Here is a 122342-nt window from a genome sequence, read left to right on the forward strand (position 1 = left end):
CGGTTCTTTTTTCTCTTCGCTGTCAGCAAATGCTTGTTCCTTGTGGGAGCTGCTGGGTTTCTCTCTGTGATACTGTAAGATCTTGACCTTGTGATGTTCAGTACCTTGACTTAACCTTATGCTGGGCGTTGGTGCTTTACAAAAAAATTGTTTTAAGCTGAATGGATACAAAATTTGTAACTGGTTTGAAATTTGTGGCAGAGCAAAGACTGTTTTGGTTCATTGTGATCCATAAGGGGCACGTAGTAGAGCCAGCCCCATCAGTCCCCTTAAACCCAATCAAGCTGCAAAGAATTGCCAACATTCATAGATATCTCTTCACTTTGATTTTCTTTTCATCAAGATTCATTAGTTATTCACTGGGAAATCAGTAGAAATGTAAAAATAACAAAGAAAGACAAAGTGAAAGAAAGTACAAAAAGAAAATTCTGTATCTCACGCCTTCAACCCTGACCGATACCACATCCTTCCACCAGGTTCTGTGGTAATCCATTCAGGAGTTTTTGTGTAATCTTTCTTGGAAAAAGAAAACAATCCAACCAACCAATCAACAAACAAAAAGACAGAGGGGAACATAGGCGTCGTGGCTTTACTACCGACCACAGCAGTAACACGTCGGCCATTTAAAAGCAGATTATTCTATATTTTAAGGATGAGAAAAAAAAAGAAAATCGTAAAGGTGTCCGCCTGGTGTTGGTCCAACACAATCCCCATGCCTCTCTCTGATAAACTCCTTTTTGGCAGTTTCATATCTCTGAACCTGCCCACTACCTCTAACTGAGAGGTGATTTTTAAATTAGCACGCGGTAGCTAGTCAGATTGTTTTGACATTACGGTGCAGTATCATAAAGACAACCTCCATTTTGTGTTTTGCGTCTTTTCTCACTGCTAATCAATGAGGTCGTAAAGATAATATATTTTATTGTAATCAAAGATAGTGGAAGAATCTTAGCCTGACTTTTAAGTGCTAGAAGCATTGGTGCAGGCTGTAAATGCATTATTGTTCTATGACCATCTTATGAGGTTTATTTGCCCCACATGTTGGTGAACAGTTGTCCATTTACACATCCAGCTGACATACAACAACATCCACAATCGTTAAGACTCATGTTCCAGGCGACCTGAGGACTTCGACCTTCATTCATTCTGATTCTAGTTCTCTTCGGCTCTGTAGAAACTCCTGAGGGAAGTATCTGGCTTTTGAGCTGCTAAATGCTCCACTATGTTCACCAGCTAATGACAGAGTTGTTCTGCCAGGAGTTCAGTGGGCTCGTAGTGCACAGAAGGTCTTTCAGAGCTTTTGTTGAAAATGGCTCCCTGCCGCTCCCATTATTTTCTCATATGAAAATACGTAACTAGTTTATATGATAAACGTTTGTACTGAAGTAACCACACCATTTTCTTTCCAGTTTTCTAAAGAGATATTATCGTGCCTATGTAGCAGTGACTGAATATCACTGAACTGAGCCACCCTTTCTTTATTGAGTTTAAGAAAACAGAATAATATACTCATTTTATTTAAATAAAGCCTTAATTCACAGACCCACTGTTTTGTAAAATAACTCACTGTGTGTTGCCGTGCAGGGAGATGGACTATATTGTATTTTGTACAGTGTGTTGTACAGTGTTGTAGTTTCTATTTCGAATGCTCATGTGGGTCCAGAGCAGTTGCAGAGTCACAGTCAAGTGCACTGTCTCGTCTTTTTATCATGGGAAGCTATCGTTTGGACAAAGTGAGACAGTCCAACTTGGCGTCATCTTCAGGACAGCAGTCTAATGTACATCAAGCAAGAGACGGTTGTGTTTCATCAATGCAAAACACTGCAGCCTCGCACTGACAAAGGAAACAGAATGATAAGTTTCACTGTTCTTTTCATTTCAGAGGAGAGTGTTGTCGGGATTCTTGTGTTAGCTCCACGGATGAATTGATCTTGATCCAACAAGTTTCTCCGGTGTGACTAAAGATTATGTTTTAAAGATCTGAGGGAAATTGCTCAGCTATTACAGTGAGGTTCTGGCAAACAGGCAGGTATCAGAAAAAGAAGAAAATAGAAACCTGCACACTTATAAATCCAATGTTCAAAATCAAGGAAATCATCTTCCAGTAACAGACCTAGACCAGATCACAGTTCGTCATTATCGAGAACACAATAAGACAAAATTACCTTTGATGAAATGTCCTTGATATGCTAAACTTGGATATGTCTGGTAGATGGATCTACCAAGAATTATAACATAACAAATAGATTGAAATAAAATTATCGTTTGACCTTAGCTTAGTTAAAGTCACGTGGGGAAAAAAAAGTTTCCAGCCTGGTTCTTATATACACTCCTGATCAAAATCTTAAGACCAGTTAAAAAATTGCATGAATTTGCATTTTGCACTGTTGGATCTTAGGAAGGTTCTAAGTAGAGTTTCAAAATGCAAAAAGACGAAATGGGAACAAGAGCACGTCTCCTTCAACGCCACAAAATTGCCCGTTTAGACTTTGCAAGGGAGCACCAAACATGGGACATTCAAAGGTGGAAGAAAGTTTTATTCTCTGACGAGAATTTTTTTTACCTTGATGGTCCTGATGGCTTCCAACGTTACTGGCATGACAAGGAGATGCCACCTGAGATGTTTTCTACGAAGCACAGTGGAGGGGGTGCCATCATGATCTGGGGTGCTTTTTCCTTCAATGGAACAATGGAGCTCCAGGTTGTGCAGGGGCGTCAAACAGCAGCTGGCTATGTGGAGATGTTGCAGCGGGCATCCCTCATGACTGAGGGCCCTCGTCTGTGTGGTAACGACTGGGTTTTTCAGCAGGACAACGCTCCAATTCACAATGCCCGTCTGACCAAGACTTTTTTCCAGGAGAATAACATCACTCTTTTGGACCATCCTGCGTGTTCCCCTGATCTTAATCCAATTGAGAACATTTGGGGATGGATGGCAAGGGAAGTTTACAAAAATGGACTTCAGTTCCAGACAGTGGATGCCATTCGTGAAGCCATCTTCACCACTTGGCGCAACATTCGCACTAGCCTTTTGGAAACACTTGCATCAAGCATGCCAAAACAATTTTTTGAAGTGATCAACAATAATGGTGGAGCTACTCATTACTGAGTCAGTTTTTGACACTTTAATTTCTGTTTTAGGAGTTTTTTTTTTTTTTTTTTTAGCTGTGGTCTTAAACTTTTGATCAGCTGATGAACAGTCTACTTCAGTTAAATTGTTGTTTTCAATAAATTGCCTGCTCACAACTTTTGGTCTCTTGTTCCCATTTCTTCTTTTTGCATTTTGAAGCTCTGCTTAGAACCTTCCTAAGATCCAACAGTGCAAAATGCAAATTCATGCAATTTTTTAACTGGTCTTAAGATTTTGATCAGGAGTGTATAAAGGTCATATGAGTCAGGAAAAATACATATGTAGACTGAAATTGTGCTGCATACAACCCCGATAATTCATGTTTTTTTTTGCTAGCATCATCAGTGACAGCAAGCCGGAAATCACCTGACAGAGAATATATATTTTAATATTAACTTATTTTTAAATGGCTTCTAAGAGCAGTGGTAAAACAATCTGAAAGTTAAAGCTAAATTATACTTTGCGTTATGATGATAGATGATCGTGATCAACAACAACACTGCTGAAGGGTTTATATTGAAAAACAGTGCAACCCTACTTTTGAGATTTTGTCACCCTCTGTTGAACATAATTAAAATTCATCGACAGTGGCCGGTGGTTCATAAAAAAAAAAATGGTACGTGTTTCAGCTTGTTGTAATAATTAAAATTCTCACTGGTCCAGTTTTCCCTGAAATGGGTCCAGGCACATAGATGAGGCGACCGCAGGTTTGGACGCAGCCTCTTTGGATGAAAAGAGGGAATTCATTAATCTAACTCATAAAAGCAATTATGAAATATGTATGTGGAACACATTGCATGGGTGTGATGAAGGTCTGTCCTTTGTCCTGACTGCTGGTTTTAGCATTGACATTTTAATTGGTGATTTTCAGCTCTCATTCTGCACTCAAAATACAGAGAGAAAGTTTCTAGGACATTTCAGAAATTTTTTTCGCTTCTAAGCTGGTCTCACACACACACACAATCACACGCTCACACACGGACACACACGCACGCACACACACAGCGGAGTCATTGAAATTGAGCAGTCTGACTGAGCCTTGTGTGGGCTCAGTGACAGCGTTGATTAAACATTAAGGAAGAGATATAATGCCATTTTACCATTGTGAGTTATCCAACCCCTTTGTACTATCATTTCATCTTTGCCCTTGAACTCCAGCACATTGCCGACTGACAGGATAGAAAGAATAATGATAATGTATTATGCATAAATGAGAACTTGAATTCATCTTTATCCAACTTCGGGAAGTTGGTGCGTTTGAGGGCCCAGGAGTGTTATTTGTCATGCGGCTGACAGGAAACACTGCGGTTGGTATTTGTAAAAATGGGCTCCGCGTCTGGGCCAAATAGAGCTGTTCTTCGCAGCATCATCGTGGACCGTGATCCATCTCCTCCTCCTCCTCCTCCTCCTCCTCCTCCTCCTCCTCCTCCTCCTCCTCCTCCTCCTCCTCCTCCTCCGTAAGAGGGTGTGTGACGCAGGAGATAAACAATTTGTGCACTTGTATTTCATTTATTCCTCCTTTCTCGAGGTGAGTCGGGCTGAATCTGGAATAAAGCAGCACTGTTATAAAAGGAAAAGTGTGAAAGGAGAGAGGGTAAATCCTGGATGTGTTTCACTTACTGTGTGGAAGCCAAACAGGTGGGGGAAAAAACACACTTGGACATTTTGTATTTATTATGATATTTCAACACTGTGCCTGCCTGTCTCATAATCTAGGATTTACAGTCCCAGCTCCCGCAAAACAGAAAAGTGGCAACGCAGCCCGTGATACCACATGAAGTGTCTCTACTGTGCTATTGAAAAGAGCAGTAGACATTATTGCCAGAAGCAGTGGTGTCTCACAGTTTGCTGTTTTGTCTTCAGGCTCTCTGCTCCATCCCACTGTCCCCATGTTTGGTAAATAGAAGTCACACATGTCCTTTTCCATCCGTATCAATAATGTCCAAAGCACCAGACACTCACTCATTCACATGGACAATCAGAAAAATTGCACCCTAACACACTGATATATTCATAGCTTCATGTTCACCCAGGTTACACACTTATCACTCTCATTTTGGTCAAGATATTGCTGTTGGGATATGTGCAATTTTCTCAGCAGGCTTTCGAATTTCCTGGACGTCTTATCATCAGTGCCCTTTGATATTATGAAGTTTTGAGAATGATATGAAATCTGGTTTTGTTTACGTCCTGCAGAGATGGACTGTGTAATCCACCGGTTTTTCAGGCAGTTTTTTTTGCTTCAGATGTGTCAACACAATCCGTTTCTCTGGAAACTTTTACACACACAACTTTTTTTCTGTCCCAGGGAGAAACCTTTATAGCTTGCAGACACCAACAAAACTGAGTCAGGGATGTTAAATTGTCATTTAAGTCACTGCTTGCCCGATTGCAATAGATTACTCTGGGCAACTCCAGGTTAGTCTGCAAAACTCTCCACCTCTGCATTAGCAGTGTGTATCATCAACATTTTTTATTACAAATATGTTTTTATTCCGGGTAATTACATTTGGACGATTATACTTCATCTTGTACTATATAATAAGCCTCCTGTGTAGAGGACGTAGAATTTCTGAAGGAAAAAGAAGCATTAAACTTAGTTGGTGTGTCTCTATGACCATTAAAAGCTATTTTTCATTTGACGTTTTACCAATCAACATTTATATAAAGATGGACGACATGACGAGAATCCCATGTTTCTCAATTGTTTCCTGTTGTCTGACTCCTCTATGTTAGTGGATGGGACATGAATAAAAAACTCACATACATTTTTCTTAAAGATGGTTTCTCTCATTTTTGATTTGTTTAGGGTGTAATCTTTGCACTTAATTTAGGTTTAATAGGTTATTTGATGCAATAAAAACAAGCTCAAACTTCAAAATTAACAACCAAGACTGATTCATAACCGATTGAGTGCATGTGTTCGTCGGCTCTCGCTGCAAATGACATGATCACAGTAGGCAACGTTCCTTTCCAGGATATTTTGGCTGCATTTCTGGAAAGTGGGAGGAGGTGGATACACGACATAATTTCTCTGTACAGTCTATAGTTGAAATTCTCCGATGACACCATCGCTGTCATCACATCTCTATTTCAGATATTGCTAAAACCTGATTGGTGGACAGAAATACATGACATCGCCTGCTTCCACCTGAATCTTAAACAGAAAGCACAGATATCTGAAATAACTGATTACATTAATATTCAAAACAGTGGATGCACTTTGTTGACTACAGGTGTAACCATGCGCCTCTGATTAATGGTGTATCTTATCTATAGATGACAGTTAAAGAGATATGACAGGAGCTATGGCACAACATATTCTCGAGTGTTTCTTCCTGAAACAATAACGTCGGTTACAGATAGTTTCGGTTGCTGCTGGATAAAGACATGTAAGCGTGACGCTGGAGCGCGTTTCATGCTTTCCGGAGGATTGAAAATTCAAGAAGTGGTTTTTTTCGGGGGTGACCTTGCCGTCAGGTGAGCATGAGGCAATAGTCAGGCAGCTGATTCTGAATGGAGCCTTTTTTTAAAGCTCCGAACTCTCAAATCACCACACCTCACCCGGCAGACCGCAGTGTGGAACCTCTGCGGCTCTTGGTGGCTTATGTGTATGTATTTCAGCCACTTTGTTCTGAGCTTTTATGACTCACACCATTAGCAAGCCACCTCTCTTTCTGCCGCCTTCCTCTCTCCCGCTCCCCTCTCCCTCTGTTTCCTGCACACGCCAGCAGGATTTAGATACCCTATGTATTATGGATGGGGAAAAATAAACAGAATGCGCCAGCCATCTATATGACACACTGGTGAGATCACAGGACAGGAGCGATTAGAGTGGTCAAAGAAAGCTTCAGCAGGAGACAGCTGGTAGGAATAGAAAAACGTATAAACTGAGCAGGTCTAATAAATCTGCCTCATTTTTCGTGACGCTTCCCTCCCCATGTCGTCCTGTAACCAATTACATCGAGCCATCACTCCCACTCTTACTGCAAGTCTATTAAAGTGGCCCTTAATCGAATAGAAGACTCATATATGTGTTGTTCTGATAATTATTCCTCTCACAAGTGGTGATAGCACCTTCATCAAGCTCAGCCTAAAGACCTCCCTCATGTAAATTATAAAAGCTCCACATGCAACATTGTCATGCGCCGCAGCGTTCTGCCTCAGAGAATAATCACTGCCAAGGTTGAGAAGGGGCAGCTTCTATTAAATAGCCCCTGACTTTATAGTTCGAGTGGTCAAAAATACACCGAACATTTAACCTTACGCTCGTGTGGGCTAGAATCTGAAACACTGGGGGTTAAGTGCAAGAATAATACATGATCATATGTTGGTTTGAAGGTTAGAGAGTCATACTATAAACACTGTGGCTCTTCTGTTACAGGAATGGCGGCTTGTTTTGTCAGGTTCGGACAAAATTAACGGTATGAAAATGTTTTGTGGCCTGTTCTCAGGAGGAGCCATGTGACTCGTAATTATGTTGTTATTTTATTAAAGAGATTAAAAAAATCAGCTTCTTATTCCACAGTGACGTTTTCTGCCAATGGTGAAAGAGCTCTTTGAACATCTAACGACGTCTAAAGACCAATACAGTAGATAAACTTTGACTGAACATTTCTATACAAGAATCACATAATGAATTAGGTCTTTAGTTATAAAGGATGATTATTGTGTAGTTGTCGCGGAATGTGTCAGAAAAAGGTTGACAGTGCTTTTATTTTTTAGAAAACATCTGATCTCATAGTGACTAAAGCATCGCTAAACGTTTTAATGGTTGCATTAAATCAGCAGCAGCTCTTGATTTCAGTGAAAGGGATTTATTGATAGAAATGGAATATAAAATAGTCCTAGTGGTGTTTTCATTAGTGTGTACCATCTACATTGTTGTTTTCTTTACCCTAGAATGGGCCTTTTATATTTAACTACTTTAAACAAGAGCAGGTCATCTCAACGGAGGCTGCCATGTTTTTTTTTAAAGTAGTCCAAACTTCACCACTAGATATCACTATAAACTACACACTGAATCTTTAATAAATGTGCCTCTGAACATATCCCAGCCAGCGATTATGTTTCCTTCAAAACACTTTTCTATCTGTTTATAAAAATAATAATCAATAATGCATCCGTCCATCCATCATCTATAACACTTATCCTCTTAAGGGTCTATTCAATCATTTTAAACTCTAAAACTCCAGTAAGTAAGAAAATAAATCTATATTGCAAATAGAAACAGCCCTGTTTCGTCCCCATGTCAGAGCCCTGTGTACTTAGTTCCACTGTTGTCCTCACTTGATGTGACAAATCCTTCACCACTGCACATTATCATCATTTCTGTGTGCACACTGTTGGGCGCCCCGTCAAGCGTCACAGTCAAGTTTCTTCTGTTGAATGAAAACAATCCTCAACTCTTTCCACCAACTAGCTGCAGGACCAGCCGCCCGACGAACTGCCCCGACTGTTCAGGCCTCTACTTCTCCACTCATCTGCCTTCATACTGTGAATATGCAGCGCTCAATGAATATTCCAGCCTTTAACCTACAGCAATATCAGTGGGACATGAATGTCATCTGTTTCAGAGAGATTATTGAAAGAAAAACAATTTTGCCTGGAGCCCTCCAAACACGCCCAAAGCAAAAACACCAAATCCTTTGCTACTGTTTTCTAGGCTTTTTTCTCTTTTCTCTGGGAGGAGAATTTTAATTTTAACTTTTAACTTTAATTTTGTGTCTTGCAGCAGAGCTTTATGCATAAGCTGCTGCTCAGAAAACGTGTCTCCTCCTGCTCTCCTGCCGCTGCTGCACAGCAGAGCCAGGATAAACAGGTGTCCGTTTTGAGATTAGTGGAGGTGAACACAGTTGGAAGTGAACTACACCCTCCGCTACCTGTCTGCGGAGTTCACGCAAAGTACAAAATATGTGTTTTTACCGAGTGCTTCAAAGTGAACACTGTACGGCGTGAACTACAAGGAGACAAGGAAATAGAAGAGTTTTTGTTTTGGCTCTGTTGTCTCCTTCTGATTCCAGATTTGTCCAAAGGCATTAACTCTGCTTTGATGGAGCTGTCAAAAGTCTCCTGAAAGGATAGTTAGAGACGTGGCGTGATCAAAGTCTGTCTCTCTAATATCTGGCGGTGAGTAGTGTGAGCACTCAGAGCTCTGTTTTGTATTATGAAGGTTTCAAAGAAGTGAGTAATTATATCTGCCAAGTGTTATTAAAAAAAAATGCTTTGCACCACGTTTCAGCAATTGGGTTTCACCGAAACCCAATCTAGGCTCGCTTGAATGACAGCATGGCAAAAACTGTGGAAGAGGGAAAAATGAGAATGACTGAACTGGAATAGAAGTGTCGCGGAGAGAAGATGGATTCCTATACTCTCAGTGGAAAGCTGTCATAACAGTCCTCAGCAGCTGTTCTGGGAGCAGCTAGGAGTCGCTGGAAATATGTCACACACACACACACCTCCATTCCTCTGCACAGGCCCAGGCAGGAGTCCCACCTAGCTGTGTCACATTTCCATCTCATTGTGGTGAAAGCCGCCCCAGCAGAGAGGGAGAGCGGCACAGTGGATACCGGGGCACGGAGGGGGAAGATCCTTTAATTTAATCACAGAGGAAAGCTTAAAGCCTCCGTCCTCCTGGGGAGTAAGAGCGCAGCGGGGGGGCACTGCAGCCACACGTTGCCCTCTTCCATCGTTCACTTCCATCACAGCGACGCCATCAGGTCCGCTGTGACACGGAGCGATTGTGTAATGAGTGCAACCGTATACCAGTATCCCAGGCTTAGTCACCATTGTGCAGCTTAACTGGTGCGTTTACTCCTCAGTAAAAGCATTGGAGTTAACAACAGCGAGCAGTCGGGGGATCCAGGAAGTTAAAGTCGTGTCATCCCTGATAATACTCAGCCCCTGGCCCTACAGGAGGCCGTTTAAAGTTTGGAAATTATGAATGCCCAGCAGACTCTTCTATCGTGTTTCTACCCTCAGCCTGAAAAACTCTGCAACACCAATTCGTTTTACTCCAGTAGCTTGCAATGAAAATGTTGGCACTTTGATAAAACACCAAATTAAATGTGATCCTTCATTTATTATTATTTTTTCCCCCCCTTATCTCAGTGTTTTGGACTGAGTTGTTGAGAGAGAGGATTTAAATTACACACACTGGATTCAAACATTTCTCTTAGAAAGTTGTCAAATGTGCTTGAGACCACTACTCTGCAGACAAAGAGTGTAAAACTTATATCTGTAGTGTATAGGGAGGATGCAATGAAATATATTTAGAGCTGCAAAGCATACAAACACAGAAATACAAAAGTGTAGAAACTGAATTCTGCCTCTAAAAGACCTCACGCCATTATCTTTCCTCACTTTCCTGGTCAACTGTTAACACTCGATTTTCAATGATTTAGAATTGTTGAGTTCACTGGCCTCTGAAGCTGCATTATTTGATTTTTGGCCACAGGGCAGAATAACAAACTGCAAACACCAGTGATGTCATGGCAGACATGTTCGCAAACATCCAGCAGAGCAGCAGCGGCCCCACTTTGAGTCGTGTTTGTGTCCACACTCAATATTCACTCTCACTCCAGCTCTGTTTTGGTCTCTATCGACTCCTCAGTGAAATGTTAAAAGCTCCTCCACTTTGTCCACTATAGTCTTGAGGTTTTTGAATACACCCCACAATATATCAGGTTGTTTGTTAAGATATGATCTACTTTTTTCACAGTTAATAATTGTATATGTTCTTCACTTACTGAAGATTCATCAACGGTGTTTTTAATGACCTGAATCCACAGGATCAGTGGTAGTTGCATGATTTTAGCCTTATTTCTAATATACAGTGGCTGGGAAAAGATTAACCCCTTATAAAAATATTAAAAGATTCATATTTAGGACCCGAGCACTGACAGCCACTGACAGACAGTGAGGCCCTATTGAAATTGTAAGGATTATTATTATTATTCAAGCATTGAATTGGCTTTTTGAGGGCTTTAACATGCTAAATTTTTACCAAAATTTGCAGAAAATTTGAAAGTGGTGAAAATGTACGTATTCTGGAGGAATTTTCATTACATTTTTTATTTTTATTTACTTCCTGCGCAGAACTGAACTGCGCAGAAGCAAAGTGCGCTCCTCCTTAGCAGAAGCGAACTGCGCAGGATTCATAATTAATCATTTCATTTAATTCATTTTTTCTTTTGGATCTGCACCATATTATACACACTCATTAATATAAGTCCAAAAACTCTGCCTCCTTTTTAACTTATCCACTGAAAAACTTTAATGGGTTCTTTTCAGACCTAGACTCCATCCCTATAGCTAAACCAAGAAATTGGTTGAGTGTTTATTGCATAATCCTGGGAAGATAAACTAAATAAACCAAAAAACTGACAAACGGAGGAGAAACCGATAAGTGTAGGTACTAAATTAAAAGATTCCCTGTGAATCTCAAAATGAATTAAGGTGATAATTAACTGTGGGTTAATCACTGTACATCACACACGGTCCTTTCATCTACTGTTATTATAAAAAATATCTATAATAGCAGCTGTAATTTGGAACGCTTTAAATTGCATTATGATTCATGGTTTTGTGGATCATGACCAGGGCCTTAATTTTTTGATATTCCAAGATATAACTGCTCTTTTATTACAACTCAATCTCATAATGAGAGTCCAAGCATGCATATGGCATCCAAAGACTACTCTCCATAAAATTACAATCATTAAAGGGAGAAAAAAAAGATGATTCAGCGCCGTGAATTACAGAGCAGCAGAGATAAATGTGGGTTTGTCGTTCAAACATTACATTTTCTTGCATCATTTGTCAAGTTGTTTGCACTTTGATTTATTCAGTCAATTACAGTGACTTGTCAGTTTTATAGATTATAGGTAATGAATTGAAGAGTGATTACTAAAGTCATTATGCTGGGAATTTGTCAAACAAAGGAAATGTTTCAACCTCGGACAAAGACTATGAGGCCGTAAACTGTGTGTTGAGTGCAGGGAGGATAAAAGGATAGAAGGGGGGATGAGGGCAGAGAGGGGGAGAGATAGAGACCAAGTTGGGTCGCCCAGTGGTTCTCAAACTTGCGCTTAACTGACATAACCTGGACCACTGCACTTATTTCAGGAAGTGTTTATTTCGGGCCCAAAATGGTTATTCATTCTGATAGTGTGTAAATCATAGATGAAATTATGGTTAAAATAAATATGCCCCTTTTTACTGGGGCCCCCCTGGACCCCAGCAAGGAAAATATAACATATATCTTGTGTTTTTTAAATGAACGTCAGCTGTATATCTGCAAGATGAAGACACTGACTCTTATATCTCCATTCAGGGAATTAAAGCCGTTGAAGGACGCGGCTCATGAAGCTGTCCACCCAAAGAGGGAACCTGCAGTTTCAGCCCAAATGAGGTGGTCTAATCTCTCCGAGACAAAACTAATGGTGTGTGGTTAAAAGCTAAACACTGGGGGGTTGTCCTCAAATGGTCAATACCGGTAGTTAACTGGAAAGTTTCGTGACACACAAGTTTCCAGTGAAGTTCTGAATGACTCTGGTAATTGATGCTGGAAAAAAAAAATATATAATTCCTATGTATCAGCAACAGGTTGAAGCAGATCAGAGAGGTTTGTCCTGTGCTTATAATTTGTAGGAGACAGTGTTTCCTTATGTTATTCTTTTGAAAGTTTTTGCGCAGACATGCCAACTGATTAACAAACAAAATAATGTGAAACGCATACATATTCAAATATTAAAGTTGTTTCCAAAAACAGTGCAAACAGTTATGTTTCCAGGATATTGATGTGGTGTAGCATTGAGGTTTCCATTAATTGGAACTAAGGAGGCTAAGCTAATCCATGTAAACAGCCCCAGAACAAAAACTGCTGGAATAAACCCTACCTGATAATCCCTCAAATAGCATTGGGATATTCTATTACGCTTTACATCCATACAGGAAAAGAAATATATTATCCAAAATATTAGTGTGAACCTTTTGTGTAATGTAATGCTTTTGAATTAAAGTGTTTATGATTCAGAGTGTTACTGTGTGTATGGTTGCATATGCGTCTGTAGCACATAGTCAATCCTTCAGGGCGCTCTTCATCCTTCATCCATTTCTTTGTCTGCGTCTTCCGGCTTGAATTGACCCAGGCTTTATAATGAGCTGTGTGCTGAGCTCTCTGTTCTGATCTGGTCTTCTAGGTACAGTATGCATTTTATACTGTGGGAACCGCTGCGAGAACTGAGGAGAAAAAGAATTAATACATCTTTCTCACTTTTTCTTTTTTTTTATCCGCGCGGTTTTATCGTGAGATCCACTGTGGAGCCTGTAAATGTGACAGCCTGGTATTCCAACTGAATAGTAATAAAAAAAAAGAGGCAACAGTGGCTTTTATGAGGAGGGTCTCATCGCACTGGTGTCGGAAGAACCATCAGTCGACTCCAGTGCATGATTATGAAAGGCAGTGGGACTATGCCAGATGGGATAATGATGCAGGAGCAAAATGTAGCAGCGGCAGCCGGAGAGGATGACTGCTGACATCTTTACTTTAGAATCTAGACTCATCCCAGTGACAGTCCAATAAGAGTAATAATAGGGTGGAGTAGGGTAGCAGGTCGAGGTTTACCATCATGTCTTGATGACTCCTGCTTCATGTTCAGTTCTCCTCTTAAAAAGATGCCTGAGATCCTGGAAGTCTCTACTTGGTACCGGGTACCGTCCCCTCTGCTCACGACGTACAGGAGGCAAAAAGCTGCACACGTTGTCAAGCTAGCAATTTGTCTGGAGAACGGCTCCACTTTAGAATCTGTGATTATTTTTTCATCAGCAGGTAGTCTCGCGGCAGGTGGCCACTCAGGTGTTTCATTTAAATGTTGTCATCAATAGACGCACTTTCAGATTCCTGCTGCTGAAAATGATCCACTTAATTCGTGATAAACTCAGTTCCTTTCATGAGAAGAAAAACATCCGGCAAGTTTGAGCAAGTGGCATCAACAGCATTTGGCTAAAATCAAATCAAATTTGCATCGGGGCAACGAATCAGCAGCCCCTACCTGGTGCCCATTTTAGGCTTTGTGCGTTTATATTGTTTACTTACAATATTAGAACTGATACCGATCTTAAATAATAAAAGAATGATGAATAACAGCAACTAGCATTTGAATGTCATACATGCTTTCACATTTATATTTGTTTCTAAGTTACTAGCGTTGATCGCTTTAATACTACTACTATTACTGCTGGTTACTTGGATGTTGGCAGCTGCAGTGCATGAGGTTAAGTGGGTCATCCACTAGCTAGCAGGTGGAGGTGTTTGATCCCAGCCGGCTCATCCAGTCTTGTGTAAGACGCTGTGCAGGCAGAGAGAGCATTGATGTGAGAGAGAGAGGACGACTGAGATCAAGGAACACGGAAACTCAACTCCTGCCAACAGGACAAGAAATCACACAGACCCGCAGATTGAAAACGAGTCATCAGTTCACTAGATCATCTCAACCAAACCTCTCTATTTAAAGTTGAAAATGAAAGGTGGTTGATGATGTTGATAACAATCCTCCATTGTGCAAAACATCTGTGTGAGTATTGTGACAATTATGAAACTGGGAAAGAAATGTGAAACTCATGGCAGCATTGACACCTGTTGATCTCTCATACTTTACTAATGTCACTAATTCCTCATATCATTATAAACACTGTAATGTTAATCAGTCTATTCTGTGAATCCTACCCACTACACCAATTTATTGTCTTCTTACTGATCTTCCATCGTCCTCCTCAGGTCCGGCGAGGACACGTGAGTTTTCATCAGTGTCTCTGTTTGACTTCCTCCTCCACCGGCGTCTGATCAGCAGGAGGTATAGGTGCTGCCTCTCGGGTCTGTTCTGCTCAGGCACCAGGGTAACGTGTGGTGAGTGTTCAGGTGCAGAGTCACAGAGGGCATGGCGATCCTTACACGTCTTGATGGGATTCCTCTGATGACTGTTGAGCTGCTGGTGGAAAGAAAAAGAACTTTTCTCTGGGGTTTTCTTCTCTGCGGGTATCTCTAATGAGGACCCTGGGTTATACAGTCGTCATCTGAATCATTTTCTGAGTTGTCATTCATGTTGCATTGTTTGTGAGGGTCTGCCGCTCTTTCTTGTTTTTGTCTGTGATTTGACCCTCGTCGTGTTTTGATTTTGTGAACAGTCTTATCTCAGTAGGATCTTATTGCCTCGTTGTAGTTCACTGATGTTTCAGACCAGAATTGTCTCCTGGTTGTAGCGTGAGTGGTTTTGTCTTCTTGTAATATGTTACTCTTCTCTTTGCACTGGACTTTTTCTCTACTTCAAAAAAATCCTTTCTTCGCACTACATGTCTTAATCTGATATTGAGTCCTTTCACAATCATACCCGCGATGGGACGCTACCCTCCCATGGAGAGTCCTCGCTGGAATGTCTCGCTGAGTGGATGGAAAAGCACACAGCATGCGGTGACCGTCAAGTAACGTGAAACCTTGTCGTCTTACAGACAACAAACAATCTGCAGCAAGAAGTTACCGCGTCCTCAGAGAGCTGGGAAACGTCTGAGCTCTGTGTCTCCTTCCAGATGATACACCAACCAATGGCTGAACTGGCCCGGGCTCGAATCCACAGAGGACACGTCTGATCCGGTCATGGTCTGTGTAAACCTGCCAGGTCGTATTTGTTCCAGCTCTACTTCTGTAAACCTGAGCTCTGTGTTTGTGTAGCTCCGTTTCTCCTGTTAAACCAATCAGCATCAAACCGGCATCGGATCAGTTCTGCATCAATACTGGACACGCTCATACTACATCAGCTGTTATAGATCGCTGTAGAAAAACTGAGGATACTTGATGACACTGGCTCCTTTTTTACTATCTGAGTTTATAATTGTATTACCTGTGGTCGAATTATTGTTCATGGTATTTCATTTTGACTTAATTGTATTCTTTTTTTAATTTTGCATTCACAATCACTGAATTTGTTCCCTTTACTGTTTTCAGTTTGGCCATCTCTTGACCTCTGACCTTTGTTATAAGCACTAGAGTCAAACTTGGACCAGAATATCTGTTAAATGTGTCCATAGTAATAATGACAGGAGCAGAGGAGGGAATCAGGTGATCTGGTTTAAATATAATAAAAAGCATGACTATTTATTTATCTGTGTTTCTGTCTGTCTAAGCAGCATTACTCAAAAAGGACTGATCTGCTTCCCCTAAAACTTCACGAGTGGGAGGGACATGACTGAAAAAAGAAGCCATCTAATCTTGGAGCAAATCTGCATCAATAGTAAGAACCATGAATAATTTTTCTCGTTCTTTATCATGGTGAGACAGTGAGACAGAGCAATGGCTGTGGTGGAAATGCCCTGAGCACTCTTTTCGCTCAGTGCAGCATATTTCAGGAGACGCTCCTATACATAGGTCACATCACAGTGTAGAGACAAACGACCTGTATTGTTGCTGAGGACTTGTTGAACCTCGGGGGGGGTTGATTGCTTGTATTTATTGAGACTTAAGACTTCCTCTTAGTGACGTCTCTGAATCTTAACGTTTCCAATGCCGCTATTCATATGTCGTGCGTTTCTTTGCATTATTGCCATTTGCCAGCCTTCTTTCAGGAATCAGATTCTACAACCTCATTCACACGCAGAGATCCTAACACCCAGAGGCTGCGAATCCCATTGGGAGCGAATGTTCCATAAGATTGAACAAGACAATCCAGGGTTTGCACACGACCGCTAAATGTGTGTGGTGAACGAGATGATACAATAGCTTGAGCGTGGACATTTCGTGGCGTATTTGTTCTGTTTTCACTTTCATCTGCCCTCTCTTGCATATCTTCACGAGTGTGTTTGTAAAGTGAAGGGAAGTTTCAATTTGCAATATCCTGCCCAGACAGTAGTATTCTTCATACAAGCACCTCTGTGCATGTAACACATAGTGGCTTCGACAGATTGAAACCAAAAATCATTTCTCACATCACGCCGGACAGTGTAGATGTTTTGATTAACAGCCGTAATCGAACTTGAGCCCCTCTTTCGGAGCCATTTCCCTTCGGTTTCCCCCCGAAAAAAAGAGAACCATGGCTGGATCTGGAGCTGTCTCAGACTTCAAAAGGGGTGAGAGGGGAGAGAAGCGAGAGAGTGCAAGTGGAGGCACATAGACAGCGGGGATGGGGTGGGGTAGCGGGTGGGAACATACTTGAAAGGAGGAGAGAGGGAGACAAAAAGGAGAAACTTGTGTGTGTGTCTGTGTGTGGGCATGTGTGGTGGGAGGCAAAGGGCTGTTGGGGCTAAGCAATTGCCGGCCAATGGACTCAAAAAAGTACGGGAGCAGAGGACACATCACCTTTGGCCAAGTTCTCGAGTGCTCGTTTAAAAAATCTCGGGAAAAAGTTGCTGAGGGTTTTAAACAGTATCGACTTTCCTTTCAGTCTGCGAGGGGAAGCCTGGAGGAAGCCCCGCGAAAGTCCGAGTTAAATCCATAATGGGGGAGACATTTTTCCTTTTCCTCTGACTTCTCTCTAGTCACCATAAAATATAACATGACAGTAAACTGATGCAAGCAATTACTTGTTCATCGTGTGGGAGCAGGGAAGATGGAGGGGATATGCTTTGTTTAGTTTTTGTAAATCAGTTGTTCACCTGCTATGAATCTCACCAAACATCATTCTGATACACACAAGGACAAACAGGATTCAGGTGATTTTTAAACTGATCTATTGCTGCTGTTGTTTGCCTCTAGCTTTAATAAGAATACCAGTTGTTTGTTTGTATCTGTGCATGCATATATTACACCCACAGTACGGCCTGGCGTTCCAGTGAACATATAGATATCCTAAAGCTAGAAACCAGACATTGTGTCCATATATGATATGACGGCATCTCACTGATGCTGTTCCAGTGAAAACAGAGGTCACTTTGTTGAATCATGTTTGCCTCAACTTTAACATAAAGAAAAATACGATTTATATAGAAATAAAATGAGCCGCACTGTACTATATTCATTGTTCTCTGGCAGAAAAATCTTCACTTTTCACTAAAGCAACTGGCAGCAGATGAGCTACAGTTACTTTGTGTCTCCTCACTGACTCCTTCTTAAATTCACTCTTTCACTACTGTAATGCAATTATGCATAAGTGTGGTGCCACTGTCTGTGGAAGGGTTCATTATACATGAGAGTGGCTTCACAAGATTTGAACTGCTTCCCTCTTCCTTTGTGGCTCTTCCCGAGAATAAGTTCCTTTTCTGTGGAGGAGATGTGCACACGACTATCTTCAGCATGGACATCTCCCATAGCTGCAGTTTAGCTTACATATGGATTCAGGTTCACACGCGATGGAATGTTCTTTTGTGCAAGTGGAACTTCCCTTCTGCATTCGTCTGCCGGCGTTTCCCTTTCAGCGACAAATCTGGTATTTTCAAAGTGGGTCAAGGAATTTGCTTTTGACAACAGATGGTATTCTCTCTCAGTGGCAATAAACAAACATGTTTATTAGACATGAACAGAGCAGCTGCTTAATAGTGCTAATATATCTGTTGGTCATAATTGCTGGGGCCAGAGGGGGGGGGACAGGGCATATTAGAGCAAAAAGGAATCAAAAGCATTCAGATTCATGCTCGTAAACGTCGTCTCTCGGAAGTTGGTTTAATAGAGAAACATATTCGTTCATTGGATTCTCGTATTAAATCACCTCAAGGTTTGTTGCTTTCGCTGCGAGACAGGAAACCAGCCTGCGAAGGTTGTCAGTCCGTCAAGGAGTCGACAGCGACAGACCGTCACACACATTCCTGGGTATGTCATTTTCAGGCATAAATTTCCCCTGCCTGGCTTGCTGGGGTGGAATTGAGAGAACAGGCAAACTCACAGCTGTATAGAAAGAAATGCCCAGCCATGTAAAGCAGAGAGGACATCGGTCTCCATCAAGGCACAGCACCAAACCTTGATAATGGATTGTTCTCTCTGTAGTTGTGTGATGCTAACATCTGTCGTCTTACTATAATTGTTGAAATCCGGTTGTGCCGTGACATCAAGTCAGACGAGGGAAGAAATGTGCACTTTCCTTTTCAAACAAACCACGTTTACTTGGAGAAGGAAAATGAAGGCTAAATTATTTCTGAAATTGTTCTTTGAAACACTCAGGGCCACAGTTTTCCTGTTCAATGAGCAACCCCCTGTCTCCTGGAAATTGTGTGCACATATTAACAATTTGCTTTGCCAATTACATTTTTGAGAGAAAAGAAACACATTTGCGTGTATTTTCTGCCCTGGGTACTTGGGAGTCGTAAGGAGAGTTCAGGGTGGATGGCATGCTGTACAAAACCAAGGACTTCGACAGGGTCGACTGGAGTCTGCATGACATGAGTTGTGTGTGTGTGTAAGTGCGTGTGCATGTGCATGTGTTTTGTTTAGGCTTTGGCATAAATAATGGTTTCGGTTAAAGGTTCAGTGTGTAGAATTTAGTGACATCTAGTGGTGAAGTTCCATATTGCAGCAGAATAACCCTCACCCCACCCTCCCTTTCAACACATGAAGTTGAACTTGTTGTAGCCTTCAGTTGTCATAAAACTCAAAAGGTGTTTAGTTTCTCCAGTTTGGACGACTTTAAAAAACATGGCGGCCTCCGTAGAGAGGACCCGCTCCCGATGTAAATATAAAGATTACAGATAAGTGAATCATAATTATTATTATATTTTCAATTTCTGCCAATAGTTCCTTTTACCTAAATCGTACACACTGAACCTTTAAGTTAGTTCAGGATTTCAATATGTTTTTGTAAGCATTTTACTCATAACATGTCAAGACATGGCAGGTATATTCATTTACATTGTTTATGTAGTGTCGTTTAATTCAAGCAGCAGAGTTTTGTTGAAGATGATGTTGAAGGAAGGAATCAGTGGACCCAGTACCTGCAGTATAACAGAGTTTATTACAAGAAGTTACAGGTCAGGACGAGCTCTAGAAACTCGGAGATAACACAAGCCGAATAGTGAAAATCTGCCTTGCCAATGCTTGACAAGGCTTCTTATAGGGGAGATGATCACCTCAAAACTAGAGATAAAATGACATCACACATTGGATCGCTGACTAAATATGGCCATGTGTCGTACCTAAAGTTGAAGGACCTGTTAAAGAACATTCCTTCATTACCCATCCATTAGCAGGTCAAAGATCATTCCAAGAAGGGAGAAAACTAACAGAACCATCTGAGAATTAGGCGCCATACATGCAAAGATGTCATTCTGGTTTATAGCCATGTTGAAAAGATCTATTAGCTGAATATACGACAGTAGAAAAAAGTCATTCAGTTGGATTCACATTTCTTACAACACTTGATTCATTGAATAACGATGTAAATTCCAGGAGACAGGATTGTAATGACAGATTATTTAATTCCAGGTATGTTGCACTTACAGTAAATGGTTTTAGATGAAGGTTAATAGCCTCGACACTGAAGCTAAACTGTAACTGTCTCTATTTATATCGAGTTTTTCTAGTCTTGATGACCACTTAACCATTCAACCATTCACACACACACATACACACACACACACACACACACAGTGCTTCTATGTGCGGCACACTTTTTTTTATTATCACACATGCCGACACAGCTGGGAACAGTATCTTGCCCAAGGACACTTCGGAACGCAGGATGGAAACAGGAATAAAACCGCTGACCTTCTGGTTAGAGGACGACCTGCTCCATCTCCTGAGCCACAGCCGCCGATCACAGAACACACCGGTTATTATGAACAGCATCGTAAAAAAAACAAACCAAACTATATCAAGTATCTTTAATACGTTAGCATATATGGATGAAGGAACAGAAATTATAATTCTATAACTGCTGCGCGACCGAGAGAATTCCTCGATCTGATTCATCCCAACTGTGTGTGTGACGGCTGAGCTGCAGCGGAGGGAGGTCAGGTAGACTGCACTGATGTCTTGACAGGTTCATCCCCGTGTTCATCGTTGTACAGGCAGAGGCTCGAGAACAAAGATATCAAAGAGGTAATATACATGCAGCGACTCACCTATATGAGGAGAGGTGCATTTGCAGTGACAGGGCCAGTTTATTACAGCGGCAAACTGTCCTAAACTGCTCCTCCCACTGCGATTTTAAAATGCCTCTCTTTCATCCAGACAATGAAGGAGGTGCAAAAATAAGTGTTTTGCCATCTGCAATAAAAGAAAGTTTCTCTCTTTAATGGCAGGGGCACAGCCGAGTGGGGAGAGTGCACCTTGCTGTTCATCTCCTGCATGCGAGTGTGAGCTGTCTGGGTGATGGCCATTATGGTTCCTGCTACTGCCTGTGCGTCCGCTCCGCCGGGATCACTGAAGTGTTGGAACTAACAAGCTCGGGATGCAGACAGCGGATGCACAAATGGGATTTTGTCCTGAAAGCTTCGGAGTTTTGCTCCCTGTCTTCAGAAGGAAGCAGGAGGGAGAACGGTGGAGTTATCCCGGGGACTGTCTGAGTTGTGTGCCACCAGAATGAGCTGATTACATCTGATAATCTTGCTAATGATCTACACCGGGGAGGCGCGCACATAAAATTGAATGAGCTACACCGATTTAACCAGTTCTCAGGCTTGTCCTCTCATCTCGCTTTCTCTCTTATTCTCTTTCACTGTGGCTCAGATTGATGCAGAATCAGAGATGTCCTCCACCCAGGAAGATATGCAATATTCCTTGTCATAGTTAAAGCACACGTAGGATACGGGGCATGGCCACACACACACACGTATCACACACTCAGATATTCCTCCACATGTAATCACAAACGCCCTCACACATACAAGCGCACAAAAGACAGAGACACAGACATCTTCACAGAGCTCCCCCGGCCCAAGGTTAGTGCAGATTAAAAGATGTGTCGTTGATGGAGGAGGTTTCTTCTCCCTCCCCGGCCTGCCACACTGTGTTGGGGAACAACCCACTTCATTTTAGCAGCATAATGGGTAAACAGAGTGTGATCAGTCCAATTACCCCCTCATTGCAGAGGCGTTCTGGCGGGAATGGGCTGCGGAGAGAGTGAGCTGTCTGGTGTGAGGCGGAGTTGCACCGGTAGCACCTGCTGCCCGGAGCCCCTCAGTCGTATGAATCTCAATTTGTTTGTACAGCCGTGCCAGAAAACCCGGTGACCAAGAAGTGAGGTCAGCGAGGAGGCTGATGGCACTACGGGCTATTCTTCCCGATTGCTGTTTTCACTGCTCTGTCTGAGGACTTGTGAACGATCAGAAGGTGCAATGAACTCGTGTCAATGTCAGTCCTTCCGGTGGATGGTGTTGTGCTCGGTTCTTGCCGCGCAGCTCAAGGGCGGTAAATTATCCTATTCCCCAACTACACTGTGTTTTACAGCTCAGCAGATGCATGATTTTTGCAGCGGAGGATTCATCCACAGAAACGAGCTGCGATCCTAAATATGAATTCTGAAAAGTGCGCGTGAGGTGGATTCGGTTGTTTTCACATATTGTGTTCACCGTCAAATTGAAGAGTAAGACAGGGAAGTTTCCAGCTCAGCCTCTTCACGTTTACAGTTTTTCTCAACCGTCAGCACTACTTGTCATGTTCATGCAAGTGTGCAAGAGTGCATGAGTATCCTCAGGTGCTCGATTGGTTTAACCTTGACAGGCTGGAGTAATTGCTGTCTCCTTATCCCACAATATGTCTGACGTTTTTCCGCACAGCATCTGGTTACACTCTTATGATGCAAACATGTGCTTGTTGTCCTTGAAGGAGATGGAGATCCTTGACTTTATGGCTCTCCCTTGCGATGTAAACCCGGCTAACGTGCCTTTTTTTCAGCTCCTCATCACCAGGCATCGTAATACATGTTCAGAATAAAGTCTTTTCAACAAGATTCCAACTGACAGGCAGCTCTGTCAGCGGGAAATAGGGATTGGCATTCAGGATCCATTCGGCTTCACTAATTGATACTAATACCTTTCAAATAGCATATTGATCTGGAGGAAGCTCCATTATTCACATCTGCACTGTAAAAATGCAAGAATAACAAGAAACTTGAAGGTGCTAAGATTAAAATGGAGTTGTTGTTGTTGTGTGTTTGTGTGTGTCATGAGGATGACAGCAAACACATCATAGTATGACTTCAAAGCTGTTCTTGTTTCCTGGGCTGTTATGTAGCAGAAGGCCTGGGGCGCACCGTGTTACTGGCCTAATTAAAAAAAGCCTTATATCAGATTTACAGGTGGAAAATCCTGACACCTCTGCAGATTTGCACTTTAAAAAAGCACGTTAACGTGTCAGAAGTCCATCTCAGTTCCCCCCAAAATGTCCTCGACCACATGCACACGCGCGTGCACGCAGTTGACAGGTGAATCCGGTGTTGACTGATGCAAACAAATTATGTTTTCTGTATTTTGCATCGTTTCAGAGGCAGAAAAATGGAGTCACAGCGTGAACATGTCTGCAAAGCACAAATCACTTTTGCTGTCAACCGCGCCGAGTCAATCAAAGAGCTGCTCAGGAACAACTTCTATGTGTTTACAAAAGCAGACGAGGCGTTATTGAATCAATAAAAATATATATACAGTCGGAAATAAGAGCGTGAAATGATTTCAGGATGATTTCGATATTTTAAAGCTGCCTCCCCATCCCCAACAATGAGCTCTCACCGCTCCCGCAGCCACTCTCCGTCGGCGCGCTCGCCTGACGCGCAGCGCCTCCCCAACTGGTTCCTCACTTTGACAAAGTCCTGGACGCGAGCAGGTCTGCCGAGCGGCTGCGTGCGCGTAAAGATGAAGCCTTGACTGGTTTGTTCTTGAGAAGTTGATCAGCTCTGTCACACGCGTCCCTCTCTCTGATAGACTCAGTTTTGGAAGAACACAATGGAGCCGTGGTCATTTTGGAGCTTTTCCCTTTTGGCTTTCGCGCTGCTCTGCCCCCTTCACCTCAACTTTGTGGCTCAAGCGGAAATAAGTTCACCCCGAGCTAACGACAGATTTGATCGGCTGGAGGTCGTGCCGCTGGAAGCACGTGGAACCCGACAACCAGCCGAAGTCTTACACAAATTCGACAATTACGCAGAAGTTTTCGGAACGGAACCAGACGGTGATTCGAAACCGGACCGTGGCAAGAAAGCTAGGAATGAAACACAGAAGGGACTGAAACAGGAGGCACCGATCGGCGTGAATCGTCTCAAAATACCCGGTAAAAAGTCCGTCAGCGTCTCCGAGGACAACTTGAGGCGAAGCACAGCGAATATGTTTCAAAGAAAGATGAAGGTGAAGAGGAGCGTGGGTCCAGGAATCAGCGAGAATGTGGATATGAATATAAGTGGAGGAGCGCAGTCGAGGGAGAGGTTTGTGGAGACGGTCCAAGGTGTCTCCAGCTCCAGAGGCGAGCACCGGCGCACCGGGGAGGACACCCGGGGCTCCAACCCCAGACAAAGTGAGCCCTACGTGGACACGTCCACTTTCGCCCTGTCGGGAGACTCTGCGCACAACCAGGCGATGGTGCACTGGTCTGGACACAACAGCAGCGTGAGTTTCAATCCAACAGCAACACACTTCCTCTCATCATAAAGGGTTTAAGAAAACACGACAATACTCCACACACTGGTTCTAATGCTAATTAACGTTTTCTCCATTATATGTAAATCATAAACCACATTTACATGAATCTGTCACATTTTTACGCACAGCTGTTTCAGTGCGCACGAGGGGAATTCGTCTGCCAGAAATGAATAATTTCAATGTGCCTGGAGTCTTGAATTCAACGAATGCATTTGCTAATTTCCTTGTGTTCATGATTATGTATTTTGTTGCTGTATAAGTGGAGATTATGATTACGCGCACTGCGCTCCTGTCCGTGTGCTCGCCTGCTGGATGAGCCTGTGCACCTGCAGGATTTCAAACCTCGAGCAGAAGCATTGATTTCAACAAACTGTGTTGCCACCTGAACTTTTAAATGAACAGTTAACCCCCAGGTAAATGAGGATGACACGGCGCTATGGGAATGCGCAGGCATTTTGGCAGCAATCACAACACATTCATTATTTATGATACAATCAAGTAATGTCTGTCATCAAGGTGCAATAGCGACAATTAAAAGGGGGATTGTGTCCAACCTGGCCCTGAACGTGACGCTGATGAGACACAGTTCGACCTTTTGGCAAATGAGCCATGCCTCGGTCGTTGACATTTGGCTCACATAGTTCATAGACGTCTAATAACCTGGCTGCAGACAGCACTGCAACATGTTTATTGTTGAGAAGCTGCCAGGCTTTGCACTTTGAAAAACGGGCTGGTGTGAATGTGCACAAATGAAATGGACAGCAAGACTTTGCAGCAGCCACCCAGACTCCCCCCACCCCCCCACCCTCTCTCTCCCATCACAGCTGCACACACCCATTTGGGTTTCCACAATGGAGATTGTATCTCTTACTTTAGGTATACACCGTGCCAAACCGTCTGCAAGCACCGGCATCAATCAGGCACACAGATCTTAAAAACTACACAAACTGCCTTGTACAAATGAAGGGAGTTACGGTTTTTCCCCCTCAGGTAATTCAGATCACCTTAATTTGTTTGGCAAGAGAGTGTGCGGCACTGGCAGCCACATTAATCTGGGACCACATCTGCAGATTTGTCGTGTCCCAGAAACAGTGAGAATATTCATGTGGTCCAGAATAAGCCACATATATCTCACTTGGTGGTTTTTTATCATTCGACATTTTTTTTTTTCTCTCTCTTATCTGGTGCATTTTTTCTGTTTGCAACATATCCTGATGTTGGAGGCAAACACAGATGTGTCGACGTGGACAGAGACGCTCCAGTTATTCACCTGATCAAATCTGATTTGTGGGACTTATTGTGAAATATGTCGTTGGCTCGAGACGTCTTCGCCAACGATGGCCTTTTGCACCGCAGAACCCTCTTCACTGGGTCGTCACTGATGGGCTTGTCACTGCAGCCAGTCAACAGCTTTGATTTATACAGCCTGACTCTCTGTCTGTGGTCCCAAAACTGCGACCGAAGCTGCAGTTTAAATTGATGGCGTTTTACGACTATATGTTAGAGCTCAGGCTATATTAGATCCAAATGACCGATAATAAATCCAATCTAAAAGGGACATTTGAAGGAAAATTACTTCATGTCTGTGGTGGAGGGAGGTTCTATCAGATATTCACTTCGAGACTTTGCCTATGATCTGGCCGAGGTGTAAAATCCCACAGGGAGCGAAATGAGAAAGATGCAGTGGGTGATGGAGAAAGCGCCAGCGGGGGATCTCGAGAGTTCAGATATGATAAAGGATTTTCATTGCGTAAAAAAAACTCAAATCTGTCCACAAAACAGCAGCCGACTATTATTTGATTTCTGTGATTGTCTGAGACATCAAAGCCCGGAGTCATATTCCTCTGCTCTCCGACTTTAAGAGAGATAACATTGATTGGACTCAACCATGGGTATAAAAATACATACTGCACGAAGAACCCTTTTAAAATTCATGGCTCTTAACTACATGTAGTATTGATTGACTGGGCATGTTCCTGCTTCTGTCCGTCCTGAATGTGAATGGGGATGGAGATTTAAAGAGTGGTGATTTATAATGGCGTGCACCATCAATATAGACACAAATAGAAGGTGAACTAATAGAAAATGCTCATAAAGGCTCTTGGTTGTGGTGTGTCCTCTCTGGAAATCTGATTCTTTTGGGGGTTTAAGCTGTGATAGGACTATGTTGATGATCATTTTAAACAGCCATTGCAGCAGATCCTATACTCAAAGGATGCAGAGCCCACCCCCCCACCCACCCCAGAAGGCAAAAGTCTTAGTGTGCGAGCCAGCTGGTGATCAGGGACGTATTGGCAGCCAAATGATTTTTTAAGGCCCCTGATTGACCATTTTTGCAGGGTCCCCTCAGACAGCTGACCAAAGTAGGACACCGTGTTGAAGATAATGACAGTTAATGAGCGTCTTTATTGACAACACATCCCCCGATGCTGGATGGTGCTGTGGTGGTGACGTGGGGATTAGGGTGTGGTCCCCCCACGTTGGCCTCTGGAGGAGCAGGACATTGGTCACACCAGATTTTCCTTCTCGGCCGGGGAGTACATCTCTTTGGCTCTTTGAATTTTTGGTTTCTTCTCGTGGTGACAAGAAACCCATCTGTCAGTTCCGTTATATGGTCTTTTTTTTTTTGCTGCCACTTGGGCCACATTGTCCTCGTGCTTAATCGGGACCAGGCAGTTATTGTTGCACGTAATCCCATCGGTATAAATATACAATAAAAAAGAGGAAATCACACTGCCCCGGGGGACACGCGTTTAAAACCAGTTCATTAGATAGACAGCCATTCCATTTAGCATGCCAGAGTTGGTTGCATAGAAACTCCTTGATCCATAAAATCAAATGGAATGGGTTCCCAATCCACAGAGGCATTCTACCAGAGTTTGTGGGGGTGTTACAGGATGATGAAAAGTGCATTAAAAAGCCGCCACTGTTGAGGTGTTCAGATGCAACAAAGGGAAAAGTTTTTCTTTTCCTCCCGATATCTTCCCTGCACGTCTCGTCCGTGTTCTCCCCAGCCAACGCAACGTTTTTTTTTATGCATGTATGATTTTAGGTCAGACCCTTTAATAGAGAAGTCACATGAGGGAAAGGGTCTAATGTCTGACCTTGTAAAACCTTCTTATTCATGCACTTTAATCATCCTCCGGCCCCCTGGTGGCTGCCTGAGGGGATTGGGATCCATACCCCGTTTGAAGAAAATCAAAGGTGCTTGAAGTTTTCAACATTTCAGATTGTTTTCCCTCTTGTGTTACGCTTTGCATTTATTGTAGCACCTCGACATTTGGAAATGTTTAATTTCAGATCGCCCATAAGCGCTTCTCTTGATTTGTACATTACTATTAATGCACCATTATTATTATTCAGCTGCTTGTGAGTGAAGTTTCAGGCTTTTTCCATATGGATTTTTGAAAGTCGCAACCAGTAGAAATAAAACAACTCCAAAGATAAATCCTTTCACACCAGCCATTTTGGTCTTCTACCTCCCTGTCCCCCGGGGTGTCAGCACCATACGTCTGTTCATTAATCCCGCCTGTCTCAAGCCTTTAGGGATGCACTGTCCGCTGATGTGATTGTAAGATGCTGAGAGAAACGCCAGCAATCCTGTGTGCTATGAGTGAAAGTGTGCACGCTGGTTACTACAAGAAAAACAATCGCTCAGAAGCCTGAATGGGGGAAATTCTTTTTAAACATTTTATGGAAGAAAGAACCCAGGGAAGCATTTCCTGTTGTGTTCGTTTTTGTTTTTTTTTCGCTTCCCTTTTATTTCATGGTGCACAGGATTCAATTTTCACCGTCTCTCTTGTAATAATTCAGTGAATCCCAGTTTTAACTCTTCAGATGACATGCATGTGTGCCCTTTTTTTTTTCATGAATCATTTGTGCTCAGGGACCATAATGCATCACATCAACATGGGCTCCCAGCACTTCTTTGGCACTTGTAATTCCTCAGACTGTAGTTTTGCTCCACAAAGTGCATTTTAAGCAGCAAATAAAGTCCCCGCCATCGAATGTATGTTCAGGCACTGTCATTGCTTGATTCCTCTCTACCTCCCCCACACACTCTCTCTCTCTCTCTCTCTCTCTCTCTCTCTCTCTCTCTCTCTCTCTCTCCCTCTCTCTCTCTCTAACGTTTGCGTTTTCAAATTTAATCAAAGTGACAAAGGGGGAGCGGGATCATATTTGACAAGTTTGCATGTGATTAATTAGTTTAATAACTGTCGCAGTGTGGTAGACGCGTACCGGGGCTGTGATTGGGTAATGAAAACAAATTTATGCATTTTCTGATTGGGGAAAATCATACAATTGGAATTCAAATGGGGAGATGTTGTGTTTTCTTCTTTACTTTCATTATCGCCAATAACAAGCAAACTAAGTGACCCTGGCTTGGTGACATTATACCTCCAAGCAGCACGTTGCCTGAAGCGCCACCGCCGCCGCCGCAGTTGCTATCATGTTTAAAGACGACTGGGGCTTCTCCGGTGGCAGTCAGCTTAAGTAATGGCTGGACTTGGCAGTTTATAGTGACAGGAATGCATTAGTTCTTGGGGATTTTTTTTTTTTCCCCATCCAGTGAGATTCAAAAGACCTAAAACAACACACACAAACACACACGGACACACACTCTGCGTAATCGATGGAGATGATGGAAAACGTCCAAAGCACAAAATGACACGTATAGAAAACAGAATACCCAATGGGTGTCGTGGAGTTAATCCTTTAAAATGATTGGTTGCTTTTGCGTTCAACCAAATAGAAGCAGAAAAAAAAAAATGAGCTATAGTTAAAAGTTATGACAAAATATTCATCACACTTTTCTTTTTTTTTGCAGAGGTAAGACCTGACGGAGGCTGCACATCATTTACATGAGTTAATGATCGTATTGAAGTGGAAGTGAACTGTCATCAATAAGATTGTCAGGAAGCTGTATATTAATCATAACAACTTAAGCGTTGAATTTGAAATAACAGCTAATTGTGTTCAAGCCACCGTTTCCCGCAGTGTCTCCACCAGGAGCCGGGAGATTTTAATTCCTGATTTCATGCTGTGCTTTGCTACTCCGACGGCTAAATTGTGCTGTTCACAATGTTTAAATAACCATCTTTGATTATAATCCCCTCCCTGTCTGTCTTTCTCCACTGCGTATGCCTGCTCTTTTATTTCGGGGGCTCAGTATTCCACACAGGTAGCAGAAATTTTCATCTCATCAGACGCTGTGCTTTAGTTGCGCCGCTGTTGTCTTGCCTCAACCACAACGTGTCTCTTTCTGATATGGAGATTTAAACGTAGCCGGGAGACACGACTGCAGCCGGGCTCTGACATTAATATGCTCCAAAAAGTGGTCCCCCGCACTTTTTCGTCAAGCATGAACATTTTCTGTGTTGTCGTGGCCAAACAAGCGAGTAAACAAAGACGACGGTGAACAAACGATCAAAAGGCTGAAGGTGTCACATTATACACCCGTTAAAAAGGCTTGTACCATGAATTTTTCAATGAATATGTAATCAGATAAACCCGGCAGCCGAGATGATGTTTTCTCTCAACAAAGCGAGGGAATGTTAATTAACGTATCTGACACACACAAAAAATGGACGCTGAACACAAGAGCAACAAAATGTTCACTGACGACACTTGTCATTTGCTTTCATACAATATTCATCCAGCAGGAAATGGGCTTGTTGGGCGGAGGGCGTATACAGTATGGCAGCTTCAACCCTCCGGCAGGGGCCACGGGTCTGGTTCTGATCCGGCGCTCCTTTTGACTTCCCTGCTCTCTCCCCCCCTTTCACGTTTAATCATGTCCTATTGTATAAAGGCTAAACATCCAGGATTTTCTTTTTTGAAAAAATTCACTAGCACGAGTTGCTTAAACTCATGTGAGACTAGAGGATGAAAAACTTCCTGCACGTGTTGCCAGATTTGCTCGATGGTAATTAGAAAGATTTCATTGTTTTCCCTGAGGTGGAAAAGACTTTGTCCCATAAGACGCATGTTATGTTCTGTAGCTGGATACAAGTGATAGCTGGTGGTCTGCTTTATTCGTAAGCATAATCCAATACTAGAGAATCGTAAAAGATATTACTAAATATTTCAGATGAGGTTATTCCCACTAAAGCTGCTTTCAGTCATGTGTCTGTGGTAAAACTGAGGGAGCCAATTTGAGGTTATGGCCGGATTGTGTCCAGGTGATTCACCGCGAGCAAGTTGGAGCGGTGATGACATTTTTAACAGTCGACAAACACAAAACTGAAACAAACAAATATCATGCAATTTCCACAGGTGCATTTATACGTCATGTCTCCTTAATGTTCCACCTCCTGCCTGAATGTTACTGAGATTTTACTGCTGTTGTGAGGACGTGCGACCCGAACAATCTCCTGCTGCGTTCTTCATGCGAAAGGCAAAGTCGGGGGGGGGGGCATATGTCTGGACAATTGGGTAAGAACATTTTCATGCCTCCAAACGGCTTAAGTCTCACTGAAATGACATTCGGTTTTGCTGGCCATCAGTTATTAGTTGCTGCTCGTTGAACTTGGGGCCCTGCTAGAGGAGGAAGGGCTGATACACTGCATGTTACCTTTTAACTTTTTTGTCAGGGTGGAAACAAGATGTCCAAAATAAGACTTAGCTTTGCCCAACTAGACCATCTCTTATCACTTAAGTCCATCACAAGAATTTTGTATTTCCTTCTAATTATAAGTGAAAAAACAAATAGGTTCCATGTCAATAGAATCTCTCTGGAAGAAATGGACACTTCAAAAGTGAATGCTAAACTGATCGGCCATTTTCTGCCTCTTCACATTATGAAAAATGCAAATAAGCGACACAGGAAGAGATTTGGTTCTCAGCCCTTTTGGAAGAGAGGAGGGTCATTTTAGGTGGAGGCTTTCTCTCTTCCAAAATCTTAATTTGGACCCACTCCTGCCTTTGGCTCCACCTCAGATGTCCCCCCCCGGGCAGAAGCCGAGCCATTACGCGCCAAAGGAGAAACAGAAGAGACTGGAAGAAATGTCTAAACGTTGTTTCACTGCTAAAACTTCTCCGAGATGATAACCAGTGTTCAAATCTGTGGAGAACTCCTAAGATTTTATAGAAACATTCTTCATGCTGGTTAATTTCCAATTCTCAGCCGTCATCCACGGCTTCATGAATAACATGATTACACACACAAAAAAGAATAAATGTAGTCATGCCGTGGTACCTTCAACCTCTGAAAACTAAATATGGGTAAATGGGGGGGTATTTTTGGCTCTCTATACCACTTACAATGCATCAAATTAATTTTAAATTGCAGGGGATGTGACTACAACTTTGTCAAATGTGTCAAATCATTTAAATTACATCTAAAATTGCTGTTTAATTTGTCCTTGACTGTGCTTTCGGTTTTCACCTCTATGTGCAGAGTGTATTTCTATACCTTCTTACCTCCAGCTTTCTTGAGAGAGAAAAAAGTAAAGTGCCGTCTCTGCACCAATCGCAATCTTTCTTACCACTAATGGCAGGCAGTACAATTTATTGTATTGTTGCAAAGCAGCCGAGAGACACAACATACCCTTAAAATACCCTCACAATAGAGCTGTATTTGAAGTGAAACCCCCTTTTATATTGAGCCCATTTCATTAATTTCCCCCCCATAATGGACCAAATTGATTGCTGAAACCTCTCTAGCTCAAAGCATCAGGGTTATATGGCCAAAGCTCCGGAGTCGGGGAGGAAAAGCAAACACACAGACGGCCGGCTAATGCACCGGGGACCTTTCGCTGGGGTTTACTTGATGAAAGCAGCATCCCCCCCCCCCGAGTACGTTTTCACCCACAAAAGTACAAACAATCAATTTGGGTCCACAGACAAGATGAGGACGGAGTTAGGCCTCGCTTCGACCGCACCGTTACTCTTAAAAGACGTTCGTCTCTCCCACTAAGTGCTCTACTTTGGAGACATCCTCACCGAGCCACAATCAACGTGTCGTGTTCCTGCTCCTCCGCCCACTTGTGTTTTGTGCATCTTGATTTTTGGCCTCGCTCCTGTTCGAGCCTTAAAGACATTTATGCACATTTTTTCCACCAATACTGTGTTTCTTTTCTCCGCAGGTGTTTGCATCAGATAATTTCTAATGGATGCATGAATATATTCATTCTTGAATCCTGTGAGAGAGAGAGGAAGCAAAGTTAGAAGTTCTATCTCCAGCGTTGAGCGTGTTATGACACACATCGCTCTCCAGGTCTGCGCTGGTAGATTTCCACCGAGTGTGTGTTTGGCTCTGCGAAGATTTCCTCGTGCTTGGCTGTGGATTTTTTCATTTCTCGCTCAAGAAATGGAATTTTAAAAGTCCACAGCCGAGGTGAATCGTTCGGGATGAGATCTAGGACATTAATTAGCTTCTTCCCTTTAAGAAAACAGTATTTGTCAAATCACTCAGATGACTCTCTCACGCCCTTGGCTCCTGTCTTCCTTCCCTTAATGAAGTTGAGAATGTAATGAGCGTAACAACGAATGAAACAGGTTTTATTTTTGCCTCTGCGTGCTAAGACTGGTGAGATGCAGTGTAGGGAGCTGAGCAGCGTAGTCCCAGCTCGCTCCCCTCACAGCGATAATGCAGCTTTTGGTGTCTGATAATGGCCACGATGCATTAGGGCGCCCCCCACGGATCTGCATTATTTCGTGGTCTTGGCTCTTCTCACTGTGTCCATTTTTTTTTTCTCTCAGCCTGTTTCCTCCTTCTCCTCCTCCTCTGCTCCTCATTGGAACAGTAACAGCGAAGAGTACAGGCATGTCACGCTGTGGGATTTTTTCCCCACAGGGTGATAAATTCTCGATAACACCGGTGTCACCGATTACTTGTGACATTCTACAGGAGAAGACACGTGACAAGCTCAATATCTGCAGAGCGATTACTTTGCTCTTTAACGTTAGATTTCACCGAGGCGGACTCTTCCTGGTGTGTGTGTGTGTGTGTGTGTGTGTGTGTGTGTGTGTGTGTGTGTGTGTGTGTGTGTGTGTGTGTGTGTGTGTGTGTGTGTGTGTGTGTGTGTGTGTGTGTGTGTGTGTGTGTGTGTGTGTGTGTGTGTGTGTGTGTGTGTGTGTGTGTGTGTGTGTGTGTGTGTGTGTGTGTCCTTTAGATGCTGCCACGTTCATTACACGCAGTTATATATGAAGCTTCATTGATATGATCAAGTTCTCTCTTATCATTGGGTTTTAATCTAAACATCAAATCCTCATCCATGTTTTCATGTGACCATGGCAGATCTGATACACTGAGTATATAACCGCAGCATCTGATTGATAGCAAGTATTAATAGTTAGTATTTATTGCGTTTTTTTTATTTTGGATGAATGTGGGCAGTACCACTCATCTGGAAAATCAATTAATGAGTTCACTTCTCAATAAACAGTTGAGTACAATTTGTTGAGGGTGGATGTCGTGTACCTGAACACCATGAAACTCAAAGCAGCAACCTTTGCAGAGAATAAATTTATCATATGACACAGGTATAATCATCCAGTATATATTTAAATTATGTAAAAGTTAGGCTTAACGTGGCCACTCCAAAAACTATTTAAACTTCTGTCAGAAATTTGGGATCAACTGTTCTCAACCTGTGTTTTTCCTGATTATTTCTTGAGAATTGCAATATATGTGCTGATTCTCTCCACACACACACACACACACACACACACACACACACACACACACACACACACACACACACACACACACACAGCTGATATTATTTAATGACATTTACAGATCTGTGTTGTTGAATAATTTTCATATTCAATATATTTTACCTACTACACTATATATCCATCATAGCTCGATCGATGCTCATTGCCTCTTGAGGCTCATTGAGACAATCATTGATATAGATTTTAGAAACAATAGTGGATATGACATTGACATTTTGTCACCGACTTGTGCTACTTATTTACAGATCTAACATGTGTCTATGTTCCGTCCTGCTTGTGTTCATGTGATCATAAATATGTGATGTCACCCTTTTATAGCTCATGTTCTTGGTCCCAACCAACTCTTGAGGGAAACATCTGAGTCTTGAGCTGCTAGATGCTCCTCTATCTTCACCAAGTGGTCACTAACTGTCTGCTGCTAGCCGCTGCAGCCACAACCTGCACAGTTACAGCTGTGAGAGTGAACCAAAACAGTGCATTTGCAGTTCAGACAACTAATCGATGAGCTGATTCATTGGTCTGTAAAAACCAGGGGAGCTTGAATATTGTATGTTCAGTGTGCAGCTGCTGTTGTGGCCAAATCGCTCCTGAACCAGAGATATAATAAGTATGTATTTATGATATAATGATTTTGTTGTGCGGGACATCTTCATGACCTGACTTTCAAGTATCAGAAATAGCACCCAAAAAAAACACACAAATATTCACACGTGCACTGTGCATGTGAACCTGCACAAAGTAAAAAAGAAGAACAGCTGCACTCAAGGATGGTTTTAAACTCAGTCACTTGACGGATTCCAAACCCACTGTGACTCTGTTTATCAAATCGGGTAAGGTCTTGAAATTGACCTCCAGACAGCTGACAGGAAAGAAGAGGCACATTTCAGTAAAAGCCGGTTTATTATAAACCAAATTCCAAATATTGAAGGAATGATTTAATTAGTGTTGACACATTTCAGCCAGCCGTCCGACATTTTGATTTTGTGGCTATAGTCTCAGAGGGGGGAAACTGACGTGGGGGGGGGGGGGGGGGGGGGGTTCTCCCAGGAGACGTCCCTGCGTATATGGATGTCTTTACCCTCGCGCTGCACTGTACTGAAGCTTATGTGTATTCATGAGAATGTAAATGAATGTGTGTCATTTTAGAGGGGAGGAGGCTAAAGGTAAATAAAATAGAGACGCATGTCAATGCCTTCTCTGAGCACCAGCCGTTAGCACAGTTATTACAAAGAGCCTTTACATCACTCACTGTTTCTCAACTCTGTGGGTCCCTTGGAAATTAATTTAGATCCCCTCGGTGAGGTTCAAAAACAGAAGCGGATCCACATGAAAGTGGCGTCAGTTCTCATATTTCTAAAGGATTGTTCCTGCCGCACGTGATGCGTTTCTCCTGAGCAGGGAAGAAACAGCGATCCAGAGGTGTGATGTGTGGAGTTCTGGTCCCTTTTAGTCTGCCCAATTAGACAGAGATAATATTTGACGGGTGCTGCCTTAATGATGTTTTACCGCGGGGGCTGAATATGCAACAGGTTCCCATTTGAAGTGCGTTGTTACAGAGCCCAGTAAAACTGTGCAGGATATGCAGCAACAGTCTATCTGGGTTTATTAATAGCCATATTACTGTACAGACGCTGAGATGATTCACACCTAAATTGCTAAATGAAAAAAAAAAATCCCTCTGTTCAGCAGCGTGGTGTTGAGAAGCCTCTCATGTCACGGCCCACTGAAGCACTTGAAAAATGTCGGTATTTCACAATAAAAGATAGATAAAGAAATAAAGATGCAGAGTAAAAAAGGCAATTTCTGAAGATTTCATTTGGTCTGTGTCTGTTGCAGTACATGCATAGGCCGCACGCCTGAGCGCTCTTGGTGCACGTGCACTGCTCAGGTGTGAGCGGATCCACTAAATCACAATGACATCATGTCCGTAACAGATGTGTTGCCATGGTGCCTGTTTATTCAGCCGTCTGAACGGGTCCGACTCTTTCCGTGGTCAAACATCACCTGATTGGGATGTTTTTTATTGTTTTTTTTTAATCGTCTCTACTCTGCTTGTGAAATCATCAGAGCCACACACTAAAAAAAAAGGAGCAATAAACCGAGAGGGAAGTAAAACCGAGAAAAAGGGAAAGAAAAAGGGAAAAGGAACCAAAGGAGGGAAAGAAAGCGACGAGAATAGAGTGTTGGGATAAAAGGATGACTAAACCCAACTCCTCTGAGGGGGAGAGCCAATCTGGAAAATGATTGGTTGACTTTCCTGGGGCAAAGCTCTCTTTGCTCACATCAATAAAACATAAACATGAATAAATGCACTGCATTTGGCCTTCCAGGGTCCTTAATTTCATGTATGCAAGTGAGCGATGATATGCATGGAGGATTGTTTTTACCTGGGAGGCTCAAAATAATTCTGGAAGCCATTTTGTGTTTGTTTTTTAAGTATTTACATAAATGCAAGACTTCACCATAAACTCGGGGAATAGTGTGTTGTTGATGGCGCCTCATTTGTCGGGTGTTCACGGTGTCGCTGCGTCTCTATCTCCCCACTGGCCTCGGCTCTGCTCCCTATTGACGCACAGCCTATCAATAATGGTGAAGACGTGGCTACAGTGATGTACTCTTGATGTATCCACTTAGGGACAAATCATCCAAACAGTCATCTGCCTAAATTGTCTGTTGGTCCCCGGGGGAGATTGTCACTGACCCGTTTCACTGGGTCAGCTTTTGTTAATGAGCCAACCACACAAACACATTGACAACCGTAAAGACGAAGCTCCCGGAGGCTCCCGAAGGCAAAGCGGGCTTTCTGCCGTTTGGGGCTATTTTTAAAGGTTATTTTACATCCTTGTCTAAATTTGTGAGCGTCTGATTAAATCGAATCCGTGTGCAAAATGGCGCAAGTGATTGAAACCCATAAAAGTGAGAACATCCTATTTGTTGTTTACTCTGTTAATTTGCCGTGCGATCTGAGTCCCTTTGCTTGGGTACCAAAGCGCCTCTGGTTCGCCGCCGATAAAATCAATCCCACATTCAATTTACCTCGTAGTATTTATAATGTCCCATGACACAGAGACATTGTTGTTAGTGAAAGAGAAGTGAGGAGACGAACGATCAACAGTTTGGCAGAGTCTTTCTCTTGGATCTATTTTTTCAGAGCAGGCAATTAGGCCCGACATCACAGCCATTTAACTAAGTCTGCACTCCAAATTGATTCCGACTCCGGCGCTGGACCTCGCAGACATGGTGCATTTCGTTATGCAAATGCTTATCTCTCTGTGTGATTGGTTAATTAACCTGTAACGCAGATAGTCCCAGGCGTGCACAGTGGCCGTTTGATGGCTAAATTGTGGGTCAATTGGGTTTTTAACATTTTCAAAGCAGACTTAGAGGCTTGTCTTTGTTCCTCCGAGTCTTGTGTGGCTTTTTCTCGATTTAATGACTCGTTCCGCGGGTCCCATGAGGTTAATGTGCTTAAACTCACTGTAATTGAGCTTCTGACCTATCTTTCAGGGCTTTGAAAAAAGATTGTCATATTATGCCATGTTTCCGCTCCTTGATTGTTATTGTCTGCCATTCCTCCTCGCTCCTTCCATGCCCTGCCCCAAACTCCCTACCCTACCCCCACCCCCCCTTCCTTTTCTATGCAGAGTTATGAGCGTCCCCATGGGAAGTCATTTATAATGCCATTGGAGTGACAATAATGCGTTTGCACACCATTTCACTCTGCCCTCTGTGCCTTGGCAGGCTTTTATGGGCCACATTTTTTGCTTCCCCAGAAACTCATTGTCCAACCATCCTCAGATAACATGCAAAAGCATTTAGCCCAACTGGAGCTGGAAGTGGATGTCTTTATAGTGAGATAACACAGCATCCTTCACCATCTGCCGTGGGAAATCAACGTTTGTTGGTGCTTTTGAAAGCTTTTAACTACTATAACACTGTATTCCGAAGGTAAAAGTCGCACATTCGTTGTTTTTTTTTAAAATAAGGGAATGAGATGAGAGAGGGTGGTGTGGTGCAGCCGCCGACTGCATTTCTTTTCATTCTTCACTGCACAATTATGTTCGAATTTTGCTGTCATGTAGGTATCATTCCACATGAGATACGGACACAACTCTCGACAGCCCACATGGATTTTTTTTCAGATCCTGCCACCAGCAGACTGACGTCTCCTGACAACACGACGATCTCTTGTCGTCGTGATAACGTACTGTACCAGCCTGATATGTGTTAGTATAAGGGTTTAGTGGACATGTTGTATTCATTCCACGTCATTAGGTGTAGACAGGAAATGTATGCGTGGAGAGGTGCTTATGTAAAGGCTTTTTAGTGCAGACCTCGGCATGTGATTAAATGTGTCTGTTGCTGTTGTGTTGTAGGTGATCCTGATCTTGACTAAGCTGCATGACTTCAACCTGGGGGCTGTAACCGAGAGCTCACTCTGGAGGTGAGTTTGCTTTTTTCCTTTTCTGTCTAAACGGCCTCAGCGCCAGAAAGATTTTATAAAAATGCAAAAGCGCATCTCCCCCCCAAAAAACAATAAGAATAATATATTCATAGAGGTTGCAGTGTACTCTAAGTATGATTTATTATGTTCCTCCTTGCTGGGATATGAACAATCAAGTCAGAACTGGAAGACAAGTATGTTTTAATAAAGCAATCTGAAGCGGTGCAGAATGAAGCATCGTCCTCGCCAGGCCCATAAACGACACAGTGCAGAAACCTTTATAAAGACACCCAAACTATTTTCTGTCCACTCTCATCAGTGAAACTTCCTGAAAGAGTCTTTGACAGATCAAACTGGGAAACCAACCTGTGGGATCCTCCGTTTGGATCCGCCGCTCCGTTTCCTCTGACCTAGAAACCTCCTGATGGAGTTTTTTGATTGATTGTCATCCGTAACCTTTTGTTTCAGAGGCAATTGTGCATGCAATTGCTACTGTATGGCTGTAGTAATTCCATTCAGTAGGTATTGAGAGGTGAGTTAGAGTGCCCTGTCAGGTCATAAATAAGAATGGAATTCATCAAGGATTATACCATCGAGCCCAATCCAGAGGCTGATGTGCCTCTTTTTCTCACCTCTCCCGTAGGCTGCAGAGAACTCAATTTCATTCCTGAAATACACCTGAAACCGAGACCATAAGTCCGCCAAGCGCAGACTCTCAAATTAATATCTGTTTCACCGGAGGCGCCACCAAAGATTTACACCCGACCTGACATGTTTTGAAAATCCCATATTGTGTACACGAGGTCCTCCATCATCAAGGTGGCTGCCGAACATTGGCACCATGAGTGAATTAGAGTGCACCTCGGGGGGTGCGCCGACTCTCTCGGTGTGGGTATTAGAAATGCAGAATCTTAATGTTATGAAAAGAAACGGGAGTCAATGATTTCGGTGATGGCGCAATAAATGATTTATGGCGACAGCTCCGGGCCGCTGTCGGTGGCAATGTGCGGATCAATGGGGGTGACTGTGGCAGAAGCCATCGAATCATGCATCAAGTCCCTCTGTGTTCTGAGGTGGTCGCCTTTTCCTCCCGAAGAAACTTTCCGGCGAAATAGCATCGTTTAGGAGGCCGCCGCCCACTACCACAGACAGACACGCCAAGTGAAGGGAGTACTTAAGCACAAATACAAATGTGTTTAGGGGTAGGTCAATGTCAACAATGGAACAATTCAGATTAATGCATAGACAACGATAGCAGACTCGGGGATATCTATCCAAATTATGCAGCGAAATTACATTTGGAGGCACTCAGGTAGAGCCCAGAGCGTGGATTGGCTCTCTGAGGCGAGGAGGAATGTGAAGACTCGGAGCGACAAGCACATCTACCCTTGTCTTGGGAGATGCACGGACTTGAAACCCAGTTCTGTGACCAACCAGTGTTTTTACATTGTGTAACAAATCTAAACTATTTTTATTCAAATACATGGTGTTTAATTCATATTTAATCATTAATTCCCTCTTTATTTATCTTTCTGATAATATTTTTACCTTTAATGATTGTCACTTAATTGTTTTCAATGTTTTGCCCGATTGCAAGAGGATAAAACTTTCCCTCTAGAAAGAACATTGAGCACAAACAGGATGAAACTAGATTTTTAAATTCCGTTGGAAATAGAGAAAACAAATTCCAGCATTAATTTGAAATAAAATGTAAACAGGCTTTCATCACTGCTCTGGAAAGGACCTCTTTACGTTCATTCTGCAACCTACAGCATCTAGTTGCAGAAAGAGGTAACAATGTTTGTCACAGTGTTAATATATATTCAAGGACCATGGCCGTGTCGGATGTTTCAGCCCTTAAATTACAAATTCCGGTGACTTACTTTAGCGCTGAGCATTTTCCAAAGCATACCTGAAATATACAAATGTATTTCTCAACTCGCAGAGTTTCATTACATGTCAGTGTAGCATGAAGGGGCTTGACGTGTGCAAGGCGGCGAGCGTCTAGTTTGCATACTGTGTTTGTCACAGCGGTGTTATTGCTGAATGCTATAGTGGTTTCCAGTTGAAAATTACCTAATGAATATGTCAACCATTTTAATGCAGAATGCCACTTGCTTTAGGCTTCTCTTGAAATCTATGTGTTTACTTTTTGGTTATAAAAGAGCATTAGAGGAGTGAGATGCTGCAGAAAGAAGAATCTTCTTCTGACCCGGTGCAGTAATACATCACCACACGATGACAATATCTAAACTGTTGCAATATGTTATATGTACCCTGTGGAGTTATTTGAGTAAACCAAAATTCATCATGTGCATCCTTGAAGCCTAGCAAATCTGTTGAATGCTTTTTTTTCTCCTCATAAAACATTTGCAAGGTCAATTTGGGGAAATATTGTGAAACCTGGCTTGTTTGCATCGCTGCAGACGTTCTCCTTCATTCTGTCTGTCTGGCTCATTGCTGTATTTCATCGTGGGGTCACTGTCACCAATTAATGATCAGTGGTAAAGCGTGGCCCCGCCCCATTTGAGAGACAATTTAGCTTTAACTGCCTCACCTTCACCAGCCCACATCCTTCCCTGCACCTTCATGTGGTTCACCTTGGTCTCGGACTTCTTAGTATTTTCTTTACATCTGCACTTCAGCAGTCGGCGATGACGTGTGTCTTATCCCTTGTGTGCACGTGCATGTGCATGTGCATCCTCAATCTAGCTGATTAGTTTCTTTCCCAATAGATTTGGAAACCTAAGCCAATTTTTGTTCTTCCCCAAAAAATCTGCTAGTGACAAATCTAACAATTAAAAAAAAAAAACATAAATCCTCTGATTAAAAAAGAGAACTCTCTGGCTTTGTTTTGAGATTTACTTGACAAGTTAAATGTTCCTTTTGTCTCGATAAAGGCCTACACAGATTGTACAATATGAGTCTACTCTAGTGTCTGGATCTTCTTCAGCTCCATAGTCTAATCAATATTCTTCATATAAGGTTTTCAGAATAATAAGTAGATTTAGATGCATATTGATGTCACAGCAGTAGCTTGAAAAATAATAATAGTGAATGTAATTGAGGTCATTTTGCGGTTAATTAACTTTAAACATGTGCTAATGGGCGATGTTCCTAATGATTCAAACAGAAATTTAAATTTAGACTAGTCAACTATACTAAAGAATGAAAGTAGTCAACAATTTAATCATCCGCACGGCATCTGCGGGTAAATAATGTCTATTTTAGCATTAGCATCAGCAGCTTCAGCAGCTAATGCTCTGAACGAGAGGTTATAAACCTTCTTCTTCTGCAAAATCCTTCCTACAACCTTAGCATTTTCTAAATCAAAAATCTCAAACTGTACTGGTTTTACAAGATGTTGTTTGTCAAGGTGGCCGGAGGGGGGCTGCGGCGCCAGCTAGTGGTGGGATGCTGTGTACCTTCTTAGAACTAATTGTTAGCCAGCCTTGCACACTGATGAAAAATCTATAATTTGTTGAATAGACTAGTATTTCTGGTGCTGACTTGCAAGTGTAGAAATGTGTGTACTTTGCTAATGTAATGCATTAAGACATATAGCACATTTCTTGCAGCATTGCCAAAAATAGTTGTTTACTTGAGCGAGACCAACAAAAATACATTAGCATGAAGCTAGTTTCTGCAGGTTGATTTCCCCCTTTAAAGCAGAAACGCTGCCTGAATGGGAGAAAATCAATCTGAGCACATATGGTTTATTCTTTGGAGGTGCAGTCACGTAAAGAATAACTGATTTGCAGTTAATGGGCTAAAACATCCCGAACCTGCTGCTGAAATGAGGGTTTGAAGCAGCTCTCTAATGGATGTTTCTCATCAAACGTTTTCTCTGTAACCAGATCCACCGATTACGGCAGCACCTACACCAAACTCAACCACAAAGTGGGTTCAAGGACGGTCCTGAGTTACCTGTACGTCTGCCCGACCAACAAACAGAAGGTCAGCTGTTTCCCATCGCTTCATGTCTCGCGTATTCCTGACATCAAATTATCATCAAATGACTATAGCTCTCTCCCTCTTCTGCTGCTCTATCCCCTGTGTGGCCCCTCTGTACTCCAGATAATGATGCTCAGCGATCCAGAGGTAGAGAGCGCCGTTCTCATCAGCTCAGATGAAGGAGCGAGCTATGAGAAGTATCCCATTAACTTCAACATCTTGAGCCTGCTCTTCCACCCGTCGCAGGAGAACTGGATGCTGGCGTACAGTCACGACAGCAAGGTGCGGCTTCCGAGCGAATCCACAGTAAACCTTAGAGCGGTGATAAGATGACACATGATGATGAAAAAGCATCTTAGAATTCAGTTTTCATTGCCGTGGATGTAGGGTTGCAAAGGGGCGGAACATTTCCATGGGAATATTCAGCTCGGGAATTTTGGGAATTTTGAAAAAAAATATATACACAAATTAAACGCTGAGCAATAAAAAAATCATTCAAAACTCTATTTTAAAGATGCAGCACACGCTGCACGTTGAATTTCAACCCTGCACTTTGCATTTCTCCATCACTTGTGCAGATAATTCCATCATCCTGCACACTACAGCAGGGCTATTGAGGCCTGCTGTAGTGTGCAGGACTAGTCAGGTACGTTTTAATGACATTAATGGGGAAAATATATTAACATGCTGATTAAGGATTGTTCATCTGTCCATCTAGCCTCTTTCTATTCATTTATCCATCAATTGTAAAATATTTTTACAGACGATTCCAATTGTTTGGCCAACTATTTATATCTTTGGCATTGCATTAGTGTTTTTTTACAAGCTTTTTTCTCATCTTATTCTACAGAACAATGACACGTGCACTATCTCATGTGTGGAGACATTTCACCCAAGCCAATGTAGAAGGAAAGGCTTTGTACATTTGCAAATACGATGCAAAGACCTATGTTAAGAGTGACACAGATCCAGAAGTATATAGTCAAGTGCCCAAAGTTCCTCAGGGCTCAAATCAGCCTATGACAAAACAAATGTTTATATTTATGTCTGTATATGACAAGGTAAATACAGTTAGTATAAATTACCCACACAATTTCCCATTAATTCCCGTATATTCCCGTTAATTCCCATGGAAAGTTTCCAACTTTGAATATTCCCGGAATTTTGCAACCCTACATGGATGTGATTGTCGCTGTGCATGGGGCTCATTAACAGTCTTTCTCCTCCTGGAACTTCTAAGTGTGACTAAGATCGGGCTCATTTCTCTCTTGCAGCTGTACAGTTCAATGGACTTCGGGAGGAAGTGGCAGCTGGTTCACGACCACGTGATGCCGGGCCGATTCTACTGGTACGATTATGTAGATCCTATTTTTGAGTGGTGATTGATTGTGTTTTGCATAATGATGGTGTGTCTGTGACCCTGTGCTATCGGGAGCATCCAGTGACCTCATGTCAAAAACAGATCTGCACCCCCCCCCCCCCCCTCACGACAGTCAAGCACACAACCGCTTACATCCACGTCACGTACACCCGAAGGAATATTGTACTTGTTTTTCCATAGCACAGCCATGTCATGCTGTTTTTTTGTTGCCGCTGTCATTTAGTAATCTTGACTGCTCGCACACAAGGCGGTGAATATTGATGTGAGCCTGTTTATCCCTCTTTGTCGCGGTATGTGTCAAACCCCAGAGTGTCTCTAGCTGTGGAAGAAAGGACATCGGTTGGAGGACGTCCTTCTCCACATGCATGAATAGCGAGACATTTGATAGAGGAGAAGTGCGCAGCGGGTGGAGCGGCGCCCGAAACAATGCATTACTCCTGCTCCTGAGATCCGCTCCTTCATGCACATTACGTCAAATAGTTGTTTTTTCAACTGGTGTTGCAGCCACCTACGTTTTAATAACACATATTTGCTATGGTGGATATTTATGGTAATAGCTGATGTTTTTGCTACCCCCAGCTCTTCCCCTGTTGTCTCCTCTGTTGACACTTTGCTGAATTGAGATTGTTTGCTGCTGGTGCCGCGGCTCCTCCACTGACTCATTGACAGGAAATAAAAAAACATCTTGTTTCCATTTTACAGAATGGGGATGTCCGTTCCACAGCTGTGATACACAACCTAGCCTCTCCCATGCTTTTCGTCTCATTCTCATTCTCCTTTTCTTCCCCCAACAACCTCTCTTTGCTCCTCTCCATCTTCTCCTCCTCTCGCTCTTTTCCAGGGCGGTAATGGGGCTGGACAAAGAGGCGGACGTGGTCCACATCGAGACGCGCATCGCAAAAGGCCGTGAGTGCAGCGCTGCCGTCCGCCACAGTAGCAGGACCCTCAGGACCCCTCGCCTCTCATTTAGAGCGAGGTCACGGGGAAGATGAGACTCTTTCTGCACTTCAGATTGGTCCCTGCAGCCCAGTAAAGCAGAATAGGTGTCTCTCGACAAAAACGGAGACTTTTTGTGGACTGATAGATGTTTCTCCTCCTTAATCCATCCCCAGTGTCTCATACAGAAACCTCAGCTTTCCTCCTCTCAACAGCATGGTATATCCTGTCATGCCAATTACAGTGTTTCTGTGAATTGGAAAAGATGCTCATCTTCCTCCTGTTGTAGGAAGATATGAATCTGAATTAGTGTACAAACTCATCTGGTCTCACGCGATAAGATCCTGAACGTTTTTAGTCATGTGACATGCAGCAAAAGCTTCTGTATCAGAATGTACGGGGTGTGTATTGTAGTAATATTAATTTTGTGTGTGTGTGTGGAGAGTTGTGAATCTTAATCTGTGTGTAGTCAGATTTGTGTAAAAGAACGTTGAAATTTGTGAATGTGTTGTGGAACCTGCAAATGTGTATTCAGAATCTACGTGTGCGTAATCAGATGTGTAACAAATCTGTGAATGTGTAATGAAGTTTGTTGTGTTGTATTTTATTGTGTTTAGATTCCTAGATTCGTATTTCACTTTTAATGGCCTCTTCAGCCATTATATCTATGTTTGTATTTAAAGATTTGTCTGAATGTGTACAAATCCCATTACACATTAACAGACCTCTTTTTACACATTTACAAGATTACGCACACATAGATTGACATACAGTTACACAACTTTCCACCGCACACACACACACACACAAAAAATATTGCTAAACTATTTTAAATCTTAGTACGTTTTGATTAAAAAGAGCAAACGGTCCTGTAGTCGTGGCCCAAGATTCTCTCTGTATTTCTCATAAACTAAGTGAAGCTCAGGGTTGTTTCAGAGCAGTGGACAACAAGTGTGTTTTACCATGAACGTATATTGCACAGCAGCCCCAGTATTTACAAACCGCTGTCTGAAAGTAAATGATTCTAATTTACTCCTGATTGATTTCCTTTTGCTGTTTTCCTTCACAGGCGCCCAGTACGTGAAGTGCAGAGCCCAGCGGTGCACAGAGGGCCACAGACAGTACCCCTTCCCCGGAGACGTGGACACCAACTCGCTGGTGGTGCAGGATGAATATGTTTTCACGCAGGTCTGCTCGGTGACGGATTACTTTTTCAGAATTTAAGTTAACCAGTTGCCTCCATCTTTTTCTCTCTGTGTGAACTTTGATTTTTGATGGGAGTGGGATTCGTGCTGTTTTTATTTTGGTCTCTCTCGTTCATTCGATTCATTCTTTTCCATCAAAACCCTCATAATGGGTTTCCCCCCCAACACACCTGTTCCCCACCGGCCCGATGTGTGTTTTGATTATGTTCTGCTTGGTTCATGTCACTCACTCGGTGCACAGACGTAACTCCGTGCCTGAAAAGCGTGTTTGCTTACTGCGAGCGTCCACACGGCGGAGGAACCATGAATAGTCAGGTGTGTGTCCTTATTACCGCTCACTCTGACTTTGACTCCCAATTAGACAGCGGCCGCCAGGGTCATTATCAGAAATTCAATTTTCAAATGCCCTCAACCGTCATTGATTTCCATCCACAGCTAAGCACCTTTCTCTGTCTTCGTCAGGCTCGTTGCATTTGGAAAAATAGAGTTTCATGGAAAATAAATAACAAATCAGGAAAAGACGAATAAAACGGTAGCAGTTGAAGGTTGTGTGTTTGTTGTGAATCATTCTGCGCTCGTTCAGGGAGAATAAACGCCTCTAAAATGTTTGCTGTTCGATTTTAATTTATTTATCCAGCGATTTAATCTTTCGATATGATGTTGCAGCAGCAATACTTTAGCGATGACCCAGTTTCACTCACAGCGCATTTAATCCACAGACTTGATTGAAATGGCTGCGGAGTTAGAATGAAAATGTATGAAAATATATATATATATATATATATTTATATATACGTCACAGCGTGATTCAGAAACGGTGATTCAATAAAGAGTCCAAATTGCATTTAGCCGAGATGAGATTGACTTCGGAGGCCGACATGAGGAGGATGCTGGTGAAAATAACAGGACAGAGGGAGGGAGAGAGTCCATGTGCGGAGCTGCGGTGGCACAGATGACTTTCTGGTGACTTTCATTGCTCGGGGCAGTTGGATTTAACTTGACAAAGAGTAATGAGGTTATCGATCGGGCTACAACGAAATAAGCAGTCTTCAACACCTCCAAAGTCTCTCGGGAGAGAAAGAACAGCCAAGTGCAACATCCTCAAAAATGTGGCCTGGGAAAATGCAGCTCATTGATTTTCGATAGATTATTCCATTAGAGCTCTAATGTAGTGTGTTGGGGGACAAACACCATCCTTCTACTTGATTAGAAAATAAGCAATCAAGTAGTGTTGCCCTGAGTGTAAGTTGATGGAAAAGTGGTAGTGCATTAAGATCTTCAAGCCGCACTGTAGATAAAGGCAGATACAATCGTCAGTGTCTCTTAGCTTCAGTCTAATTGAGATCATGCTAATTATTTCTGTTGTCTTTGCAGATCTACTCTGTTGAAAACATCACATTAGGGCATTTTTATCAAGTCAGTCATGCGTTGGGAATTAATACACTTCCTTCAGGAAATGGTGAAGCTTCGTGTCCTCGGGTCACGGCAGAGTCACATTCGGTCGCACGTTCTTTCAGATTTTCTATAACAGGACTCACACAATGTTTAGCGTTAACACTCGATGGGGGTCGTGCACGATGCCTGGTCAAGCCATCGTCACAATGACAACAATCCCAGTTTCACGAGACTAGGCGCAGATACAGGGGCAGGGCAAGAGGGCACTGGTCCCAGCTTAGATCTGATTGGATTGAAGTAATTTTTTTCGAAAAAGGCAATTATTTCAAAATATAGTCACTGATGTTTAGCTCTGCTCAAAGCTGTAGAGCTAACGGTGATCAAGGAATAACTTGAATGTGCACCAGTAGTTGTGGATGGGTGTTGAACATATAACCGAACCCCTCTGTGTAAATTCTGGCTCCTGCATTGCCCTTGATTTATAAATAATCCTAGACCCACAAGTGCTCGGAACACAATATAGCCCAATATAGCATCGGTAACATGCCATTTAATCAATGCTCCAGAGAGGTATAAAGGAAATGAAATCCCCAACTAGACGCACACCGGGCTCACTAGCTGCCTCTGCCTCCTCTTTTGTAATAACTTGGATCGATTTGCTAGCTAGCACCTGCGTTTGTTTAAACATTATGGGATTGGCTGGTGCCTCCGACTGCCGCATGAAAAGTTGAACTCTTCTCAGCTCCTGTCGTAACACAATGCAGCAGGACTGCGATGTTCCCCCGATCAAAGGGAATGAGCAGAATTTTTGTTTAATCCTTTGTGCACGTGTGAGTCCTGCAGATCGTGTAAATACCCCCCCCCCCCCCCCCCCCCCCCCCATCCTTTTTCTTTTATCTTCATAGTCGTCTCATGTAGGAAAAAAAAAAGGTGTTTGGTGAAGTGACATTCAAATGTAGATGTGTTATCTGTGAAAAAATGTATCACAGCGTCTTTGACTTCATTACAAAGGTAACCAAGTCAGGAAGAGCCAGCTACTTTGTCTCCTACATGAGGGAATCCTTCAAGCGGATGAAACTACCTAAATATTGTCTTCCTAAGGTAAGTCACCGAATAGCTGTCGAGTGATTATACAGAAACGTGACGGTTGCATTTGTGTTTTGTCGAATTCACAGCACACAGCAAACGGCTCTCTATGCAAATGCGTGTCACACTGAATTAAAAAGCTCCACCGTCTCTTCTAAGTCTCTTCGTCCACGCGTCCTCTCTCTCTCTCTCCACCCCTCTGTCTCTCCACCGCACACCCTCCAGGACATGCATATCATCAGCACCGACGAGAAGCAGGTTTTCGCTGCAGTCCAGGAGTGGAATCAGAACAACACCTACAGCCTGTACATCTCCGACTCGCCCGGGGTCTACTTCACCCTTTCGTTAGAGGATCTGAGAACCAGTCGAGGACCCGCCGGTAACCTACTGGTCGACTTCTACAAGGTGTGTAGCTGGTCTATCTTAATTAGCTGCCTCCATCCAATGTTCAATACCCTTAAGTCTGTTAAGTCATTACATCAAGCAGCTACATCGTGTTAAGGAACCTGGGAGAGAACTATACCAAGTACAGCATTTCTGCATCTAAGAAATACTGTCAAATTTGTAGGTCTGAGGGTCTAAGTAGTGAATCGATTATTAAAATAGTGGATAGTGGATTTTCTTCAAATAATCAAGGAATGATTTAGTCTCTAAACAATAATGGCTGTCAGTAGAGTGTCAAATTTCACACACTAACAGATTTGAGTCTAAATATGACATGTTTCCTTGGATATCGATGGGAATGTCCAAAAATAGCCTGTCTGGCAATGTTAAAGAAAGTGACAAGAAAAATGGAATATTCCAGCCCATGTCTCATCCGTTCACCAACTTTTGTGGGAATCCATTCAGTAGATTTTGCGTGATCCTGCTGACAAATAAACAGACAGACGTGTTGAAAACATAATTACTGTCTGATACATCTGTAAAGTCTAAACGATATTCAAACAAACAGCCACGGTAGTAAACTGGAGCCGAGGCCAAACAATCGCAGCGCACGTCTCTCTGGCTCTCACAAATAAATAGATCTCAACTCTGAGTTTGGAAGAAAAGCCATGGAACTACTGGGTTCTTAATAACTTCCTTTTCAGAGGTTGCCATTCATTGTATTTCTCATAAAATAAAGGACATTCATTTGTGAAACGATCATCCTAATTCAGTTTTGCTCCACAGGTCGAGGGGATCAATGGAATGTATCTCACCAACAAACTGGTGGATAATCACATCAAGACTTTCATCACCTACAACAAGGGACAGAAGTGGGCCCTGCTGCCGGCTCCCGCCAGCGATGTGGCCGGAAACAACATCCACTGTGTTCTGGTGAGCTCCAGCCTCCGGGCCTCCGGGAGCCGACGCTCCTATTCATGCGAAATGAAGCTCGTGACATATGTCGTTCGTCAAATGTTTCGAGCTCATGCGCCGTGCTTTGGATGGTCCTTCTTTTCTTTTCTTTTTTTATTCAAGGTCACTTTTGCACATGGCCCAGGTGCAGATTGGCTTTATTGCCTCCTAACTGGCAGAGGAGATGCTCGGCGGGAATATTCTGATTATCGGTATAAGGCAGCGAGTGTCATCATGTTTAGTTTCAGGGGTCCAGACTTTCCATTAACCTCTGTGATTCCATTTACTACCTGTAGTCACTTTGGACTAATGAATGTTCGGTTACACTGAATTTCATTATGCGGGCTGTGTTGTCACTGGAGCAGGTTTGATGATCAGCTGATCCAGTCGCTCTGTTCTTTGAAGACTCTTTGAAATCACGTATATTGTTCGGTTAATAGCGGTTTACAATCTTCCACCGCGTCATACAGTTGACCATTGTGCGTTCTCCTGCTCTACCGCACCCCCCCCCCCCCCCCCCCCCGGCCCAGCAGCCTCAGCTGTTTGAAAAGACTTATTGATGTTTTTCAGTGTGCTTTAGTTCTGAGAGATGAGTGAAATGATTTGAATCAATTTTGCCAGTTTTATCTGTGCATCTTGGGGAATTTTAATTACATGCCTTGTTTGCTTTAGAAGGAACCGATTCAGATGCCCTCTGCGTCCTCTCAGCCTCGTGTCTTTCTTTCTTTTCTTTTTTTTTGTCGGCGCAAATGAGGGGAAGCAGGAATCTTTGTTTTATAAATGGTCTGAAAATACTCACACTTTTGTGTCAATGGGAAGAATGGTGAAGAAAGCAGAGCCAATTATAATTGCTGCCGTTAAGATCTGTGTGACGCAGCTCGTTTCAACCTGTGTTGTATCGGAATCTGTGTTTTTCTCGTTGACAGCCATTTTGCTCGCTGCACCTTCATCTGGAGATGATGGAGAATCCCTACACGTCTGGACCCATCACCAGCAAGAAGTCTGTACCTGGGATCATTGTGGCTACAGGTGGGGTCACATGAATGAATGTCTGTCTGTATGTGGCTCTGGAGAACCGTTCATCTTATCCGCTTCACATTTTGAATGCTTATTGTATAGGACCCAAGGAAGTGCAGGGTTCAAGTCCAAGCAAACAGAAACCAAGTATGTTTAGAACGGCCACTGCACTAGTAGATCCAACTCATAGTATAAAAACACCAGATGCACATTTTTTTGCTCGGGTAACTGCGTTGTAGCAAAACACAACTCACTAATCACACACTTCCCTCTTTCTGCCATCGACACTGAACCTGCAACTCCCAAACGTCACATTTGTACCGAGCTGATCAGGTGGCAGGAAGTCATAACATCGTCCTCCGCTGGAGAATGAGGACACGCTCACAGAATAGCTCTTCCCGTCCTATCGGGTGTTTGTGCACATGGGTTTGTTGTGGAGTCTTTTCTATGTAAATACACAGGGGCTGAAAATTATTCATGTTTCTGTACTTAGGGAATATTGGAGCAGAGCTGTCCTCCACCAACCTTGGGATGTTTATAACATCTGATGCAGGAAATAGCTGGAGACAGGTGAGAGCCATCTGGGTCTACGCACAGATGATGTATTCATATTAGAAGTTTGTTGTCATAAGTGGAGCAAATGTGTGTTTTTTTCGCCCGTGCATCAATGCAGATTTTCGATGAAGAGCACAACATTTGGTTTCTTGACAACGGCGGGGCTCTGCTGGCGGTCTTGCACGCGCCGACTCCGATCCAACACTTGTGGTAGGTGGAGCGACCCGTCCTCAGTCCCTGATGTCCTAATTGCTCTGAGTAGGATACGGACACTGGAGCAATAGCGGGGGAAAATTACTTCGGTGTAATCTCACTTTACTGGGGAGGGGGCGTCGATGGTGCAGTGTATGATTACACTTTATGTTTTGAAATGCTGATGGGCCAAGTTTGCATGATTATTTTATTGCCTCTGCAGCTTCAAAACCGGAGTCAGGATTCATTTCCAACAGAGGAGAGCCTGTCACAGCTTTGTTCTCTGTGTTGGATATGTGGTTGGAGTGCTTTTATGTAAATGCAAAGTAGAGCCGGGTGGAAATATGAGACTGAGGATGCCCTTATAACTCCCTCATATTGTGGGAGCGCTGTAACACTACCTACTTTGATGTCCCCGCACACCACAGCCCTGTCAAAAGTGATTAAGCTCCGGGAAAGGTGATTTGAAACCCCCTCAAAAGTCTAATGTTACAATCTGAGTCATATCTCTCTTTTTTTTCTTTTCTGTTTTGTCACCTTCAAAACGTTTCCCGGGCCGAGTAACATTTGTTCCGGTGTTCAGCCTGTTGTCGAGATGATTCTTCACATCGAAGAGAATCCAAGGTGTTTCATTCTTCAACGCCAGCTGAAGCGAAATGACCTGTAATATTTGATCATGTTCCTTTTTACCTTGTTTTTCACCGCTCAACTTGTGAGGCAGGGGTGTTTGATGTTCTGTTCATCGGGAAGAAATATATTTATCCACCGCAGATGGATAAGAGCTGATAAATGGAACAGAAGCGCGGGCGTTAACAACTGTTGTTGTCTTTTTTTTTCATTTTGAATCCAGGATCAGTCTCGATGAAGGAAAGAAGTGGGACAGGCACAGTTTCTCTGCGGCACCTCTGTTTGTGGATGGGGTCCTGATGGAGCCAGAATCTGACAATCACATTATCACGTACGCAGACACACAAACGTACAGCGCAGGGGGAAACAAAACAAATATCAGGCTTTAGGAACTAGCTTCTCCTGTGATTCTCCCCCAATGACGTTTCACGAAAAGGGAATTTTATCTCATCTGTCAAGATAAATGCCAGACTTCAGATTTAGCAGCTGCTCTTTGTTTCATATCTGAAATGTGTATATCTGCATCTCGGGGACGGTCTTATCTAATATTTGCGTTTCTGTAAATCATTTTTCCAGTTTCTTCGGGCACTTCAGCCATCGGTCAGAGTGGCAGCTGATCAAGATCGACTACAGGGGGCTCTTTAGCAGGAGATGCATGGGTGGGGATTATCAGAAATGGCAACTGCACAACAAGGTAACAGCAATATTTAACGTCATTGATTTTATTGTCAACACCAGGAGATGCATGTTTGTCCGCTGTCAGTGTAAACACAGTACACTTGCTTAATGCATGAGTAAGAAGTTTTACCAAGGATGTTTTGACCCTGATGTGTTTGTTTGCTTATTTGTGAGCAAGATTACACAAAATAACAAATCGGATTTCCACAAAACTTAGTGGAAGGATGTAGGTCAAGGAAGATGTCATAACAAATTTGTGTGGATCCTGATCTTTCCTTCATTTCTTTTACATTCCGAGATTTGCAGTTTTTTAACATTTTCCCGATTTTGCCTGGAAATAATGGATGGATCTTGATTTAAAAAACATATACATTTAGAGAACTGATATCTATGACTGTGTGAAATGTGGTGCAGATCCTAATCAAAATCTGACTCTAGTGAATTTAAATCTGTTTTTTAAGGGGGCTGTCGGGCCTTGGCGGAGGTCTGCGCTCTGCCGAGTGCCATTCTTCTTTCTGCTTCCTCTTTCCTGTCTCTCTCTCTCTCTCTCGACCCTGTTTCACACATGTGAAAAACCGGAGCATGTTTGTCCCTGTCTGACAGGGGGAGCTGTGTGTGATGGGCGAGAAGCAGATCTTCATGAAGCGCAGGCCAGGCAACCGGTGCATGCTGGCCCAGGACTATTCCAGGATCTATTCCTCGGAGCCGTGCCTCTGCACAGCCTTTGATTTTGAATGGTAATGACTTCGTCTCTCGGCATTCCCCGACTGGGACCCGACTGTAACTCACACTTCTATCCCCAGTGGTCTGTAATTTCTTTCATTACATGTTTACAAAACAGACGCTTTCCCTTTGAACGTCTAATTCAATTGTACCGAGCTAACAGGGGCTTGTAGACATTTCTAATCAATAGCAGATGAATCAGCCCGCTGCATTTCGTACCTCTTGATATCCATCTGCCATTGCATATTATTCCCTGGATAACCAATATGACTCTATTCATCCAACCTAATTACAATCTGAACATTTTTAGACGGAAGATGGGAACCTTTCATTGCGCTGCTGTAATTTGCATAATGTCAAGTGACTTATTAGAACTCAATTAATAATGAATTACTAAATGAATTTTAAATATCTTTTATCCATCTGTGTTAAAATTCCCTTTGATCCTGCTTGTCTGACAATCATGTCTCTAGTTTAGGTCTTAAAATATGCCACAAATCCAACTGCGGAGCATTTGCCCCGCTGCAGAAGCTTGTAGGAGCTAGACTATATGAGTAGCCGTGTTTGTCATTTCATGAAGTGTCATCTTTTTTTTTGGCAGTGATTATGGGTGGGAGCGCCAGGCGGACGGGAAGTGCTCCCCTGCCTTTTGGTTTAATCCAAATGGTGCGGCTAAAAGCTGCAGCAGCAGCCAAAGCTTCCTTAACAGCACCGGGTAAGTGCCTCCCAATACTCAACCCATCACCGAACAATATTATTCCATTCGAGCTTGTTTGTCACGTTGTCAAGAGAACAAACAGAAAAAGGACGGTTTGCTTCCTCAATGGTTCAGAGTGAAGCTGCAAAAGTGAGACTCTCTGTCTAAACTCCACCAAATCATGCAAAACAGGTGTTGAGTATGCAGCGTGTTCACACTCCAAAAGTGACAGAATTAAGAATACGCAAGAGAGGCAAGTGTGCACATTAAGTCTGTGCGCTGCTGAAGGACACTATTGTTCCACAAATAATAGCACAGAGGGAAATTGTGGAGTTGCTCAGATGTGGAATGAATTCAAATAAATTTAAGTTGGTGTTTGAACAGCTCCAAGAATATCAAATAACAAATGAAAGCTTGAAATGTTCGAAACACAGGGTCACAAGTAAAAGCGGCAGTAGAATTTCTAAACCTGCCTTTATGTTCATTATACACTTTTGAATAATAATAAGACATTTTCAGAGTCTTTCATGGCACTCAAGGTCACCTTACAAGGCAGAGATAAAACAAATATGTATCAAAAAAAGATCGTTACAATGAACAGTGAATATTAAAATATACGTTATGCTGTGGAAATGCAACAGGACATGAATCTCTGATGTTTTGAACTCAATCCTTAAAGGTATCGGAAGGTTTTGTCCAATAACTGTAAGGAGGCGGTGAAGAACGTGTTCTCCCCAAGGAGGCAGGCGTGTCGTCCCAGGGCGCCACGAGGCCTCCGGCTCTCCACCAATCAGGGCGAGCTCAGTGCCACCGTCGGGAGCAACGTCACCTTCAACGTCTACCTCGACGACGTGAGTCCAGGTTTCATTTCCGGGTTTTAGGAAGTGGTAGCTGTAGTATGAGGGAAACCTTAACAAAACAGTATGAGTCTGAATGCTAGTGGTGTGAAGACTGCAGCTCCTGAACTCACATACAAAAGTCACGTGTAAAAACAAAAACAGCCAATGAGAGGCAGCCTGAGCAGAAACTGATCAGCCATTATTCTCCATGTGTGCGTTTACAGATTGTCAACACATTTACAGATATCAAAACAGTTCCAAATCTGAATACATATTTGAAGTTTTCTCTTTACACATTTAAAAAATCTGATTACACACACTCATGGATTCTGAATACGTGTTGCCAGATTTTCTTTAAACATGTTTTCAAATCCGATCCAACAAATTTTAAATACGGAAGATTTGCACACACACATTCTCAATTCCATGAACACATTCACATGTCTGATAACACACAGAGACACTGTTGAGACATTTCAGTTTTGGATAAACTGACATTCCCATATCCCTGGATCCACATCACTAGCTAAAAATTATTTTGCGTATAGTTTTTCTTTGCCCAGTTTGTGAGATATCATGAAGATTTCTGCCTCCAGCTCAATACCATGGGGATGAATGGAATTTAGTTTGAATTAAAAACAAATCAAACAATGTCCTCATTAACTCTGGATAATCATCAGATCTCACTGTGAAGACTTTCTATTGGAGCCACTTCCCTACTGAAAAATAGACTAAATACACACAGTGTGTTCTGTGATGCTGAATCTGAAAAACAAGTTGTTGTTGAGTCCTTAAAGATTTTTTCATCGCTGCCAGCACTACAAATGAAGGCCCCCCCCCCCCCCCTTAACCAGATATCTGAAAGCATGAGTAAATAAACCAAAGAGATATCTGCATGGCTAGATGCCCCCGAGGGTTTGCAAGAAAATGTGTTTTATTTTCTTGTTTTGGTTTAAATAAAAAAAAAAGGGGTTATAGTTAGATTATTTTATCATTTGGGAAGATGGTACCAAAGGAAAACCCTTTTATGACCTCGGCAACTCTCTTTACTTTTCCTCTTTCTTTCCTGAGTTGAATTTGTCTCCTTCCATTCGATATCACCTTCAAAGTGTTTGTGACACGGCTTACACAACCTCTCAGCCCGAGCACTCTGGTGGTGGACTGTCCTTACCTCCCTTGTATGTGGCGCAACTTGAAGCGTCCCGACCTAAGCCGTGGTGACAGATGCCGTGTCCTACCGTGCGTCCACAGGGAGACTCGCCGGGGACCAGCATCCAGCTCGACTTCGGGGACGGCATCAGGATCATCTACTCCAACCTGAGCCGGACCGATGACGGCATCAGGCACATTTACAGAACGACCGGGATCTACCGGGTGGCGGCGGCGGCTGAGAACAGCCTGGGATCTGACAGCAGCACCCTGTTCCTGCACATCACCAGTATGTGACACCATTACTCATTCCCAGCGGCAGTGCATGCAGCTTGAACTTCTCCTCTTTCATGGACAGTCACGTTCCAACACGGCTGGAATTCATTTCAGTCCCGGTCGCATTACGTTTATGCATTTTTTGCGTTGGGAAAAAATACAAAAAGCACACACCTGGAGCCACATATACATCAGCGGTGATTGCAGTAATATTTCAGAGTTTACTGAATCTGTGTGGGTTTTATTTGTGTGTGCACGTGTGTATGCATTCACGGTCGGTTGTGTGCGTTGCCTCAGGTCCAGTGGAGCGTGTATATCTCTCCGCTCCGATTGTAGCCATCAGGGGGAAGGAGGCTAACCTTACTGCGGTGGTATGGCCGAGTCACACCAGAACATTGACCTTCTTCTGGTGGTTTGACAACAGCTCAGAGGTGAGAAGCTTCTCCTCCTACTCCTGGTGTTCCTCACAGACACGCTCTTTAAGTCCTGGTTCCTGCACTGTTTCCATTCTCATGCTCCTCTGTCCATGTCCTCGTGTCGCGGTAAATCTATCCGGCTTTAGCACAAACCATATGTGATGTAACTGCACGTGACAGCCCTGTGTCTTTCTGGAAGGGCTAAGATGGCCGGTCATATTTATTTATCACGTTGATTGTGCTCACTGCAGCACCGCCTCATTATACAGTGTGTCAAGGGCAGCATGTGCATTCATTTCTACATCTGACTCAGAGGAAAAGGGGTTTTCTGTGCAACTCTCTGTGGTTCTTTTCTCCCTTTTGAAATCCAGCCCATTATAACCTTGGAGGGAAGCATCTCACACACGTTTCAGAGGGAGGGAATAAACAAGGTCACCGTCCAGGTTGCTTCTGGAAGCACCGTAATGCAGGATTCCAAAGTTATAACAGTTAAAGGTGAGTGGCAGCGACTTCATGTGGCGATACGCGTCACATGAATATGCGATGCGCTACCTCGGGTAAAGTATGATGCCTGCAGGTCCATGCCCGCGAGCGCCGCCATGTTGATGTCAACACGGACCTATTTAATGAATAAAACGTCACGGTAAACGAACAGGAAATCTTGAGGAGCAATTAACTTCAAGGGATGTGTTGCCAAATGAAAAAAGACAAAACCGCCCACATCAGATTAATGGAAAAACCAAACCAGAGGCAGCATTCATATTCTAACGGACATGGCCGCACCTCTTCTTTTTTTTCCCAGAGTTCTTCAGGTCGCTGCTGTTGTCGTTCTCGCCGGCGCTGGACGAGCACAATCCTGACATCTCCGAGTGGAGGGAGGACATAGGCCGTGTGGTGCGGACAGCTCTGTCACAGGTACATCTCGTCCCCCGGCCCTCGGAGATCTGTCCTGGAGCCACAGTGGCTTTCAGGGTCATTACTATTTCATACCTGTTTGCAGTATTGATGCAGCGGACATGATGTTTTATTGGTCCATGTGAGATATGTGTTCTTCTTATGGTTTACCTGTGAGGACAGTGCGCAGACCTGTGTTAATCTCAATTGAAGCTGAAGTGGAAATGTTAGCCATGGGACAGAGTCGGGAGGCAATAGCCCAAACTCGTGACTCTGGGCTAAATCAACTTCACAAACTCTTCTGTGGAGTTACACCTGACGCTGTTTATGCCCCCCCCCCTGCTGCAGGTGACAGGGGTTCATGAAGATCAGCTGCTGGTGTCTCTGTACCCGGGACTCCCGACCACAGCAGAGCTCTTCATCCTGCCCGATGCACACCCCTCCAGTGAATTCAAAGGGGAGCCTCTGGAAATGGTGAGAACCGTGAAATCTGGAAATATTGAGTTTAGTTTTCATGTGAACTTTGATTTAGAAACTGACTCCACCACTTCAACCGGTCTGACACCTTCAATAACAAGATGTGATTAGATAGAAAAAAAGGACTTGAAGTCTCTGGCCAAAACATGTCAAACTAAACACGGAAGTTAATTGGTTTTGGCTCAGTTTTTCTTTTAAGATGTCAAGTTTAAGAATTCAACAAACCAAAATGTGCTTAAAGGAATTGTTTCACATCCTTGAAGCACTTTCCTTTGCAGAGTTATATGAGTTAGATTTAAGATCACTGAAGACAGATGGACACATCCTATCGGGAGGCTGTTTAAAAAAGAAATGAGTTTCTCTGTATCAGAGTTTATTTATACAATGATGCACCAGAATGAAACTTTTATATTAAAGAATAAACAATGCAGAAAACAGGACTATTTATGTTTTCCAATTGAAACAGTCATGAATAAAATTTGTTTTCTTAATTTGTGAGTGAGCTCATATCAAAATCCTTTGTTCTTGAGTTTCTTAAAAGTTAAATTAAAATAAAACTTTGATCTCTAAGTAACTTCATTGTCCCTGTGTGGACTGAGCAGTAAATGCTAAAGGGAGTAAGAACATTGATTCTACTGAAGCCACTTATTCATAATGTATGATACAATAATTGTGTATAAGTAATAATATCTTACGTCAGGTTCTATATATTTGGTTGTATTCGTGTTTTCTCAATCATAATCACAAATCTTTGAAATTCTTCACTCCCCAATATCAGAATCAGCATCGTCTCCCAAAAATACATTTCTGTCAGTCTCCCTATTTATCTCAGTTGTTTATACTGAGCACACAATGAAAAGTAAAAATGACAGTTTAATATTCTGTTAAATAAATAAATATTTGGATGTTAATGGGTGAATTCCTTAACTGCGGAGAGAGCCGGGCTCTTTCTCCCTGCTCCCAGTCGTTATGCTAAGTTAAGCTAATCACCTCCCAGCTCAAGCTCAGATATTAGTTTTGCGATCTTGTTAAAAAGCAATTTTGAACTAAACAATGTTGTTGATGTGTTGAATGTAAAACAGACGTGGCCCTAAATCAACAATTAATTGGTGTTTAATCTCAGAGAAATCGGTTTTTCACATCTCATAATGTTTTTGTTTGTCTTTTGCAGATATCGGATATTTTTGTCACTGCCCTGAATCAAGAGCTGATCCACTTTGAGCTGAAAACCGACGTTCGCATTATCGTCTACATGACTCAGCAAACTCTGGGTAAGTTTGTTTGTGATCTCGGCTCCTGATCCCTGCACAGCTGGACCAGTATACTATTCAGATTCAGAAAAGCATGCTAAAAAAAGGCCTGCTGCTTAATTTATGCCAGTTAAGTACAGTCTGTCCACACATCCATTTATTCTGTTCAAGGATGTGAAAACCATAAGCCACATATCTTTTCTCGGGATGATTTGACAGGGAGTTCCAAAAAATGAAACAAGGCAAAGGACGACAGCATTCCCTGAGTGAGATTCATATCACACTCCATGTCACAGGATTTTAATATCCTTCGCCGTCTATCACTCCTGCACCTGACGCTCTAAGATGGCAGCTCACTTCGAAGTCAGCCGATCAATGGCGTGATTGACAAAGAAGGCGTTTGGTATGCACCACGGAAATCAAGCGGGTCATCATGTCTTTAGCATATCGCCAAAACGTGTCGATCAACCCCGCGTGGCTTTACCCTTTCCCTCCTCCGACGGATCTGTCTTCATTTGTGTCTGCATACAAAGGTCTGGGTCTGCCTTTAAAATGATCCAGAAAGGTCACAGACTTCACAGGCTTCTCTGGGAAGGAGAGAGAGATGGGCGGAGAGGGGAAATATTGCATCTCAGCGTTTAAAAAGCCATGACTATGCATAAGCTCACCTGCACGATGAGCCCCAGGGAGAGGCGGCGGACCTCCTAAAGGTTCCTTTTAATACCCAGAGGGGATAACGTGCAGAGAGCTGCTCTTCAAACTGTGCGATCAGTTTGTTACATGACATGGGATAATAAACCTAATCTCCCTGAAATAAGACATGGCTTAAGGGAAGAAAAAAAAATAGAAAAGGGGTTTTAAGACATTTGTCTTGGTTTGTAAATGTGACGCGTGTGTGACATGTTTGCCTTTCAGCGCCACTTGTGGATTCAAACGCCATCCACAGTGGGTCGGCCATGCTGATGCTGCTCTCCGTGGTATTTGTCGGCGTCGCCGCGTTCTTCATCTACAAGTTCAAAAGGTCTGTGTGGTTTTTTTTGTGTTTTTTTTAATACTTTATTTACAATTTTCAGATACATAACAAAGTGTTGACAAGACGTAATACAAATTCACAAACAAAAACAAAACATAGGGTAAAAACACACACCAGAAACAAACAACAAAATAAAAACAAGCTGCCAGACAGATTACTCAATTACATATATGGTCTTTCGGGAATGTTCTAAGGTCTATGGGGTTTGATCGGAAAGCGAACGTTGCTGAATACAACTGTAGATCTCAATGTTGACATCTTGCTCCTCGTGCTCAGGAAAATCCCTTGGATCCACGTCGAGACGGAGGACAGCCACGAGAAGGAGCCGGAGGTGATCAGCACGGTCGGTCAGAACGACAACATGTCCAAAGTGAAGCTCAGCGATTTTTCGGCTCCGAAAGAGCTCATGGCAAAAGATCTGGAGGCCAGAAGCAGAGGTACTTCACCGACACACTTTCTACCTCTAATACTACAACTGTTACTATATATATTACTACAGGATCATTATTATTGATACAGTTAGAGATGTTCTGACACCGTTTTCCCTTCATGATTCCAATACCTGGACTTTGTGTATTGGTTTATACCGACTACTGATCTGATACCAGTGCATTTACAAAAAAATAGGAACCTCCCCCCGTGTGGAGTTATGATTGCCATCATTGTTGTTTCATCGTTTTGCTGGTGTTGTAATTAGCATCACTTGTGCCAACCCTGTAAACTGAGGACATTTATACAGTTCATGTGACACCGTTTTACTTACACAACTGTCAACCACATTCTAATGTAGAGCCCAATTAAATCTAGAGCTATTTTAAAAACGTAACTATTAATTTAATGTAGCAATGCATTGTTTTCAGTGGAGTTAAAAGAAATCACAAAAAACATGTGCAAGTTTTATTGTGAAAAAGTGCAAAATAAAATAATGATAAAAAAAATGTAAATCCTAAGAGTTCCCTTTAGAATTCACCAATAGTAAAGCTATATAAAAGCTAAATACTCAGGTACAGTACGTGTACTTCATGAGTAAATGTACGTTTGAAGTCAAAGTACAGAATTTGAAGAAAATACGACAGCAGCTGTGCAGCAGGCTTAATGCCAAGTGTAAATTATACACAGAGCATTTATACCAGCGTGCTCCTCAGACACACTAATACGGGATTTAAGGGATGACTGTCACTGGAGGAGAATGATGCTGATTAAGGTTTTATTGCCCCAAAACACATCACATCAAAACAGCATCTGTTTTGAATACAATTTAACTGTATTTTGGTTTAGTCATAAAAACCCAAATACGTCTCGGTCTTATTTAAAGGATGCAAAGGGCTCCTCTGTGACTGATGTTGCCGTACATTGAAATATAACTCACAGCTGAGTTTCTGGAACGGATGCAGCTTGTCACTTCTTCTTTTTGGGGCAAATTGCACAGCTCGCCCACAACGGCAGCATCTGCACAGTCACCAGGCGTCACGGTGACAAGTGAACTTTCTGATCGTTATGCCTGACGTCCGCCGTGATGTCTTTCAGATGAGAAGCGCTCGGTCCCTGCAGACGCCGGGGGACATTTGACAAAAGTAGCATTGCAGTGCTCCTGACACAAATGTGTGGGCTAGAGGGCCTTTTTTTTTCTGGTCACTCAGCACTTTGGCCGTTCCTCATCCCTCAGCTGTTTCCACCTTCCCAAGTCCTTGCTGATCTGAAATAAAAATTAACTCGGTTTCGGCGGCTTTCAGAAGTGTTTATTTGCAAAAAGGGCAGGAGCAGCAAGAGGTCTTTGATTTGGAGCCTCGGTAGATTAAATGAATTTACTACCTGCTGTTTAAAGATTTCATTAATATTCTGAAGCGTGGCTTGACGCTCGTGCTGTCTGACTTTGGCTGCGATACAAAGGCTCCCTCAAAACTTCAATCCCTTTTTAGAAGTGTACAATTAAGCTAACTGCTTTCAAATGAGCTCACTAGTGCAGGTCACTGTCCACTCACAGCACAATTACCAGTAATCATTATATCTCACTCGTGTATTGGGAGTAGATTGATGTGTAGATTTAAAACACGCCTGGTCTTAACACAATATTCCTCTGAATTGCAGTTTACTTTATGAAGTGTAACATCTTCCTCAGGTCCTGCTCCATCCTCTGGAAACATGCCCCCTACCAGAGGAAAAAAACATTAACCAGTTTTAATTTAATCAATGTCTGGGTTCAGTGGTTTTATGTGTTCTCATTTTAGTCCAAATGGCTTCACAAGCTCTAAGAAGAAGGAGAAAAACCTGTTAGTCATCGATAGTTGACACGACTCAGCTTCAGGCTATGAAGTCAAGTCCACATAGTTCAAATTCATGAAGGTTAAAAGGAAGATTTGGAGATTAAATCCAGCGTTTGAAAGATTGAAATAAAAATTGGACGTTAAGTAGATTAAGTTTATGATCTTAATTTGTGTTAATACCAGATGGTTGTGATGATTCACACATCGGCTCGTGTTTCGTGATAAAGTCGACGTTTGCAAATCAGAAGAAATGGAAAATAAATAATCTGTGAAAAAGAAAGTCAGGATTCTTCTCTATGATGAATTGCACCAGACAGGAGGTCGTCAGAACAGGTCTACCCAGAAATAGAAGTGTTTAAATGAAGTCCCTGAAATCAAATCTCGAGCTATTTCTATCAGTGTCTCATTACACTACCCACAATGCTCATGTGCTGAGAGGAAGTTAACTTTTTTGGAATTCATCCAATCGATAAGAGTTACTCCTAAGATATAAAGAGAAGACGTTGGTAGTAAAAGTGTAAGATGTAAAATAAATTGATCAAGTTACTTCTACTTACCAGCTCATAAATGACGAGTCTTACTCAGTGATACTTATTCACCTAAAAAACTTTGTAATCAACACTTTTATTTGTGGAAGAAGCTTAGAGCATTTGTATTTTTATAGTACTAAGTATTTTAATGGCCTAATCATAATCTATCGAATGACGATGGGAGGCTCGTGAACAAGAGAATGAATCCGCGGCTCCCTTCCGGTTTTATGGATCCTAATAATGAGTTTCGGTCAAAAGAAAATCTCTAACAACCCACTGTGCATCATGTTCTCATCCCCGAACAGCAGAGAGTCACAGTCAGGAGATATCTGCTGAGCATAGTGGAGCATTTAACAGCCAAATATCAAGGTATTTCCCTCAGGAAACCAAAACCGTACATAAAATATATATGACTTAAATTCATCGTCCAGAAACGCAACTAAATGAATATTTTACTGCGGTGAAATGAAAACTGTTTCCACGAAATAATCAGTTCTTGCATTTTCAATATATCCAGTGTCGATTAACATATGAAATATATAGATTGGGATGAAATGGATAAAAAAATAAAGGAAAACTGGAGCGAGAAAGAAATTCTGCTGCTGGTAGATGAAGATCACCAGAGAAATGTTTGAAAGGTGCCAACCATGAGTCAGTGTCCCCGCGCTGTAGCATCTAAATTTACTTTGACGTTTTAGAGCAAACAGTAATAATAAGAATTTGGATGAGGAGCCTGTATGTTCTATTTCAAAGTCTATCTCACCTTTTACTTTTCACACTGTGATTGTGATACCAACTGCATAGATTGAAATCGTTAATAATGCTTAATATGCTCACTAATCATATTTTCTTTAACAAATCTGAACCGATCTTTACTTTGTTGTGGATAATGAGTTGTAGCTTCAAACACAAAGCAACATTGTGTGACGTCACTGTGGAGTCGCCCCATTTTTATAGATGTTACTGTGCAGTTAAAAATAAGTGGGGTTAGCAGGGGCGGATCCAGATGGGGCCCAGCTGAACTCTGATTGGCCCTTGAAGTGCCCCTGTCCCGTCAGTTGTAGAAAAAGTCACTTACTAATGATACTAACAATCAAATTTTATTGTGTAAGCTTTTTACAAGTACACAATTTTCAATGATGTGTGGCTTTGCTCAAAGCTATAGAGCTGACCTTGCTGAACCAGGAATACACATATAAAGGACTCTGTGTAAACTGTGGCCCCTTTACGTCCCACAAAAACAATAGATCCGCCTCTGGAGGTTAGTGTTCTGGTCTCGGTAAAACATTTCAGAGTCAACATTACACTTCATTAACAATCCCGCCAAGTTAGAAGTTGACAGGATGAGCGGTTGTTGAGAAGGACAGACAAAGATCTCCTGATTTATGAGTATGATGCAGCTCTGTACAAATCCTCCCATTTAAACATTCTGACACAATCAAAAGATGAAAATGTCACCTTTTGAAAAAGCCAGTGTCTGCACAATCTGAACGACCCCTCTTGTCACAGCGGCTCCATCTTATCGGGGGCCTCCATCGGCAGCTCCCACATGCTCGGAGCGCCCATGTGCCTTTGTTGAAACAACAGGGGGCTTTTCAACCGAGAGGCCCGGGTGATGAATTTATAATTCGGTGTAAAAACACGAGCACAAACCATTTGATCTTCAAGTGAAACGATTAGAGAAATCTAGATTGAGTTTTTCCGCTTGTTTGATTGATGTTTAAAAGCAGTTATAACTTCACTCAGAATTCTGTGTCACGCAGATGAAGCCGAAGTATCTCAGAGGCTGGAAACGTGTCGTGTGCATGTGGAGGCGAGGGAGTCGACTGTCCCTGTATTCAGTGTTTTTCTAATTCTGTTTGCATGTTTTTCAGGAGGAATTGGAAGAAACATGGAGAGAATTGTAACGAGGGAGTTTCCAAACTGTACTAATGTCTAAAGTAAGGACAGGTTGTTGTTGTGGCTCGATCGTGCCGAGATAGTTTGCTTTTGTCTGCATTGTTTTTTGATTGATTTATCTCACGATGATAGCTGCTATCGTTCAAAGTCATGTTTTTAATGCACATGGATAGAATAAGTAAGTATGTAGTTTAAAAAACCTGAAGAAGATAAACACGTGGAACCAGAGACCTCTAGTTCGAGGGCGGTGAATTTGCTGAAATTGGCCAATAACAGCCACAGCGCCCGGCACCAAACGCCCAATTAACATCAGGGATCCCTCGTTCTCTGCCGCCTCCACGGATGTGACATTACTAATTTGGGTGTTTTATGAATATTCAGCCAATACTGACAATTTACTTGGCTCCCTGTGACATCAGAGTGGTTCTTTTATTAGGATAATATGTGGGTAGGAGGGTGAGTCACTGAAATGAAATTGACAATGAGTCGGGTGGAAATATTGATGCAATGTAAATGAGAAAAGGTTTGGAGAGAAAGAATGTGAAGGATAATCAGTATTCAATTGAAACTTCATGAGGGTCTTGTCAATATTTATAATCAACTTTACTATAACGATAATATTAGGCCTTTATATTACTACACAGGGCTTACACCGCTAAAAATGTAAAAGTAAAAGTTGTCACTGAAGAGAGGAGACATGTTGTGTTAAATCCATATGACAGAAATATAATTAATAGGCCATTTTGGGCTCAGTCATTATCTGGATATGACACTTTTAAATCACTCAGAATAAATTCTGGATGAACATTAACATTAACTGCCTGATAGCTAGAGGTCTTTGAGTTGTAAATATAATGAATATATGTAAAAATTTCGAAATCTGACTAATGTGAATGTGAAAGAAAGCAATGTGTAGTTTGGTTTTTTGATTGATGGCACATGACAGGAAGCGTCATGTGTGGACATATGAGGGTCTGGTAACTTGTATATAGAAAGAGATGGGATGTAAATGTATACAGTAGCTCCATTCTACTTTATTGTAAAGTCAAACCACCGATCACAGACAGACGGATGTGTCCACGACCTTCAGCTGTATGTCCTTTTTTATTTTGTATTTTTTACAGTAGCATGCCCTAATTATCTGTGATAAAAGACTTTCCATTAACTTAGGGTGACCGAGTACTGTATATATATATATATATATATTTAAATATATATACCATGGTGATTTTAAAGTTTACACATTACACACGTTATTAATACACCCTGTCTAATAGTGCAGTCGTGCAATTGCCTAAAGAGTTGTGCATGATCTATGATATCGTTCCTTTTTGTCAATGATAAGAAACATTGTGTTGTTTTGAATCATATTTCTTACTGTGAACAAATGGCCATTTTGAAATTGTTCAAAATAAATGTATTTTTATATGGAACCCTATTTGTTTTCATCTTTTCCATCACATGCACCCACAAGTGACACTTTGCAGACTTTCAGATTTCAATATGGTTCTGGCTTTTGTTTCCTGAGCAGAGTGATGCAGAAGCAGCTTCTTTTTTTTTTCTCCGGGCTGTCAGTGGATGAGAAATGGCCGTGTCGCCGTGACCATAAACCTGGAAACAAATGGGCTCATGAAGCTTTGTTTTTACAACACAGCGGCGGCCTTATCGGAAACGCAGGTGCCTGGTAGCCGACAGTGTATCATCGCTGCAAACCACTTTTAATGATCCCAAAGAGGCTCTGCGGCAGGATTTAATGGACAGAAGTGTGATAACACCCATGTGAAGATTCCCATCTGACACCTCCACCGAGCAGCGTTCGAGCCCCATCGCTCCGTCACTCAAGTTCACCGTTTACAGGCGGTTGCTATTTAATGGGAACAATTACCGAGGCTGTAGTCGAGTGATGAGATACAGGATTTTGCAAAAAGAAGAATTTCGGGCTTTAGAACTTTTAAAGTGCTGCACATTAACGTGGCAAAGTGACACTGAGGTTGGAGGACAGGATTGAGCAGTTGATTGGCTGAGTCCTCTCTCACACACACACACACACACACACACACACACACACACACACACACACACACACACACACACACACACACACACACACACACACACACACACACACACACACACACACACACACACACACACACACACACACACACACACACACACACACACACACACACACACACACACACGCGAGCAGCGACCAGGCCCTTGCTTTTCCCTGTTTTGCATTTTGTTTGCCACTTCAGCAGCTTCATATCACACACACCAATCTTCATCACTCCAGCAGCCATCGGCGCCCCGAGAGTCTTACTCCTGCTCCTGCTCTCAGTCTGAATTAACACCAAGGCCTCTCTCTAACTGCCCTGGGATGTTCGGCGGTGGCACAATCAAATTGAACGGTGACAATCACTAATGGATGATTCGCTGCGGCCCGACACTGTAATGTAGCACTCAATGAAAGGAAACATGCTCATCAATTTCACACTGTGGCTAACACAATATTGCTGTGGGTTATTGTTGTGGGACATTTTTCATTCAAGGTGCGACCCAGTCTGGGAAAATCTTCCTTGATTCTGTGTGTGTGTGTGTGTGTGTGTGTGTGTGTGTGTGTGTGTGTGTGTGTGTGTGTGTGTGTGTGTGTGTGTGTGTGTGGATTTCCCGGGGTGGAGATAATTAATTTGTAGCACAGTGGGAGAGTTGAGCAACGAGCCCATTAGAATCACTCCAGGCTACTCGGTGCTTTTCAGTGTCCTCCCGCTCAGTCCCACCGCCAGGAAAACGGCTCCACTGAAACTTTGAACCTTGATAACTTGTGAGAGACCGAGCAGAAAAAGCTCAATTACCACAAAGGGAGAGCGTCGGTCTGACAAAGCTTCAGCTGAGCCGGAGTCGAACAGTTCTGCCCTTCATGAAGTCGAGTGATGGACTAAATCAAAAGTCAAACACAACTAAAAGCCAACGGATCGAAGAGGACGGCAAACATGAGCTGTTCGTGCTTTTGGAAATGAGTGAGTTCAACCAGCCACGCAGCGTCACTGCTGTGTTTCTGCTTTATTCTGCAAACCAAGGTTACTTTTTGCAAGATCAGATGAAAAACCACAGTAACAAGCCACTGATTAAACACGTCACTTGTAATGAACGACTCGTCTGGCCTCTTGAGAAAAATGGAGAATACTGCAGTTCACATTTCTAACATTTCATTTTTCTGCTAGTAAAGACATAGTTTTCAAGTAACTTCAAATAGAAAAAAGAAAAGAAAAAGCATCATGCAAATATGTTCACAGTCATATTCACAGGTCGATTAGTGGGACAACAGAAAGAATTGAGTTAAATAAATGTCGAGAGCCCAAGTAAAAACTCCTCTGATGTATCGGCGTGGGGAGACAGAGTTCATCTGATCGTGAGCACAAGTTTATTTATGCTCCGGGGCTCAAATGGAGGATCGGAGAGGGGAAGAAGTATGGAGCGGCCTCTAGTCAATTTGTCTTCCTGACATATGATGCTGACAACACTTAAAAAGAAAAGTTTGATGAAGAAAAACTTCAGTACTTATCCCAAAGAGACAGTGGCTCTGTGTGTAGGCCGAGGCTTATTGACAGGAGATACGTCTTTCTCTATCTGCGCGTCCCTCGCAGCCGAGGAGGACGAACAAATCGGCTCCCTCTTTGTCCACCGCGTCCTCGGAGGGGGGGGGGCGAGAACCCACAACAGACCGGCAGGCCTCCTTGTGCTTTCACAGTAAACTGAGAGGAGAAGCCATGTGGAGCCGCTCGTCTCCTCGTGGTTAAATACGAACAGGCGAGAATAAATAAAACATTGCAGCCAACCTGGTGTAGATACATGTGAGGGCGCCACAACCTTCACAGTCGGATCAGTTCAAAGAAACAACAACAAAAAACACATCAGACATTTTGGATCTGAGCCCAAGCTGCAGTCTCCGAATCTAGCAGTGAATAAACCTTGAACTAATGACTAATTAAAACTGTGGCACTTTTTTTATTTTTTTATTTTTCTTGCTGCATCACCACAGATGAGTTAAACGCAGAGGAAACAAACATCATATCAAACATTGTTCTCCTAGAAACCAGAATGTACAAGAAGAAAAGGCTCCCGGGCAACAAATGACTACGAAGCTCCAGTTTAAAAAGTCACGGCTTTTGTTTGTCTGTAAATCAAATCAAATGTACGGCTGCTGCCGCGACTCTAATCCATATGCATGATCTAGATTAGAAGATTTGCTCATAATCTGTTTTAAAGTGGGTTTAACGTTTGGTTGCAGTGCCACTAAAACAACTTCAGTCTCCTAAACAAGAGGGATGGCTCTGCTTCTCATCTACTCTCCACACCTATATCCACTTTCATCCTGTGTTGGTGTGTTGTTGTTCCTGACTTGTGTAACATTCGGAGCGGCAGAGAGACAGACATGATGGAACACACAGATCTGGGACTAGAGGCCCTCCTCCGTCATCTCCTGGATATTGCAAGCTTTCATTTGATGGGGATGTGCTGATAAGATTAACTGATTGTACAGAGCTTAATGAAGCTGCTTCCCTCACTGTCTTAGCTCCGATAAGCTGCTTCCACATTAAACAAAGTAAACTTCACAAACACAAGCCCCAAAGAGCGGTAATAAAAAGCATAGATATTATTACACATCACTTCTGCTCCCCCCGGTTGATATTTTTTCATATTTGAGCAGACGCAGCCGTAACACAGCTGAGACCAATAACTTGTACCTCCTCCATTATGGATGTTATTATTTACATAAAAAGATCAATGTCCTTGCAAAAATACAAGTATTTCCAGTCAAAAAGTGTCCCCCCATTTTTTCTTTTTTTCTTCCAGGAAGCGAGTATAAATCTGTACAGTCTCCTCAGAGGGATTAGGCAGCACAGTGTGAACTGGTCCATCCATGCATGGGTAGCAAAAACACTCGAGACTATTCATTGTGACCGTGGTTTCATAGCTTGCTGGAAGTAACTGCCAAAGAAGATGTATTGCTTTTGAGTCGGTCATAGACTCTCAACATTAAAACACATGGGGCGCTTCATCAGAGAGCTTGATGTCTGTGTGAGATGGCAGGTAGCCTGGCGAGGGAGAAGAAAGGGGAGAGAAAAAAAGACAGGAGGAATTTTATGTAGCCATTTGCATGCGGGTGTATTTATTTTTTTTATTTTTTTTGCAGGCAAACACATTTATCTTGGATGGGTCGATTGTTTAGCTGCGGGTCGGAGGTAAATCAGCTGGAACCTCGTAGATATTTCTTGATGAAAATGCTTTCACCACTCCGCTACTTTCCTGATGCACTAATTATTTTATTGGGTCAAATAATTCACCCTGACATTTCATCACTTTAGCCTTGCACTTGATTCTGCTTCACTTACCTGTGAATACTAATACCTCACTATGTCAAACTCAGGCGGGCAAATAAGTACAGCGCGCAGTAATGACTGTATCTTGGCAACTTGGACGATAACACAAGGGGAGGACGAGTCACATCAGCGCCTCACAGCAAGTGAAAACCTGCTTTAGATTTGCAAAGTTTACAGAAAACAGATTTTTATTTGTACTTACTGCCACAAATCCAGCACAAAGGAGACAGATGAAATGTTTGTGACGATCAGAGCATTAAAACGATTTGAAACCTCCAGTGGTTAATAGCAGTGATGCTGCACTTCCCAGTCTGGTGGATGATCAAATTGCCCGATTTGCTTTTTGTTTCCTTCACATTTGTTTGTGTAAGAATCAAATATTTGTGTTCAGTTGTACCCACACACTGTTTATAAAGATTGCTGACATGACAGGTCCCTGTAAGTGAAGCCAAAAGAGTCTCAATTGCCCCCTGGTGGCTGTGCTGCTGTAAAGGTCATAAATCCCTCCTCTATGTCAAATAACTTATCTCAATTGTTTCTGTCACATTAGGTCACACTGAGGTGTGTGTAAGTGCTTCTTATTCCTGTAATCCTGGTTTTTATTATTTATTACATGCTTTAAAAACAGGATGAAGCTTCATGAGTGACAGCTGAGACCGACTTGTGATTGGTCGACACGGCTCCATCCCCCCCGATTCCAACTCTGCATATTCTGGCCCTGATTGTGAAAGATGTTTGGTGTTTGAATCCGGGATATTTAGGGTTAATTTCTGGATAATGAGAGGAAGTGGAGACGGGTCTGTATACACAGTCTGTGGGTTTACCTAATAATCTGGCAGCAGAGTTTATGTTGATGAACAAAAGGTGGAAAAGTACAGAAGAAAAGAATCTTTAATTTATTCTTATGAACAATTTCCATTACTTCCTCACGGTAAGTGGTTAAATCTTTGCAAGATGAAAAGCGGAATCAGTGCTCAGAATGAGGACGACAACATTAACACACAGACACACACACACACACACACACACACACACACACACACACACACACAGCATCACTGCTTGGCAACTTCGGAGGAAAAAGTCCAAACGAAATAAACTTCAATTTAGCCGAATGGAAAATGGAATGAAAATTCAAATTGCTTTTATGTTTTCACCCTGAATGATTTTTGTTTTATTTTTACAGGAACAACAACAAACAGTTCACATTGCGTTCTACGGATGATCAAGAGAAATGGGTAAATTGTTCCAGGGAGGATGTGCCCATGTTGAATTTTTAAAAAAAAAGCAATTTCATTTCCCCCAAAAATCGGTCGGAACACATAATGAAATTTCACGCGACTCCACTGTGATGGTGCGGCAGTCGATATCACATAGATATCTCTTTATCTCAAAACCTGGGGAAGTTATAACCAGTTGCCAAGATACTGGTCGGTTGAGAAACTACAGTCTTTCTGTTAATTGTCCGTTACAGGTTTGAAACCACAGCCTGACTGATAGAACACGACAGACAACCTTCACTTTTCCAACAATCCGCATAAAGCCTGTGTATTCCTGAGGTGTGCCTGTAGCTTTAAAAGGAGAAATAAATGAATATACCTCTGCTTTTTGAGTCCAGCTGTATGTCCACATGATCCAGTGAAGTCAGCTTGTCCCCCTCAGGGTCCGGGACGGCGATGGAGGTCACTGTGGGGATGACCTCTTGTTCTTTGTCAGGCTGCTCCGCTGTGTATGTGTTGATGCCGGGAAACTTCCTGCAGGCCGTGCAGGGGCGGAAGAAAAAAAGAAAAAAGAAGCAGGTTTTTTTTATTTAAAAAAGGCAACTTAATGGAAACCTGCCATCAGGTCTGTTTCACTAATGTTTTCACTAAGCATAATGTGTCATGTGCTATTTTTAACCGCTAAAGGATGGGAGAGGATCGCCTGGAAGCTGGAAACTGGGGCATTTTGCGTTCCACTGGGCATTGCTCTCTCACTTTCATATTGTTCACCTCGGTTTTCAATCAATTTTTCATTCCCTCAGATGCAGCCCCCCCCCCCTCACACACACACACCACCCACTCCTCCAATTCTTGCTTAAAACTAACATCTTGCATTTCTAATTTCAGATTCTCCCCCCCCCCTGTGAGTTTGCAGCCGCAGCTGGTGCTGTGACATCTGCGGCAGCTTTAGAGACTCGACGTAGATTTCTTAATGTAGTAATTATAATCCAGAAAGTTAACGTTAAGTGGTCTTTTACTTTATGAGTACAAAAAAAAAATTCCCCCAAAAAACTACCGACAGAGTGAAACGTCCCCCCCGGTGACTGACGTGGGATTACCTTTGGCGGAGGATGCTATTTACTGTACGTCCCTCACTGTATAATATATGTTGTCTCAGGACTTATCTCCTCAACCTTCCCTGCCATTCTGCAGAGGATGCCTCACCTTGAATGGCTGTGTTTAGCATTTCCGAAAGGTCAACCCTCACATTGTCAGATAGATGAATATTGATAACTGCGGGACTATGACACCCATTCAGCTCTCTGGGAGAATTGATTAGACTGTCATTCCCTGTAATATTCTGCAGATTGAGACAGAGGGGAATCGTCTTATTCCTCCAGCTATTATTGCGCCGCGGACGACCATAACTGAGAGATATATGGGGTCGGGATACTTCTGGAAACTTTTAGGAGTTCAGCAGCGAGGTGCTAGCTTGTAGATAATGGGGCCGACTCTATATAAGGCCATTATGCAAATGCAAACACACTCCATGCACACACACACACACACACACAAATAAAACAGCAGTTACATTATCTTATTGTTGATATTCTCCACGATGTGCTTTCACACCTATCTGGCTGTTTCCCCCAGCGGCTGTGCTCAGCTTGTGGTTACAATAGATCACATCCAGGATATACTGTACCTTTTAAACGTGTATATTACAAACACAGCCAATCCCATCAGCACGACAGAGATGAGCAGGATGACTGCAGTGCCGCTGTGGCTGCTATCGCTGCTGTCCACAAGAGGAGCTTTGAAGGAGAAAGAGTGGAAGAGAAAATGAGAGCACACTCAGGGCAAATGCTTTTTTTCCCCCATCTTATATGGATATGAATTATATAATAATCCTATTATACAACAGAGGAGAATCATCGCTGTGTCTTTGACGATGTGTGAGAGTCATGAGCAGGAGAACTGATGTCCAATAAACACTTAACTAGTTTAACCTCTGCAGAAGAGGTCATGTTCCCAGATCAGGGGCCAGATGGAAGAATTATTTTTGATTTTCTCTACTACTCCGAGATAGGCTCGTTTTTTTTTTCACTGAATTTCCCAGGGAGTAATTAATTGATCTAAAAATCTGGCAAAGTTAGAGCTCTGATATCTATGAGTGTGTGCAATTTGGTAGAGATCCAGATAAAAATCCATATCTAGTGAATTTAAATGCAGCGTTTTAAGAGGGCTGCTGGGCCTTGGTCGGGGTGCATACTCAACTTCTATTATTTTAGTCAGTAAAATGTCAAAAAAATTGTTAAAAACATCCATTATTTATAAGTTATTAATTTTGTTATAGAAAATCTGTTTGTAACGACTTAAAAAGGCAAAATTCTCAAATTTGAGGAGGAGGAACCTGTAAACATTGTCAATTATGTTGATAAACTAGATTATTAAATAGTTGCTGATAGACTTTCTTTCAGCTGCTTCAACTATAACTGATTTCAGCACTAAGTGAGTGTAGAATACATATAAAATATTTAGAATGGGCAGCAATGGAACATGCAGAAAGAAGGGCCATTCTAGTTCTTTGAGGGTTAGATTAAGCTACTTTATATCACCGGGAAAATCCACTCGGTGCCATTACTCCTGCCCATGGAGTCCTGGATACATATATTAAAAGTAGTTTCTTTCCTTGCAGACCTACTATTCATCTTTATCTCCCGACTGGAAGACTTGCACAATGTGTGGCCTAAAATAAGAGACAACCACTCAAAAGGCACCGCTTCCCCCCCGAAATGGCTCGGGCCAACATTAGGTATTTCAGGTAAGTGTGGGGCAGACAAGGCCGACTCACCCGGAGACAGCCGGGTGGCATACACGTTCACCTGCACCCCCGGCTTGAGTGTGAACTGGACGAGGTCCTGGTTCAGAGCACTTAGCAGAACCTGAGAAAGCTGCGAGGAGGAGGAGGAGTGACAGAGCAGAGAGGACCGTGTTAGCCGCGGCTGCACAGCAATACTCCACAGTCATCAATATTTCATCCGCGAGTCATTTCTTCCGACAGCCTAAATTATGAATCGGAAATTTTTGCCTCTTTCTAAAGAGGTGCAAATGTTGATATGACACAAGGAGGAAAACCAAACCTGCTGCACAGACACAGCAGCAGGCTATTAAACGGCGATGGAAACCTTATCAGGAGGAGAAAGGGCAGCGGGCTTATAGTGAGGAGGTGACATTTAACAAAATGAATCCTGCTATTTCTACCACAGGGAACTCCTCAGGTTTACCTACTTTCAACACAACATGATTAAGCGATGTAAAAGTTCAGTGAGTCGGTGCCATTGTAAATCAAAAGGATTTGCCCTCATATAATAAAATTGCACTTTTTTTATTTTTCTTCCCTGAAGCGCCTCCTGTTTTTCACACCTTGATGAAGCAGTCATTTAACAAGAGAGCAAAACGCCTTCCCGGAGCCTATTTGAGTTCTTAGCAATGCCTCACTAATTCCATCTCGCTCTTTCTAAAATCTTTCCACTGGTTAAAATTAGACTGCTCTACACAGTATGAATAATTACTTTTTGTTCTAGTGGCATATCAGGGTCAGTAAATCTATTACACATTTTAATAAGCTGCTACACACACACACATACTAACACACACGCTCACACACACAGGGACACACATTCACTCAGTGCATCCACGTTGCAAGTCATTCACAGGAGATGAGAACAGTGCACTGAAGATTTATTACCCTATTGTCTGTGAGGTTCTGCCAGGTAATCAGACAGGCTTTAGATAAATACATCTCTTTAATTCCCAATCCAGCCCGCCTGCCCCAGTTCCTCTCCCTCCCCGATGCTGCCAATTATATGATGCATCAATGTAATTAAATACCTATTAACTTAGTTCAAGACTGACTATGAGCCAGCAGAATGATGTTTACTTGTGATACATCGAGGTCCCATCCGTTATGATGAATAGATGAGCCCTGTCTCGCTGGTGCGTTAAGAAAATGGCTCTGGTTAATTGCTTTGTTTACATATCGAGCAGCTCGATGAGGGATCAACTGTGAAGATTCCAGGAATCTTATTTTTTATTCTGAGGAAAAATTAAATAACAGCCACGAGGCACAGTGGCTGGAGACGATTATGGCCGTGTTATTATCTTGAGGTTTATGCAAGTGTCTCAACTCCTGAGAGGTGTTGTGCAGAGACACTGAAGGATTCTGTGCTTTTACGTGGGAGGACATTGCCCTCTAGTGTCCACATTGTGCGTTGCTCTGTCAACGGTATTGGAACACAAAGCGCATGGGGACACTGGGAACATTAAGCCATTTAGCACTTAAGCGATAAAGACATAAAATCATTTCAGAGAGGTTCAGCGTCTGTGAAACAAATGAGTGCAATTAGGGGGAAAAAGAGGGGAAGGAAAACAATCCTTAAAGGAACAAGAGAAGTTCCTGCTGTAGGTTTAAACTATTGTGAAATCCAGAATAGTGGAAGAATTCAGTGGCAGTTGTTTGTTTAGAGGTTTAATCTAGAATCTAGAAAGTGAGTTAGAGGTTTGAAAGCATCTTATGAGCTGAGATCTTATGTACCTGCATGATATTAACAGTGCAGCCACAACATATTGCTCCTCTTCTCTGTATTTTCTCTTAATGAACCACTCCAGAGGTTTTTGTTTTTTGCATTCTTTACCCCAATTAAAACAAAAACGTACAGTCTTCATTACAGCTGACCTTCTCCAAGAAGTAGCAGCGTTTTCCCTCCCCACCACGCGGCCTGTGGAGCCCATTCATTCCCCCCTGGTATTAAAACACATCTTTGGAGACTTTAAAACTCGCCCGACTTTGATAATTCATCACTGCGAGTTTCAAGTCTTCATTTATTTTTGTCAAAGTTAACCTTATTGTTGCATGGCCATGGAGCGCAGACTTCCTAAACCAAGCTGCACTTAAAACTGTGTTACCGTGCAGCGATAATGTTACTTTGACAAATATAAATGCAGACGCGAGGCTCATTGTGATGTATTACCTCCACCCAGAACCAGCCCGAAGACTCCACAAGTGGATTTTCACCCCAGACTGAAAAGAGTGGAAACCAGTGGCTGCCAGGAAGGAAAGAACCATTCAAGGTATGTGAAATGCAAAAAAAATGTAATAAAATGTAGATGGTGTGATGAAATAACAGTTGATGTGCAGCCTCCTTTCACTTCATCACAAGTGATATTGTATCTGAGATAAAGGAGGAAAATGGGCCTGGGATATAAAGATGAAACAGATACCTGCACAGATCACAGCACCACCCACTGAAGTACTATACAGTAAGTCCTGTGCACAACAAAGAGGCAGTGAAATTAAGATGTAAAATTTTCCTGGAAACATCTCCAGAACATATGCATGCTTCAAAAAAAATCCTCAGATATGACGTTAGTAAATAAGCCAAACTGCTGCACAGAAGATCAAAGACAACAAACATTAAATATCCTGGTGATTATATGCCGCAACACGAAAATCCAAAAGGCAACTCCACTGCTCACGAGTTCAGTCAGACAACTCCCGTTTGAAATAGTTATTGCAGCAGCAGAAGTGAGAGTTTGGTGTCTCTGCTCCAACTTGTGATTGAATTTCGTAGAACGTGGTAAGACGAGCAAATCCCTTTGACTCCCCTGTCGGAGCCGGCAGGTGGAGGCCGGGCCGCTGCCGGAGCTGAATCGACAGGCGATACCGAAGCAGGGCAGCAGGGGCATCGACGAGCAAGGGGAGCGATGGGAAATCTCTGCAGCTCCAGCAGACTGCCGGGTTGTGGAGAGCGAGGCACGTGTCACATGATTAGAGCAGCGCAGCCCGAGTTGCCTGAACCTGAACTCGCCCGCAACCTATCACAGGTGTCGCTCCATATAAGTGAGTGTGACTGCAGCTATATGCAGTTCTGTAATAAGAGGTTACACTGAGAAAAAAAACAAGGGATGAGGGATTTGTTCTTTTTCAGACAAAAGGAAATATTCGCAGAGCTTCTTTGCTCTTTAGCTGCGATATAAAGGGTCGGAAGTCCCTGATAGACTCATGACACAGGATAATTAACTTTTAGGGCAACTAACAAGAACTCTGTCAGGCAGGAGGCTGAAGGGAAAACTCTCAAACTGGTCTACAGCTGTTAATAAAAATAAGGAGAAACTCAACTTTATCTAAGATAAGACTATGATGGGAATACTATGTGATATAATGAAAAAAATACCAACTATGTGTCTATATGTGTCTATAGCATATAACTAACCATATAAGTCCCTCAAAAGTTAAGTTTCTGTGCAAGTATTGTGTGTTTTTCACATGAACCCACTCGATAATAAAGCTTCAATACTCACTGCAGCCTTCAGGCGAGAGAGCAGTGTTCAAACATCATAAAATATGTTCCCTTTTTAATACAACAGCAGCTCAATGTCATAACTCAGTAGCATTGTGTGACACTCTAAAGTAAAGAACATGTTCTCCAGGGACGTTCTCTCTCTCTCTCCGGAGCCTCTCAACCCACTCAGCTCACTTTTTATGCCGCTTTAATTACACACAGAACACAACATAGTGGCGAGCATCTGCCAGGGGCCATTAAAACCGATTTGATGAGACGGTACCTGATCAAGGTGCGCCCACTTTTCACCCACGGCTCCGTCTCTTGACCTCCTCTCAGGCACGATAAACACCTCCGCCGTGGTCGGTAAACCTGGAAGCACGGTGACCAGGAGCTGATCCGCGCTGATTCCCGTGACCTTTAATAAAGAACAGAACTCATTAAACAGGGTTTTGATTGGAAATGTTTGGGGACGACATTCTACGATTTGGGCCTTGAGGTATGATTCTTGGTAGGTAGGGTGGGTGGGTGGGTGGGTGGGGGGTTGCCTGCATTAATGAGTACCTACTGCAGCCTTTCTGCCTCACGTATCATTTGCCTAAGTACCAGCCTCTGTCCAGATGTGATGCACGGATCAACGGAAACCTGCAAGTGCAGTTTGACAGTCTTCAGTGAAGGCCAATGCTTTTAGTGCCTTTACGCCATAAGCAGAGGTCTGCTGTCAGTTTCCAGGTGTAAACCCGGGTAATATCTGACAAGGCAGAAGGTCAAAGTGAATGTTTCATACTGAGGGCTACTGTCGGTTATATATAGAGTTCAGTGTTCTGCTCTTTTCCATAACCTGCTGCTTTTTGACATCCCTGTAGTGTCCAGGAGGGAAACGCAGAAGCACTTAACCGCGGTGGGCTCACGTTACTTGAGGCTTCTTCAAAGAGACGGCTTTCGTTTTCTTGGAAAGCAAATGGCAGCCGTTGTAGCATTGAAACTGTGCTGTTCATGATGATTCTAGGTGATGTGCTACAGATGGGAGACAAATTAATGGACAAAAATAACATGAAGTCTCTCAGTTAGATCTTGCTACATGTTGGGCCTCCTACAACATCTCAGTTTCTTTCTTGGCATTGATTCTCCAAAGGTTGATATCCGGAATCTGAGTTTGTGATGGCTTGATGAAGCCTTTGCAACAGCTCAGCCATGGCTCCAGGTTTCCCTTGTTGTCTCTGTGTTTCACCCTGTCCTCCACAGTGTCTCCTCCTCCCATCTGTTTGTGCATGACCCAGTCAGAATGTCCAACCTCTGAGCTCTTTATGCACACGTCCCTTAAAGGTTTAGAGTGTAGGATTTAGTGACATCTAGTGGTGGAGTTAAATGTTGCAGCAGAAACACAACAAGCACGGAGGTGGGCAACCAATCCCGACGATGACATCACAAGAAAAAAAAGTTCTCATGTGAGGATAAACACAGAGCTCCATTATGATTTATTTAATAGCCATAATGTGTACTGGTCCTACTCATTCTCTGTTTTTGCATAACAATGCAATTTATAAAAAAATATATATATAATTATATAAGAATTAACTTTCGTCCACTGTGATTCATGAGCCTGGACCTTGATGTCAGGCAGTCGCTCCCTCAAGCTGTTTGGCCGTGAAGAAAGTAAACAACATAAAATTCAAAATCCCAAACCTTCCAAAGCTGTGCCATTGCTGTTTATTTGAGCCCTTGAAGCCTCTCTGGAGTCTGTGAAGGTTCAGGGTTTGAGACCTTCGGGTGGACTTTGGGATTGAGCCGATGTTTGGTGTGGGTGCAGCTTCACCCGCTTGATCAAACTCCACTCTTGGCCCTGATCTACTCATCATGAGCAGTATAAGAACTCCAGCCTCCCATCGCTGATGATTAGCGTCCTGGCTGCCAGGACCTTCGCGGCAAACAACCTTCTCCTCTGCCACGCCGTGTCCACTAGTGACCTCCAGCTACACCTGACTGTCTCCACCTGGGTTCCCTCAGAGTCCAGATCGGACCCCCAAACTTAAGGCATTTAATGAACCACCACTAAACCATATCTAGTGTGCCTGGGTCTCTCAAAATGAAAGGTAACGGCCGTGTTGAAGAACTGAGGTTTTAAAAGCAACAGTGTTGAAAGTGTTGGCTCGGATGTGTAGATACACCACAATGTACATCCTCTCCAAAGGTCCCACCACAACTTTTCCCCCCAATACTGGATACAACAAGAAAAGATGCATCTGCATTTGTTATGACTGCACTCTTCAGGGGTTTCCTTTCATTTGTCACCCAGAGCACAGAGGTGAACAACTAATTACACAGCAAGGGAGGTTACGGGAACCACAAGCAGTGAAGTGCAACACTTGACACAGGGCCGCATGCTTACATTACGAAAGCAGCATAACCAGGCAAAGGAAATGTCATCGTCTCAGTACACAGGGACTCGAGCTTTCCTCTCCAGGCCGGTGCGAAGCTCCTAATTGCCACGACGAGCTCCTCTGGAGTTTGGGTCAGTTCTTATTACGTCTGAGTGTTTTATAGGAGCAGCTCGAAGCTGAAGAACTGACCTGAACCATGGAGCTCTTCACCACTCGGCAGATATCCTCCCTCCACTCAGACACCCCAGGGTTCAGCTCGTCCAAATTAGAAGAGAAGGCCAAGACATGTGACTGGAAATAATCTGAAATAGATAGAAATTGAATTCAGCTAATGTACGTCTTCATTCTGGACTCGTTAGGTGGAAATAACAGCTCAATTACGTTGTAGGGGTTGAACGAAGAGTCGATCCTGTAGCTTAATGCCGAGAGCAAAACAACTTTAACAATAAATACTAATAAAGAATGAAAACGTTTACATACATTAAGAAAATATATTGAATGTATACATGTGTGTCTGACAATCTATTGTCAGAAAACACAATTATAATTAAGCCCAAAGTTTTTATAATGTTCATGACCATGAAAATATCAGCTCAATAGCAAATGTCTTGTTGCAATGAAAAAAGACAATTGTTGCACTAACTTAAAGAGAAATTTGGAAAAACACAATGAATTAAGTTTTGTCAACTTAAAGTTAGAAAATTGTGTTATTATAACTTTTTAACTTTAGCTTAAACAAAAAATGGAATTCATTATTGTGTTAACAAGTTATTCTTACATTTTCATTTCTTTGTGTCCTTGAGCTTTCAGCAAATCATGTGACCTTCATCTGCTAATTGGAATTTGGTCACACTCTAATACATAAGCTTCTACAACTCCTCTTACAGCATGATGCTAATAATACAAAACAATTTCAATTACAAAAACATCTCCATTATCAGCCATAGTGTGAAGATAAACCAAGTAAGAAGTCATTTAGTGCTTCTAACACACAAAGCTGACTCCTTAGTTTCCCCTGTGTTATATCAAGAAACTGTTTAAGTGTGGTGAGTAAAGTAAAATGAAAACATGTGATTCACCGTAAACTGCTACAGTCATTTGGTCCTGATGGACAGTGTTGCCAACTGAAGCCTGAACGGTGACCGTGTAACGTCCCTCTTTAGGGAAAGTTAAAGACATCGTCCCGTCCAGGGTAACAACAGGCTAAAGAGACAGAGGGGGGGGGGGGGGGGGAGAGAGAGAGAGAGAGAGAGAGAGAGAGAGGGGAGAGAGATGTGCTGTGACTCATGCGTCTATCATTTCATTCAGGAAATTTAAAGTGTGGCTGAGAATAAGAAAAGAAATTAGGGTTTACCTCAGTTTTGTTATCTAACCACCAGTAATAGATGACTGTTCCCACGTTGCCGGGCCGTGTCAGCGTGGTGAGGTTCACTGGTTTGTTCTTCACGACCACCGAAGGAGCCGAGAGCTGCACCTGCTCGAGCTGACCTGTAGGAGAGAGAACACAGAAATCCACAACTTCTGATCAAATCTCTTGCATAAGCCCAAAAAACCCTGCCTCCAGGATGCTGAGACTTAAAGCCAAAGACATGTTTGAGGCGAAAATACTTTTGGCACAACATCGACTATGTGGAACACAGCGATGATACGGAGAGATGGTTGGAGAAGTTGTTGTTTGACAAGTGCCTGGGGATAGTTTGATGCTTTTTGCTGCCATAAAGGTGTCACCATTGGATTCCATTATAATGAGGTGAATTCAAACTGACAAACGCCGCTCTACTCTGTCAATGAGGAAACAACAAACAGGCGTCTTTCATGCCCACGCAGCCTGAGTGAGTGACACTCAAAGCTCTGGATGGAGAAGTCGGATGGAGTCTCTGTTTAATGAGCCCATTTGAAGATCCAGAGGAGTCGTGAGCACAGTCGCCCTGTTTCCTATCAGGTTTTTTTTCATTCCAAGGGCAGAAAAGTTGAAGTATTCTGACCTATTTTGAGGCTTCTGCATCTCACAGTCTGTGATCAGCTGTGATGAAGGATCAAGACGAAAGCTTGTAATGTATTCTTCCTTTGATGTTAACAAAAATAGTTTGTTTCAGACATGTTCACTTTCTCATGTGGCTGAAAATACGCACTCACGTCAGTTGATTAAATGCACATATGCAGACGATTAGCAACTGTTTCATAGTAAACCCACACTCTGGGTAGAGAGGTATTAAGCAAGTGATTAAAATGATGCTGATGATAATTTTAGAGAGGAACAAAAAGCTCATCTCATATTGTCTCATACATTTTATATCTTTTATAAGACTTCTTTGAGACTCACAGGAGATGTGCAGGTAGAGTGTCACCCTGTCAAAGCCCAGCGTGTTGCTCGCTGTGGCAGAAACGTGATAGATGCCGACTTTGTTGTAGATGTGCCTGATGCCGTCATCGATGGAGCTGTTAACGTAGGATATGGCCGTCCCATCTCCAAAGTCCACTGTTATACTGGTCGTGGAGCCCAGACCCTTCACAAGGAAAACAATATACTGTCAATCACACTGTGGCCCCAATTGTCTGTCAGTTTCCTGGCTGATGCGCATCAGAGGGCCTTTTTCCATAATAGCTTCAGGATCGAGGTCAAGTGGCAAATCATGTAACTGAATATTTATTTGATATGCTGGTGCTTCAGTCACTGGGCCACATACACAGCAGACACAAAGGCATGCTGCCCTGTTCCCTGTTATACAAACTACTGTTGCTTGTTTTGAGTGAAGTCAGCACCTCTTCCAAAAAGACCAAGAAGGTGACATTCTTCCCCAGGGTTGCAACCAGTGTTCCTTCACTGGTGAAGATCTGAAGGCCCCTGGGGGCCTTACTGGGACACCTCTGACGCCTGGGGCTGTACTTCAGCAGAGTTCCTTCGGTGCAGTTGTTAGACAAGGCCTTGCGATATCTTGAGTTTGTTAAAGACAAAGAGGAACGTTACACGAGTGAATAAACAGACTTCTATCATGCATACAACAATTCACATAGCAGGTGCACGGACAGAAAAGCTTTTTTCTGAAGGATAAAAAAAATATGCATGGCTGCTTGTCATTTTTCATCTGTTCTGAAGGTTATCAACCATGCATGGATTATGTTCGATGCGTACTAACACAGTGTTCCGACATAATAGCAGGTTTTCAAGAGAGCTGAGCTTAAGTGTAACCAAGGGCGTTTACGGCTCCTTGTGCCCGTGTGCGTTCAAACGAGTCAGGTACCCTGTGGAGTTGAGGAAACTGTCCCCGGTGATGCAGTCCCTCACTGTCGCTGAGGGAACGAACCAGAAGGCCGGAGAGCAGCTGCCATCAAGCTGCCTCTCAAACCCATAGTCACTGTGTCAGAAACACAGAAACGGGTGGTATCAAGATTAGTTATCATTTATTTAAAATATCCACTTTTACCTGAGTCACACGCATTAAGTGCATGTTTACACTGAACAGAGGTGTTCCAATTCTGGAGAAATCATAACAGCTGTCCGGAGTATTCCAGAGTTGATGTTAAGCACCAAACATCAGAGGCAGAAAAAAGCACCGCTTGTGTTTACACTGACTGTAATTACACCTTGGCAAAGTCAGAGGGAACAGGCATATTTCTTTCACGGCGATCAGAGAAACAGTCTCAGGAGCCAGAGTTGCAAAAGTTTAAAGAGTCTTTTAGTGATAAAGTGGTGTTAAGCATGTGATAGAAGAGCCAGTGCTGATTATTTAGCACCTTGAAAGACAGATTAAAGAAAGTGTGACACAGAGTGGAGCGACGTGCATGAAGTCCTGACTGGAGGCAACACTTAGTGAGGTCGGCGTAAAGGAGCCCAGAGCGAAACATCTGTGTTACTCTTGAGGTTAATCTAGTCAGGTGCACGTGATGTAAGCAGTGACTGATTATTATAACATTATGAAATAACATCAGCAACATTCATATTGTGTTGATAGGATCAATGAGCAGAACTATTTTATCAAATTGTGAATGATAAAAATGTTTGTCTTATGAATTGTTCAGATTAATTTAGACATATTTGCAATCTTGTGGAATATATATAAATATACACACAATATGGCAATACTGTATGTGCTATATATGTATATAAACACACACACACACCCACACACACATACTCGGGATGAAAAACTGTGACATTGATTAAACCAGAAATCTCCAAAGTTCCAAAACAAGCTCAGAGTTAAAACAGCTGTTATTGTAGACCTGGTTGTGACAAACTTCCTTCCTAAGCCCCAAAAAATCTAAAATCTAACAGGAATCAGAATAACACGTGGTGAATTATAAAGCAGTCTTCACACAACTCGTCCTGTAGTGCATAAGGTTTGCTTCACAGACTCTGCCTCTGGAGATTGATAAAGTGTTGTGCATTGGAGTTAATGAAGTGAAAGGAGAAGCTGCCGAGCAGGGAACTCACCACTCAAAATCCGCCTCTGTGCACGGGCAGGACTCTGACATCTGGGAAATATACTGATCTCTGGCCTTGACACATCGAACGTTTGTTTTAAGTTTTTGGAGGATTCTCTTCATTCCCATGATGCACACTTCCCCCTGTAATGAATAATGCATCATAAACATTTCAGAGGTTCTTTTTCTTTTATTGTAGGACTGCATTAAGGAAATTCCCTTGAGTATAATCAACGAGTGGATGTTCTGCAGCGAGACCCTCTTACCTCACTGTGCAGCTGCCACGTCAGATAATCCTCAGATGTGCATCGGTGTTGAAAGATGGACCGGAAGTCAATTTTGACAAGCTGCCACTCGGACCGATGACTGAAGTGACCAAATATTCTGCACAGACAAGAAAGACAAGAAAAAATGCTCACATGTTTTTGGAAGATTTGAGAAAAAAATGTTGAGAAACTCATTTTTTCATCATAAGAAAGCTCATGAAACCCTTTCAAACCAAGAACAGACTAATTCAAGAATATTAATGTTCACTTCTAAGTCTTCATCAGAGTAATGTATAATTTACCACTGCAGTAATTAACTAAGTAAGAACCCACATGAGCTCTATGGCGCCTTCATTTACTTACGTCATTATGAGGGTGTCCTCTCCCGGCTCCCCCAGCACCCCGTCAACGTAGAGCGGAGAGGAGGTGAAGCTATATTTGTCCCAGTTTCTACCCTCATCAAAACTCAGCCTGGGGGACAGAGCAACGGTTGAATCACAGTCAGAGTCGCCACAAATAGAGCTGCATCCAGCACGAGAAAAGCCTCAGCAGGAAGGCAAGCTCGCCTCTTGTTTTGAAGATTGAGTGCCGGCGCTAAAAAAGATTGCGGTGCCTCCTCGGAGGGCCTTACCAAATGTGTCTAATTGGCAGAGGTGTGTGTCGGATGGCCACCAGAGATCCTCCTTGATTCAGGAAAAACACACTGTACTCTTCCTGGAAAACCTGCAGACACGACCGAACCAGCCTCACATCAACTCACCGGAGAAATAGTCAAGTCTACGACACGAGGAACATGCACACTTACACCGAGACAGCAAAGAGTGAAACCGCAACTCGTCTTTACACAAGAGTCTCAGTCGTGAGAACAGATACAAAAAAACAACCAAGCCAGAGTTGCTGTCTTTGTTGAATTCCTGAGTGTTGAGCCGGTGGCAAAAATGTGTTTGCTCCTTCTGGTTTATTTGTGCTGCACATCAGAGATGCACTGGGTGTCAAACTTTAAATCTTTAATTCTTTGCAACTGTGACTCTGGCAACATGAACTGAAAGGTGGCAACACATACTGAGTCAGATTCCTTGTTTTCTTTTTGTATTCTTCGTAAAGCAACATATATTTTTGTGTGTTGTAGCATGGATTCTTTCATAGAAAACCCGATCACACTCTGTGGCTTTGCAGAAATGCATGATATTGTTGCCGTACCTCTCTCCAGGTGTTTCCAGCATCAGATGTGATGAAGATACTGACGTTAGTGTTGGTCAGCTCAGGTCCGACCACACCTGAAGTAGAAAAGGCAGAAGTTTGAATCGTCCCAATTTCTCACAGAAAACAAGTATTTTCTCAGACAAGTCAAAGGTTTTATCCTCTGAAGTAACATGGAACAGATGTGCAGACGGATTCCATTTCTCTTTCAGAGCTGCGGTCGGCTGAGAAGGTCAGAACCAAAAAAGAGATCTGACTTGGGGGGGGCGAGGATCTCAGGGAGCTGAGGGATCTGATTGAGGCGTGGCATTAAGCCCGAGACCATAACCACAGCGGGGATGTGCAAATCAAGTAATCTCCTCACCTGATGCTATTATGATTCCCGGAGCGGAGTCTTTGCTGACGATGTTTCCCGAGGTGTAAGGATTCTCCGACACATGAAGGTGCAGGTGGAGCGAACAGAACGGCTGAGGAACACAACAGCAGATTAGTTTGCTGCGGTGAGAACGTGAGAATGAAAAATCTGACAGAGACACGGTTCACATACGATATGAGTCATAGAAACTGCCCTGAATCCATTATGAGGCTTTGAGCATAGGTTTGTTATTCTGTTAAAAAGCAGAAGGGGTTGCTGAGGGTTATCAGGGACCATACATACACTTTCACTTATTATTCATTTATATAAAGGAAATGTGAAACTCGTGGGGAAACTAAATCCTTAACAGGAAGCTGAACGTAGAAAACAATTGCAGTAAACTATTGGAAACATATTAACGTCTCCGTAGAATCAAACTGCTTTAGGATGATTCTTCTTTGATATAGAAAAACCAAAGACTCTAGTCATTATCATTATATTTATCATCAGACTGGGCCAATGCAATGGGAGTAATAACCCTGTATGAGTGTATGCAGAGTAGTTTACAGGCCAGTTGGGGAAGCTCAGAATCTCCTGTGTATACGATTATTTATATTTCATGTAATTAAATTCACTCCTCTTATTATTTATGGTTTACTATCAATAGTTTCTTTCTCCTTTCTACACCATGTCCATTAGTAATTCCTCTGGTGACTAAAAGATAATGTGAGGCTTTGATTAATGTCATGTAACAAACCTTTAAATCCTTTTACCTTTGAGATAAAAAATAACTTACATGATGAAAATAATTTTAATGTAAAGATTATCAATCCTGTGATAATGAATGGTCACATCTGACTTCATATAGCGAGGCACTGAAATCCTCCCAGTAGTTATGATACAGGATATTATCCACCGACCATAGTACAATATATATTGATAAAATAGGACATGGTACTACTAATAATAGAAATAATAGAGGTGTTATTAATCTTATAGTCAATATGAATCTAAAACCAGATGATAAGTTTGTTCTATGCATAGTTTTTGTAGCAGCTGGTCTCCATGGGGTCCACTAAAGCTCCACATACTCCATTACTGCCGAGCTACATTAACCTATTTAAAGTGTCTCTTCATGAAACGTGAGGATTTGGTGTCTGACCGCGCTGTCACAGGACTCGGTGCCGTATCTGTTTCCGGCACATGACAGTTTTCCAAACAGATCCAAATCTCTCTCTCTCTCGTCAGTGGCCCACTTACCTGCTCACAATAGACCCTGTTTCCCTGGAGATCGGTTGTCGGAGCCTGAAGGAGGTGCCAGTCTCTCCCCTTGTTGTATGAGATATAAGTTTTCACTTGGTTCTCGACAACTTTATTTGACAGGAACACCCCTTTAATCCCAGCAACCTGCGAACATGAGAGAAGTGGAAGGGTAGGAGGAAAAAATAATACGCCCCCCCCAAAAAAAAATTCACCTTAAATTATTCAAACTTAAGTTTAAGCTGAAGGCCTGGTTCTGCCAGGAAGAGAATTCAGAAAGTTTTTTTGACAGGGAGCACTATTTTGGACCATCTGTAGGACTGTGTGGAATCAAAACAACATATGGTGCCGCCCTGAGATATTTCTCCCTCTTTGTGTTTACGCTCACAGAGACGGAGACTGTCGGAAGAAGCTGGAGCTCACATTTCTTTTCCGTTTTCAGAGCACAGAGTCTTTATGAAAGGAAAAATGAGTGTTTCATATTTTCTACGGGTCGCCCATTGCGGCTTAACACTGCAGGTCTGGGCGTTCAGTGTGTGTGTGTGTGTTTGTGTGTGTGTGTGTGTGTGTGTCTGTGTGTGTGGAGGTCACTGAGCGGTGTGAGTAACCCCCGCTGACGACTGTCTGAGGTGTGCATGTTGGAAACAGTGTGGTGCTGTTACTGCTGGCTGTGGATGAGGATAATCCAGAGTGATGCGTTCAGGGGCAGCCGCAGCAGCCTTGCAGTGCTTCTGTCAGCATGGATACGACGCGTTCAGGGCACAAGTTAAAGCTGCTGTTCCGCCTGCATTGTGACTGTGGGCTCTTTCAGCGACACCAGGGTTTCATTCCTGTGCGTGCTGCATTAAGAGTGAAGTTACTAAAACTTTTATGCCACAATAATGTCAAATGAGAAAGGGAATAAAAACACCCAGATATTGTAAAGGAGAAACTCACATTGCGTCGGATAAAATGCAGTGTGTCAACATCTGCCCAGTTATATTGAGGACATTAAAGATGTCTGAATACAGGAAGTTTTCAGCAGACTGTTGGTATTTGAGTTGTCTCTGTTTTATTGACCAAGGAAGCTCTGAAAGCAGGATGTTGCTCTCAGATACACACTGGTACCTTTTTGCTTGCATGTTATTCTCTGTATGATTCCAGATAAGCAATATGACCAAGACATGATGGGATAGTCTGAACTCACCCGGGACAGATGAGACAGACAAGTACACATGTATAGATTGAGGGATTAAGATTAAAACACAAATCTGTCAAATATGTACCTCCACCAATGATGTTATGTTTCATCTGTGATTGTTTGTGTGTTATTTAGCAGGATTAAGCCATTTTTATTTTTAACTAAACTTGCTGTAAGAGTGCTGTTTGGGGAAGAGAGGACCTCATTAAGTTTCTGTACAGGATCCGGATCAGGGGGCAGATCCAGGGATACATTTTTTATTTCTCAGAGAATAATTCATGGATCTTGATGAAAACAAATCTGACAAGTTTAGGGGAATGAAATTTATGAATGAATATTGTAACAGTACTCAATAAAATCGAGTGTCATTCAAAGTTTTGTTGATTAACAATTGTTGATGTTGCTTGATCAACTATATTATTATAAAGTTCCAAATTGATTTTCTGTCAAATAATTCAACTGATTTCATGACAAAGCAAATGTAATATAAATATAATCTATTGAGTCTTTGCATCTTTGGAGCATGCAGAAAACACAGAGCAGTGAATGATCCTGTTTGACAGAAACTACCCTGCATGCTTTGCACTAGTTTATTGCACAAATTAGTTAATTGAAAAGGACGCGTTGTCCTCTCAGCTCCTGCAGCCACACAGAGCCCGGCCGTGGGCTTTGAGCCTGGTCCCGCTCGACATGCCTGAATAACCTGGGAACATGCAAACAGACGACAGCACCACCCAGACAGCACCCCCGCTCCCTACCTCATACAGGTCTATCATGATGTTTCCCTCGGGCCCTCCGCTGCTCACGACGCTCTCCAGCATCAGGGTGAAGGACAGGTCCCGGGACTCGGACATGTACAGGTTGTACGAGTCGTTCTGGTGCCAGTCCTGAATCGCTGCCACCACCTGGTTATCGTCCGTGCTGATTATCTGCAGGTCCTGAATATACACGAGACTCGTGAGTGGACGTCGCCGAACTAAAGCAGCTTTTACAAGAAGTGATTGAAAGGGAGTTCTGTCAACACAAAGGGTGAATGTGCACGGAAGTGTAGCGATTCATCACTTCCTGACATCATTTAGGATCAGCAGCGATTAGATCTCGTTTCATGCCACACTACGAAATGGTTCATTTAATTACCTTGAATACATTCTCCAGAGAGAGGCGAGACCTGTGTGTTTTGACATTGCACGGTTGGATGGTTGGATTGATAGATTGGACGAAACAACACTTTGGGCACTAGATTTCCACTCGAACCAGCAGGCTGCCCGCTGTGCCTTTAGTAAATGGAAAATTGGGGCAGAACACTGGTTTGTGCAAATGCAAATGGACGTTTTCTGCTTCAAAAAATGTCCATAAGAGTTCCGGGGGAAAAACCGTCTGTGCAACTCCAGGTTTATATTTTTGAAGTAAATATCTGCTGATGCAGACGGGAGGGCAACTGATTAAAAACTAAGATCTCTTAAATAAACACGAGATCTGAAGATATAATTATGCAAAGCCGAATCCATTTTCAGACGGATGTTAATGCGGTGCAAGCTATTTAACGGTTCTGTCAGCAAACATTGCGACTGCGTGGGAGCAACACTTACAATCGCTGGAAAGATCAACCCACAATAAGTCTTCATGACAACACAAAACAGCCACAAGGGACGAGTACACCTGCTTGTTGCTCTGCATGTGCTCATCTGACCAGAAGCACCATCTTCCTCACCTTTGGCCGAGTGTACTTAGGAAGCTTCATCGGGTAGAAGGAATTTCTCTTGTAGGACACGTAATGGACCGACTGGCCTCCTATCGGCACCTGGAAAAGCAACACACAGCGATTTGCATTGGAGGTGAATATTCCTAAGCTTGACTGTGTACACTGATTGCCACCAGCATGCATCAAACAATTTAAACCACTATTAAAACTCCGAGCTCGTGGTAATTAGGATATTGTGCATTAAAGCAAAGTGGAGCTTTAGCATAATACACAACAACGCAATTTCGGTTTCACGCCATCGTTTCCCCGGGATAATGGCGTCTTTTAGTTAATGAAACGACCGTGCATTAGGACACGAGTGAAAGCGGCGGTGCAGCTTTTAATTGTCTTTTAATGAAGCCAAACCTCGCAATAAAAAACCCACCTGGATGAAAACGTACTCGTCCTGAACCACCAGGGAATCGGGGACGATGAATCCAGGGAAAGGCTTGCCCTTGTTTCCGTCGGAGCAATTCTGAAGTTTGCAAGTTATGTACTGTGACCCTGCGGATAAGTAAGAATACGAGAGCTAAAAATACAACACAGGGTAAAACACAAACCACCTGATGGTATTACATGACCCACAGAGGGACAACTTTGGAGACCGATCTCTATCCTCACTCGGAGAGAGAGCGGGGTGAGCTGCCCCAGTGTGTTAGCGTCAGCCGAATGAGGCAGCCCCCCCAGGGACAGGGCATTAACACACAGGGCTCTCTCTCTCTGCACCGTGGCCGAGAAAAGAGCCAAGTCATGGCCCGGCTCTTGAAAAATGAATTAGTTCAATCGTTTGAAGAGTCTCCATTCAGCCGGGTCAGAGGAGGGAGGTGGTTTTCTGGAGACTCGGAGCAGATTTTTTAATTACAGCAAATGTTAGAGGAAGAAAAACATGTCATTTTATGCGATGTCTCATTTTAACAAGAGATGCCGATGGGATTTTAACACGTTCTTTTGCTTCTGACATTATATTAATACTCACGTCCGTCGGAGACACTGATCTCCAGGTGAATCATTCCTTGCTCTTTATCTAAACCCAGTCGGGACCTGTAACATCAGGAAACAAATCATCTGTGAAACATCCGATTTCTACTTCAACACAAAGCTCTAGTGATAATCACATCACTTTATTAACCCTAACCCATTATTCACCTACATTCAGATCAGTGACCCCCGAACTTTTTACCTTGTGACCCCGTAGAAATGAGTGAATCTTGTTTGTTTGCTTGAGGCCTGTTAAAAAAATGAGCTCTCCTCGTGAAGTGTGACTCTATCATCCAACCATTCACTTTTCTCTCCTTCTACTTTTTTTGCCCTCGTAAATGTTAGTTTTTTCCCATTATGAATCATTTTGTTATTCTTTGAAGACTTTTACAAATTTTTCCACCTCAAGCTAAGGTGACCTCAGGTGATGCAGGTTCAGAATCAGTGTTTACAAAGGGAGAGATTTTAAATCACACAGAAATAACAAAGTTGCTCCAATAACAATATGGTATAATCAAAAGAGATTTAATCGCTTATTATAGCATCAAATCAATATGAGTTCAATCTAAACTACATGAGTTCATATATATTTACAAGATATAAAAATGCATAAATATCTTGTATTTTCTATTTTTTTATCTCATTGACTTCTTTACAGAGATTTGTAATTTTAACTTTCTTGCTATTCTCACAAACATAAAGCTCAACAAGTCACGGAGGCAAAAATCTCATCTATTCCTAGTGATGCTGTTTGAATAATTATAATCCAAACTAAACAAAACTGAACAAAAACTGCTCCCAGCTGTTTTCGACAGCCCGATATCACTGGAGTTATTTACATGTTTTAATCTGCAGCTGAACACTGAGAGCTGTGATCTCTACTGTTCTCTGTGGAGCAGCAGCACAACAACCCTGTGCCCTACCAGACGTTTGACCCGCGCTGCTCTTTATGGCCGAGCTGCACTTTGCCGTTTCATTCACTCTCAACCGAGATTCTTCATGATCGTTGTTAAGTGCCGAGCGACAGCACTGACCACTTGTTATATTAACCGCGGCTGTCGGGACACAAGACGGGTTTCTCCCCATTTTCCACACCAGGTCTGAACCGCAACATGAAAGGGCCGCGTCCTGCTTCCCTCAGCACTCTGTAATTGCCTCAAAGCTCCATCTCTTTTAATGGACTTTCTGTCAAACACCAATTCTATCAGTGAGCAGCAGCCCCTTGCTCTTAAATAAACCCCCCTGCAATGTTACAGTGACCCCCCTCCATAACTAACACACAGCTCTGCGTGTGCCGAGCAAGGGGGGGGGGGGGTGGTAGGTGCACGATCTGTTTGTAAATCACGTTTGTCAGATTTTCTTTAGATGAGATGAGCAATAAATGTGATTCTTTCATAGTGGATCTCTGAAAGTGAATCTTTTTTTTTTTTCTTGTGCCGAACCTGTTCTGGTTGACTTATTTCCTGGAGGACAAAAGAGAAGTTTAACATATTTAAAACATCAGCAAAAATTATTTGATTGATCGCTTTCAATGAACTCTTCGATTCCAGGGATGCCAAAGAAATCTCATCCTGTCTACTGTGCATATTGACGCAAATGATGAACAGTGTTCAGAAGTATATTTTGATATTAAAGATACTGTAGATGTTCAGAATGTGCAGTTTGCCTCACTGGGGAACAGCAGCTCGAACTGAAGATCTTTCAAGAAGAAATCTAGCTTTATTTATTTTTTATTTTTCAATTTATATTGTATTTTAAAGAGCCTGCTGTGTAATCGTGTCTCTGTGAGAAGTGTTGCCTGATAAGAGAAGGCTGTTAATGCCCGGGCACAGAACTAAATCACAGCCAAGTTAAGTGAAAAGAGAGGCAAGAGGTCTGTGTGTGTGTGCACAGTGCAGCTCGGGTTGCTTCCCATTAGATACAGAAACTGGAGTTTGTTGTGTGATTTCTGTGAGATTAAGCATGAAATACATGTGGCTCTTTATTGCTCATTAAACTGTGATTTATGGGCTATAATCTTGTGTATTTCTGATGAGTTCTGCTCGGCGGTGATTATAAAAAACCTTGAGTTTTTATTGTGGCAGGTTTTATTTGCAGAGCGTGGGACAGCAGTTCTTTATTGTCATTGTTCTGCAGTATAAGAATATTCCAATTTATGCTCTTGTCTGACAAACTGTATTTTTGACGCCTTATGAGTCAACGTGCGCTGGAAAAACTTGCACCTGCGTCACGACACAGTAAATAATTTACCTCACAACATAAGCACAGACATCATTAAAGACTCACTAATATTTGTTGCTGCCGGTTTCATTCCTGCACACTTTTTAAAATCCAGATCTGGGGTTTTTTCTGCACAAATCAGGGGAAATTAATTAGCCATCACTGGAGCGTGATCACTCCTCAACCTCGACCAGAAATTGGTGTCGAACATCCACGTTCCTCCGAGGATAAAACATATCTGCTTCATTAAACAACAGATCGTTGTTGTACTTGTGTCGTGTCGAGCATCATTTCAGTCGTCGCCTCTTCACTCAAGTGATATTTTATTCCAACTAATATTATTAACATTTTATTTCCCCGGACACTTTAAAACCACCTATATATCTGCACTGTAGGTCACTCCAACCTCCACGATTAAATCCACGGGTCAGTTTTATTATTAATTCTATTGATAAGAGTGTGAAAAGGATTTTGCAGCCAGAAACTATAAAAAAAGTGATAAATTAAGGATTTATCCTGGGCCGTAATCCCAAATGCTAATAAAGCTAAAATGCTCAGAGACACCCAGACGCTCTGTGCTACATCATCAGTCCTGATTCGGAGCATAATGCACAGCAGATATGATGCAGATTAACTGAAAAACCGATGGATAATGTTTGAATATGATTTGATTTGAGATACAATCTGGTGTCCAAACAAAACCATCTCAACAAAGGTCCCAGAGCATGACTGCTCTTAGTGAATTCCAGTATAAATCTGAATGTGAAAACTTAGAGCATTATTGTAATTTAAGGAGACTCTAAATGTAGGACTCTCTCCGTGGGTCTGTCTTTTGATTTTTCTTTCAAACATCTTGTACCTGAGAAGGAAGTGCTGTGTTGATTATCAAGTTTTTCAGAGAGCTTCAATTATCTCTACTCTCGGTGTCGTCAGTGATGATTTCTTTGTCAGGTGGTCAATAGAACCCATCACGCTCCCATCAGGCCACTGACAGGCACATTTTAAACGTTGTGACATCTTCAGAAACGCCAAGTTGAAGGGTTATTATAATCGGAAGTGTGATGATAACCAGCGCTTCCATCGTCCATTGTGGTTAATGGACGCGAGCAGTGTTTATCCCCTGACTGTGACCTCCTACGTCGATCTCACCACCTTTAAAGACGGCTGCTCAAAGCGAGAGCGGCTGCATGAGATGTCAACCTGACTCTGGATCAGACTTTCCTCTACTCTTGAATGAGTGTGAATATAACTAGTGATTTATCGCTAGGACCTCTGCCTCCACATAAACTGGCCTGGATGAAATTCAGTGATAAAAGCGATTCCATTAAATGTGTAATATCTCATTTACTCCAATTTTACTTTTACTATAATGAGTGGTGGAAAGCAGCTGAGGACATTCACAAGTATCTTATTAAAGAACAGATTCGAGGCAGGTAGTCGGTGCTTTTCACTTTTCAAATCAAGATTTTAATTACTTTTCATAAACGTCTGGTATTTACCTGATGATTGACACCTCATGTGTTTCAATTGTGAGCATTTCCCCTATGATCCTCTCAGATTATTTCATTTAAATAACTATAAATACCAAATTGAGTTTCAGGTCGTTGATTTTTCCTCGTTAATCACCTCATGATCCCTCAGATTTATCTCGAGAGCCTCAGAGGGACTCGACCCTTCAGAGTTCCACAGGAAAAAAGGCATTAAAAACCAGCTCCACCGCAGCTTCACCAAGAAAATGATCTGTGTGTATTGATGCATTAATATTAACCATTGAATAATGTCAGCTTTGATAAATTCAAAGAGGGAAAGCACCTTAGATAGTGAAACTTTCATTTTTGATACATTTCTGCTGATAGTACTTTTATATATGCTTTTAAAATTTTTATATCATTTTGATTTGGTAAAGTAGAGCACAGATTTCTCTGTCATGCCCGCTCTAACGAGTCTTTTAGTTCTTTAATGTATTTGTTAAAAGCTTTTATATTTATCTTCAAGTAAATCAGTGTAAAGTATGTAAAAAACACATTCAACAACTCCAATTTCTTTCAGCCCCAGAGTGAATCCTCAACCACACTAAGGCAGAGCGTTTACATTTGATACAGTTTATGATGTGATTTTAAAAAGTAGTACTTTGTGTGGACTTGGGATGGACTTGACTGCTACGCTTGAACAGTGGTTAGTAGCAAGCCAGACCTGCTCTCATATGTAACCTTTGGTCATTCTAATTTTTTAACATGGACTCTTGATATGGGGACCTATTTTGTGTGTAAAAGTGTTTTTTTAATCTATTTTGTATACTGGTATGTTGTTTTTATGTTCTTGACTTGCCTTAGGACAACGGATGAAAATTAGCAATTAAGCTAACTCCGGCATATTTATATTGATGCTCTGGCTGACATATTGATTAATGTGCACTGTCCTAATCAAATAAATAAATAATGTGTAAAAAAATATACTTGACGTTTAGTTGTAATTACATATTTTTACATTGGTATATTGGTACTTTTATCTAAGGTTGAATCTGAATATTTCTTAGAGTAGTGACTGTAATAACAAATGTAGTTTTACATACTACACAAAAGTGTCGTGCCGCACATGCACAATCCTAGAAGAATTTCCCAGCAAATAACAATACAAACCTGTTTAAGAGAACATGAATATGCAGAGTGAAGGTATTTCATATGATAACTGTAAAAAACTGTCTCCTGCCTACTGTCTATTATTCATATATCTACAGCATATCAAAAATATTCCTGCATTTTACTCCCTGAAAGAAAAACATGCTACAAATGCTCGTGGATCTCACCAGTAGAATCTGTTGGGGACGACGCCCTCGTGCACGAGCTGCCACTTCCTGCCAAACTCAACAGAGACGTAGAGCTGAAAAACGAGAGGAATGCATTAACCAAATGAGATTCAGTGCTAGGAATAATTCTCAGAGTCAAATCATCCAACCAGAACTATTTCCAGATTTATGTGCAACTCTCATTATCAAGGAGCTGTCAAGGTTGTGTGGCATCAGTGTGTTAATGTTGTTCTGAATACTACACTGCGGAGCACATTGTGAAAATGCATCAGCTCCTATAAATAATACAAAGATGCTCTGAAGCCATGTTTCTGGAATAAAAAAAATCAAAATTAAAAATAGCAAAGATCAGGGTCCTGGTATGAAACATTCACAAGGCCTGTCATCTCGATGTAATGATGGAGGAGCAGGCTTCTTAAGCTCGGAGCTTTGCAAGGATAAGCAACATCATTTTCACTCATCTAAGAGCTCGGTCTTTCAAAGAGACACGGCCGACAATCGATACATGTAAAATGAAACCAAGCAGAGATCCATTTCATTCTCGCGGTGATACAAGTGTGTGTGGGGGGGGGGGGGGGGGGGACACCCTGATGGAATTTGGCTTTACAAAGACATCCAGAGAGACCAGAAGGTAAACTCCTCTTCGGCGTCTTTATTTTGACCCATTGATTGGCTCTCGACGAAAGCTTTCATCCTCCTCCCTGCACCATTTATTTCACTTCTCAGACCTTGACTGTTTTTCTCCGGGAAAGTCAAGTCTTCCAATATCGCGGCCGGGGAGGCCGAGTGATGTGTGTTGTGTTGACTGAGGCAGACAGCGGGGTTCTCACACAGAGTAATGAAGGGTGTGTGTGTGTTTGTGCCTTTGTGTGTGTGTGTGTGTGTGTGTGAGCCTTTGTGTTGTTTGGGTGTGTCTCACTTGTTGACATTGCTTGTGCTCTCTAGGACACACTCACAGCTTGGCTCCACAGCTCATGACTTGTTTATGGGAGCAGGTGATCAGCTGCCTTCGAATGTTGGCATCTTCAGCCCCCAGTGTAAGTGGCAGATGTCTCCGGCTCGTGATGACCATGTCCCCGAGATGAGAGCCAGTCGCCATCATCAGCATGAAAGCTTTTGTCCGTGGTAGGAATAGGAACCCATGTTTTGTATCATTTTATAGGGATATCATTTGTGTTGTGACCCGAAAGGCTTGTGATGAATAATCCAGCAGGGCATCAATCTGGCAGCGCCCTCAGTACCCAGCGGGCAGAGGCATCACCACCAGCAGGTAAACCATATGCAACAACCTTTATTTCCACCCAGGGATTCTTTTTCTATCTGTCACATATTCAGTTTTTTTATTCCAGCTATTCCACGCCACCTGACAGCCACGCACACACACACTCTACCTTTTGGTCGTGGCTGTAAGCCAGAATCCAGTCCTCCTGCTCGGGGTGAAAAAGCAGGCTGAGGATATCAAAGGCTAAGCTGTGTTTCTGATAGGACGCCCCCTCGTCAAGGCTAATGAGCAGGCTGCTCTCCACCTCCGGGTCAGTCAGCAACATGATCTGAGACGAGACGAGAAATGAGACGGGGGAATCAGCGAGCCACCTTGACAGCATCCAGTCCACCGGGCTTAAGTGTGCTTATGCAATGCACACGCTCGAGCGAGAGAGGGGGAGAGAGAGAGAGAGAAAGAGAGAGAGAGAGAGGTGGTGCAGATTCCTGCGGGGCTGCAGCTACGTATTGAAACCAGTGTCTCTGCAACACAGTGAGAGTAATTGACAGATTTGTTTCCAACAGGACTTTTCATGACATGAATGCAGAAACGTACCTTCCTCTTGTTGTTGGGACTCACGTACAAGTAGCTCAGGATCGTTTTCAGCCCGACTCTCTCATTAAGTTTCTCATACGTGGTCCCGTAATCAGTTGACCTAAAAATTCAATTATGGGATAAAGTAAATAGGTTGTGCTGGAGAGTAAAGGAGAATGGAGCAACACCGACTAGTTGAGATGCTGATGGTATCATTAGGCATTTCAGGCAAGCAGAAAATTGCAGCAGCAGACATCATGAGGCAATCTGCCACAGGGAGAGAGAACTTTCAATCATCAGAATAAAGAAGATTTTGTTTGTGGCATGCACGGAGAGTGAGTGAGCTAGTATTATTATTATTATTGATACTTGGGGATAATTTCTTTGCGATGTAACTTGAATTTTTTTTTTTTTATTTCATATGACATTTACTGTCATAAGAAATAGAGCTCAGTTCTATTTGCCTGGTGACATTTCAGGAGCGAGCTGTTTTATACTGTTTTATACTGCACTGTCTAAAATACATTCACAGTTTCCTGGATATTTTTACAGGATCTTTAGTCTTTAATGTGTTAAAAGCAATTGGTAAATATTCTGCCATTTGTCTTTATTTAACTCTTGTATATCGATGACATTGGTTTTTACTTCCTCCTTGTTTGGAGATGCAAAGAACCAAATGCTGGATGTGTAAAAAATAGTGACTATAACTGAAAAAATAGCCCATTTTAAACTATCAAATATATATAATTACATAGCACTTTATCTATAGAGTACATAAATGACCATAAAGCATTGTTATCATTATATATAAGGACATAATTTGAGTTGTATACATTATACACTTGTTTTTCTGTTTATTAGATCAAATACAACAATCCTGCAAACACATTAGTCATAGTGTTGAGGTTTTGTTCAAGTTTGAGGTTTGACTGTTGTAGAGTCTATCTATGACGATTGACATGGCCAAAATAAAGGAACAACTTTTCAACATTGAACAAAATCTGAACGTTTTAAAGTTCACAAAGGGAAGATTTATTGCAAGACTGTTGTATTTGGCCGCCTGTGGCTCAGGAGGCAGAGCGGGTCGTCCAATAACTAGAAGGTCGTGGATTGATCGGCCTTCTGGTTCGATCCCCTGCTCCTCCTGTTTGATGCAAGGTACTCCACCCTGAGTTTGCCCCAGACGACTGTGTCATCAATGTGTGAATGGCGTGCGATAGAAAAGGTGCAGTAAAAAGGGCTTAAAGTGGGCAACATGACTAGAAAAGCACTATAAGCCATTTACAAATCATTAACAATAATTAATATAAGTAGGTGTTCCAAATAAACCATAATATGATTTGGCTTTTGTTTGACCAAATTGTCCTTTAATGACAAAGAATTGGACAAAGAAAGGCTCAGAATATTATCCTATATAATGATAATAATAATAACAAGAATATGAAGAAGCTGTTACCATACAAAGACATAAAATGGGACACTTCTTACATGAATACAAAATCACAGAGTAATAAAGAAATATCAACAAGCTGATAAAACAATGTTAAGTGTGTGTTTTGCGAAATGAAGATGGATCAGAGGCGTCAATGTTCCCCAGATTAAAACCAGACAGGAGATCTTACCTCCACAAAGAACTCTCTGTGACTCTGCCGGTGTTGAAGTCATAGTATTTCGTCAACATGAGGATCACCTACAGAGAACAGATACATCAAACAGATTACTGGCTTTGAAGGAGTGCGTCATCGGGGTTAAAAATAAAGAAAACAGCAGCAATGAAGTGTCAGAAACAAAAAGGAGCTGAGCCGTCGACTCCCTGACAGACACGGATTCATTAAAACCCAAAACTAAACTCTGCCGCGTGTCAAACCCGCTGCCCACGTTTATCGTAAAGCGAAACCTTGTGCATATTCTACAGGACACGCCACTAACGTATGTGTGCTGTAATGATATTTAAGACTCCGTCGACAACCGGCAAACGCTTCCACTGGTGAGCTACGAGTAAATTAATAAATAAATCAACACAATAACTCACTCCATGGAGGCACAGAAATATATAGAGCTCGTAAATATCGCGGACACCTTCTTTGAAGAGATCGTAAAGAGTGTCGTGGTCCTGTGTGGTTTACAATGCACAGGCTTTTTACTTAATATACACGACACGCTGTAGATTTCCAGATGTCTTATAAATTACTCCAGATATTAATGAACGGCTGGATGTGGTCATTTCTCTTTCCATCTGGTTATTTTGGAGACCAAGTATCAGACTCTAAATCAGAGTCATATATTTATGCATCATGTCTACTCGCATATCCTGTTGTCCATGTGAGGCAATGAAAAGAGAAGAAGTGCAAGTGTTACGACAACTTTGGTCCAAAAGAAAGATTTTGTCCGCCAAGAGTCGTCTTTCATATGCATTTTTAACACTGTTACACAAAAACAGTTGTTTCACCTTGTGCCCTGAACCCTTCACACGGATGAATCTTTAAAGCTGTGCGCCGCCTGCACTCTGCAATCGTAAAAACCTGCAGATCACACGGCTCCCTGGGGAAACTCGCCCGGGCATTGTGTTCAGCTGTTCGTATACACATCTTCTAATTATCAAGTCTTATGAGTGTTCGGGGTAACATTCTGCGTTAACCAGTGAGAACTTCATCACACAAACAAGATATGATGATAACTTGTTCTTTTAAAAACCTCGCTCGCAGGCTTTCAAAGACAGAAAATCATGGTCCAGGCTTTTTCGCTCAAATCAAACAGGTCAGTCCTCCTCGCATCTGCCAGATAAAAGTCTGCCCGCCCGCCATCGAAAATAATTGCTTCAGTGACACTGAACTGTGACACACACACACACACACACACATGCTGAGGTACCCTCAGGTCATTTATGTACAATCCACTCCCTCATTTGGCTGGAAAACAATTACAAGGTGGTTTTGAAAGTTGAATTTTTAAACTGATATACTTCACTGGTACAACAACATAGAACACAGGGACATTCTGATTCATTAAAACAACACGCTGGTCCTCAGGCATCTCACACTGAATACAGGAAACTCACTATCTGGGTCTCTTAATTCCAATGAGCAGTCACCACAGCCAATGAATCTAATGGAAAATCCTTGTATTTGTTGAAGGTACGTCCAGAAACTCCCGATGATTAGAAAGGAACCGATATGGATTTGTTTTGTGGCTGATGCAGATAAATCAATATGAAGGAATAAAAAATGTCAAATATATCACCGGATATATTTAATATATATACTTATATGTACTAACACTGTTAAACCATAAACTTTATTATAAATGTTATATATAGATTTTATATCGGCAAACGTAAATACCAATATGCCGCATTTGGGTAATGCTCCTATTGGCTGACTTGTATCTGCTAACTGTATATTGGTCAGGCTCCAGTTATGATAGGAGCTTTTTATTACATACAGCGTGTTATAGGGTTGTAAATTATGATTTTATTAAGTCTGTAAAATAATGAATGGTGGGATATGCCCATCACATTTCCTCAAAGGTTAACACATCTCTAACCGTCTTATTTTGTTTGGCTAAACGTCCAAAATTCAAAGATTATCTATTAACGATGCACAGAGAAGTAGGAAAATCCTCCAAAATGAAAAGCTTGGAGCAGGTAGAGTTTTCAATCTTTTCTTAAAAACAAACAAACAACATTTTATTAAAGCAGCTGCTGAGTAATGATCTGTGTATCTATGAATTAGTCAAGATGAGTAAACATCCATTTTCCCAAAGAGATCTTACAATTTGTGTTTAATAAAACAACACATCTGTACCTGCATGATCCATCCATACACATTCAATATTTTATCTTGCACCACACTGTGGAACCACAAGTCTTCAAAGAACCTCCTGCTGTCAAAGAAAAATAAAAAATGCAATAAATATAAACTTTTACAGTTGTGGTTTATTTCCTAATTATTCGCCCTCTTTTAAAGAAAATAAGCTGACTGAGAGAACTTGGACTGTGCTCCCACTTTGTGCTGAATGTATGAAACCTTTTTATGTGAGACCCAGTTCACAGATAATCCACAGAGCTTGTTATAACTATGGTGTCGAATGTGTCCAGACTGGGTTGCGGAGATTTATGGTCTTCCAATAAAATGGCCTTTATACCTTCCAAAAGTCGTACCCTCACGGACACTGTCATACACAATAAAACAACCTGGAGCAGTAAGAAAATTAGGAAAAATTATACCCCCCCCCCCCTTCGGTATGGCAATTAACGTTATGCATTTACTTGGTAAGGATCCAGGATTAGAGTCTGATGTGATTTGCATCCGCCTTATTGCCGGCTGGAAAAAGAGTCTGTGAGGGATGTTGAAAGTGAAGGTGAAGCTCTGCGGTAAACGCGTCAATACAGGCCATGCATTATTCACTTTGTAGATATTTCTGTGCAGAACAGGTGTTTGAAGTTCAGCGTGTAACAAAAGCCATTAAACTGCGATTTGAAACCACAGGCCCAGGGCTCCTCTATTCACCGCCCACAGGATAATAGCATAACTTAAGTAATAATGCCATATATCTTTTAGCATGCATCTGCCTTTGAATTTCAACGAGGGATCCACTTTTGATGCCAGCTACCGTGTAGCGCAGGGCCCATTAGACCGCGGCAGCGCCAACTTATCTCCAAACTGGATTACTTGACATCCAAGAGCAAGCAAATTGATTTTTTAACCTGTAATCCTTTGTAAATCTTAAACCTTGGAGGTAAATGGACTGGGATGAGTTTGATCATTATGTATGAGAGAATGGGGGCTTAATGGCGACCTAGAGCGGCTTAAGGTGAAGAGATTACTGGTGTAAAACGACAGTGCTGGATGAAGAGGAGGATCGAGTGAGGAAGACGTATCAACGAAGCAGAAGGCGGGGGGGGGGGGGGGGGTTCTGCTCATGAGGGATGAACAAATGGAAGGAGCGACAGACTATGCATTACAATTCACTCCCACCCATGATCCAGCCTTATCAGCTGTTGGAATTAAGTTGCCTCATCAATAATACTGTCATCACATTGAGCCGCAGCAATTAAACACATGGACGATTCCATGAAAGCAATTGTTACAGAGGCGACTGACTGGAATATTAATAATAAAGACCAATATGACAAAAAAACTAAAGAAAACAACAAAGCAGCATGCTACACACATTTAAAGGTCATAGAGAAAACATATGTTCTCAAGTCTATAAAGTATATAAAAAAAAAAATATGAGAAGAAACCATTAATATTACGCAAATATGAAGAGAACCCTGGTTTCAATGTCTGAATCCTAAATCTCACTATGATATTGTTGTGTTCTATTTCTGTGTCTCACACAGCATATACAGTGCCTTGCATAAGTATTCACCCCCCTTGGACTTTTTCCCATTATGTACTGTTACTAACTGGAATTCAAATAGACTTAAATAAACTTTTTCCCGTTTGATCAACAAAACATGCATAGTACTTTGGAGGTGCAAAATAAATTTTATTGTGACACAAACAATAATGAGAACAAAAAAGTTGACATCTGTTGGGTGCATAAGTATTCACCCCCCTGTGTCAATACTTGGTAGAACCCCCTTTCGCTGCAATTACAGCTGCAAGTCTTTTGGGGTATGTCTCTACCAGCTTTGCACATCTAGAGATGGAAAGGTTTGTCCATTCTTCTTGGCAAAAAAGATGAAGCTCAGTCAGATTGGATGGAGACCGTCTGTGAACCGCAATCCTCAAGTCTTGCCATAGATTCTCTATTGGATTGAGGTCTGGGCTTTGACTGGGCCATTTTAAGACATTAACATTCTTTAATCCAAACCATTCCTTTGTAGCTCTGGCTGTATGTTTAGGGTCATTGTCCTGCTGGAAGATGAACCTCCGCCCCAGTCTCAAGTCTTTTGCAGACTGCATCAGATTTTCTTCAAGGATTTCCCTGTATTTGGCTCCATCCATCTTTCCCTCTATTCTGACCAGTTTCCCTGTACCTGCTGAAGAGAAGCATCCCCACAGCATGATGCTACCACCACCATGTTTCACTGTTGGGATGGTGTGCTCAGGGTGATGGGCAGTGTTGGGTTTTCGCCACACATAGCGTTTTGCATTGAGGCCAAAAAGTTCAATTTTGGTCTCATCTGACCAGAGCACCTTCTTCCACATGTTTGCTGTGTCTCCCACATGGCTTCTGGCAAACTCCAAACGGGATTTTTTATGGATCCCTTTCAACAATGGCTTTCTTCTTGCCACTCTTCCATAAAGGCCAGATTTGTGGAGTAGACGACTAATAGTTGTCCTGTGGACAGATTCTCCCACCTCAGCTGTGGATCTCTGCAACTCCTCCAGAGTAACCATGGGCCTCCTGGTTGCTTCTCTGATTCATTTTCTCCTTGTCCGACTCTTCAGTTTGGGTGGACGGCCTCCTCTTGGTAGGTTTGCGGTTGTGCCATATTCTTTCCATTTTCTTATGATGGATTTTATGGTGCTCAGAGAGATGTTCAAAGCTCTGGATATTTTTTTATAACCTAACCCTGCTTCATATTTCTCCACAACTTTATCCCTGACCTGTTTGGTGAGCTCCTTGGTCTTCATGATGCTGTTTGTTCAGTAATGATCTCCAACAAACTCTGAGTCCGTCACAGAACAGGTGTATTTATACTGAGATTAAATTGCAGACAGGTGGACCCTATTTACTAATTATGTGACTTGCAAATGTGACTTGTGAATGCAATTGGTCGCACCAGATCTTTGTTAGGGGTTTCACAGTAAAGGGGGTGAATACATATGCACTCAACACTTTTCAGATTTTTATTTGTAAATAATTGTGAAATCCATGTAATATTTCCCCCCACTTCCAAATGATGCACTATTTTGTGTTGGTCCATTACATAAACTCACGATGAAATAAATTTTAATCTGTGGTTATACCATGACAAAATGTAGAAAAGTCCAAAGGGGGTGAATACTTATGCAAGGCACTGTAGATCAGTGTACCTGACCATATCCTGCACCCCCTGGTGGCTGACTGCAGTATAGGTCATAAACCCTGCCTCCCCCATGATAATGGATGGGACAGGGACCAAACAGAAAATTCAAAAGTACAAATCAAATATTTTGTTCTCAAAGTGGCCCTGTCACCTGAAGTAGCTCTGTATCACATTGATCTCTGAACAAGTGTTCATTTTACAGATACGTTCAAAGCTACATTTTAATTAGTTAATTGATGCTATAAAAACAGGGTGAAATGTCATGATTGACAGCTGATACTGACTCACGATTGGTCAATCATATGTATTTGTGGGACCTCGCTATCATGATGATAAGATGGCAGATCACGACCCTGACACACACAGCGAGAAGTTTTATTGTGTTATAAAAGTGAAAAAAGACGTTCATATTGTTAAACTAACTACTAACATCTGTGCATAATCCAGAGTATGTTTGAAGAAATGTGATTATTTGAATTGCTCTGGTGAACTAACCCTTTGACAATTAAAAACTCCACAGAGAAACAGAGCTGGAAATTTATTCTCAGCTTGTTTTCCTTAAATCTACATTTCCTAATTTTTCACTGCTAATTATTGGAAGAAGTGCAGGGAGCTATAAACAACACTGACACATTATCACTTCATACAGTAAATATATGATATGGCGAGTGTTTAAGCAAACTACTGGTAATTTATACATCCTGCGGACATGGAGCAACATTATCATTCATTCGGAGGCGGCTCGCTAGGTCTCAACACTCCCTCCTCTTTTGGCTCCACTAACCCCTGAGGGAAATATCTGCAGAACGCTCCATCGTGTTCTCCAGATAGTCACTACCTGTGTCCGTCTGCTGTTTGGTGCTGGGCAGGTAACACACACCGAGGAGCTTCTTTCAAACACACACACACACAAAACTGCTGGCATCTGCTGCATCTACGGCGGTGAGGCTGAGGCAAACCATTAGTTATGGGCCGTAAAACCAATATGATGAGCTGGAACTTCAAAACTCTTTGTCCAGCTGAGGGGAGCTGCAGAATTTGGTGATAATTCACCGTGCGTTAATTTCTATGAGAGACAGCTTTCACACACAAGCAGTTCTGCAACACGTGAACAATTATTATAGAAAGTTTAATTGTCAAGATATTAGGCTAGGGGGGGCGACTGCACAGCCAGGTCACATATGGGGCCCCCCCTTGAGTCCCAAATCGTGACGCTCTTTCAATCATGACGCAGGGGTCTTTGCTTGTTTCAGACACACACAGATGTCACTTTCCCTTCCATTTAAATAGTACAAGCCCTTGCACCCCACTGGGCTCCCACAGGCGTGCTGGTCTTAATGTGGTCGGGCTCACTGTTGTGGCATTGCTATCTTGAGACAGCGGAAAGCAATTGCACTTTTGACCACACACACACACACACACACACACACACACACACACAGAGACACACACATGGTCTGCTCGTGCACAAATAGAAAAACGTTTCCTCGGCCAAGAAGCGTTCTCCCTTACTACTTGGCAAATCTGAGATTATAATAATAATAAGTAGCCAAAAAGTGAAAGCATATCCGGTTTTAAGAGGGAATGGGTGATAATTGATTTATTGCATGTTAGACCCGAAACATACCCACAGCCACTAAAGAGACTAAGTACAACTGGTTTGAAGCAGGCACCTGGCACAGCAGCTAATTTTTCACCTATTGAGAAGTGGTTTGGCGACGCCTCGGGTACACTGGTACCACGCTGTGTAGAACATGCAATTATTGTTAAAATAAACCCCTGAGTGCGATGTTGATATTCAGATGAGTGGCAACTGGTGACAGACGAACTAATTGGGGAGGAGAAGGGTGAGAACACCTGCCACAGAGGTGTTAACAGTGTGGCAGCTTTGCAGGCTACAACGAAAAACAGCTCAGAAATCAAACTCAAAGACCTCGAGGGCTGCTTTGAATCATCCCCTGATAAAACCACCACGTTAACCAGCCGAGTTTTACACTTGGAATAAAAGAAGAATTATTTACATTGCATCGTCTATGGCCCAGCGACTCGATCCACTGGAACAAAAGGCTGCGGGACGGCACAGCGTCGCATGCGCTCCAATACCTCAGTGAGACAAATAACGCACAGAGGCTTTTGTCTGCCACATCAATTTATATCACTTCATTAACAAAGGCAGCGTTTCCTAGTAGACCAGATGTTGTGCTGAAGCTCGGCTGTTTGAAGTCAGAGCTGTTGGCTCTCCGATGTATGGCAGGTCACTGCAGTCATAAATTATAAAGAGACTTCACAATATCACACAAAATAAAGTATTAGTGAACTGATGAAGCCTGGTATGTAAATATGAGGAGGAGTGAACTCTGCTCTGAAGTTTTGGGGGAACGTGAATAAAACATTATTCCTGTCATCGTTCTAAGTTTGAAAAGAAAATTCTTGAAGAAACAAAGTTCGAAATGATAGATGCAGCATTCTTTTACCTTGACACATAGTATCGATCTGCCAACATCAAACCAGGAAACTAAATGGACGGCAAACACATTCTCCATGTTCCAGCTGCAGCTCTCGAGCAGACACAGCAAGTGTCTGACTTTTATCGGACTCCTCATGTTGAGACAATGACCCTGTGTGAAAGCAGCAGCCCGGTCGGTGAGTCAAGTGAAACGGATTCCTCCGTCTTCGGGCCTGTGCTCCCACGTCGTTTGTTTCTTCACCACAAATGAAAGCGTCGGGCTAGTTCAGCAGCTAGGAGCTACGGTGGCCTGCTGGGCTTAGAAGCCTCAGCAGTGCGCGAGTAGGGGGTATGATCAATGCAGCAAAGATTAGACAGCTAGTGGGGAGGTTTTAGAAAACCAGCCTCAAAACTTACCACAGTGGTCGGATGTGTTTTTGACTTTCAAAGCCTTTTAACTCTTCAGCTCTCTGTTGGAAAAAATTTGAAGCGCCGAGCGGGATGGGGAAAGATTGGTCGAGTGTTGACAAACCTAAAGCTCCCAGGACTCTTTAATAAACTACACTTCCTGTGACATAAATAAAGGGAAACAGATGATATGATAAATATTCCGGGGGAAGAATTTCTCTCATCCATATGTCTTATTAGTCTCAGCAGCCGTGTTTGAAACCTCCTCTTTTGCCAAAATGCATCACTATAAATCCAAAGAGGAAACTTCAGTGAGTGAATCAAAGTTATGGTTTTGAATGTGAGGCTCCTTCTCGCAGGGGCCAGATGGTGTAACTCATGTGAACAAGTAATGTAGGGTGGCCACTGTAAAATGAGAGTGTTCTGAAACACTAAATGAGGCGGCGGCCGAGCAACGGGCCAAAAGAGTTTCTGTGTCAGAGACGGACTGCTGAGCACACACTCTGTTGCATTCACACACACCAAGAAGAAGAGAATTCAAAAATATACTTGAAAGTCTGTGATCATTTTACTGTTAGATGTTATGAGATTCTTTTGATTATCAAACTTTGGATTTTCTAAAAGCTGTTCTAGCATAAAACGCCACACATCTCATTCCAGTGATCACAAAGAATTGCAAACACACAGACGCGTCAACGGGGAAAAAATAAGGAAGGATCTTATTATACATTGTTCCAGCCAAATGAAATTTCTCCTGTATGAAATCTTTCCCTGAGTTTTATGGAATTTCTGCTCTATTAGACAGCGCTCGGTGCAGAGGGAAGTAAACCCAGGAGGGTAACACACACACACACACACACACACACAGACAAACACAAAAAAACACACCGCAGGATTTCAAGGCATTCAAGGAGAACTTCACCACAGGAAGGCTTGGTGGCTTGGCAGAGCTAAACTCAGCTTGCCTGTAGTTTCTGCGCAGAGCCTCACGCTGAGCTCTAAAAACCCTCCGCTCCCTGTTTATCCATGCAATGTAAGCAAAGCCACATTCACAAATGTGTCCGGGAAATAAATTCTTTGTCTTTAAGTCGTCTTTAAGGTTGGATCGCGGTGGAAGAAATCCTGTCATTACGTATTTCATGAATTTATTTATGCTTCTTTAGCAGCGTGTGTGAGCTTCACTCCTTGAAACATTACCAGTACCCCCCCTCCTCCACCGCCTGTCCATCACAGCCACCCAGGAGAGAGGGGAGCGGGAGCTTCACGCCGGCAGCAGCAGCCGCAGGGTTGTCTGAGCGTGTCAGCGCAGCAATGTGCAGGGAGCTACACATATCAGTGGCCAAAACACTGGTGTTTGTGATGATATGCTGAGGAGGCAGAATCAAGATGGGGGAGGTATGGGAAGATGTAATAATAAAAAAGGCTGGAAGAGCTACTGTGAATTAAACTATCGATCCGTCCCAAACCCAGGAGAAGGTAGAACATGGAGAGCCAGGACCGAACAGGTTTAATAACTTTCAACAAGAACCTTACAGTCAACTAAATTGGATATTACTGCCGTATAGGGCAAGAGGCAATTTCAATTGTAATGGTCCCAATTTTCTTTTGGCTGCAGGCTGGGACAATAAGACATTTATATTGGGATTAATGTAGTCAGTATCAATTTGCATAATAACAGAACACTTTGTATTAAACCAGATAAATGTTTTTAATTAGTTACTCTGGGTGTATCCTGTAGGTTTCAGTTGTGTCACCACAAAAGACACTTTATGAATATGTCTACTAATAACGAGCGTGTGTTAAATAACACAAGTTACAGATAAACCAAGGATAGTCAATAAAAGTAAAAAGTCATATTAAATTCATATAAAAGTAGCTTTGAACTCGGCTCAGGTGTATTCGGATGGTATGTTTTTTTGTGTTTGATGCATTTATTGATGATTATTGATGAATTGAAATAGTTTGTGAACAACAGTTATAACCACTGCAGCACCAGGCCTCACTTTAATCATCTTTTTAGTAAGATGCATTAACACTGTTCTTTCGGTAAGGTCAGTTATACTCAGAATGATTATAATTTTTTCACATTATCATATTTATTTAACGACAAATAAATAACACAGGGTGTGGGTGTTGTTTCCTCACGCTGTGATTAAGAACTTCTTGTTCAGCGGTGTCTCTGGCAAAACAAATAACTAAACAGGAACCAGCAAGTTACACAGGGAGAGAAGACACAACTTTCAAGATCTTCAAACACGGAGAGTTATTTTTGGAGAATATTTTGAGCCTTACTTTAACTGTAACTGTTTTTGTATACCCTAATTATGAATAATTTCCCCGGGCTACTTTTATATCCTAAAGTGTTTTTGACATTGTTGAAAGTCGTCTTCTTTGCACGTCACTCACAATTCTTAATTATCTTACCTCAAAGTAACAAGTCTCCCATCTTACTGTGACGGAATCGCTGTAGCTAATTTTAAAGCTAACTTTACACAGACTGTTTTGACAGATCATCCATTAAGCCGCACGGGAACAATGACTTAGCATTGAGAGAATCAAAAGAAATTCTAGGACATGACAACGAGCTACATTTATCTTTTCCTCCATCCTGAAATAACCTCCATGCTGTTTGATCTTTAACTGATCATCTACTTCTGTTCCCCTCTGACAAGTGACACTAGCATTAGAGAAACCTAAATGTCCTTGGAAGTGCTATCTTTAATGGAGGATTCCTCGAGTACATTTACTAAAACCTATGGCAGCCATTTACCTTTCACAGGAAAGTGTAGAATAGATGAATAATTGAATAAAACTGAATTATTGCAGTGGTGTAGGGGGAGATGGATGCTTTGAATGGACAGACGATGCACCGACAGCTTGTACATCTCACAGTACTTACTGTTTGCATTTTAATGAAACATGCACTACAGATGGTTGTCGGCACCTTTTCATCACAGGTATCACTGGACAGTTCTTTCCCTTGAGGGACAACACTATATCAAAATATTAAAAATATATGGAATTTTAAAATGCATCCTCCCCTTGCATGTGCGTAGGTAATGCAAAAATGTGAACCCTCTATAGAGTCGATGTTTGGTTTGTCCATTCTGGGCTACTATAGATACATGGCGGTGCAATATTTCAGACTCTGTGGAGTAGGACCTGCTCCAGGTTAACGGCTATGCTAAGCTATGCTACGGCTATGCTACGGCTATAGAAAAACGTTATAGAGGAGAGAAGACACAAATAAACACATTATAATGATCCATCTATTACGTTAAATCCTGCACAACAGACATTTAAACTAAGTAATGAACTGAAGAAGCCTCTTTATGGTATCTAGAAATTAAAAACTTCACCTGTAGAGTTTTGCCTTTACTTGCTGTTTAGTCAGGGAGAAGCAACCCAGATTTGGAGGAGAATACTGAGAGCATACCTAGCGCATCTCCAGCTTGCAGAGGCAGATGAGACAATCTACTGAGTCTCAGCTAGCTACATGCCAAGCTATCAAGCACGAGGTCTGTGAAGAGGAGGAGGCCCTCCGCTGGAAGATGGAGGCACTGAAACTACTACAAAACACGGACTTGAGCGCCGATGAGCAAGAAAATAAATATTCATTGGCTGAAAGATAGAGGATTGAGCAGCTGCTCCTTGAAGTTGCTCAAGGCAGGAAAATATGTTTTTCCAATAGTAGAAGCTCTTTAGCGGCGATGGAGAGTGTCAGCAAATGTTCCAAACACAGGGTCTTGAGAAGCCTTGAGGTGACCCTTCAACCGGGAAGACCTCCAACCTAAACCAATGGTTGTTTATTCCAACCCTCAATACGGCTCATAGGAAGTTGTGGAATTGATTTAAAAGGGAAATAAACAGAAGTCTCCCCCGTCAAGGCCCTGTGTTTTGTTGACCCATCCACCTGATATCAATAGCAGAGGGATGGTTAAATGAAAACATAGAAATAGGGATGTAGCACAAGGTCAGTTGAGTAAAATTGGGAGCAAATTGTCAGATATTCATATTGAACAGCCTCAGTTTTCTGAGTCGGACACAACAAACACTACTTCAAACGCCAGGCTTCTGAACACAATCATTTCTATAAAATATCTATTTCCTTCAATATCTCCTAAACAGTGTGCTGCTTGTATATGTCGTTTATTCTATGGGCATTTATAGATAGAATCAACATTATACACGGGGCTTTTAAAACAGCTGGATCAAGTTGAAACAAAACAAGACAGATGTGTTCAAGGTCAAGGGGGCTGCAGCCTCTCCCAGCATGCACCTGGGCAGGACGGTCTGACAGTCTCGCAGGGCTAACGCAGAATGACAAACACATTCACACCCACTGGCAATCCTGACTTCCTCACCTCACCTGCATGTCTTTGGACTGTGAGAGGAATCTAGAGCACCTGAATGAAACCCCTTCGAGCACATGGAAGTCATCTCTTCCAAAGACAAAGTTCAAGTTAATTAAAACAAGTCATTCATTAAAATGATTTAAATGTAACCCGTGTCGTCGAATACCATAATAATGTCATAGAATTAACATTTTTCTGTTAATTTAAAATCCATTTACCGTCACTGTAGAGTCGAGCGGACACTATACGGATGAAGCTGTACCTAAACCCATAGTATTTAGAATTTAATAGAATTGAATTTAACTTCCAAGCAATCAACTATCTCTCTGTTGATGATGCTGTTGTCTTGTTTCAGACATCAAGCTTTGGTTGAGCAGAAAGGCTGATAATAATTGTGTAGAATGAGTTAACACAATAAACAAGATAAATAAAAATGAACATTAATAAAAAATGCAAACAGCATCATCTTTAACAAATTTTGCCATCGTTGCTGTTTGAATCCAAAATGCCTCTTCTTATTGCACCTTAGTTTGTGCTGTGATCGTGCTCTTATCGTGAATTAGCTAGTTTTGTCCATTTTGTTTTATTAAAAATAGCTTAAAAACCTAATGCGGTTATACACTGAGAAATTCTAAAAAGGAAATGATATATTGCTTTGTTGAAAATTCTTTCATTGCTGTGAAATCTTTGAAGCATGTCCGTTTAGTGCTGCATATAAATTGTTCACATCCAGTGAGAGCTCACTACATAATAACCCCATGAACTAGAGTGGAAGCAGCACATGGTTTGAGTGCTCTCTTGCATTTCCCCTTTGTTTTTGTGTTGATTGAAACGCTGACTAGTTTCCAAACTGTGATAATTAGACAAATGACAGATAAATGAATAAAGAGGTATGAAAATCCACCAACTAGATTTCAGCCGCAAGCTAGAGACTAAATGAAATCTGAAACTGGACTAAATATTTAGACAAGCCAATGTCAGCCTTAATGAGTGTGTTTCAAAGGTGGTGTGTATAATAAACCTTCAGGTGTGATACTTTAAAGCAACTGTCGGGCTTCAGAAACTGCAGCAAACACATTGCAGGAGGCTGCAGGCACTTTTGATTGCATGTGTGTCAAAGTCAACACGTGAGGACGCCCGTCTGAAGTGTCAAGCCGGAGCAGCACTTTCCCCCAAACTGAGTCACAGTAACAAGCCAGGGGAGATGTGACGTATATGTGAACAATGCAAGAATTCACCAGCCCTCAAACCTTTTCTTCTCTCTTCAGAGCTGTGGTCCAATTAATCTACTTCACAAAAATATGGTACTCAGCCTGTGTGACAGGGCCGCCTACTGATGGCTGGTTGTGTTCAACCTTTAGATTCTGCCTGCACCTACACAGTGACAGAGGGTGTGGCACGGCGCAGAAGTGGGAACACACGCGACATGTGTGGGCGGGATGAGACGCTGCCGTCCTCCTGGTAGAATTAACTTGAATCTAAGACAAATATCTGAACCTCAGGTTTACAATGCTGACTGTTACTGATTAGAAACACAACTTGTATTAGTGCTGTATGACTCGCTGATCCTTACACACAAACCACGGGATACCACCACTCTTACAGTTTATGATAGGAGTCCAACGATTCTGAAACAAAGCCCGAAACCATGACACAACCCTAAAATTATATTATTATGATTCCATCTAAAGTCAAGGCAAATTGTGTACTTTATATCATACATTAAACCAGTTCTATTGTCCTCCAACTGCAAGTGTCACATGACGACTTTGGTCCAATCATGATGAAGTAATCACGTTTGCGATGGAAAGTTTAATTCGCCCCAGATGGATGATAACTCTGATTGCGGAGAGCCCCTAAATAATTGACTGCATATAAAGATGGATGACATGTCAGCTCCCCAAAAGTGAAACCAAATCATCTTGATCGCCCCCTGGTAGCTGGCTGCTGTAAAGCTCATAAACCTGGGCCTCCTCCATGTTAATGAATGGAACATGGACCAAACTGAAAAAAATCTGTCCTTTTAGGTCATTCTATTCACACTGGTGTATGTCCAGTGTTTATTTTTGTCCAGTGAGTTTGGTATTAATTACAAATTAGATGCTATGAAAACCGGTAGAACATGACGATTGACAGCTGAGACTGACTCGCAATTGGTCAAGAACATGAATCAGTGGGATGCTGATGTCACAGCTCTGCACTCCACAATCACTACTGCGCACACTCTGGTTCCAAATGACGTCAAAGGTGAAAGATGGCAGCACCGACATTGTTGTACAATGTGAAGAAGTAGAAATTTGTGGGAACATTTTGATTTTGTGGGTCCAAAATAGTTTAATATGGGTTAAAATGCTCGGTCACTTTATAGCTGAATGAATAGAAGAAGAACCCTTTCACGAGTGTATGCAAAATATTACGCTTAAATCTAGCAGGGGATTAGCATATAGCTTAGCATAATGAAATGGGGGGAAACCGGTAAGAAAGCCAATAAACAGTCCCAGCATTCAACTGCGTCATAACCCCACGACTTCTCTTTGTGCACAGATTGAACACAGACCATGTGACAGTGAAATGGTCTGATTTCATTTCACTTATAGACCCAAACAAAAAGCAGAACATTCAGCAGATGAATCAATAATGGAAGTAACGGTTTGTTGCAGCCCTAAAAGACAAAATACTGCTGCTCGGCCACAAGGACAAAAAGATTCGCTGTGCAAGCAGATCTGTGGCTCCTGAGATCAAGCACAAGACAACCAGCGCTGCTTTATATAGAAATATTGCCAGGGAGCAAATTTCCACCAACAGCCAAAATAATGTATGCTTACATCTCAAGTAGGACACACAACGACACGTTTCATTGGTCTCACTGAAATGACTATTTGGGGACTACAAAAAATATAAATTCTGCTGCTTGACTCCTGACCACCACAATAAAAACAAGGGAGCGTGTAAGTGTGGTTTTCAGCTCAAAGTCGACATAGTTCCAAGTATCTTTTTACGGATTGATTTTAAAGTCCCATTGCTTGTTCATAGAGCACTTAATGGATGAGCTTGCATGGCAGACTCCCTGTTATTTTAAGTGCCTTCACGTTCACTCACATCCTCCAGTGTGGGTTGTTGTGAGTTCAAAACCAAAGACATGGGACGTTTTCATTTTTGATGTTCTCCAACTGTGGACTGCCGATCCCCTGGATACAAGGAGGGCGAGCTGGTTTAGGGTTTTTTTATGCAACAGCTTTAAGAAAAGATATTTCGGTTGGATTTCACCTCGTCATTGGAAGTCATTCTCTCTCTCTGCATACACAGTATTCAGTATTTTATTATATTATTATTTTTCCACCTGCTGGATGATCCAGTACATATATAACGTCTGCTTAACTTTCACATCTGAGATCTCAGTGCGTCACTGAGCTGCAGCCTAAACCAAACCTTTTATAGCATCATTCATATTTGGAGCAAAGCGAAAAGCTCCGGCAGGGAAATCAGTGGCTTTTATTGATCTAATTTATTAACTGATGTATGCCTATAGCCAACTGCCAATGCACAATGTGCCTTTCAGTGAGTGCATATGAGCGAGTGACGTGAGTGGAAGAGAGAGTGACGGAAGAACGAGAAGACCAAACTCCCTTTAAACTCTATGCACAGAACTTTACATTTATATTACTTGGACTTCTTTCCTTTAAGCTTACGGCAGCCTGCCACATCAGCAAATTTAGCAAAGATGGTGTGGGGGGGGGGGGGGGGGGGTATTGTGGGGACTTACATATCTTGATAGTCTTTATGGGGACCAAAAAAAAGTCCTCAAAATAACTAATGTGTGTGTGTGTGTGTGTGTGTGTGTGTGTGTGTGTGTGTGTGTGTGTCTGGGTGTGTGTGATTGAGTGTTTCGTGGGGACTTACATCTGTCTGTTTATAATCTTTATGGGGACTTGCTGTGTCCCTAAAACAAATCATTAAATCACTAAGGGTTTCGTGTGTGTGTGTGTGTGTGTGTGTAATTCACATTCACAACTTAAGCTTATGTGAGCGTATACATTGTATATATGTCTTTACGGTCCTCAAGGGGACAAATCAAGTCCCCATAACAAATCATTAAATCATAAAGGGCTTTGGGTAAAGTGTGTGTAAGTGTGTGTGTTTCACAGTCAAAACCCTAAGATTAAATTTCCCTAAAAACAACCGCCCAAAGACATGTGAGCGAACCCTATAACCACACTGCGTCAAACCAGCTTCGTGCGTAAAACCAGGCGCACATCTCAAAAACTTACGCTGCTGTTTTGTCCGGACCAGTGCACCATCGCCTGGTTGTGAGCCGTGTCCCCGCTCAGTGCAAAGGTGGAACTGGTCAGCTGGAACTCCTCCTGGTCCGAAAACGAACCCTCATCCTCGCCCTGGGGTCTGAAACCGGACCAAGTCTCTGCTGCGCTCCTCCGCGTCCGTCTCCAACCGGCCACATCCTCCTCCACCGTCACATCAACCTGCTCCTCATCCTCTCCGGTCACGCGTTGCGCATCACCGGTGTTCTCAGGAAAGGGAACAGTAAACACTTCCGCGGGGGAAAGTTTTTGTTGCTCGCACGAAGCGTCCTTCTGGGTGCAACTTGTTTTATTTCCCCGTGACCGTGCCTCTACTTTGGAACTTTCTCCGCTCGTGGTTAATCCCGCAACGTTGTGCTTTTCATCCCCGGCGGCGGTGGCCCTGGCGCCAGGGGACCGCGCGTAAAATCCAGCGACTTCCTCCGCCGGTGCCTCGCCAAAATGTTCCAAATCCAGCGCCGACAGTTCCCGGGGAAACGCAGCGAAGAGCGGCAGCTGACACGAGGGAATGCACCTCACCTCCGCTTTTGTTCCGCCCGGGATTGAAGTTAGGGCGAAGAGCCAGATCCACTCGTAGAAAAGGATGAAAAGCCAGTGACCGAGGCGCGTCTCCATCATACGTTATTTCCCGTTGTTTAAGAACACACCATTCTCACTCCGGAGCGCGTGTCCGTCATCACCTGGCAAAGTGGAGTCCGTGAATGCGCTGTGGGGAGGAGGAGGAGGTGCAGCAGCGCGCGGACAAGTGCTCCAAAGTAGTGATGCGAACGATGCATCAGAGGAGGAGCTGGAGGCTGAATCCTGCAAGAGAGGGGAGAGGGGGGAGAGAGGGATGCACATCTCAAACTGGAGGGGGGGGGCTAGCAACTGTTAATCAACACTTGCAACTGTTAATTTACGTTAAGTTATTCTCCTGTACAGGCACATTCTCCCCTTCTAGTCTTTCTTCTGTTTTAAATAATCTATCACTATCTGACCATCATCGTCCCACTGCAGCTGCCAACTCTCTTCATTGAGCTGAATACATTTTTTATTTTTTTTATCATGTCATCCAGAATCATCTAAAGCTCGACTCATTTTGATCCTTTCAGGGCAATTTCAGTTTTTTAATTTCCCTTTATTTTACCTCCAGCTGTTATTGTTTTATTCGATTCATTTGTTTTAATTGATTCATTTTTTCTAAATTAAAAATCCTCTATTCATTCCTTAGGCTTTGACGCCGGCTCTTGCTTTTGCTATATTGCAACTTTTCATTTTATTTGCGTTTTTGTGAATGTTTTATGTACTCGGCTGTATTGTAGATGAGGTCTCTCCCTCTACTGGGCTAAAAGAAATGTTGAAGAAATGAACAAATTAAAAATATAGGTAAATATGTTGGATTAAAACAGTCTAACAAAGGCTTTCAGATGTTCGCGCCCCTGAGAAGAGATACCCAGACACATTATTGGGTCGGCCTCTGCTTGTCTTTGTGAGGAAATGCTCCTGACGGGGGCTTTAGAGAAGGTACAATGAGCCTTTGCATTTCCCATTACTGCCGGCCTTGGTAATCAATTAACAGGATGTCCTGCGTCCACTGTCAATTATGCCATGCAGGTAATGACTCTGTTGTGGACCCGCCTGCAAAATGGCTTGGAAATTGTTTTACTTTGGCCGCGCCGCATGCTGGACAATCCATTTAACACAGGTTAATGGATAAAACGGCGTATTGCTAAAAATGTTGCTCCTGTTTTTTGTGCCCTGTTTCTCAGGTTAATGCAGAGTTGTGTGGTAAAATATAATGAAAGCTGAGATTCAAACCAGAGCAAAGCAAGTAGTAATTCATCAACATCCTATGTGGTTTCCCATTGTATAAGAACTGAGGGGTATGCAGATGCATGGCAATAATCGAGAAGTCATTACCGCCATGCATTGCAGACCCCCTTGAATATGTTGTTATATTTCTCTACACTTTGGGCTTCGCTCCAGTCGGCTAATGCTAAACCATTAGGAGGACTAGAGCCTGTCCAAACCCTGTGATTAGATTCTGTTTCTGGGCAACATTTCGTCAATAGGATGAGGATGCTGTTGACTGGTGACTGATGCTGAAGAGACTGCTTATATTGAGCTGTGTCCTCCCCATCGCTCCAAGCTGCGACGTGATCCTGTTCCACATACGGGTCAACGGCACAGACTCGTCTTTCATTGGCAGCCATTAGTGATGCAGTGAGCAAGAGCTGTCTCAATCTGTTTCAGTTAGCCCCCACCAGACAAGGGGAAACCAGTCTATAATGCAGATTGATGGCTGACTGAGAATTTCAATCATGGAGAACAATGGGTAAAAAGCTGGAGTCCTGACTGTAATGCAGACCTAAAGCTCTGTCCAACTGTTACAATGCAGAGGACCTAGGAAGTGGAGCCTGTGTGTGGCACCTATTCAACTTTTTGCATGTATTTTTTACTCGCTGCTGTCAGGGATGCATCTGCACCGACACTGTGGAATGATCATAATGGATTTTTGTCTGAACTGTCGGCTTAGTTTAGACATGGATGGTTGTGCACAAGTGGCTCGGGCTGTGTGGAGCTGGCTCGGTAATTTAGCTTTTTATCTCTTTGATAGAAACATATTTTACCACAGATGGATGCAAGAATTACTTCCATAACCAACATATCTTCTGATTTACTTTCTTGCCAAACCAACTAATTGTTTAAATGTCAGATTCCCAGGGACGAAGGTGAAATTGTCCAAAATTGTTGCTTTATCAAGAAAAACTGCAGAAATATTGAATTCATGATAATATAAATGAAATAAATGGATCATGAAGGATTGGACTTGCACGAAAAATGACCTCACCTAGTGGCAGATACATTTTCATTCCATTGACTGATCAGAATAGTTGATTGAAACTCATTTAAACTCCAGTTGAGATATTGTAGATTTCTCATTGAAGCCAATGTGTAAAAAGGTTCGGGTCGGGGGGGGGGGGGGGGGGGGGGTTCGAGTAGAAAGACAGCTCTTGGCCAAACTTCCCTCGTCATCAAACTGAATATCCGCCTGTCCACTACAAGGTGGAAGGTTCAAGCTTCCCTCTACATTATTTCAACGGACGAATACTCAAACAGCCTCAGCCGTGTTCTCTCTCCGTGCTGTCTCTGCAGTTCATGCTTCTCACAGCTTCGCCCCTCCACCGCCAGGGTCAGGGCCTCACCTTAGGCTCCCGTGGGCATTTCCGACCAGCTGCTATTCATGAGTCTCTATACATCTGCTCAATCAATGGGTTCAACTTCAAAGTCTTATTTCCTCCACCAAGGATGCCATATCAACGTTTTGGTGGAAGGATGGGCCTACGATACCGCTCAGGCAAGAAAGCATCACATGTTCCTGCAGATGGAAATTTAATTTAATTTTAATAAACTCTGCAGCGTTTCCCTTAGATTAATTCAATCTATCGTGATAGCGGGGGGGCACATGTGCGCATACATGCGTCTCTCTCTCTCATGCGCAACGGATTGGGGTCGACACAGACTGAAGAGTGAACAAGTTCTCACATAAGAGAGAGACCTGTATCTGATGTCGCCTGCAGGTGGGCGCACAACTGCATCTGGAACCCTGAGGTCTGACTGTCTGCGGGGATGGTGACAACTTTTTGGACAATAACGTGAGCGAGCATCCGGCTAACAGCGCTGCAATGAAGCTAGGGAGCCAAACACCATGGTAGAAATCTCTGATGTTATTGTGATGCATTTCTTTAACATTATGAATCTGTGGCAGGACAAATCCAAATATGGCGAGCTGCCACGGTTAATTATAATAAATGGAAAACACTGCTTTGACATGATGAGAGAGGGCATTAGCCTTGGCAGAGGTATGTGCTCTCAGTAACCTTCTAGAATTTGAGCATTTGTGCTTATTTGTGTTTCTCCTTTCTGAAATTTATTTTCAAAAAGTATAAAAAAATAGGTACGCTATTGCAGAATGAAACTCAGCAGACTTTGGTAGGAGTTAAGTGTGTGTGTTTTTGTGTGTGTGTGTGTGTGTGTGTGTGTGTGTGTGTGTGTGAGTGTGTTTTTGTGTTTCATTTTGATCTGTGCCAGATTTTTAGCACGGATATCTTACAGCACATTTGTGTGCGCAACATGGCTGCTGAGTGGAATTATTGTCTTTCGACAGACAAGATTGCTGCTTTCCCGCCTGTCACACAGACTGAATACAAACTGTGCCGTGCTCCCTGAGCTCAAACTCCTATGATGGGACCTTGTGAGCAGCAGTGTGACAAGCACACAAAGGAGCGAGACAACAGAGATCCATGTTGGTGGATTATTCGCTGCTTTTTTAATTAAATTGAACTCAGTGGTAGAAGAAAGGAGGACAGTGCAGCTCTTATCCCAGCCCCTATTTTTTTTAGACCTTTTTTTCCACATCGATGTCTGGTTCACTTTCACAACCACCCTGATTGCTGCGGTCCTCATAACATTTTAAAAAGGACCAAAAGACACTGCAGACATTAGTCATGCATAGCACATTGTGTAACACTTCAGCTCCTCCTAAAAAAGCTAACATCTGCCTTCAGTGCAGCTTGGCGTCGAGTATAAGCAGCAATATGTGTGTATGACAAAAGCTGCAGAAATGGTATCTACTTTTATTCAAGCGCGCAAAAATAACTTGTACCCAACCTTCCTCTTAAAAAAGAAATGAAAAAGAAAATGTGA

The 122342-nt window shown here is 42.4% G+C and overlaps 2 protein-coding genes across 3 annotated transcripts; one reads left to right on the forward strand and one right to left on the reverse strand.

The window, feature by feature from the left end:
• Window positions 1-23983: 23983 nt before the first annotated feature.
• sorcs3b (sortilin related VPS10 domain containing receptor 3b) lies at window positions 23984-66866 on the forward strand. Its single transcript, XM_053436348.1, has 27 exons — window positions 23984-24637; window positions 38731-38798; window positions 42656-42755; window positions 42876-43034; window positions 44027-44100; window positions 44975-45039; window positions 46139-46257; window positions 48681-48770; window positions 48981-49160; window positions 49926-50072; window positions 51020-51122; window positions 51604-51680; window positions 51784-51875; window positions 52708-52815; window positions 53061-53178; window positions 53766-53899; window positions 54487-54600; window positions 55262-55433; window positions 56673-56859; window positions 57144-57277; window positions 57634-57757; window positions 58065-58177; window positions 58505-58630; window positions 59805-59904; window positions 60799-60904; window positions 61193-61353; window positions 65585-66866. Exons 1-27 carry the CDS (start codon window positions 23984-23986, stop codon window positions 65647-65649), a joined length of 3690 nt encoding a protein of 1229 aa, XP_053292323.1. The 3' UTR covers window positions 65650-66866.
• Window positions 66867-69428: 2562 nt separating this feature from the next.
• On the reverse strand, window positions 69429-118271 carry LOC128453874 (VPS10 domain-containing receptor SorCS1). Of its 2 annotated transcripts, none has more exons than XM_053436977.1 (27): window positions 117609-118271; window positions 100772-100839; window positions 99171-99270; window positions 98746-98904; window positions 97355-97428; window positions 92327-92391; window positions 91736-91854; window positions 91321-91410; window positions 90368-90547; window positions 88430-88576; window positions 87179-87281; window positions 86815-86891; window positions 86246-86337; window positions 85978-86085; window positions 85615-85732; window positions 85359-85492; window positions 84166-84279; window positions 83687-83858; window positions 83247-83430; window positions 82278-82411; window positions 82003-82126; window positions 81113-81225; window positions 78826-78960; window positions 75053-75152; window positions 73904-74012; window positions 72596-72750; window positions 69429-70711 (listed from the first exon to the last, which is right to left on the reverse strand). In XM_053436977.1, exons 1-27 carry the CDS (start codon window positions 118269-118271, stop codon window positions 70653-70655), a joined length of 3696 nt encoding a protein of 1231 aa, XP_053292952.1. In that variant the 3' UTR covers window positions 69429-70652. The 2 variants fall into 2 exon arrangements, with proteins under 2 accessions (XP_053292952.1, XP_053292953.1); XM_053436978.1 differs by lacking the exon at window positions 117609-118271 and adding an exon at window positions 108606-108875.
• Window positions 118272-122342: the final 4071 nt, after the last annotated feature.

Source organism: Pleuronectes platessa, chromosome 12 (assembly GCF_947347685.1).
Source record: "Pleuronectes platessa chromosome 12, fPlePla1.1, whole genome shotgun sequence".
In the NCBI taxonomy this organism is placed as follows: domain Eukaryota; kingdom Metazoa; phylum Chordata; class Actinopteri; order Pleuronectiformes; family Pleuronectidae; genus Pleuronectes; species Pleuronectes platessa.

What these genes read in the sequence shown, in the direction of transcription:
- sorcs3b (XM_053436348.1), top strand. Translation starts at nt 23,984, where the DNA reads ATGGAGCCGTGGTCATTTTGGAGCTTTTCCCTTTTGGCTTTCGCGCTG. An exon ending in ATGAATATGTTTTCACGCAG is followed by an intron (nt 46,258 to 48,680) that starts GTCTGCTCGGTG and finishes TTCATTACAAAG; the next exon opens with GTAACCAAGTCAGGAAGAGC. An exon ending in TTCATCTACAAGTTCAAAAG is followed by an intron (nt 60,905 to 61,192) that starts GTCTGTGTGGTT and finishes CCTCGTGCTCAG; the next exon opens with GAAAATCCCTTGGATCCACG.
- LOC128453874 (XM_053436977.1), bottom strand. Translation starts at nt 118,271, where the DNA reads ATGGAGACGCGCCTCGGTCACTGGCTTTTCATCCTTTTCTACGAGTGG. An exon ending in GAGGACACCCTCATAATGAC is followed by an intron (nt 85,733 to 85,977) that starts GTAAGTAAATGA and finishes TTGTCTGTGCAG; the next exon opens with AATATTTGGTCACTTCAGTC. An exon ending in TCTTGGTCTTTTTGGAAGAG is followed by an intron (nt 83,431 to 83,686) that starts GTGCTGACTTCA and finishes TTCCTTGTGAAG; the next exon opens with GGTCTGGGCTCCACGACCAG.